Here is a 144,179-nt window from a genome sequence, read left to right as displayed (position 1 = left end):
CTTTCATCAATGATTTCTAAGGTAGCTTATTTGAAGAAATGACATCAGTATTTACCAAATTCTCAGAATCAGAATATGTTTCAAAAATATGTTTCAGGATTGAAAACTGATGTTTTTATTTTTATCTCTAAGTCAGCATTTCTCAACTGGTGGGTTGCAACCACTTTGGGAGTCAAATAACTCTTTCACAGGAATTGTCTAAAACCATGAGAAAACACAGATATTTATATTACAATTCACAACAGTAGTAAAATTTTAGTTATAAAGTAGCAACAAAAATAATTGTATGGTTTAGGATTACAACATAAAGGAATTGTGTTACAGGCCCACAGTATTGGGAAGGTAAAGAATCACTGCAGGCAATAATATCTGTAAGATTTCCATTCCTAATTTCAATAAAGGCAGATCACTGTTGAGGAAAGTACAACCAATTTATCTCTGACTTCAGAACTCTGAGATGAAATTTCAAGCACTCACTGTCCTTTACTGAGTTAGATGTTAACCTGTTTTCTCTTTATAGGTATCTATTGATAGACTCCTGGTTTCTGTGAAACAGTTAGTATATATTTCTTTTAAATGTTATTTCATGTTTGATGGATAGTGGCATTTTGATTTGTGCCTGTGGTAGATTTAGTTTTGAATTATTTAATTTTTTCTTCCCTTCTTTCTCACTCCCCTCCCTTTTCTTTCTCCCCACTTTCCTATGACTTTTCCTATCAACATCATCCACATTAGCTCTTTTTCCTTTTCCCCACTTCATCCTTATTTTTCTACCTCATCTTTCTTTTCCTGTCTTCCTCCATCTTTTCTTCCTCCCTGTTTCTGTCTATACTTATTTGATGAGAGTGTCAGTCATTCTGCTTGGTGTTGGCAGTATAAGCACAGTATATCCATTGAGGAGCTAATACTAAATAGGAATACAAAAATAAGCTTGCAGGAAAGCATTACATTATATAAGTCATATTGTGGGGGGTACAGAGAGGAAAGGGATTGTTTGGAAAGTGCCCATGTGTCAAATGCAAGAATCATAGAAGTTTTGATTATTAATTTTTATGGAGTCCATCTGAGAAGTTAGGAAAACATAGTAAGCAGAGAAAAAAATAGGTCAATATCTATTAGATATGAAAATGCAGAGCCTCTAAGTACATAAGCCAACATTACACAAGAAAAAAACTGGTGTGGATCAAGGCAGTTGATAACTAGGTGATAAAGGGAAATACTTTAAAGGCCTTTCTACACCATGGAATACATTTTACCTATCAGGGAATGCTGCCCTACAGGGGTTTTCAAGACAATACAGAGAGTAATGTACATTTGTTTTAGAAATCACTTCTAACATAAGTTAATCACATGCATTGAATAAAAATTAATAAGCAAACATAAAATCCATTCAATTCATGACCCTCCCTTTCAATTTTATCAGCTAATCGATTGACACTATCAAAATAGTATCTCCTGCTGGAGAGGACACATAGACCTAACCACAGACCTAGCTGGTAAGTGCCTAGCACTAAGACAATCTATGTGGATTTACTCACTGCTGTTCTCCATATTCTAGTGCTTCCCAAAGTTCATGTCTATTTCCTTCAGAACATATTGTGAGCATGTCCAGACTGCCACCTAAAATGACAGTGTGTGATGCCTCAACATCCTATCATTCATTCAGTGCTGTCTCCTCTCACTTCAAGTGTCTGATGGCAGTACATTGCTTCTGCACAAAGATTTTAGTTATTTGTTGTAATGATGACCTATTTTCAAGTGATCGTGGGGGCATCTCCCAATATTTGCCATTGAGTTTTAATCAATGCCATGGAAAGATTGTTGAACATCTCATGTGAAATTGCTGTGATCATGTTTGATAGCTTTGCCAGAAAGAGTAGAAAACTGCAGAAAATTGTTTTAAAAATATAGTTAAAATGATTTAGTTTAGTAGCAACCTCACTCTCAACTCTGGCTGTTTCATCATTTACTTAATGTAATCTATGATTTGTACTATTAGCTTAAATTTCGCTTTCAATTTTCTTGCTTATGTCAAGACTGCCTGAGAGCCCTGCATCTGGCTTTCCTGAAACAGCATTTACTCAGCTCTCCTTCCAGGCACCTGGCTATTTACATACTCAAGTCTGGAGTTCCAAATGGTGATAAATGATTACTCAAGATGGTCATTCTGTGCACTTATTTTATAAGTATGTGGTTTCCAATTAAATTGAAAATATTTCAAAAACTTCTGCCAACATTTTAAGTAACCATGGACATTTGGTTTCTTTCTTTCTTTCTTTCTTTCTTTCTTTGTTTCTTTGTTTCTTTCTTTCTTTCTTTCTTTCTTCCTCTTCTTCTTTTCTCTCTCTCTCTCTCTCTCTCTCTCTCTCTCTCTCTCTCTCTTTCTTTCTTTCTTTCTTTCTTCTTCTTCTTCTTCTTCTTCTTCTTCTTCTTCTTCTTCTTCTTCTTCTTCTTCTTCTTCTTGTTTTTTGGATTTTTGAGACAAGGTTTCTGTGTGTACCCCTGGCTGTCCTGGAACTCACTTTGTAAACCCAGCTGGCCTCAAACTAGAAATCTGCCTGTCTCTGTCTCCCAAGTGCTGGGATTAAAGGCATGTGCCACCACTGCCTGGGAGACATCCGGTTTCTAAGAACTATTAAGCTCTTAGCTGTCAAAGTTATATCCATAGATTTGTGCTGCCCTCAACCTTTGTCAGAAAAGCTTATTATTTCAACATGTAGTCGTAAATGCAGAGATTTATAACTGTTCAAAGCTGAGAATAAGGGACTATGAGTGCTCAGTCCTAGGTGGGACATCTGTACCAATTGCTGATTACCAAGGCTTAGGGAACATATGGAAGAGGAGGCAGAAAGATGGCAAGAGCCATATAGTCTGGGATAATGTTGTGAAATACTGTTCTATATTGTAGATATAACATGGCTGTTGAACATAGGAATTTACCAAATGTGTGGTTACCAACATTAGATAAGTCACTTAAAAATTCTAGCACTTGGGGAGGAGGCCTGTTGATGACTCCTATATCTAAGGAGAATATATATTTTTAGGAGTTTGATCACTCATGGGTTACACCCCAGCCCCAGCAAATGGCTCATACTGATGTACACATGGGCAGCACTACTTGGACTTTATTATATAAATTTGGATGTGTAAAGTAAAATGATTTTAAAAGGAAGAGATGAAGTTGGGAAGGAGATATGACAGGGTCCTGGAGTGAGTTGGATGGCAGAGTAAGGAGTAGATATGATCAAGATACACTGCACGTATGCACAACATTTTTAAAAAAATAACTGAAAAAATATTAAGTATCATAAACCCACTCAAATTACATATGAAAACTTAATGAGGGACTAGAAGAATGTCACACCCATTAAGATCAATTGCTTCTTTACCAGAGGACCTGGGCTTGACTCGAGCACCACACAGCAGCTTACAACCATTTTATAGCTCTAATTCTAGGGGATCTGAATCCTCTTTTAGCATCTGCAAACAGCAGGCATGCATGTGTTAAACAAATGCATGGAGGCTGTACTGGCTGGTTTTCTGTCAACTTAACACACACTAGAGTCATTGGCAAGAAAGAAACCTGTGTTCAGGAAATGATCCAATGAGATCCAGCTGTAAGGCATTTTCTCAATTAGTGATCATTGCAGGAGGGCACATCCCATTTTGAGTGGTGCCATTTCCATCTTAGCGCTGGTGGTACTGGGTCCTATAAGAAAACAGGCTGAATAGCTTAGGGTTTTACTGCTGTGAAGAGTTACCATGACCATGGCAGCTCTCAAAAAGGAAAACCTCAGGGCAGGCTGACAGTTTCAGACTCTTAGTTCATTATCATCATTGTAGGGAACACTGAAGCATGCACATAGATAGCACTAGAGAAGGAGCTGAAAGTTCTACATCTTGATCCACAGGCAGCAGAAAGAAAAGTGACACCACATCTAGCTTGAGCATCTGAGACCTCAAAGCCCATTCCAACAGTGACACACTTCCTCCAACAAGGCCATGAAATACATGTGGTACCCACTCCCAACCAACAAAAACAATCAATCAATGTACTCAATAGTACAAGTCTGTTGCTTAGCAGAGAGGAACTTGTAAAATAACTCAATAGGATCAAATTAGTGATCTCAGTCACAAAACTTTTTTTTCCCCCTTGACTGAAATGTGTACTGCGTTTGTTTCTTCTGCATCAATTTTGGTTGAAATTTCTTCCCAGGTGATGAGTTACCTTAAGAGCATATTGCAGAACTGTGGTTTTGTACAAGAGAGGAAACAACAGTAGGTTCTTCCTACTGTTGTTCATCACCGTAAGAAAACAACATTCTCTCCTTAACCTGAGAACTAAAAATCTATAACTTAACAGTTTAAAATAAAACTGGAAAACGAATTTTTTCCCCAAAAACCAGTCCTTAACTTTTTAAGACAATCAAGGATTCTAGAGAAATAAGTGAGACATACTTTTCTGTAGGAAAAGAAAAAGTGTTTTGGAAAATATAAAGCTATGCCAATGTTATAACTCCCAAGAGAAGCCTGGGATTCTGATATTTATTTTCACTTTCTCCCTGTATATATGTGTATGTGTGAGTATATGCCACCTGTGTGCAGGTGGTGCCTTTGGTAGTCAGTAGAGGGCATTTAATACCCTGGATCTCCAGCTCCAGGTCATTGTGAGCTGCTCAACCTGAGTTGGGAAAGTACTCTTGACTGCTAAGCCTTCTCTTTGGGGAAGAGATCATTCTAAATCATGCCAATGTTTTTGATTATAAGAGTAAAGGAAACATTCTCCAAGAAGCCATTGAAGTCTGCCAGATAAGCATCATTCCACCCAATAGTCACTTTGGAGAAAAAGGTAGGGTTCTTAGACTGCATAATATGCCTAGAACATGGCCTACAGCCACATTCTTACTTCAATTCTACCTTATTCTTACTTCAAAGCTTAGCACAGTTAAATGGAAAAATGCAGTTTTTCAAGATTAAATTAGAGACTGATGAAGGGTTAGGCTTCTAAAATTTAAGAAACTGTTATCGATGACTTATACTATCAATATATTCAGATAAATTGTTATGTATATATTTCATATGCAATTTGTATTCATCATTTCTATTTAATTGTCAAATACTTATTATGTTATTCTTATTCACAAAACAATGTTCTTACTCAACAATGTTCTTCATGCAGCTGAGGCTCAAATTTTGCATTTTGGCCACAGCCAATATTTTTTTTCTAATTAAATTTGTCATCACAAAAATTAGACAATGCAATTCATTGAAAATGTTGTCTATACTCTATAGTGTTTACATTCTACAAATCAAGATCATTATGTATATAGTTTTTAGAGAATGTCACAAAAAATGTATCAACCCTGCACTGTCAGAAGTGGGGATGAAGTATATGTATGTACTAGGTTGATTGGTTAGATCCTTTTCCTCTCTGGTACAGGCACAGACACAAACCCTCGATGCAATAAAACCTTGTCAAATGTGACCACAGTTTGTCCTCTAAGATGAAGCATAAGAGTGGGATATATTAATGTCATAAATTCCTAACATTTTTAGATTACTTCTATTAAACATATTTAGAGTACTTCCAGACCAAATGCATGTATATTCAATTCTTTTTTAATATTTCCCACTGTGCATCTTGTTAACCCTCTACTATCTTTGTTGATAATGTTATAAATCCAAGATAATGGTCCCTTCAATGGTCAATTTGCATAACTTGATAAAAACAAAATAATCCTTTATCTACTGTCAGTGTGGGAGGTATTTACATACTTCCCACTACACTCTATTTTGCATTTCTATCTCTTTTTAAACAAACCCTGAAATATAAATCTAATTTTTCTGATAGCTAGAACTATTAGTCTCCTTGCCCCATCTAAAATACAGTTTAAAAAGTAAAAGAATTACATGGAATGTAGAAGTTACTTGATTATTAAAGGGTTGGCCAGTAATCTGGTGTATACTGTTTTGATCTAAACTGGAAAATATGTGAAAAAGAAATCATTATTCCTCTCAAATATCTGGAAAAATTTTAGATCAAAACATCAGAAACAAAACTCATTTCATAATACTTTTTGGATGAAAGGTTTTATTTAAATTCTGCATTGTGAAAACCTGTTTTTACATCCATTCATGTCAATAAGACACATTTTCCTTCTCAAAGGACATATAACCAGGACACTGAATACTATCATAAAAATTGATAACAACAACAACAAAAAATTCAAACCAATTGGAAAGGAGTACATGAATGGAAATATTGAGTTTTTCCATGAAGTGTGAAGTTGAAAATATGCAAATGAGTTGGTATGAACTCAGGTAAAAGATAGAGTTTTCAAATTCTGCTCACATTGTAATAGCTGAGCCTGAGAAAAATCTTTTCCTAATGCTTCATTTTATGATTAGATACATTTACAATTACTTCTTAACTAGAATAAAATAAAAATACTTCTGAAACATTCAACTTTTTAAATTATTTAAAAATATTCTAAGTAATAAGTTATTTTTAATTTTCAAAAATACATATAGAAGAGATACTCTTTTAGCTGAAATACTTATACATTTTAATATGAAAAAAATAGAGCTGAAAATATATATTCCATGAAAGTGATTTTACACCTGCATGGAGAATAATTTATCAACTGAAATATGATTTTTAGAGCAGAGTAAATTGAAAGCAATGCTTTAAAGTTCTCAACAAGAACTTGTATCTTAGAAGATGGTTGCGAGCACAAAGCCTTACAGAAGTATCTGTAGCCTCTGCTAATCAGGAGTGGTTTCTTCTCTCATAGTAGAGGAGGGACCTCTTGGATATTTAACAAGCAGTTCTTTGATATTCCATCATGTGTCATCAGCAAAGGTTATGATGCTCATGGATGCTTTACTGCAGGTGCCACACTGCTCAGCTTCCCTCCTAAGGCTTGTGAATACCCGTGTGCCATGCATCAAGTTAATGAAACTCTCTGATCAACCGCAGAGAAGGCCCTCAGTAATGAGCTTCACATTGGCACACATGTGGCTAGTCCACAACTAGACTCTGTATTGTTCTTTTACCAAAGATAATTCTGCATGCAAAATAGTGCTATTCTTTGATGAACATCTGTACTCTTTATTTACAGAAATTAAATTAAAAAAGAGTAGAATCATACAGAGGTAACTTTCTTCATTTTTTTTAACTTTTTCTCCTATCAGCTATCAACTTTGACTTGAAGACAAAGGCAATGGTTAATGGACAGAGGAAGTGGATGTTGATTGCTTTTAGTTGAAAAATGATATGACTGTGAGTGGAAGGCTGGGACCAAGCATTTTTCTGACTGGTTGGCTGATGAAAGGATGAGGTCTCTTCAGGAAATATTGAGGAGGAGGTAGTCTGAGAGGATGCTTTATTTTTGGTGCGTTGATTAAAGTTCTAGCCATTCATTTAAAGGTAACTGTGACAAATGAGACAACTGTCAGACACCCAGCCTATCCATCCCAGCTCTCAGACCCTGATGGTCTCCAAATCAGCTTGAGAAGTCTTCCTTCTCAGCACCTGAGTCCTTCTTCACTCATGATAAATGGCTCTAATATAGAATTAAATGCAAGTTTTCCTTTATTATTGTTTTAGCCTTGATATTATCTATATCCATTTTTAGTTTAATCTGTTCACCATCACTATCATCATCTTAGGTATTTTATAAAAGTTATTTATGCCATATTCATTGCAGGTGTGTGTTGGAATTTTTAATTCAATAATGAGTTTTAATACTAAATGATTACAGAACTTGAGAATTATGATTAGACTACTATGAATGCTACATGTAGAAAATGAAGGTTCAGAAGTTTGTATGGGGATAAAATTTTATAGAGAATGATTGCCATTTTCAGCCTTAAACAAATTGAACACAAGAGAGACACTTCAGAGTGGATAGATGGGAAGATCAGAAGGCTCTTAAGCCAAGGTAAGATGCAATGATATGATACCCACAGTTTAAAACAGTAAAATGTTGTTCCAAGTCCAAAAGTGGGAACCCACATTGGCATCAGAATATGGAGAAGAGCAATAGAGGAGGGGTTGAGAAGCAGTTGTAACAGAAACTTCCTCCTGCATTTTAGTCCTAGATGACAGGATAGTTAACTTCAATTGATTACTAATGTGGGAAGTCATAATAAAAATGCACAGTATCTTTGTGATAACCTAGAAGTAATGGGGCACTGTTCTAAAAAAAAAAAATTGTTTCATGATACCTGTGATGGTTTCTATATTCTTGGACCAGGGAGTGGCACCATTTGGAAGTGTGGCCTTGTTGGAATAGGTGTGACCTGGTTGGAGTAGGTGTGTCACTGTGGGTGTGGGCTTAAGATCCTCACCCTAGTTGCCTAGAAGTCAGTCTTCCACTAGTAGCCTTTGGATGAAGATGTAGAACTCTCAGCTCTGTCTGCACATGCCTGCCTGGATGCTGCCATGCTCCCATCTTGATGAAACCAGATGAACTAGACTGAACCTGTAAGCCAGACCCTGTTAAATGTTTTTTATAAGACTTGCTTTGGTCATGGTGTCTGTTCACAGCAGTAAAACCCTGACTAATACAATACCCAAGACAAGGGATCAAATTAGCGCTGTAAGAATTAAAATTACAAATACAATTGTAGCCGGGTAGTGGTGACACATGCCTTTAATCCCAGCACTTGGGAGGCAGAGGCAGGCAGATTTCTGAGTTCCTGGCCAGCCTGGTCTACACAGTAAATTCCAGGACGTCCAGAGCTATACAGAGAAACCCTTTTTTCAAAAAACCAAAACCAACCAACAAACAAAAAAGTACAATTTTATTTTTATATTGTATTGTAATTGAATACAAAGATACAGATAATTTAAAAAGAACTCAAACAAGTGTTAAAACAAAAGGCTCAAGGGAACCATACTACTCTTGAGCCTCCCCCCACGACCAGTCCCTGTCTCAATAGAAATGTGAGTTCCTGAACTTGGACCTTTCCTGATCTGCACATTCACGTTGTACTCAGGGAGAGTTCTAATTTCATGAACCAATGTTGAAACTTTTCTTTACAACTGATAGAGGCCACCACAGAAAATTTCAATTGGACACAATCCAGAGAACAATTGATTATGCAGAGCCCAGGCATAATGGATGTATCTACACCACATGTCTTGAATCTATGGCTCAATGCACATATTATATATAACAATAATAATCAAATAAAAAGATGCTATTAATGAGACAGGAGCATGAAAAAGCTTTGATAGAGGGGCATGGGTGAGATCAAAAGGAGGGAGTTGAAGTGGGTAAGCGATATGATTAGACTTTAATTAAAATGTATAAAAATATGTTTGGTTGTGAGTCTAGCCTTTAATAGCCGAGCCATCTTTCTAGCCCTTGGTTTTTATGTAGGTCCTGAACAACTGGAGCTGCTCCTAAACCTGTTGTCTGTCTGTGGTCCCAGTTCCCCTAACTGGGCTGTGCTCTCTGACTTTAGTTAGAGAGGATATGCTTAGCTCTGCAGACTTGATGTGACAGGGTAGGGTGTTTACTCAGGGGGACTCCATCCTATCAGAGGAGAAGGGGAAGGGGGAGGGGAGAGACTGTGAAGGGAGGATTGGGAGGGGGTCATGTTTGGGATGTAAAGTGAATAAATAATGAAAAAATGTATAAAAATGAAAAATGGACATGGTATGGATTCTAAACAAATTATCTGATTAAAAGTCTCAGAGGATGTGGGGGATATCACTCAATATCACACTTTTTTTTTTTTAGCATGCACAAGACTTTCTGTTTATTACTTCGATAGTATTCATGCAAAGTAAAAAATATGAAAAATTATCATTTCATTCAAATATGAGAAAAAAAGACATCGTTGTGGCAAATACAAATTCTTGAAATTAGTAACAGAAGTCTTTTTCTGTATAGTGATCTGTCTTCTCCCACCACTGAAACTTTTTACACTTTTCACCTAATGTCTTTCTCATGTTACTAACTGTAATAACAAAGGGTTAGTCTTTCTACTAAAAGATATTTATTTGTTTGCATTTGTATTCATTACCCTACTATTATCTAGAATTGATATTTCACCTCCAAGTAATATGCAATTTGGGAATCAGAAAGCCCAAACCCCATCCTACCACCTCCACCACACACTCACACACTTCTTATTTCTTTGTTTCTTTCTCTCCTTTCTCTAGTTTCTGATAGTTTTGGGAGAAAAGTCTTTCAAGATTTTCCTGCTTGGGCCCTAAATCCAATGGTGAGCTTGGGCATGTGACAGAGGATAGAGAGATGAAACAGAAGGAAATGGAGGAGGCCATGTTTCCCCACAGTCTGTGGTAGAGCTGATATAGCTCCCATACAAAGAAAGTTCACAAAGGCCTAAAGCTGGAGGTACAACCACTTAGCACCCATGTACACAAGAACAGGAAAGCCTGTAGCTTCTCCCCAGGACAAAATTGAGATGTCTGAATGGTTTCTGTCTTTCCTGGATAGTTTAGAGGAAAATCCGTAGCTGCCTTGTTCAGTTGAGGGAGCTACCCGACTCTTCCCTCTGGCTGTTTGATAGAGGAACTAGAGGTTTCATCCTTATTGCCATCACCCTAATGTCTTCTTCTGCTGACATTATATATTGTAAGGGACCCAGCGGGTGCTTTGGGATACAAGGATAATCTGGGATAATCCCTTTCTATTAAAGTCAGCTTATTAGCAAATGTAATTCCATTTTGAAATCTTAATTCCTCTTTGTCTTCTCGTCACTAAGATTTAGAAATGAGAACATGAACATATTTGATGGGTTTTATATTTCCTGTACTTTATAAAATTCTTCAAATTTTTATTTTTATTTTAATTTAGTTTAGTTTAGTTTTGGTTTGGTTTGGTTTTGCTGTCGATTTAAGCAAGGACCTTCATGTACTAAGCAAGCTGTTACTCTACTGTCAAGCCATCCCTACAACCTTATCCATGTGCTTTCTGCCATGAACTTTCCTTTAGGAAGCCTTTCCAAACCCCTAGATTGGATGGATATCTTATTACTTACCCCAATCTTTTGTTACTATGTATAACATACTGGATATCAGTAATTCTAGATTGCTTCTTTTCTATTTGAAAAATGTACCCTTCTAAGATTCTTAAGTATAAAACCTGACAGAAAGCTTTTTGATATGCTCACAATCACCATTTTTTCCAATTTACTAATTATAGTAATTCAAGCAATTATTTTTCTCTTAATTTTCTAAATTTGTACAAAATTCAAGTCAGGTGTAATGATCATACAGATATGGTAGCTTAATACTCTTTAAATTGATGTCTACTTATATGCACATCTATTCACATCACCTCTTTAGGGCTCTTTGGGATATAAACTATTATCTTTTACCAGCATGGTAAAACTATTATCTTTTACCATCATATACTGTCTGGATGTTAGGTACCAAATATTGGATGACCATATCCTGTACTTCTGAAATACAGTGGCAATACAGACTTATGATAAACATTCCATTCCAGAAGGGAAAATCAGGGAGAAAAGTAGATAAATTTCAAGGAACTTGAAACCTAGTAAGGTAAACACCATTAGCTTTTGAGGCTTGGATTTGAGCTATAAGAGGACAGAATATCACCAAGATCAAAACTACTGCCAGTCAACTGTGAGTATCACAAAAGTGACCCACTTTGCTAAAATAAAGTTTTCTCCTTTGCTGAAGCAGAGATATTTATTTCAGAGGACTACAGATCTCACCCTAAGAAATAGAACTTCTTACAACTCCCAAGGCTTAGACAATTATGAACTAGGTCATGCCTTGAACAGACGACTTATTTATGCATGTCTCTTCCTCTGCTAAAACCTAAAGTGTCTGAGTCAGCACTACAGTTCACTCTGATTGTTCTCATACTAGGCTTCAAGCCTAAGTCACAGACTTAATCCTATTTCTTCATGCTTTGTGTCTTTGAGTCTAGTGAATGGTGATGGGTAGCCTTTTCTTTCTAGCTTTAATCTTTTAACAGTTTTTCATACAAAATGTAGGCATCCTGGCTTTTCATCTGATTTCCTGTATTTTCCTTTGAAGATAGTTTGGTGTTTGAATGGGTTTGCATTTTGGCTCAAAGAATATGAGTACCCACTCAAACAGCCATGTCTTTAGTTTCCCATCATACAAATTTCAATAGAGGTAATGTTTGAAAGAAGCCATTCAGAAAGCTTTATACGCACATTTTCTTTATCTTGGGAAAGATGCTACTAAGAAAAACACACCCATCATCTTTTTATATATGATATAAGGCACAACACAAAGATATTGAATATTTGGGGCAGAGGAAGACAAAGGCAGCATGGGAAAGGACGACCAGATCTTCATTCACTCTCTCCCCACTTTGTCCCATGTTTCCTGTTCCATAAGGAAGTGCTAAGGAGTCCCATATGATTCTGAACTTAATATAATAAAAGTCAATGCTTTCAAAATTGAGAAAAAGAACCAGATTTCAGAGCTCTCCCTGTGAAGCCAGACTACAGTAATTCGCTTGTGTTTGTCATCAGAGCTTTCATAATAATCTTAAGAAGCTGGAAGAGGAGAGGGGAACCTGATCTGGTATTGGGTGAGGGAAAAGGACTGAAGCCCTGAGGGCAACAGAAAGAATGGAAACAGGCAACCTTGGGAGATGGAATGTTGGGAGGGACCCTCCAGAATGCAGCAGAGACCTTGGAGATAAGAGATTCTCAGGACTCAAAGAGAGGGACATTTGATGAAATGCTAGATAATAGGGATAAGGAACTTATAGAGCCCACCTCCAGCAGGAAGACAAAACATCAAGTGAGGGATGGGGTTGCCATCCCACAGTCACATCTCTGACCCATAATTGTTCCTGTCTGAAAGAATTACAAGGATGGAAATGGAGAGGAGCCTGAGGAAAAGAAGGTTCAGCAACAGGACCAAAGTAAGATCCAGCTCAAGGGGAGGTCCCAAAGCCTATTACTGAGGCTATGGAGTGCTCACAGAAAGAGACCTATCATGACTGCCCTCTGAAAGACCCAACAAGCAGCTGAAAGTCAGATGCAGATATTTGCACCCAACCCATGGACAGAAGCAGCTGACCCCTGTGGTTGAATTAGGGAAGGCTGAAAGAAGTTGACAAGAAGGGTGATTCTGTAGGAGGACCAGCAGTCTCAATTAATCTGGACCCCGAGATCTCTCAAACACTGGACCACCAAACAGATAGCATACATCAACTGATATGAAGCCCCCAACACACATACAGTAGAGGACTTCCGGGTCTGAGTTTATTCAGAGGTATTATACCTAGTCCTCAAGAGATTGGAGGCCACAGGGAGTTTAGAGCTCAAGTGAGTGGGATGTGGAGCAGTAAGAAGGTGGATGGGAGTCAGGGAATTGAATATGGAGAGTAAAAATATAAATTAATTAATTAAAAAAAAAAAGCAGGTCTCACAGATAACTTGACCAAAGGAAAAATTGAATCTTAGACCTTAAGTGACTTGTCTAAGACAAAAGTAGTATTGGTATATCATATTAATTTTTTCAAACCTATATAATTCTAGAGATAGTGTGTAGGATGCTGTCACTTATGCTTTAACAAGCAAGGGTATGTTTAAGGTTAGTTTTAAGCTAGTTAAGTGTGATGGAGTAGGTGTGGTCTTGTTAAAGTGAGTGTGTCACGTTGGGGGTGGGCTTTAAGGCGCCTCTCCTACCTGCCTGCCAAACAGTCTTCTCCTGATTGTTTTTGGATGAAGACTTAGAACTCTTGGATGTTTCTCCAGCACCCTTTCTGCCTGCACTCCATCATGCTTCCTGACCTGATGTTAATAGACTGAAACTCTGAACCTGTAAGCACTGGGGTATTGCTTTAATTGGCCCGATCATGCTTCTGTTTGAAAGAATGTGGATTCTGAGAATTTGAATTCTGAGAATTTGGAATGCTTTAAGTGGGGATTGATGGGCCATCCAAGTAGGAATATGGAAAACATTGGTGTTGAGGGTGATTTGAACTGTAGGGATCTGGTTCATGTGGTTTCAGATGAGAAGAATGTTAGTATGTGGCTTAAAGACTGTTTTGTGGTCTTTTGATAAATAATATGGTTGATTTTTGCCCTTGACTAAAGAGTCTGCCTGAGGCTAAGTCTAAGTTACAGAGAATCAGATTAATTGCATTGACAAAGGAAGTCTCCAAAAAATACCCAGCATAGACTTTGTCTTCTGTTTTACTCTCATGAAGATCATTCTGATCAAGCATAGAAAACTTTGAAAGGAAAAATTTAATATGTTTGGTTCAAGCAATAAAGGAGCATCAGAAAGTAAAATAGAAATGAATCACGAATTCAAGGAGATAAACAGATTAAGAGAATGGTGGCTGCAGGGCAAGATCCCTCCCAGCTAAGCATATTATGTTTGCAGTTGTTCAAGCTATAAGTCTTCTTTGTTGAGTGATACAGTTCAAAAAATTCACCCACTTCACTAAACAATGTTGAAGTTGGACAGAGAGTTTGAAGCCAATAGCTAATAAAGAGACTAAAGATAGTCTAAGATAATTTGTTTCTCAACTTGTAGCATAGCATCTTTCCAACTCGTGGCTACAATGTTATAGAAAACCAAAGTAAAATAACTTAGATATAATATTTACAGTATATACAATATAATATTTACAAAATATAACAATTTACAATTGTTACTATTTTGTGATGATAAAAGAAAATAGATGAGTACTCTATTAAGAGTTATTCTGGACCCATTCTCTCAAGCATTGATTGTCACTAATATTTAATTCCTAATAAACTCTTTCTTCAATTGGAGAGAGACTGTGTGTTTTGTTTAGATTGACAAAAGTTAGTAGTATAAAACATAATATCTCAGAGAAATGAATCCATATTCAGTTTCTTACTACTATAAAAGGCATGCAGAGCAGGAAAAGGAAGAGCTGCAAGACAGACAACTGAAAATAAAATTAAGTAAGAACCAGAAGGAATATGAATGCTTAACTCTGATTGAAAGTCAAGTCAGTAAGCAGCCTAAGGACTAGTGTTGCCAGATCAAATATAGGACATTCAGCTAAAATGAATTTCTCATTCTCATAAGCAATAAAGAAAATCTTAATGTAACTATGCCCTAAATAATTCCTGGCACGCACATATACTGTAAAAATGTGTGCTCTTTGCCTTTTCCTGCCTTACTCCCTATGTGTTCCTGTCTGTGTATATTTCAGCTTATCTGTCTCCAATTTCAGTCTTCAATATCTGTGTGTTTCCCTCTGTCCTTCTCTTGTCTTACTCTCTGTATCCCTCTTTCTTGTCTCTCTATCCCTCTCTCTGTCTGTCCCCTCTCTTTTCCTCCCCCTTTCTCTGTCTTCCCCTCTTTTTCTGTTACCCCTCAATTTTTCTGCCCTATATGTCTTTCTCTGTCTCTCTTCTCTTTCTCTGTCCCACCCTCTCTGTCCCCCAACTCTGTTTCCTGTGTTTCTCTATGTCTCTGGCCATCTTTGTCTCTGTCCCTTTCTGTCTCTCTCTCTGTCTCTGTCTCTCTCTCTGTCTCTGTCTCTCTGTCTCTGTCTCTGTCTCTGTCTCTGTCTCTCTCTCTCTCTCTCTCTCTCTCTTGCTCTCTCTCTCTCACACACACACACACCTCCATGGGAAAGCCATTTAGATGTATACAATTGTCTTATACAGTCATATACAACTGATTCTAAGCTACAGAATTGGGGTGGAGACCATTTACATATAGGTCATGATGGAACCTACTTCTGAATGGCTTTTGGTAGCTATGACAGTGAAACTTAACCTAGGGCTCTAGAATGTAAACTGCACAGACTTTTATGTTACAGGATTTGATTTAAATTTTTTGAGTGAGTGAGTCAAACTGTTAGAAACACCCGAGAAAATAAACAGTAACACCCTGGTATTGACTAGTTCTACCTTGTTTCTTAGTTCTTTCTTCCAACATCAACACTACAATGAAACTGTACCTGGGACTTCCCAGCAAATGCTCACTTGCACTTTTTAGACTCTGTAACTGTGAGCCCTCTGCTCCTTCTTTGGTACATGGTACTAATGCTCTGAAGTAAATAGGGTATGATTTGTTTGTTTGTTGTTTTGGTTTTTGTGCTTTTGGTTTTATATTATTTTCTACTGTGTGATCTGGAGAGATTTCTGAGTTTTACTCTAGCAAATACTACCCTTTTTCTTGCTTTTCTCCAATGCAATAATAAATGACCCCCACAACTATGTGCTGCCTATTTTAAGCATAAAAATAAGTAGTCATCTTGCATTATTACTATTTTCTACTCCTGGCATTTCTATTAAGAGCAGACCATACATTAGGTCTCATTTTAATTACTAGTATTATGTATGTGTTCCTCATCTTTGCATGTTAGTATGGTGGTGGGATTGAACTTTCTTTTGTGATAATTTATTTCTGCCTTCATTGAGAGAATAGAATTTCCCAGACATTGTTGCCAAAGGATTAACATTTTTTTTTGTAAGCATTTAGTTAAATACTTAAGCTTGGCTGCTTACAGAAGAGAACACATAGTTTGACAATGTGTTGTGCACAGATAATGTGTTTTTAATTGTGATTGTATTTATTGAAGGCAAAGGCAGTATTAAATGTGTTCTCATGGATGAATAACTGCAAATTGTGGAAGAGTTTCCAAATCTTCTTTTCTCACACCACTTTACTTCTCTGGCACTCACAAGTACTGTAAAAATGTCCTCTGTCTGTCTCTCTCTCTCTCTCTCTCTCTCTCTCCAAACTTCTGTCATCTCCCACTGATGTTTCGATTACTTACTTTCCTCTTTCTTTCCTTCTAACCTCTTTAGGTGAGTCAACAATTGCAAACTCCTCCATTCTTTTATTTTTTTATTTATTTAAATTAGATATTTATTTACATTTCAAATGTTATCCCCTTTCCTAGTTTCCTCTCCAAAAATCCCCTCCCCTCCTACCCCCTCCCCCTGCTCCCCAACCCATCTACTCCTGCCTCCTGGCCCTGGCAGTCCCCTATACTGGGGCATAGAACCTTCACAAGACCAAGGGCCTCTCCTCCCATTGATGGCCGACTAGGCCATCCTCGGCTACATATGCAGTTAGAGACACAAGTCCCACCATGTGATATCTTTGATTGGTGGTTTAGAAAGTACCCAAGGAGCTGAAGGGGTTTGCAGCCTTATAGGGGGACCAACAATATGAACTAACCAGTGCCCCCAGAGCTCCCTGGGACTGAACTCCTCTATTCTTGACTCTCAGGTCCCCACCGTCTTTCTTTGCTTTTTCCCATTTGTGTGAGGTGACTTGTAGCCCAAGCAATCAGTGTTGCTAATAGAATTGCAAAATGTGTAAGTGGGAAGGCTTGTCAGACTGCTTTTGCTTCTACAGATATAAGGGTTCCACTGTTTGTGGAGTGTGACAGTTGTGTCCACAGGGCAAAGCAAGTATGATTAATCTGTGCATGCTATGATGGCTTGTGAACAGTATCCCAGCCATATTGATACTGAGTTTTAGACAGGGCAGTGGCTCACCACTGTTACCTAATCACTTGGGAGATGTAGGCATGGAAATCAGGAATACAAGCTCATCCTTGGCTACATAATGAGTTAGAGGCCAACTTTCGAGCACAAGAGACCCTGTCATAGAAAGCAAAATCAAACAAGGAAACAATAAAACAAAATCCAATCCAAAGACATGTCTGTTTCCTTGGAGTTAATGAACCTTTGTAGTCATACCTCTTCCTCAAAATTCCCACCTCTTCATAATCGCTATACTCTCACTCAACACAAATTATCATGAGGGATATAATGCTAACAGGGCTTGGGGTATAGTCTAGTAGAAGAACATTTCTCTGGTGTGAACAAGGCTGTGGATTAGACCAATGGAATTTTCAAGAATAAAATGCAATTTAAAACAATATACCAGATTGTTACACACACACACAGCAGTAGAGAAAAGAAAGAAAAAGAAAGGAAAGAAAAATCATATGGTTTAACATGAGTAAATATAACTACAAACATAAATATCTAATATGTGACTATATATATATATATATATATATATATATATATATATCTGCATTCTCCATATATGGGACTGGGAAACTAGATGTGTGTAGGTGAATTAAATTAGTTAAATATTTATCATTCTTCATAAAAGTAAATTCAAAATGCATTGAAGATTTCAATATGAAACTTTAGATGCTCAAACTACTGGAAGAAAACAAAGGCAGCAAACTACATGGTATAAATATTGAAAAAGACTATCTGTAGAGGACTCCACTATTTTTTTTAGAAATTAAGGATAAACACTGATAAATGATGCCTCATAAAAGTTAAAAGCTTCTATATATCAAAAGAAACAATAACTCAAGGAGAACACTCACAGAGTGACAGAATCAATTTGTTAATTATAAACAATATCTAGCATACTGCTAGGTCTCTGGCCTGTTGTCTTACATCTTTTGAAAATCCTAGTCAATTTAGAAAAGTTAAATAGTTGTCCAAAGTTATCACCTGGTTACTATTTCTTGTCAACTAGAAACAATCTCGAGTCACCTGAGAAGAGGGAATCTCAAAAGATGCATTACACCAATCAGATTGCCCTGATTGATGATTAACATAGGAGGGCCCTGTCCACTGTGGGTGGTACCACTCCTAGGCAGGTGGTTCTTGTTTATAGGAGTCAGAGAGCAAAGCAGTAAACATCTTTCCTCATGGTCTATGCTTCAGTTCCTGCCTCTAGGTTTCTGCCCTGAGTTTTTATGCTGATTTCCTGAATACTGGATTTTGGCTTACAAGTACAAGTCAAATAAATCCTTTCTTTCCTGAGGTACATTTGGTCATTGCATGTCTTTGTTCCTTTCTCTTGCTGTGATGACACAGCATGACAAAAAAGCAACTAGGGAGGGTAAGGTATTATTTGGCTTACATGTAGAGAATCATAGTCCACTGGGGAAAACCAAGACAGTAATTTAAAGCAGGCACTAACCTGGAGTCAGGAGCTGGTACAGAGGCTAGTGAGATATGCAGCTTACTGGGTCCTCTTGACTTATTCACCCTGCTTTCTAATAGAATGCAGTGCCACCTACTCAGGTGTGGTAGCACCCATAATAGACCAACAGTCACTAATTAAGAAAACTCCTTCCAGGCTTGCCTGCACCTGTTATCTACTGAGGCATTTTCTGAATTATGTTTCCCTCCTCTGAGATGATTTCAGCTTGTATCAAGTTGAAATCAAAACTATACGGTGTTTATCATAGCAATAGAAAATAAACAAGAGCAATTATGTAGTTAGTAAACTTGAGAAACAGTCAACACTTGGACCCAGGTCTCCTAACTTCAGATTTTATTTTCTTTATTCCCTGGGTTTTGCATTACATTTAACTCTCACATTTCTGTGTGAGAACTTCAATGACTTCTTACATGCCATACATATACTTAACTGAGGAGAACTGACTAAATTAGACAACGCCTACCCCCCCCCCCAACCAAGCTCCGTCCTTGTGCTTCATTCTTCAGAAGGAGGTAAGATACTATCATTCCCCAACAGTCTTATCACTGACACCTGGGGCAGATTAAATGCTGGAAAGCCAAGTTTCTTTCAATTCCACCACCTTCCTTCCTATTTCTATTCTCTTCTATTTAGATTGCATAAAAATGAAAACCAATTCATATACTCTACTGCTTTTCCTTTGAGAGAATCTTCAGCTGCAAAAAAATGTTTTACAACTCATTTATTATATTTCCAACCTGTCTGCTTTTGAAATTATAAATGCTTTACATTAGCCTTAATTTATTAAAATAGGCTATGAGTGGTCTGGAGATGTTCAGGGAGACCACTCAATATGCCCTGGCATCAACACTTTGGGAAGGTTATAACTCCTTGACTGAGCAGATGTGTAAGTCATTTAGAGCTTATTTTGAAGTTCAAAAGTAAGCATATTACAGCACAGAGACATTAACATTATACTCAGATAAAGAGTAGAGTAAGAAAGCAGAGAGTGATTATATGAACAAATATTTTTATGCTCTATTAGCAGTTCTGTGCTTGAGTTAGTAGTTATTCATATTATCTTCTAAATGGGGCATTGTTTTAAAACTATAGACTATAAAATTATATATTATATTACCAGTAAAATAAAGTTATAAAACTTGAAGTGTTTTTAAGTGGCATCTGGAGAGACACACCACAGGCTCAGTGAATTCAGAAGTAAGATGAACAGGGATTGGGTACGGGAACATCAGTTCTTCTAAATGGGGACTGGGAAACAAACAAATGACTGATACTCAAGTTAGACTCAAACAGTAAGTGACAACAAGGAAATTGGGATAAAGAGGGAAGTAGTTTTCATGGATATATCTCAATATGTGTGGAAGTACAATTACGGTTTATTGGATCACAAGTATTCAGTTGGTCGCAAAGGAAAATTGCATTGGGAGGTTCTAAATAGGACCCGAAGGCCACATTAGTGTGGGCAGGGTCTTGAGCGTTAAGGAAAATAGCAATGCTGTACTAGCAAGGTACTGAAGTTGTAACTCAGCAGTCTGGCCAGCTGATGCAGGAGTACTGAGAAAGCAGCTTTTTGTGCCACAGAGATACTTGAGTCCTCTTAGAATGGAACACTACTCTAGAGTTACAGCTGCCCTCAGGATGTGTTCACGTTTCTTCGGTGGAGGTTGACCTCTTTCCAAAACTGACAAGAATGAGTTAGTAATTAACAACACCCTGATGATCAATGTTGACTGTCAGCCTGATGGGAATCAATAAGAGATAAGCTTCTAGGTATATCCGTGGGGATGTCTCTGGCTCAGACAACTGGAAGTAGGAAGATCCACCTAAATGTAGGGAGCATCTTCTGGTGGTGCCTCAGATAAAAGGGGAATTGGGAAAGTATATTGTGTTATTTGCTTCCATACTTGCATGTCTTACTAGCCAAATTCATCTACTCTTATTGTGAATCCACCTACCATGTTGCAGGTGTCACTGCTGCTCCCCACTCCCTTGCTGATATCAAAGGAAGGATTTATTGTATAGGCCCCAACATAGACTGAAGAACAGTAACTTTCTTCTAGATCTTCAGCATCAGATTGAGACACCTCAGGCATTCTGCACCAGACACTGAGATACTACCAGGTACTTGCTGCTCCAGTGTGAGTAGAGCTGCTGTTGGACAATGGAGACTATAGCATGTGAACCAATGTAAGGAATTCCGTTATGTACATCTATACGTACACAAATCACTTGCACATCATCATACAATACACATACAAAACACACATATACTCACACAGTTTATATTATCTCTCTTACACAGACACACACACATATAAAACATATACCTATATAATACATATGCAGAAATATCACACACAAAGACACACTCATATTCTAACATACACACATCACACAGACACGCGTACATATTAAACACGTACACACACTGCACACATGCACACACACACATTCTATTAGTACTTTTCCTCTAGAAAAGGCTGACAAATACAATTGCTTATTATTTTGCTCTGCTCTAAAAAATCTGGATATGAAACTCAGTATAACTAATAAGACATGGTTTATCTCATTTTTGAAGATGTACTTTCTTCAGATGTATCAATATCACACATTGTACCTATATAAATACTTGCTTGATATTACTTGTTAAATAAAATCTCTGGGTTTTTTATCAGTTAAAATAAGTATTGGATGGAGGAAAATATTGTTTGAGTAATTTGAATCAGATTCTCTGTACAGAATTCTCAGTGAAGCATATGAATTGCATAGTTGAAGCAGATGAATTGTTGGAAGTTAGAAGAAAATTGTAAGACTTTTAGTTGAATATTAAGAAAGAAGTGAAATAAAATGAAGTCTAGACTTTGTTTTCTCAATTTTGGATCTTACATTTTAATCCTAACATTCTAAATCTTTAGATATTAAAATTTTAAGAAGGTCCAGCAACAAGCCCAAAGTGGGATCCAGCTCAAGAGGAGGCCCCAAGACCTGACACTATTACTGAGGCTATGAAGCACTCACAGAAAGGGACCTATCATGACCGCCCTCTGAAAGACCCAACAAGCAGCTGAAAGAGATGCAGATATTTGCATCCAACCAATGGACAGAAGCTGCTGACCTCTGTGGTTTAATTAGGGTAAATCTGGAAGAAGCTGAGGAGGAGAGCGACCCTGTAGGAGAACCAGCAGTCTCAATTAACCTGGATCTTTGATATCTCTCAGACACTGGATTATCAACCAAGCAGCATACACCAACTAATATGAGGCCCCCAACACATATACAGCAGAGGACTGCCAGGTCTGGGTTTAGTCAGAGAAGATGCACCTAACCCTCAAGAGACTGGAGGTCCAAGGGGGTTTAGAGGTCTTGGGGGTGTGGGGAATGTGGGGTCTTGGGGCTGTGGCATCCTTGTGGAGACAGGGGGTGGGGAGGAGGTATGGGATGTGGAACAGTCAGAGAGTGGACCAGAAGTAAATTATGGAGTGGGAAAAAAGAAAAACTAGAATAAATAATAGTAATAAAAAGATTCAATATAGACCTGACTTTCTAAAATAACCATTTAGATTTTTAGGAAGGTGGGAATTAGTTACAGCTAATTCTCCTGATAATTTGTAGTATATAAATGATCAAACTATTCTATAAAAAATCTAGAAGATATTAAAGAAGATTTTATAATCTTCTATTTTCTATAGAAACACATTTACAACCCTTTAAGGTAATGAATTTTCCACATTACCAATCTATTGCTTACTTTAATATCCTAAACAAAACAGCTGGGGTTTCTGAAAAATCCTAAGGAATAATGTTAATTTTCTACCCATAATACCTATAATACACATAATCAACATATAAATATTCACACATTGTTTAAATATTTTCCTATCTGGCCTGACAATGCTGTATCCAAGATCTATAGACCACTGAGTAAAAACTCTAGCACCAGTCCTTATAGCCTTCTTCTGTTTTGGTGCTGTTCAGGAGCCTTCCAAATGTTATAGGCTATTGCAATTGTCATTGATTGTTCTGAAGAGGTGAAAGGTATGTCTCTGTTGCTGAAGATACCATTCACTTCAGATATATTTCCAGAGGCCCAAAAGCTGGTACTGACATAAAAACCTCTTCCCTGAGGACTATGTTTCTTGATACCAGAAGTTGTCATGCAAACATTCAAAAAAGGGAAGTGATCAACAGCTCTTCCCAGTCATGATTTCTATGAACCACAACATGAGCCACAATGATATGATAATCAAAAATGTATGAGTAACAGTCACATCTTGGTGGTGACCAACAGCTCTCTAATCAGACATAAGGCTTCTTGATCAAGAAGGAAACCATGTCTGGTATTGGAAATTAAGTCAACTACCTAGGGACTATAAAGTCTTGGGTCTTGAAGAAGAACCTACAACAGTCACTTTACTAATAGCATTATCCAAAATTACTTTCTAAATATTTGCCCTTATGCCCACTGTACAAGCTGGTTTTGTGTGTCAATTTGACACAAGCTGGAGTTTTCACAGAGAAAGGGGCCTCCCTTGAGGAAACACCTTCCTCCATGAGATCCAGCTGTAAGGCATTTTCTCAATTAGTGATTAAGAGGGGAAGGGACCATTGTGGGTGATGCCATCCCTGGGCTGGTAATCTTGGGTTCTATAAGAAAGCAAACTGAGCAAGCCAGTAAATAGCATCCTTCCATGACCTCTACATCAGCTCCTGCTTCCTGAACCTGCTTGAGTCCCAGACCTGACTTCCTTTAGTGATGAACATCAAGTGGAAGTGTAAGCTGAATAAATCCTTTCCTCTCCAACTTTCTTCTTGGCCATGATGTTTTGTGCAGGAATAGAAACCCTGACTAAGACACCCACCCATAAGGGTGTTTCTCACCTCTCATCAAGAAAATGCCTATTTGCTACAGATAAGACCATATAAAAGGACACAACCAACTAATATGCCATGCCTAGGGAATAAATACAGTGGTTCACCTCAAGGAAGAGAACATTATTTGATTATCCAATACTGGATGGTCAGGCCTGAAAAGATCTGTATGCATGTAACATTATATATTCCAAACAGGTTGTATTTATGCATCTAAGCATATATACATATGTACGTAGTATATGCATTGTAGAGCCTAGTTCCAACTGATATATCTACACCACAACTCTTGTACCTAAGGCTTAAGGACCATTGCAGTAGAGGAGAGAAAAGATTGTATGAGCCAGAGGAAGAGGGAGTTTGCTGTGAAATTTGTCTTCCAGGGATGTGCTTTCAAAGACACATCCATAAAGCATCATCAACCTGACTGACTAAATATGATCTGAAAGATGACAGCAGTACACATGCTAAGGTAAATGGGAGAAAGCTCATGAAGCCATCACCCTACACAAAGAACTACAGGCTACTTAAGAATGGCGAGAGTGAGAGAAACAGTCTTACAGAGGAAAGAATGAGCTAATTGGTTAGCTATCCAATACCAAATGATCAGGCCTGAAAGCATACATACAAGTCACATTATACAAACTGAACTAATTGCATTCATGCCTTTAGGGATATATACACACAGATGAATGTAATAACCATTAATGAAAAAGAAGCAACAAATTTGGAAAAGAGCAAGGTGGACTATCATAGGAGGTTTTTGAAGGGAGCAGGATATGGCGTATTTGTATCATGATCTCAAATATATATTTTAAAAATGGGGTAGAAGTTACACTTTCAACACAAGATAATAAATGTGAATCCATAAAAGTTTATCCATTCTCCTTATTCCCAAAACTTCTAATGCAATCCTCACCCTGTGTCTTTTCTATTGAAAAAAAAAAAAAAGTTCTCTTTCCAAATAACTTCACACAGAGAGTATATCCTTCCTTAAAAATCAATTCAATCAACCCAATTTACCCTTGCATTTTTTTTCATTTATTTTTATCCCTGCACATATGTCTGGGCACCAATTGCATGCTTGGTTCCCACAGACACCTGAAAAGAGTGTTATGTCCCCTGGTACTACAGTTAGAGATGGTTGTGGGATGACATGGGGGTGCTAGATAGTAAACATGGGTCCTTGGAAAATCAGACAGTGATCTTACCCGTTGAGCTATCTCCTCACCCTTACATTATTCTTACTGATCTTTGAAAAGTGTATGTGTGTGTGCACATGTGTATAAGTGTCACACCAGTCCAAGATCAGCTTGTACTATAATGTAAGACCCTGTTTTATAAGAGCAAACAAAAATTAAAACTATGTTTACTAGAAAAAATCCTCAAATTCACAAACTGATGGATTTGAAGGTCAGACGTCTATGCTGTGTAGAATTCAGAGAACTCTCAGGACTCAGTTCTCCCCTCTCGTGAGTTCCTGTGATCAAATGCAGGTTACTGGGCATGGCTAGAAAGAGCTTTTACCCAATGAGCCATCTCACAAATCGTACTTTATTGATTTTTAACAAACATGTAATTCATTTTATGGCCCTATGTATGCATGAGAAGGTGAGGCTTGCAGATGGATGGTGATAGAGTTGAAACTATTGTCTGGTGGGACTATTATACACCTCAAATCTGGCTACGAGACTGAAGGAGCAGATGACAATCGTGAGTGGTGGATTATTCCAGCTGCCATGCTTTTGCCAAAATAATTCCCCTAATATTTTCCATGCAACCCTGTGCTTTTTATGTGACAATTAGGCCCTTGCATAAGCTCTTTAAGGAAACACAGAAATTAAAGCAGTTTCTGTTACTGACATTGCTAACATACCCAACAATGCCATACATGAATTACAAAACAAAGGGAGATAATTACACCCAAATGACTAATCAGAATTGCAAAGAAACTCACATTGTTATCAAATATTAAAAATTTGCCCTGCACACCTATAATTCTGAGTAAAGAATTGGGCCAAGTTGGATTTACTGAAAAGTAAAACAATTTCTCTCTGCCTTTCCCTTTATCATTGTAGACAGCAATAATAAAAATAATGAAGCAAATTTAAATATCATGAGACTGTAGGGCTTATGTACATTTTCACAACATAACCTATTTTTCCTCAAATGATATTTTTGAGGATATCATATAATTACATAATTTTTCTTTACTCTTCCTTTTCCCAACCCCTCCCATATACACCTTTTGATCTTCAAATTCGTGATCTCTCCTTTTTCTCATTAGCTACTGTTAGGAATTTTATCACAAATATGTATGAGGGAGAATCAAGATACAGATATCTGATCTGGAAGATGAAAACCTGTTAAGCACTAGAATGGAAGTATAATTGGTTTCTCTGCTTATCATGGGTATGACTGAGCTACCATTCCACAGCTCTAATGGCTGCTGACCAGCATTTCAATGACGCTCTGTTTTAAGTTGTGCTATGCCCACACACTTCCCAAAGCCAGCAGAAACTCAGCTTTTCTTGCAGTGGCAGCACCATTGCATAGCATTTCTCTTCCTACACAGTTGCCGTGATTTCCAGCTGTCTTTGGACATTCAAATATTTCTGGACTGTAGTTTCCATCCCTGTACGAATGGCTCTGCCACAACACCTTTAGTGCTTTGTCTTGTTGTGCACAGCTTATAAACTTCTTAGTGCCAACCACATTCTTCTCCTTGAGATCCCAAGAACTTCAAAGACAAGTCCAACTTGTTTTCTAGTTTCTTTCTGTCGCTTACTTCTCTGCAGCTTCCCACAGTTTGGCTGGGACTTTACTGTCATGAATTCCAGGGAGTGTGCTTTGAGAAAAGCTCCTGGCCAAGTATTCTATGGATCCAGCCAATAGTCTTGTGGTAGCATTTACATGAAAACACTTAATTCCATCTGCAGAGAAAGCAAGAAATCAATGAAGACAGAAAAGAAAGCAAGTGCAGAGAAAGAATCTAAGGCATGGGAGCTTTAGAAAACTCAAGAAGAGAGGTTTGGGGGCCTATTTCTACCACACACACCAGCCTCTGCCTCTCCTATCCTCACTCCCATCTCAGTACTCTGTGGTAGGAGGGCTCATGATATTTCCACTTAAGAACCATCATTGGGAAAATTTTCCTTACTGTCTGTTAGTTTCTGCACTCCTGTGACAACCTACAGCAGGCTCTCCCCACTGTCCTTGCCAGGGATCTGCAGGAAGGCTTGGAAATATCTTCCTTGTACATTTTTATCTTCCACAGTTTGGAAAACACTTCCCTCACTGGATTATATTAATGTGAGTCCCACATCATTTCCCCTCCATGAAGATCTGATGAACTCTTACCCTTAGTGAGGAAGTAACACATGGTAGTCTAATGTTATGTTAAGATGCATGAGGGTGGGGATTCAGCCAGGAGGGGCAGTGGGGAGGACCCAAGAGGAGTTGAGAAAGGGAAAATTGTGTCAAAATAGATTGCATGAATGTAATCTATTTTCAATTAAAACAGATTAAAATGAAAAGAGTAGTTTTGAAAACAAAAGTAACTTGAAAGAAAACTCTTTATTATCATTTTATGGACATCAAATGAGGGAGGGAAAGGAACAATTTGAAGGGCTTGCAAACAAGTAGCTTTGCCATGATTCATGTCCACTTTGGCCACTTAGAGACTCAGCCTGAATTAACCAGGTCACATAGAATAGTTCTATTTTCCATGATATAAGGATAAGCATTATAGATTGACTGTCTTGCACATAGAACTTGCAGCCAGTCCCAATACATGTCAAATACCCTCATCTGAACATTTTGAGAAAAAAAAAAAAAAACAAAACAGAATCACATATAGCATAAAATAATCTCTATGTTTCATGCATACATGGCACATAAATGAATTTTATATGAAGAAGAAATGAAGAAGACACCCAACTGTTGACACATGCATGCACACCCACAAAAACATACATTCTTCACACTCCACATTGGGTGAATTCTTAGGGCTTGTTGGCCAGATAGTTTACCTGAATCAGTAATGTCCAGGTTCATCCAGTCTCGAAAAGTAAGGTGCATAATGATTGAAAAGTCACTATCACCCTTTGGCTTCCTAACATGTACACACATGCACATACACAAAGATGCTCATAAAACATATATGTCCATGTATACACACATGTGTATACATGTTCATGAACACAAATACACACATGCACACTTGTACATATACATACTTGCACATACGCATAAATGCACACATGCACATGCATGTAGATACACACATATGCATACACATTCATTCACAATTACACAAATGCATACATGTGCATACACATACATACAAATACACACAAAATAGAATTTGAGTAGTAAGGTAGAAATAATCACTTAATATCACTAATGGCACACAGGGACTTCTTCAGTTGATTTATTGCCTCATACCCATATCTATCACAAGCTACTTCAAGGTATAACAAACTGACTTACTCAAAATGTTTAACATGTAATGGTGATGATTAGGAAATATGTTATTTCTTGAAATTTCCTTCATATTCTCTCATTCACTTTCCCTCCTTCTTTTCACTCCTTCATTCTTCTTTTTTTCTTAACCTTCCCAAACTACCACTTCTACCTAATCACTCTGGCAGCCAACTGGGATTTATGGCATGCCAGGTGTCAGAGGAATACTTGAAATTCCTAGTCACTATTTATCCAGATTAATAGGGGTATTCTCTCTTCATTCTAGCATTATATTTTCACAGTGGGAATGGTTATTTTGCTATTTAAGGAAACAAATGCAACAACATCATTAATATTAACCATCTGTTTTAAAAAATGAAGCATCAAAGACTTTTTTGTGATTAACAGAAGAAATATTTTCCAGGAAGTTTGATTGAAGTTGTATGGCACTGGAGAGATTCCTCATAGATGGTTACCACTATATTTCAGTCTCTTTATTACCTAAAAGTATCCCACTATGTATTTCTCATATATTTTTGTTTGATTCAGGGAACATCATTGAACTTTAAGAGTCACATTCGCTTCTACAGTTTTGAAACTGAATACAATAATGCCCCTTGTATTTTTGGTATCTGACATTTTTGTAGAAAAAAAGAAATCACATAGCAATACAATAGTTTTATGCTTTATAATACTCATTTAAAATCTGAGAATATATGATTCAATCTCAGCATAGTATTGCCCTCATAAAGCAAAGTTTAGTAGTGAAGTCTTAAATGTCATCCTACTTTAAAAGGTAAGCTGAAGAGAACCCAGCCCAGCACATACACACAGTTCTGCAAGTCTCTATTCTATCTATTATATCTAAGTTTCAAAATCCAGAAAACTCTTCCTGTGTTCCTAGTATGAGAGGATTTCTATCTTCTCTACTCTCTTCTCATTTGTAGAAATTTCATATTTAAAAGTATCTACTTAATGCATCATTATTTTAAAATTTCCACTTAAAAGCTCAGAAAGTGTCTTCCTTACTTTTCTCATTGTTGTACAAGACAATTGATAAGATCAACTTAAGGAATGGTGGATTTCTTCTGGCACGTGATTTGGGGTATAGTCCATCACTGCAAGGAGGCAAGATGACAGGAGCATGAGCCCATGGGTAACATCAGGAAACAAAGAAATGAACATCTGTTCTCTACCTTCTTTTCCATTTTCATTTGGTGCTGAAACTCCAAACAGTAAGATGTAGTCACCAAATTAAGGTCTTCCCTTCTCAGTTAAATCTCTTTGGAAATGTTCTCAAGAGATGGCTAGCAGTGTATATGCTAGATTTTCTAAATCCCAATAACTTTACAAGTAATGTTAACCATCACATATCCAGTCTTATCAAATTAACATCCAAACACATCATTTAAATTATAACGTCCCACCCCTGGTCCCTAAAGTCTCACATTAATCTCATAATGTAAAATACATTTAGTGTGTCTGCAGAGATTCACTAAAGTCATAAGAATTTCAAAATTGTTCAAAATAGAAGTTCAGAATCCCTTCTGAGAATCAGACAATCTCTTAACTGTGAATGTCTATTTTTAAAACCTACATGTTACATACTTACAGTACCTAGTCCTACAGAATAAACATCCCCAGTCCAAAAAGGACAAACTGAATCATAGTGAGGAAAGAACAATTAGAGAAATACCGAAATCATATAATCTGGTGTTGGGCACATGGGTTCCTGAAGGAATCCTTTGAGCTTCTACCATACTAAGACACCTGGAAAATCTATTTCTGCTATCTCAGAACACTTCAACTTCTTCTTGAACAAGTTCCACTCTCTACATGAAACTTGTCTCACGGGATATTTCTGGTTCCTGCAGCCCTACTTCAACTTAGGTTCCCCTTTATAGCTTCATACAGTGTCCTCTAGGGAATTCTTTATGGGGAAACCGACTCCGAAACACATTTTCTGACCTCAGTATCCTTCTGGCATCTATTGTAAATCTTTGTGAACCAATCCCTCTTTTATTTTATACCATGTGGATTAGGTTTGTAAGTTCTGCTACTATCTTGAAATATAGTCTGGCCTTTTTCTAGCACAGCTATAAAGGTGTCTCTGTATATTGGTGGCTGATTCTAGGACAAATACTTCTCTGGGAATTGCTTTCTAGCAGAGAACCCTTGAACAGAATTTTCAGTTTAACTTTTATCCTTTCAAATAAATTTGCATTTTGTATACATGGGAGTCTTTCAATGGTTTGGCCACCAAGACCCATTATAATTTTCTTCTGCAAAGGGTGAGGTTTCTCATTAATTTTTCTAACCTCTTTAACAATCACAACTTTGTTCTTTTTGTCAGCAACTTTAAACCAGCTTTGCTTATTTCTTCCTAAAACAGCAGAGTTGATATATCTTCCTCCTCTCTTGCTGCTCTTTGCCACTGCATTTATGAGTAAGAACAGAGACTTGCAACAATGCCACAGCCCGATTCTATTATATCTTGAAGTTTTAACATTAAAGAAATTTGTCTCATGGTCTTACTCCAAGTCTCAGAATACAAATAGAGTCATTGCCAGAATGTGACATGAATACCTTTTTTTTTTTAATTCTTGATACAATTCTTATTTCATCCTGAAGCCTCTGGAAACTTACCTTTAGTGTTTTCATTTTATTTATTTATCCATTTATCTATTTATTTGCCAATCTAAACATCCAAATTTCTATCAGAATATCCTATTAAGTTCTGCTGATACCATTTTAGATCAACTATAGTCGATGGCTCTGATTTTTTCTCTACTCTTCTAGCAAATTAATTCAACAATTTAACAAATTGTCCTCAATTTTATGATAGTTACAACCTCACTTCTGGTAAAACAAAACAAAATAAAACAAAACATTTTTTTTCTGTTAGCTTTTCCCTCATTGCCCTAAATGAAACTTGAGAAGACAGAACTAATTTTGATTTGTGGATCTGAGTGGTCCATCTTGGGGACAGAAGCATGGTATAGATAATGACATTGTGTTCACAGTCAGGAAGCAGAGAGGGATGAATGATGGTGTCCCACTCTCTTTCTCCTTTTATTTCTGTCTGCATCCTGTGCCCATAGAATGATGCTACCTCTGATAAACCTCACTGGAAATGCCCTCATATAAATAAACATATTTTTGTCTTCCTGGGCATTTGAAAATTATGTCAATTTGACAATCAACATTAACTTTGCAAGAAATTTGAATCCCTTATCAATTGAGATAAAGTTGGATGTGTTTAAGACTTATTCCCACTCGTTTCTAATATTCCCTTTCTTTTGTCCAATATTGTGAATCCATTTACTATTCATTAAAATGATTTTAGTGGAGCAGGGCAACGAAAATGGTTTCATAATAGCAATTTCATAAATGACATGGAAAATATGATACATTATGAAGTACAAGTGACCCCAGCATCTTCTGAATGTGAACAGCTTAATACTCCCCACTTGCTGATTTTACAGTTTTCAATAGATGATTCTCTTCCAAAACACATCACTTCATTCAGCCATATTGGACCAGTACCTGCAACAATCAGATACATCTACATTAGTAAGTATTGTCAAGTGCCTATGATTGAATGAGACAAAGCAATTAGGCCACTAATTAGTTAAATACAAAATATTGGATACTCCCGAGATAAAAGTACTGAGAATATAAAATTGGCCTTCCTGCCTCAGAAAATGTCACACCCTGCCAGCTTATAAACTACTATACTTCAAAATAATATAAAATTAAAATAGCCTCTGCACAGTTCTGTGAGAGCCCACATTACAGAATAATTGATTGTTTCCCTAAGGATGCAGTGGATTACCTTGGCAATCTAAAAGTAAGGAAGCCTTGATAACAGTGGATTTATATAACGGTATGATGATTGAAGTATTTCTAGATGTTCAAATTTTGATACACACTTGGAGCTAAAAGTACTGGCAGGACAAAAAGCTATATAGCAGCAACTTCACTTCTTCCTTAGATTTTAGCTACTACTGTATTTCACTGATCATTGCCTAGTTTACTGAATATACTATCTTTCTAAATGAAACTACCATTATTGATTTAGCAAAGCACTTGTAAAACTATCCTATAAGGAAACCCTGGATTGAAAATTGTGTTGCTTTTAAGCACAAATCTGTAGGAAAATGGTGAGTCTAAAACATGTTTACGTCCTCTGAGGTCATTCACAGTTTCATTATAATGAAAAAGAATTACTTACTGAAAGACTACCTATCAAATATTTAATTTAATAAATTATTAGACTAAAGTATTAACTAAAGACTATATTTCATCAATAAGAAAACAGTTGTTTTTTAGAAGGAAGTTGGATTATAAAAAATATATATTTAAAAATAAGAGCTCAGAAGTATGTTTCTGATGTTCTCGGACAAATTTTCTTTGATGTCTCACTATGAATATTCTCCTCTCTTTTATCAAGATATTGAAAACAGAAACTTTAGGAAACTTATAAACTTGTGCTTATATCAGGTTTGGTTGGCTGTATCAGATTGCAAATCTCCAAATGAGTTTTCAAGAACAATCTATAGATGGTGAATCACTAACATCATTGCATGGGAACATGCATGTCCATAAACAAGCAGCTACTCGTAATGTTATAATGAATAGTGTGGATAACATGAGCCCTAAAACATGGATAAAACTTCTCCATTATAGACAAAAACATTTATTCCATGTGACAACAGTAGCATGGAAACCCTTGATACTTTAGAATCATCTCTGAGCATCTCAAATATAATCAATGTTAGTGGCTGAAGGAGATGGCCTTGACAGGTTACATTGAAAGTTGGGCTGCAATTTGAAAAATCTTTAGTTATACATTATGAGCTACCAAAATACACACATCATCAGATCTATATTTTAGGGTTATGTGTCACAGTGGATGTTTAATGGAAAAAAATCTACAAGGGAGAGAGATTTCATCAGATTTATTATGGAAATTCTCCTTGAGGACTCATTTTTTTCTTTGTTCCTAGAACAGAACAAGATTCCCCCCAGTATATCACATAAATTGCTGTGTTAATTTAAGATTTAAGTGATGAGATAATTACAAATATAATACATTTTATGTAACAGTAATTAGAAGATTTCCTTTATGCTCTGATTTATTTGTTTTCTTATTTAGGTTAATTGCGTGGTCAGAGGGATCGAATCCAGGGCCTTGGGCATGCTGAAGACAAGTGACCTGCTCCTGAGGTACACACACAGTTTACGATGCTTCTATCAAAAAGGAGCAAACAATTTTGAGGACTCTCAGATATACATGTAGCACTAATTAGCTGGATAATTCAAACATTTAGGGAGTGTCTACATAGCATTGCATTTTTGTGACTTGAATATTAGGACATGAAGAAATAGCCTATGGAAATACCATATCAAGACAGAAAAGTTGACAAATACTTGTTAGTTCTCAAATTGATTATCAGCGGTGGCACCATCCTTTCTGTATTTGTAGGTATTTGTTTGTGTGAGTGTGTATTCTCTTTATAGTTCATAAATCTTACAGAAAGTTCTAGAAAACCCCCAAGGGATACTCAAAGAATGCAGGCAAATAATAATAATGTATGGTCATTCCCATGTTATCATAGAAAGAGTACAAAGCAGAGGAAAATATATCAATCATATTCATTAGATGTAAATTATTTACATTTGAAACTCTGGAGAAACCATGATTTTGTTATCCTTCTGGAGATAGGAGAATGGAGAAGTTCATGGTCCCTGTTCCAAGGCTACCTTGATAGGCATGTTCTGAATTATTCTATAGCTATATTCATTTGGTCCAGAGCTTAGCAGTATAGTTTTTGTCATTGAGTGAAAGAAAATTGAGAGTGAGAAGAATCTCATTGGTTGTAGCTATTCCACGAGAAAAGAAATTACATATTCAATGTAAATTACATATTACAATTCATGTGTGCTGATGTGTGAGCACACATGATTTTAGAAACTGTGACCAAGCAATTCATGGGTGTTAGTGCACTGAGGCTCAAGGGTCATAATGAAAATGCAGGCTGACTCTTCAAAGACAGTTCATGTGACACAGGACACATTCATGGTTCGTTCAATTTGGTGACTCACTGAATCTCTCACTAATATTCAAATAGTTAAATTTCATTTTTGTTCAATTCTTCTACTGACAGAACAGAAAATGATGCAGAAGTAAGAACTGCACCCAAAAGTCACACAGAATCCTTATGCTAAGTCTGCCTCGAGCCAATCAATATCACTGCATTCCTCTGCATTCTTAGATTCACCCATACCACGAACCTGTTTTGAGTGCAAAGAAACCAAATCCATACTCTAAGAATGGCTTCTACCTGGGGGTTCCTGTTCTAGATAGGCAAAACACTTGATGTCACCAATGTAATAGCAGAAAACTCTGTTATTTATAAATCTGTTGTTTATATGTGCACCCACAATTTCTGATTATTATTCTAGACCTTATACTTAGGACATATATAGATGATAAAATATAAGATACCTTCACCGACTATTGCCTTACTAGTTGAAAAGGATTCAGTAACCATGGGAACGTTTTGAGTGCTTGAAGATGCTTTCCTACCTATTCTTCCATATAATTCTGTTTACTCTGTAAGCCACTAGTTCACAACCTGAGGTTCTCAGCTCCCTCGGGGGCTGTCAATGACCCCTTCACAGGGATTGTCGAAGACCGTCTGAAGACACAGGCATTTATATTATGATTCACATCAGTAGCAAAATTACAGTTATGAAGTAGCAATAAAAATAATTTTATGGTTGGGATCCACCACACCGTGAGGAACTGTATTATAGGATCTCAGTATTAAAAAGGTTAAGAAATGCCACTCTAACCTTTACAATAACGGCAATACCTCCATTTCAGAGCTAAAACCAAACTGAGATCCACAGAACAAATTGCTACCTCACAATAGCAGCAAAAAGCCAAGTGAGAACATAAAGACATCAAAACCCTGTAATATTTGCTCACTACACAGAAGCTAAATAGAGGTAGGAAAATCATTTATACATATGTTTTACTTTTACAAGAATATATTCAGAACTATTGAGCCTAAGGGGAAATTTTATCTAACACGTATCTTACAGCTTATTCCAAATTGGTTTTTTTTGCCTTTAAGAATTAAAGTAAAGGTAGCATAGAATTCATAAAATTTGATCTTCATGAAAACCGAAAAGACTAAAAAAATAAAAGTATATATGGTTTTGTTTCTTTAGATACTAAAGATATTCCAAGAATTCTGCTATTGTTGTGGTCACTACAGAGTTTGTCACTGATGTACTTTTTTAATCATTGCAATGTATATAAATTTTGTGGAATTTAGTAGATATGTGTTCTGACCAAATTATTACTCAACTGACCTAGCTACAGTTATCAACCACTTGCCTATCTCGATATTTGTTGCCTACCTACCTATTTTCCTACAGATTATCTTTTTGCCACTCCTATTTATCCATCCATATATACAACTGTTTCCCTTGAAACTGATAGCTTTTAGAGAAAACAGAGGATGGTTACTGGGGAACTGTTTTACCAAAAGGGCTATAGCTCCAGCTCCTACATTTACAAACCCTTCATGTAGAGGGACAATAGCTTAACAATTGCCTTGCATTTCATTTATCTTTGGGATTATTTTTATAACCATTCATTAAAAGACAGGTCAAAGATGCAGAGTTTAATCTTGGTTCCCATCTCTCTCTTTTTGCATTTTTCTTTTGAAAGTTGCTCTGGAAAATTAAATATGGAAAGTGATAGCATTTAATATCAAAGCAAAGAACAGACAGCTAAGGATGAGCAAGAGGCAGTACTATGAGGAGAATTTTCTTGTTTCAGTTCTACAGTTTGGAGCTCAGCACCCCTAATTTAGGGGAAGTTAAATAGCTGCTTTGGTTTCAGTGTTTCCTTTCTTTAAAAATTTTTTATTAGATATTTTCTTCATTTACATTTCAAAAGCTATCCCCAAAGTCCCCTATGCCCTCCCCCCACTATGCTCCCCAACCCACCCACTCCTGCTTTCTTAAGCAGATTCCAGGCGATAACACCATAGCTTGATAAAGTCCATCCTTGTTTGCTACAGACTGGACTCTGAAACCAGGGTGTGAAGCCTGAATAAGGAGCAGGTTTCCCACCTACAATGACAAACCAGATGACTCTCTGTGCTGCCCGAAACTCACTGGTTTTGTCTTCTCAGGAAAGAAAGACCATTCCACTTTTTGCAAACAGCACGCGCAAATAAAAGAACCTATTTAAAGGAGCATGCTTTAAGCTTTATTCCAATAAATCATTTTGCTTGCAGCTGCAAAACTAATTGTTCTTAAAGCTAACAAGGATTATCTCTGGTAAACCAGGTTTGCTATTTTGAAACCAGGAAAAAAAGAAAAGAGAGGAAGAAAAAGTATGGGGATTGGGGGAAGCCATGGCCAGAACACTACATTCTGTCTGAAATGGGGATTATACAAAGTGGATGAATTCCAACTTTTTTCTTTTTTTTTTAAATTTTGGTAGTTGTTGACAATATAAAATTAACATGATACTTCTTCTTTTCCAAAGCAAATAACAAATAATTAAAACTCGTATATGTGCTGTCTTTTACTCTCTACCATTCATTTCCTATCTTTAGGTTTCCTTTTCTGTCTCTATTCAGCTTTCAGAGTGGTCCTTTCCCTCATCCCTTGGATGGAACTATAAATTAAATGTGGAAAGGTGTTCTAACTGCAATAGAATAGAGTCCAAATATCTCACAAAAATAGTTGTTCACTGTGTCTAATCCAAAAGCAGCTAGCAGGGCAAGCCTACCTCATTTAATATTCCTTGATATGTAGACCACGACACTTACATTTTAAAATTTGTTTTCTTCAGAACTAAGCATCTTGGTTCTGTGTGTCTCTCTATCCCAGCTCATCTTGCTTCATTATTTAAATTTGTCCTAATCATTCTTCAGTGGGTTTGTAGTGTGGCCTAGAGAACTGAAGAAAGACTTGGACTGACAGTAAGCAATGTGATCTGAGATTTGTTTTCACACACTCTTACAACAAAAGGTCACATTTCCTTTTTGTGACTCAAGGGGGACCACTGATGTCACTCTGATGTCATTCTGCCTCTACTTTCAAGCAAAAGCACTTCTAATTATCGACTGTGTGCTGCTTGTGAGCACATCCCTCTGGATTGGCAATGTCGGTTTCTATATGGTGTAGAGAAAACTGCCACTCCCTGGACTCAGAGGTCTGTTGTTTTAACTCTTCTCTGACAAAAAAATAACCTATTGATGAAATGAAAGATTTCACTTTGAAAAGTAAGTGTAAGGGCAAGAGGATGGCTAACATCTGCACATATGGTTGCTGTTATTTCTGTTTCTTTTATTTGTTTGACAGGTCTTGTTAGATAGCTTCGGCTGGCCTTGACTTCATTATCCTCCTGCCTCAGCATCTCTACTGCTCTGAGTATAGGGTTGAGATTCCATACTAGGTAAATGCACAAATATTGAGGGACAATAAAAGATGAAGATGTGGTAGGGATGAGAAGTTTGTATCCATGCCAATCCATTGTATATATAATGTTAAATATAGGGTTTTTTCAATTTCCTTTTTTTTCTTCAATTCATATGTACACAGCATTAAGTTAAATGAAAATAGATCAGGGCCTGAGTTTGTGTGCACAAACTCTGTACATCAAGACACTTATGTTAATTGTGTATCATTTCGTCACCACATTAGAACATGCATTTGAAGACTTAGAATCTGTCCTTTCTGCTCAGATCCATCTTTTCTTTTCTTTTGTGGAGTTCATCTCAGGAACGGATGTAATTGTGGCTGTCAGTATTATTAATGTGTGTGTTTAGCATAAAGTCAGGTTCATAGTTATCAATAAATTGTGGTGTCATATCTATCAGCAATACCCCTCATAGGGATATAAAACATCTGATTTTATTCTAGTATTCAGAGATGATAATTTGACATATGTCCCATACTAAAATTTTAAATGAGATAAAAAGTATAATTTCAATACAGCTTCTTCTCCATTTTTTTTCTGATTGGCTATGTGCATTTAGAATAATAAAGTTATAAAATCATGAAGGCTAGAACTCATATTTTGTCAATTTCAGCTGCAGAGAGACTGATTATCAGATTTGAAGACTGGAATATACAGAAAACATAGAAGAAAATACAAGTATGCGTGTGCTCTCCTGGTTTCTCCTCATTCAGAATCAAGGCCTATGTAGATCTTTAACTACACACAACACCTGATATAAGTGCTGATGTAGAAGAAACAACTAACAATGAACATTTCACAGCATACATTTAAAACTATTTACCAATGAAATTCTTTCCCTAATCCTTTCATGCAGTCAGACAACTGGTTGCTACTATCCAGGTGAGATATATTAAAGTATATGTAGCCAAAGAATCATCCCATGTTTTCCAATCGGAATGACAGAAATAACAAGCCTCACTCCTATAGGACTCACACAAGTCTGGGGCCCTTCTCTTAGCCCACCAAGGACAGATTGGAGCACAACACAAATGTTGAGCAGATGTCTCCAGAAACAGCTCTGCAACTTTATCTGCTGAGGGTAAAGTCATTGGTGCTTTATCAGTGACTCTCTCATCCTTATTCCTGGTCAATGACACCACTTGATTTGTCAACAAACCAAAAGCACTTAAGTGAAACTTAAATGTTTGTTATTAGGAAGCATGCATGCCATATAGTATTTTCTTTTTATATCTACTTTCTAGGATAGAATGAGTCAAAACTTTTAGGCTGAATTCCTCCTGCTCCCTGCCCCCTCCCCCCCCCCACCTCCCACTACATGCTTCTGTATCTACTTGATTTCCAAGTGGTTAAAAATTGCCTGCTTTCAAGAATTGGGATGCTAGAGCAAAGGAGTTAGAGGAAAGAGTGGGGAGAGACAGTGATGCCCATGCAGTGCTCATGAAGGAAGTTCTCAAAACAAAGTGTTTAAAAAACTGCCTACTTCGATTTTTAAAGAAACAACTAGAGTTCAGATTACCTTGTCCAAAGTGAGCTCTCTTGTGCACAGCTAGAACACCTTGGTATCCTAGACTCCGGCAGACAACTTGTCCAGCCCGTATATCCCAGCGATCATCACAGATTGTGCCCCACTGGCCTTGGTGGAAGATCTCCACTCGGCCCTCATGGGCTCCACTACCACCAACCAGTCGAACTGTCTTAAGGGGGGCTATAAAATAGGAAATAAAGACTGATTATATTCACATTGTTTTGTTAATTTTCTTTTTCAGGGGTCGTGGTTGGATGGACCCGAGTATTTTTTGTTTCTTTTCCTCTCCTCTCCTCTCCCCTCCCCTCCCCTCCCCTCCCCTCCCCTCCCCTCCCCTCCCCTCCCCTCCCCTCCCCTCCCCTCCCCTCCCCTCCCCTCTCCCCTCCCCGCCCCTCCGCTCCTCTCCTCTCCCCTCCCCTCCCCTCCCCTCCCCTCCCCTCCCCTTTTCTTTTTTTCTTAAGAAAGTGTTTTGATACATTTATTTCTTCAATAAGTTAAACGATGAAAATAAAAATTAAACTATTTTCGCCACCTACTGGTAAAGAGTTTAACTGCAAGCATTTTTTTTTTTTCATTGCAAAGCTGAATTGAAAGTTACATTTAAATATATTAAAACACTTCAAAAATTGTTCGGATGACTTAGCCGTTTGAGACATACAAATTTATTGCAATTTTATAGATTTTTCATCTCATTTGTAAAATGTGTCACAGAGTGTCATTATTTTCCTGCAATCCAATGACAGTTTAGGGGTTCAAAAGTAGATAGATACCGTTCACCATAAATGAAAAAGTAGATTGCCCAACTATGTATCTTATGCAAAGAAAAGCAAGTAGTTATATTTAGAATTAGTAAGAACATTTCTTGCTACATGAGTTATAGATATCCCCCCCAAATGTTTACAATTCTTCATTCCCCTGGGTAACAGGTATCAATGTCTTCAGTGGTTAGCCTCTGGTATGTTGTTTACATAACAGTAAATATCCTTTCACATATGTCTATGGAAGAAATTCTAAATAAACTCCGTGAGTTGTATGCACACAAAATATGAAAGTACGAGAGGGTAAGACTGGGATAGTGGATGGTGGGAGGGTATAGTGGGGTTTGAAACATGACCACAACCCATCACATGTATAAACTGTCAAACGCAGCTAAATATATTTATGATTAGCAATGACATCATCCTTTCTCATAATCATAGCCAATGAGTAACTCAATTCAAATGCATCCTTTCAATTAACTGTCCGACTAATACTAAGTTATAAATCAAGGTAGAGAGTGCTAGAGAGAGATGGCTTCGTGGCTAAGAGCACTTGCTCCTTTTCCAGAGAACCAGTAAGATCCATGATCCATTCTTAACATCTACCTAGTGACTTACAACCATCTATCACTGCAATTTCAGGGGATCTGATGCCTCCTTCTGGCCTATGTGGGGACAAGGCACACAAATGTTGCTCAGATGTACATGCAGGCAAAATACATAAAACAAAAATAACAGTTTTCTAGTACCTGAATAGAATTTTACAGCTTTGTTTTTTAGAATTTATTACATGTAAGAAATATTCAGTGAAATTTTCTTCTAATTCAAGTAAATTTTGTTGAAATAGTAATTCAACAACATATCAAGAAAGTTGAAACTTTTCTAAACCATGACTAATTTACTGAGCCATGCAGAAGTGCAACAGGTGGTGTGGCATAGATATTATTATAATTATGTTGTTGGTTCTACAGAATTAATGGAGCCATGCCAAAGCACAAATCTATTTCTCACTCAAGCCAAAATCTAAACTCTAAACATTTTTTGAAATATAAATAATGTGTTATGACAGAAGAATCCAAACTCGCAACTACAGAGAAAAATCCATCAGTGGCCCAATCATTTATAGCAAGTGCCTAAGAAAATCAGAAAAGAATCTAAGGATGATTGTATAAAGCTTTCTATACTACAGCTACATTGTGCTCAGTAGTATTATGCCCCAGAGTTTATTTTTACAAGGTCAAGCATATCCAACCATAATATATTTATTATTCATTCTAAGGACAAGTCAACATATTCAAACATTTGACTATGCAAACTAGGTTGTCCCCAAAGTTGTTTATGTAAGAATTTGTAGTACTTGCTCTTCCCCAGATGTTACTGATGAGCCTTGCTTCCTTACCCTGGAGAAGTGGCTCTCAATTATTAGGAAGCAGCAAAATTCCAAATTGCTGGCCTTGCATTTAGTAGGGCCTGAGTGGTTGCTTATGTTTCTGGCCAACAACCACATTTTGAGAAACATGAACTAGAAGATAATACTGCAAGAAAGGAGGCATGCTATACCAGAAACAGCTCTCAGGATATTTATATTACCTACTCCAAGACCCAGGGTTACAACATAGAGAATCAGGTGGCAGGATGTAAGAGGTGGAGGATGGGAAGGAGTGCTGTCTTCTGGATATGATATGACCAAGGCAATTATGAGCCCAGACTCTGTGACTAGATAGTACTATAATGGTGCACACACATACATCCACACACATGCACAGACATACAAAATACACACACATGCACACATACACACTCACACACCAAAAATTGAGAGCCACTTCTCCAGGATAAACAAGACTCATCAATCACACACAGATTTTGGATCTGATTTGTACAATGTGAATGGGGCATTGTCCAATGTTTTGAACTCTGTGGAGCCTAATGTTTCAACTGTTAGAAAGAAGAAAATATTACCCAATATTAACTGAATACAGCTAACTAAGCACAAGTCTCTTTTCTGGGATCAGTTAAAAATGTTACCAAAACATATATCCTGCCCTCAAAGTTAGGAAGATTTTTAAGATGTTTCAAGTAAACAACACAGTCTTTAGAATTTCTGAGAGTACAAAGTTTTTATTTTTCAAGATTTAAATATTTTATCTGAGGTGAAAAAAACACATAATAATATAAGCACACACACATATACTTCAACACTTTCACATGTAACATTTGTTCTTATCAAACAGGCATTATTAATCTATTCTGTTGAGTTTCTGCAGGTAGACAAGACCTAATGGATAGTTTCAGATAAGAGTGTATCTAGCCTTCACTGTGTCCTCCAGTAATTTCCCTCTAGTACTTTGCTGGTGCTCTTCTAAACTGGTAAATGTCTCTGGCCTGTGGGCATTTCTGCCTGATGTTTTATTGGAATGTATCCACAACTATTAGTTTCCAGGTTGTCTGCAGCTACCTTCAGTCACCACCAGCATAAGTGAAGAGCAACAGACACCACAGAACATGCAAAACAAAGCAAATGTGTGTTTCCTGGTCACAGTGGTAGTTTGATTATTTTTAATATTTAATGTTTAATAGCTACAAATGCAATCCTGTAAGATGTTAGAGGGTTTTAGCAAGGATATATCTGTCCAGTGACTCCTAGAACATCTAAGATTGTTATTTAAAACACAACCACTCTCTCCTTGATCTTTAGAGAAACTATTCTGTCATCTTCGTTGTTGTCTTCTTTTTCTCCTTCTTCTTCTCCTCCTCTACTTCCCCCTCCTTCCTCCTCCTTCTCTTTTTTCCAGTCATTTAGCTCTACAATGTTCCAAATAAGCCTCCATACCCATTGTTTCTGGGACCTTATCTGACTTCTTCCTTGCGTATCTCTCTGCCTTCTCAATTCTCCACTCTCAATTCCAGGTGTGCAAAGATTTTTTTTTCCTCTTTTACATTCTGTTATCATTACTGGCCCATGTTGAAGCACTATCAACTCAATTAGTTTCCCTTCTTTATTTAGACCCTTGCTAACTTCCCAGCACATAGCAGAATGTGTGTGTCTTATATCATAAGACAGGTAGGTCATATATGTGAATAAATGATGAGATCCTCTTTAATGAAGGGCTTCTGAAGATGTTTAAAACAAATTGTTAAAATATTGGAATAAGAAACAATAGAATGGAATGTATTATTTTTAAACTCTCTACAAGAGGTAGTTTTTATGTGTAGGAAAATCAAGGTACACCATGACAAAAATATTGATTTAATTCACATAATAATTTTGAGTCCTATTATGGGAGTAACTTACTTTGTTGGCTACTGTAAGCTTGGCAGAGCATGGAGGCCAGGTGGAGTCTCTGGTCAGCAACTGTACATATTCTAATACCTGATTCTCTCCAGCTCAGACCAAAGACCTGTTGCTTAGCTGCTGACTCATGAGAGACATTATCTTCTGAATAAATGTCAACTTAGCCACCTCAAACACAAGGAGATTTGAATATGTGAAACAAGGACCTGTTCCCTCATGAGAAAACTGCAGGTAAAGCCAAATCCAAAACAGGGGACTATTTGTTTAGTTAATTCATTCATTAATTAATAAGATAATGTATACCATTGCCTTTGAAAATACCCCACATTTGCTTTTTGTGTGTGAATATACTCAACTAGGTTAGGCAGTTAATATGGTAAATGTTGAGATTTTACAAATCCAGGTGTTGGAGCATCTGTGGTTACTTAGCACTTGTTTAGTGTAAATTGCCTTCCTTGTTTTCTTTGTTTGAAATGTATTTCACTTAAAGAAGGAAATGGCACATTCACACCAATGGTTATAAAGCCTCATCAGTCAGATCCCTAAACGATGAAAGTGCTTCATGTGCAAACCTTCCCTAAAAGTTATAAATGACCAGTGGAGAATTGATACTTCCATTTACAGACAGCTCTCAACTTACAGTGGTTTGTCTTAATGACCTTTAACTTTACAGTTCTGCGAGAGTGATACATATTCAGTAGAAAATGAACTTGGCTGTTTGACCTTTGAATTTGTTTTTTCTTCTCTGACAGCGACATGCAATCTCAACCCTTCTAGAAATGTAGAAGAGCAGAAAGAGGGGACAGCACCCAGCCAGCCTGACTGCAGAGGGAAGGAAGTTATATGAGGATTGTGCGTATACTTCCTCATTATGTACAGATATCACTTTCGTTCTATTACACGCCTAAGCAGGGCTGGTGCCCATCCTCAGATGGAGGGAGGGAGGGAGAGAGAGAGAGAGAGAGAGAGAGAGAGAGAGAGAGAGAGAGAGAGAGAGAGAGAGAGAGAGAGAGAGAGAGAGAGAAAGAGACTGATTGATTACTGGAATGAAGTTTGGGAGAAGGTGGATCCAAAGAGGTCTTTTCAAGGATTGCCATAACAAATGACTGTGGCTGTGTAGCTTAAAATAGAAGTTTACAGATTAGAAAGCCATAAGGCTACAATCATGGAGCTGCCAGGGCCATCTCTTTTTCAAAGCTGGGTAGAATCTGTGCTTTTCTTCTTCTCGTGTCTCCACCAATTCTTGGTGGTTTTGGCTATAGCTCCAGTATGTCAGATCTTCTCTGGGTGTGCTCACATTTTTGTAGATGGGCTCACCAAAATAGAGTGTACCTTAATCCCGTATGAAATAATTTTGCCTTCAATATATGTACAAATATTTTCTAAAATCAAGTCACTCTCTGAGATTTCAAGCAGATATGATTACATTCTTGACACACCTCACAGAAGAAATTTGAATAAAATATAAAAACACTGTCTTCAGTATTTTTATTAAAGTATTGTAGACTATAGGCACTTTTAACCTTAGAACATGATGATGGTACACAATTTTATTTCAATATTTAAGATCAAATTGATCAATATTTGAAATCTCCCGAGTAAGCTAGATCGTAAATATTTTGTTAATGCTGTCAATAAATCACTTCTCAAAACTAATCATGGTTTTTAACTAAATGCTTCAACAACTATCTGAATAAATATTGAGGACTTGCCAGTTTAAAATATTATATTTCATTTAGATACTATTGTAAGCACAATTTTGAGTAGCTTACTTCAATATAAAAAGATTTAAAAGGGCTTCTGTTGCTATATTTAAATTGTCTATATAAACATATTGAATCATTCGGGATTTAAGTTACTCTTGCCAAGAGTGGGATAAATACTCAAGATAAAAACAGTATTGGGGGTTGTAAAAGTTCAGTGAAATAAATTTCTGTAGAAGAGTGAGAACTCTTTATGAGAATATTTGTCATATCAGAACAATCCAGTTACACTTACAAGTGAGTCTTAATTTGTAAAGGTACTTATAGGGAGAAATTTCAGCAACTTACATTGTGTAACTTGCCTATTTATGAGTTGTTCAATTTATTTAATTATTTGCATCTCAATTAGGACACAGAGTTCCTCAATCACCAGGTCAAAGATTAAGAATTTGATCAAATTTCATTTAGAGCAACACTACCTTAAAAGAATTTTTATCACATAGGGCACTGTGAATTCTGAATTCTCAGTTTGTACATTTCAGACTGACTTTGAGAAAATTTGTATGTCCTTCTTTGTAAGCCATTGAGGCACTGATGAATGAATGAACCTCTGCAAACCCTCATCTGATCACTTACAGAATAAATACGGTAAGACATGTATCTCGGGGTTAGGATTGAAAATGTTACAGTAGGTAAAACAATGTATCCTAATGTATGAAGTAATATAGATGGATAGTATGAAAGTAAAATAGAATGAAATTAGTCATTATTTATTTTGAAAATTATCCTGCAGAGTCATGAATTGTAAGGGGACTTAAAAGGTGAGGTTTAGGGAGAAAACATGTTCCAAATCTGGCCCACTAGAGTTTAATCTGCTTAGTTACTGTCAGCTCTGACAAGTTAGTAGAGTTTCCTGACTTACATGAAAATAAAATTCTCACAATTTACTGAGTGTTTATACCTTAAGTTAGATTTGGAGGCAACCGAGAGACAACATACAGTCCTGGTGGCATATGTTTATGTTTACAAATGTTTTTGTCTATGCAAGCTATAAACAGACTGACTTAATGGAACAGGTAAAAGACAAGTGTGTGTGTGTGTGTGCGCACGTGTGTGCATGTGTTCTTTATTACATTGACTCCTAGTAGGAGTGGCTATAATGTATTATGGACCACTGCTGCACCTAGCAGTATTTAGAGAGAGTATTTGAAGCCTCAAAAAGTCAAAAGAGAACATAGTCTTCTTATCCAGAATATAGTTGCTTCCATTTGTTTGACCTTTGTTGTGTAGTCAAAGTAGAAACTCACTAAAGATATGAAAAAAAAAATGGACTGTTTTCTTTTGTTTGGATAATAATAAAAGCAGAAAAATATATCTACTGAATGGTGGCTCTCAATAAATGGGATCTAAGTTAGATGGAATTACCAAACACTCTACTTTAAGAATACCTTAAGTGTCTGTTCAGGGATAGATGAGCCAGTGCCTTGAAAGGAGATATTTATCTATCCTGAAAGCTGAAGAGAACAGTTTCTAGTCCCAACTGTGTTACAAACTGGACTTACAACTATGTGCACACAGCTCTACAATTTTCACTTTAATTCTTTTCATTTTTTTATGACAACCATCTCAGTATGGAACTCTGATGAGGTCTAATTTAAAACACAATGTCTTCCATTAAGGTCTGAGGGGGAAAGTTGGATCAAGGTTGACTATAATGTTGTCTTTGAGTTGAATATGAACTGAACCCAGTTTCCAAGTGCATAGACAAACTACACCTCTAGCAGGTGTTATGGAAGTTTTTAAAGGTTCTGACCACTCGTGAGGAAAGTGCAGGGATAGATTATGAGAATCAAGTGAGGGCATTTCTGATCTCTCCCCTCAAAGCCCCAGGGAATCCTATGGAACGGGGGAGGAAAGACTAGGAGTTAGAAGTGATATAGCCAGAGAGCATAGCCCACTGAGTTAATTAAGACTAAAGCAGCAAGCACAGGGTCTGTAGGGGTCTGTACCAGGTCTTCTGTGTATATGTTATGGTTGTTAGCTTAGTGTTTTGTTGGACCCTTAACAATAACTCTTTTCGTCCTATTTGGTTGCCTTGTCCAGCCTGGATAGGATGGCTTTTGTCTTGTCTTATTGTCTTTTGTTGTAGTCTCTTAGAAGGAAGCCTGAATTATTATTATTATTATTATTATTATTATTATTATTATTGTCTGAAGTGAAATGGAGGAGGGGTGTATCTGGAGAGAAGGGAACTGACAGAGTTGTGGGGAGTGAAAGGGGGAGAAACTAGCTGGAATGTATTATACAAGAGAGAAATCTATTTTTCAATTAAAAAAGAAATGCATTGCAAAGTGCTGGGTGCAGTGAGAGATTATTCATTACATTGCTTCTTAAAGATTCCGATACCTGGCCTAGTGCTTAGGAAATAGTGATGGGAACAGCAAAGGACTACATAATAAAAAGCCTTTGACTGCTTTTCCCTCCTTAATTCCCCAAATAGTTCTTATGAAGTATCCATCCTAGCTCAGGGCCCAAACCTCATGAAAGGGGATCTCGATGTCAAGTCTGCTACAGGCACAAAACTGAATCCCCAGAGGTTATTCCTCTACATCCCACAGATCAGGAATAACTTCTAAACCAGTGGCTACTGGGATGCAGTGTGGTTACTTGATTATAACTCATTCCCACTGTGAGAGAACCGAACGGCTAAAATAGCCATCCAATCAGTAATCAGCAAGATTGTTCCTAAATATTATTGACACACACGGTGTGGTTGTTCAGTGTCCTGTTGTATTCTTGTACCCTGGAGATTGTGAAAAGGAAATCATGTCTTCCTAATTACCAGGCATTTAGTGCATTGTCAGGGAATGAGTACACCCATCACTGAACACAGTAGCCAAGAGAAAACTCAGCCCCCCCCCCCCAAGCAGACATGAATCAGAGAATGATTGAAGGGGGAAGAAGTGGCAAGATGTAAAGATAATATGGCTCAGCATGAAGCTATTGTCAACAAAGGTGACAGATATGAAATCTAAGAGACATGGGTAGACAGACTGAGTCCTGAAGATTTAGCTCAACTCCTGTATTATACTTGGTTTTGATGTCAACTTGCCCCAAATTAGAATTGCCCGAGTAGGAGCCTCACAGGAAGAAGTATCTTGACTGCCTTGATTGCTATGCGAAGACCTGCCCTGGATGTGGGCAGTACCTTCTGGTACCAGCACGGACAAAACGGATGTGGCCGAAGAAAGCGCTCATCCTTCATCGTGCTGCAGTTAATCTGCTCTGTTACTGCTGCTGCTGCCGCCGCCTCCTTCACTGCCAGCATAACCAGAGTTTCCAAGCTTTTGTTCTGGACCATGGAAACTTTCAGTCTCCTAGGGCCAGATTGGGACAACGGAGGCACACAGCCTTGTAGAATGAGCAACTACTGGTTGTCTGCCTCGTCGCCTGTCAGAGGCAGCCCTTGTGAGAAGGTTTCAGATGCTAAGGGACTCAGCCTCAAGGTCAGAGGAACTGCCAGGTTCTCATCTCATTGACGTGATTCTTGGTGCTGTTATTATTTTAATGCCTTTGTGAGTTTGTGTACACACACACACACACACACACACACACACACACACACACACACACCTCATTCGTTTTGCTTCTTTAGAGAACCCCAATATGTCCTGTGTCATGCTATTCATAAAGTAATACTCATCTTGTAGAATTTTTGCATGAGACAATACATTTATTTCTTTAGTGAGCGAGTTTTGTTACCTTTCAGTTCATTTTTTAATTTGTTTTTGTTGTTTATTGCTTTCCTTTTTTAACCAAAGATCCTCACTATATAACCCAAGCTGACCTCAAATTTGCAGTCCTCCTGCCCCAACCTCTGAAATGCTGAAATTACATTGTACCACCACTCTCAGCCCTACTTACCTGTTCTCACAAATATATTGGTGATAATTATTTGAGGAAGAAAATAAGGATGGTCAAGGTCATTCTGATTGACATTAATCTTTTAAAAATTGGTCATTGTAAATTCAGGTAAAACTTCCTGGGCAACAGTTCTTGTTATTTCATGAAATGGCATACTATTAAGGAACATTACTGAAATTTAAAGTTACAAAATCAGTACAGAGCAAATGCAAGGGAAATTATTCTTGTAAGTTTTAACACCAACGTTACTACTACTCAGAGAGGTGGTAGAGAAAATGACCCTGCTGGCACTTCAGGTTTTGACTCTAATGTCCAGAACTGTGAATAAGACAAATCAGCTTATTCTGCCAGTGCAAGACCATCTTGTTTTTCTTTTCCCCTTTCACTTAGGTTTTGTGTTCATGTATCCATAAATAAGAGATAAAATAAGTATGTTCATTCAGTGCACAGAAACTTGACAAAGCAGGATTTTCTTTAGATTTAAATGGGAAATAAAGGTTGGTTAACGAGACCTGCTAGGTTATGATTTGACATATAGAAAATGTTCAAAAAGATCATCTTTTTAGCTTGCCATAGCAGGGCATGCCTGTAATCCCAGGACTTACGAAGCCAAGATAAGAGGATCACAATTTTGAGGCCAAACTGAGATATGTAGTGAGACTAATGCCATAAACAAACAAACAAATTTCTTATTTAAGGGTTTAAAATGATGGCTAATATTGTCAATTTGACAGAAAGTAGAATTACTTGGGAGACTAACCTTTGGGAATGTCTGTCTGGGGGACTCCAGAGTACATTAAATAAGGTAAGAAGATCAACCATAACTGTGGGAGGCACCTCCACTGGTTCTGGGTTTCCAGGAATGAATACAAAGGAGAAAAGAAGCTGAGAACCAATATGTTTCTCCCTGTGCTTCCTAACCATAGAGAAAACATGGCCAGATATCTCATGCTCAAAACTCCTTAACTTCCATGCTATTGTATAAGACACCTTCAAACTGTGGATCAAAGCAAGCCCTTCTATAACGTGCATTTGTCAGAACAATGAGAAAGCTAGTAGACAGTGCAACTCAGTGTCACAGCATTTACCTAACTGTACAAGGGCTCAGGTTTGCTGCCACCTGAAAACAAAATGTCTGATTTTAAATTTTCCAAATATTCACTAAGGATATATTAGATTCCTCAGTAGATATTAATAACCATGATTCAATGGTTGACTTCTTGTGATCCGAACACCCATGTTCTTTGGATACACAGGTTGTATTCCCGTAGGTGACAGTGTGCTTATCAGAAATGGAGGGGTCAGGGATCATTGTGGAAGAAGAGGTGTGTAAAAAGTGCATGGTGGTAGATGATCTCTTCTCCCACAATGATCCCTCCATTTCTGCATGCAAGTCACAGAAGTTGTAACAGCATGCACAATACTGGTTCATGCTCAAGCCCCGCCTAATCATGCCACAAAGAGAAAGAATTTGGTGAGATGCCCCGTTCTAAGCCAAGAAGTTGCAGACAATTGACAGCTGCTGAGAGAGAGAAAGTCAATTTCTCCTGGTAAGTTGACCATGCTCCAGTGGTCACATTCACAAATATGTGGGTAACACAAATTGGTCTTGATTTATTTATTGAGACACAAAGTTGGGCTGGGTATGGAAGCAGGAGTCGATCTGGAAAAAGTTGAGAGGAAAATAAATATGATCCAAAGACATCATAAGAAAATCTCAAAGAACTACTAAAATAATTTTAAAATTAATATTAAAAAAATAAATGTTAATATCACATGAGAGAGTTTCACTTAGATGGCACTTTATAAAAGAACATTTGACTATTTTACTAGAGTCTAATGAGTCATGCTGTAAGCCATATGGGGTTTTATGAAAATATTGTGCATAGAAAACTGAAAATTGTGTTTAGTCACACTTGACACTATTCCAGGGGAAGTGAAACTTCCGACTCCCACAAAATATCACTAGGAGATAGAGCCATTTTGCTGCACAATTCACATTAGAGACATTTAAACAGCTTTGCAATATTTCTGGAATTCACATATTTTACTCTGAAGTGTATTGTTTAGGGCATGAGGATTTGTGGGAGGAATAAGAGTGCCCTAGGCAATGATTAAGGGTAATTAGCTTAAGGTCTAATGCAAGTGTGCATAGATATCTTGGACATGTCCTGTGTAGTCGAGCTGTTTTTTCTAGGGAACTGATCTTAAGACTCAGTTCCTAACAGTTTCATGCTTCCAGACAATAAAGGTTGAGGAAACCAAATAATAGGTTGTGAGCCTACACTTATAAGGTGTTTTAATGTGAATAAATATGTGATACTGTGTTCTTATAAAGCAGAATTCCTCATTGTAGCACAGAAGGCAGTGGCTCATAACTAGGGATGGGGTGTTGGGAAATCCTCCATTGCTCACAGGTTAGGAAAGGAGGTGACGTGGCATTCTGGGTTTCCTTTCTCTCTCCAAACCCCTGTTCATACTGTATAAATTTTAAATTTGTTAGCACAAATCCTGGATAGAATTATATTGACTTTCCCCTCTTCTGATTGTACCTGGTGGAGTTCAGGCTCTGATAGTCAGTGGGAAGAGGAATTGAACAGGACAAGCTAATAAGTATGTATCAGTTGCTGATTCAAATCTCTATTTACAAGACATAACAATAATATTATTAAGGCTATATTTATTGTGTTATGAGAATGCTGTATGGTTTGATTAACAATTCAGGGCATCCCTGGAAGTGATATCCAAAAACACAACTGTCATAATTTGGTAGCATTTGTTTAGTTTACTGAGAGTTGCTCCTGCTCAGGTATACTGGACCCTGTTTGCTAGCTCATAACTAGTGCTACTGTGGAAAAAGCACACTCTGAAATTTAAAAAAAGAAGACACAGTAAGTGCAAAGAGGCTTCAAAGCATCTAGAGAAACTGTAAAGTGTGAAAACTGAGTCAGTTACTGAAATAAAGGTAGACTATTAGCAGGTAGCTCTTCGCAAGGTGCACGTAAGTAACTCTCATTAGTGATAATGGAAGTCTTTTTTTTTTTCACTGTTTTTTTTTATTACATATTTTCCTCAATTACATTTCCAATGCTATCCCCAAAGTCCCCCATACCGCCCCCCACTTCCCTACCCTCCCATTCCCATTCTTTTGGCCCTGGCATTCCCCTATATTGGGGCATATAAAGTTTGCAAGTCCAATGGGCCTCTCTTTCCAGTGATGGCCGACTAGGCCATCTTTTGATACATATGCAGCTAGAGACAAGAGCTCCGGGGTACTGGTTAGTTCATCATGTTGTTCCAACTATAGGGTTGCAGATCCCTTTAGCTCCTTGGATACTTTCTCTAGCTTCTCCATTGGGAGCCCTGTGATCCATCCAATAGCTGAATGTGAGCATCCACTCCTGTGTTTGCTAGGCCCCTGCATAGTCTCACAAGAGACAGCTATCTTTGGGTCCTTTCAGCAAAATCTTGCTAGTGTATGCAATGGTGTCAGCGTTTAGAAGCTGATTATGGGATGGATCCCTGGATACGGCAGTCTCTAGATAGTCCATCCTTTCATCACAGCTCCGAACTTTGTCTCTGTAACTCCTTCCCTGGGTGTTTTGTTCCCAATTCTAAGAAGGGGCACAGTGTCCACATTTTGGTCTTCATTCTTCTAGTGTTTCATGCGTTTAGCAAATTGTATCTTATATCTTGGGTATCCTAAGTTTTGGGCTAATATCCACTTATCAGTGAATACATATTGTGTGAGTTCCTTTGTGATTGTGTTACCTCACTCAAGATGATGCCCTCCAGGTCCATCCATTTGGCTAGGAATTTCATAAATTCATTCTTTTTAATAGCTGAGTAGTACTCCATTGTGTAAATGTACCATAATTTCTGTATCCATTCCTCTGTTGAGGGACATCTGGGTTCTTTCCAGCTTCTGGCTATTATAAATAGGGCTGCTATGAACATAGTGGAGCATGTGTCCTTCTTACCGGTTGGGACATCTTCTGGATATATGCCCAGAAGAGGTATTGCTGGATCCTCCGGTAGTACTATGTCCAATTTTCTGAGGAACCACCAGACTGATTTCCAGAGTGGTTGTACAAGCTTGCAATCCCACCAACAATGGAGGAGTGTTCCTCTTTCTCCACATCCCCGCCAGCATCTGCTGTCACCTGAATTTTTGATCTTAGCCATTCTGACTGGTGTGAGGTGGAATCTCAGGGTTGTTTTGATTTGCATTTCCCTGATGATTAAGGATGTTGAACATTTTTTCAGGTGCTTCTCTGCCATTTGGTATTCTTCAGGTGAGAATTCTTTGTTCAATTCTGAGCCCCATTTTTTAATGGGGTTATTTGACTTTCTGGAGTCCACCTTCTTGAGTTCCTTATATATATTGGATATTAGACCCTTATCTGATTTAGGATAGGTAAAGATCCTTTCCCAATCTGTTGGTGGTTTTTTTGTCTTATTGATGGTGTCTTTTGCCTTGCAGAAGCTTTGCAGTTTCATGAGGTCCCACTTGTCAATTCTCGATCTTACAGCACAAGCCATTGCTGTTCTATTCAAGAATTTTTCCCCTGTGCCCATATCTTCAAGGCTTTTCCCCACTTTCTCCTCTATAAGTTTCAGTGTCTCTGGTTTTATGTGAAGTTCCTTGATCCACTTAGACTTGACCTTAGTACAAGGAGATAGGAATGGATCGATTCGCATTCTTCTACATGATAACAACCAGTTGTGCCAGCACCATTTGTTGAAAATGCTGTCTTTCTTCCACTGGATGTTTTTAGCTCCCTTGTCGAAGATCAAGTGACCGTAGGTGTGTGGGTTCATTTCTGGGTCTTCAATTCTATTCCATTGGTCTATTTGTCTGTCACTCTACCAGTACCATGCAGTTTTTATCACAATTGCTCTGTAGTAAAGCTTTAGGTCTGGCATGGTGATTCCACCAGAGGTTCTTTTATCCTTGAGAAGAGTTTTTGCTATCCTAGGTTTTTTGTTATTCCAGATGAATTTGCAGATTGCACTTTCTAATTCGTTGAAGAATTGAGTTGGAATTTTGATGGGGATTGCATTGAATCTGTAGATTGCTTTTGGCAAGATAGCCATTTTTAAAATGTTGATTCTGCCAATCCATGAGCATGGAAGATCTTTCCATCTTCTGAGATCTTCTAGAATTTCTTTCTTCAGAGACTTGAAGTTCTTATTATACAGATCTTTCACTTCCTTAGTTAGAGTCACGCCAAGATATTTTATGTTATTTGTGACTATTGAGAAGGGTGTTGTTTCCCTAATTTCTTTCTCAGCCTGTTTATTCTTTGTGTAGAGAAAGGCCATTGATTTGTTTGAGTTAATTTTATATCCAGCTACTTCACCGAAGCTGTTTATCAGGTTTAGGAGTTCTCTGGTGGAATTTTTAGGGTCACTTATATATACTATCATATCATCTGCAAAAAGTGATATTTTGACTTCATCTTTTCCAATTTGTATCCCTTTGATCTCCTTTTGTTGTCGAATTGCTCTGGCTAGGACTTCAAGTACAATGTTGAATAGGTATGGAGAAAGTGGACAGCCTTGTCTCGTCCCTGATTTTAGAGGGATTGCTTCAAGCTTCTCACCATTTACTTTGATGTTGGCTACTGGTTTGCTGTAGATTGCTTTTATCATGTTTAGGTATGGGCCTTGAATTCCTGATCTTTCCAAGACTTTTATCATGAATGGGTGTTGGATCTTGTCAAATGCTTTTTCCGCATCTAACGAGATGACCATGTGGTTTTTGTCTTTGAGTTTGTTTATATAGTGGATTACGTTGATGGATTTCCGTATATTGAACCATCCCTGCATCCCTGGGATGAAACCTACTTGGTCAGGATGGATGATTGTTTTGATGTGTTCTTGGATTCGGTTAGCAAGAACTTTATTGAGGATTTTTGCATCAATATTCATAAGGGATATTGGTCTGAAGTTTTCTATCTTTGTTGGGTCTTTTTGTGGTTTAGGTATCAGAGTAATTGTGGCTTCATAGAATGAGTTGGGTAGAGTACCTTCTGTTTCTATTTTGTGGAATAGTTTGTGAAGAACTGGGATTAGATCTTCTTTGAAGGTCTGATAGAACTCTGCACTAAACCCATCTGGTCCTGGGCTTTTTTTGGTTGGGAGACTATTAATGACTGCTTCTATTTCTTTGGGGGATATAGGGTTGTTTAGATCATTAACCTGATCTTGATTCAACTTTGGTACCTGGTATCTGTCTAGGAACTTCTCCATTTCATCCAGGTTCTCCAGTTTTGTTGAGTATAGCCTTTGGTAGAAGGATCTGATGGTGTTTTGGATGTCTTCAGGATCTGTTGTTATGTCTCCTTTTTCATTTCTGATTTTGTTAATTAGAATACTTTCCCTGTGCCCTCTAGAAGTCTGGCTAAGGGTTTATCTATCTTGTTGATTTTCTCAAAGAACCAGCTCCTTGATTGGTTGATTCTTTGAATAGTTCTTCTTGTTTCCACTTGATTGATTTCGCCCCTGAGTTTGATTATTTCCTGCCGTCTACTCCTCTTGGGTGAATTTGCTTCCTTTTGTTCTAGTGCTTTTAGGTGTGTTGTCAAGCTGCTAATGTGTGCTCTTTCTAGTTTCTTTTTGGAGGCACTCAGAGCTATGAGTTTTCCTCTTAGAAATGCTTTCATTGCGTCCCATAAGTTTGGGTATGTTGTGGCTTCATTTTCATTGAACTCTAAAAAGTCCTTGATTTCTTTCTTTATTCCTTCCTTGACCAAGGTATCATTGAGAAGAGTGTTGTTCAGTTTCCATGTGAATGTTGGCTTTCTATTATTTATTTTGTTATTGATGATCAGCCTTAGTCCATGGTGATCTGATAGGATGCATGGGACAATTTCAATGTTTTTGTATCTGTTGAGTCCTGTTTTGTGCCCAATTACGTGGTCAATTTTGGAGAAGGTACCATGAGGTGCTGAGAAGAAGGTGTATCCTTTTGTTTTAGGGTAAAATGTTCTGTAGATATCTGCCAGATCCATTTGATCCATAACTTCTGTTAGTTTCACTGTGTCCCTGTTTAGTTTCTGTTTCCATGATCTGTCCATTGGTGAAAGTGGTGTGTTGAAGTCTCCCACTATTATTGTATGAGGTGCAATGTGTGCTTTGAGATTTACTAAAGTTTCTCTAATGAATGAGGCTGCCTTTGTATTTGGAGCATAGATATTCAGGATTGATAGTTCCTTTTGGAGGATTTTACCTTTGATGAGTATGAAGTGCCCCTCCCTGTCTTTTTTGATGACTTTGGGTTGGAAGTCAATCTTATCTGATATTAGAATGGCTACTCCAGCTTGTTTCTTCAGACCATTTGCTTGGAAAATTGTTTTCCAGCCTTTCATTCTGAGGTAGTGTCTATCTTTTCCTCTGAGATGAGTTTCTTATAAGCAGCAAAATGTTGGGTCTTGTTTGTGTAGCCAGTTTGTTAGTCTATGTCTTTTTATTGGGGAGTTGAGTCCATTGATATTAAGAGATATTAAGGAAAAGTAATTGTTGTTTCCTGTTATTTTTGTTGTTAAAGTTGGCATTCTGTTCTTGTGGCTGTCTTCTTTTCGGTTTGTTGAGGGATTACCATCTTGTTGTTTCTAGGGCGTGGTTCCTGTCCTTGTATTGGTTTTTTTCTGTTATTATCCTTTGAAGGGCTGGATTCGTGGAGAGATAATGTGTGAATTTGGTTTTGTCGTGGAATACTTTGGTTTCTCCATCTATGTTAATTGAGAGTTTGGCTGGGTATAGTAGCCTGGGCTAGAATTTGTGTTCTTTTAGTGTCTGTATAACATCTGTCCAGGATCTTCTGGCTTTCATAGTCTCTGGTGAAAAATCTGGTGTAATTCTGATAGGCTTGCCTTTATATGTTACTTGGCCTTTTTCTCTTACTGCTTTTAGTATTCTATCTTTATTTAGTGCATTTGTTGTTCTGATTATTATGTGTCGGGAGGTATTTCTTTTCTGGTCCAGCCTATTTGGAGTTCTGTAGGCTTCTTGTATGTTCATGGGCATCTCTTTCTTTAGATTTGGGAAGTTTTCTTCTATAATTTCGTTGAAGATGTTTGCTGGTCCTTTGAGTTGAAAATCTTCATTCTCATCCACTCCTATTATCCGTAGGTTTGGTCTTCTCATTGTGTCTTGTATTTCCTGGATGTTTTGAGTTAGGATCTTTTTGCATTTTCCATTTTCCTTGATTGTTGTGCCGATGTTCTGTATGGAATCTTCTGCACCTGAGATTCTCTCTTCCATCTCTTGTATTCTGTTGCTGATGCTTGCATGTATGGTTCCAGATTTCTTTCCTAGGGTTTCTATCTCCAGTGTTGCCTCATTTTGGGTTTTCTTTATTGTGTCTACTTCCCTTTTTAGGTCTAGTATGGTTTTGTTCATTTCCATCATCTGATTGGATGTGTTTTCCTGTTTCTCTTTAAGGACTTCTACCAGTTTGGTTGTGTTTTCCTGTTTTTCTTTAAGGACTTGTAACTCTTTAGCCATGTTCTCCTGTAGTTCTTTAAAGTCCTTCTTGATGTCCTCTACCATCATCATGAGATATGCTTTTAAATCCAGGTCTAGTTTTTCAGGTGTGTTGGGGTGCCCTGGACTGGGCGAAGTGGGATTGCTGGGTCCTGATGATGGTGAGTGGTCTTGGTTTCTGTTAGTAAGATTCTTATCTTTAACTCTCGCCATCTGGTAATCTCTGGAGTTGTTATAGTTGTCTCTGTTCAGAGGTTGTTCTTCTGGTGATTCTGAGTATCCTCTGTCAGCAGACCTGGGAGACAGGCTCTCTCCTCTGAGTTTCAGTGGTTAGAGCACTCCCTGCTGACAAGCTTTCCTCTTAAAGGGAAGGTGTACAGATATCTGGCGTTTGGACCTCCTCCTGGCCGAAGAAGAAGGCGGAAAACAGGACCTTTCCCAGATGCTGTGTTGCTTAGGCAGGTCACAGAAGCTGTAGGCTTCTGTGGTGCACACTCTCAGCTGTGCAGACTAAGTTCCTAAGTTCAGTGGAGTCCTGGATCCAAGATGTGCACCCTGCTCCTGAGGCAGAGGGCTCCTGTGCAGGGCAGGTCACTGTCCTCCGGCTGGGAGGGTGCCGGAAGTCTGCGGCCCCAAAAGGGTGCTGCTTCAGCAGCTCTGTGGCTCCTGCCTGTCCCAGAAGCCGTCTGCCCCCGTGGTCCCCACTCTGACCTGTACAGACTAAGCTCGGCGGAGTCCCGGAGCCAAGATGGCGCTCCCTGCAGGGCAGGTCACTGTCCTCCGACTGGGAGGGTGCAGGATGTCTGCGGCCCCAAAAGGGTGCTGCCTCAGCGGCTCTGTGGCTCCCGCCTGTCCCAGAAGCTGTCTGCCTCTGTGGTCCTCACTCTAACCTGTACAGACCAAGTTCGGCGGAGTCCCTGAGCCAAGATGGCGCTCTCTGCAGGGCAGGTCACTGTCCTCCGGCTGCGATAATGGAAGTCTTGAGAGCACTTCCAGGAAGACGATGTGTCTGAGTAATAGACTCGAGGTGGGGAATGCGGGCAATGTACACAGTAGTTACACTGGTGGAAACATAAACACAGATGACTAAGTAGTATACTTCAGGAATTCTGGACCTAATCTATACATTTTTGTCTCCTCGAGATCTTCAAATTATAAGGCTTATTCTGGAAAAATAGAACTGCTAATTACAAGTCTACTCTCTCTCTCCACCTCCATATTCAATATTTTTAGGGTTTATATGCATAGAATACTTCAGTGATTTGGAAGCATTTCACGGAGTCCTGAGAATTTGGAAACTGAGAAGCATAGCTTTGAGTTTGTGCTGTTTTTCTTTATAAGCAGTTAACTTTAGATTCCAGTTCATTAAATGTTGATAGTAATAGCATTTACCCCACTGGCTTTCCGAGCATTAGATTTAAAAATGCACAAAAAGCACCTGGTTTGCAGCAAGTATTCTCTGAATATCCATTAGTATAATTAGCTACTGATGGGGGGAGGGTTTAACTTTAATCAACTGAATGTTTTAAGAAAGACCAGAAGTTTATTTAAGATCGAGTTGAGTTTTCAGTATAAATCAAAGCAAATACATTTTATTTTCATATCATTGTATGAGGTTCAAAAGAAGACGCCCAAAATTCACATCCTGTCTCTCTTCTTGATCACGAGCAAAGCATGCTGACACACCACGGATAAGCAACAGGGCTCTTCAATGGTGCTTCTCAGTATTTACTTACACGGTTCCCTTGCTTGATTGAAACACCCTTTCTAGTTAGCATGGCAACAGAACATAGCATTTTCACTTTTCATTATACCCTATAAAAGATGGGATAATTGATGCTTCTGAACAGGGCATTCAGCATCTATTTTTATCTAAAGTGAAAAACAGAGCCTTCTTCACTAATTTGGAAAGTTCAGGTTAATATTCCACACTTAACCGTATACGTGTAGTTTTGGATGTAAAATGACTTAACTGAATTCCTAGAATTTGTGTACCAGCACAGCTGGGATTGGGGTCATTCTGTATGAAGCCAAAATTTTCCACAGCAATGCATCTGGCACAAGAAAAGAGTCATACACACTCCACAGCATAGGCCAATTAAGCCACCGGTTCAAATCCAGGTTTCTCTAGATGATTTCACAGAAAAACTAGTCCATTAATACTACAGACTCCCAAAATCATTGGCTAATTCCATCTTTCTTTTCCTCAGGGACATATTTCATCAGATCTTGGAGTCACAAAGTCAGAGACAAAACCTTGTACCAGTAACAATGCAAATTTGTTGTTGTTCTTCTTAGAACATGCTCGACAGAAATGGGCTCAGGTTCTGTCCTGCATAGCCCAAGCTTGTTTTATTATTTTGACATTTTGTTCTGTCCACATATTTGGCCTCTGGTTTAGCTGCTTCTCTTCCTTATACCTTACAATCTTCTACTTTGCTGAGACAAACTCACTGACTTATGTTCTGGGCACACATGTATTGCTCCATATAACATAGAAATCTTGTCTTATTTTACATTTCTTTTTTTTTTTATTCAAGACATACATTTGGCTCTTGGCATTTTAATTTTCTTTCAGTCCTGATATGATTAGAGATTTACCATGTCTGCATAAAATTTACAATGAACAACTGTTCTGTTAAAAAAAAAGACTGCTATGAACTATTCTTAAGACTTTAAAGGCCTTCATGGTTTTACAGACATCTTCACACATTTTTTGGTCCCCACAACAACCCTGTGAGGTAGGAATTGACATGATCATTAACGGAGCATAAAATAGGAAAAGTGAGATATACACAGGCATACAATTAGTAATCTGCTACTATCTTAATACTGCAGACCTTAAGGTTTAGTGTTAAAGTACAAAGGAAAGTCCTGAAAAACATGTTCTGTTTACTCACAAAGAGGCATCAACATGGAAACAACATGGTGTATTATATCTTTATTGTTCCTGCATTTTGTTTTCTTTCGTTCTCTTGTTCTGTATTTTCTCCCTTATTATAACTTGTACAAAATATCTCCATTTCTACTGCAATATTTAGTTTCCAGTATATATATATATATATATATATATATATATATATATATTTAAAATATAAAAGGCAAACAAATGTGAAGAGCTTTCTAGAATAAAAATAAGCATTGCTTTTTCTTTATGATCAAAATGTTTTTGCTTAAAATTAATAAGCAATTATTGAAGTAAAGTTTGGTTCTTATTCAAATGTAAAATTATTATAAAGGTACAACTTTATATTTCTCTTTCATATATAGATTTCAACATAGTATATAATTATATGTGATACACACACACACACACACACTTCAATTTTGGGAATAAGAAGGTAGCAAAGTGAAACAAGCAATAAAAATAAAGCTATTTTTAATATACTAGAGTACTAAAGTTATTTATCTCCTTTCAATATTTGTATAGCCCTATTCTTTTCCTGGGACAGTGTTCTCTGGTTTGTTTATAACTGATGTATTTTATCTCCTAGAGGTAATTAGTCTTATGAAGTTAGAAAAAACCGTATTTATTATAGCTGTTAAGTCTTTCTCCAATTGGCACACAATGACCTTATGTTAAATGAATTAGTGGATGAATGGATGGACAGACCGCTGTTTCCATCTCTATTTGTATTTGAGGAAAATATCTTACATTTCAAGAACCGGTACTTAATCAATCAATACCAATTAAGTTTTTCTTAGCATTTAATAGGATTCTGCACAGTTAGGTGAGGGGAACAGCAGAAGGTCTGAAGAAGGCAGGAGCATGCCTCTACTCAACAGGTAGAGCATCTAGGTAAAAGGTGCCATGGGATGGGGGTCATTGTAGCAGAGGGTATGCCATAAGGTACTTATGTCAATGGAGGCCCCAACAGCACCCAGAGTTAGAAGAGGAAGTTATGGAGAAGCCAGGCATGGCATGACACAGGAACCAATGTCATTTGAAGGAGTTGCAAAAGGATCCCAGAAGTCACTTGTGTTGATGACTTGTCCAGAGGTGAAAGGTCTTTTAAGGAGATGATAGTAGAGTGCTCTGCCCAGCCCAGCTGATCTTAAAAGGGTCTTGCCCCAATATGATCAGGGAGTTATACTGATCCTGACAAGCGTATGAAAGAGGAAATCATGGTTATTTTACTATATTTAAATCATGCCAAAAGTATAAAAAAATGTACATTGAATTCATTCCATACAAAGTTTAAAGATTATAATTAAAATGTAAAGAATTGGACAATTCTATACAGAATAAGTGGTAGCTCCATTTTTGAGGCACTTGCCAGACTTCATTGTAAAATGCATATGACATCTGAACAATTGATTCTACTTCTAGTAAATTCTCTATTTAATAGTATTCTCATAAAATGGTACAGGGAAATGTAGAATGTAGCACTGCTTATTAAAGGCAAATATAAGTATAAAGCAAGCAGAAATTATTGACCCTTCAAAAATAGGAAAATAAACAACCACTTTGTGACAATTGTGGCTTCTCTCTAATTTAGGATGTCTACTGACTGAGAGAAAAAGGCCAAAGCACATGAGATTACATATAAACACAGAAAGCCAGGACCTATTATGTTAGATGTATAGGCATATTATTATTTCTTCCTTTGGAGTAGTTTAAAATTGCCTTTACATTGTCTTTGGGGACACATGCAAAAGAACCAAGAGGCTGTATATGCTCATACACAAAAATAGCTCTTACTGCTTTTTCAAAGGAAGTATTCAGTCCAAAACAGCTGTGCGAATTTTTAATTTAAATTTCTAGCCATAGCTGAAAAATTATTTAAAAAACATTTGGTAACTGGGAAACAGAAAGCAGTATCGCTTTTCAATATAGAGACTAAAGTAGAGAAGCTCCTTACATGCCAAACTCAACTAAAGCCTAAAGAAAGCCCCGGGGAAAGGAGATGCGATCAAAACACTTTTATATAAAGTATGAGAAAATAGAAATAGAAACAAAGGTACACAGAAACTTAACGACCGGGGGCTAAGAGGTCAACTGAATCTAAATGGGATGGAAGAGAAAGGAGATAAAGGTGGTTAACAAGCATCCAACCCAAAACTGGCCACTTGATAAAATATATGGGCAAAGGAATGTGTTTATGTTGCCTTAATATGCTAAGAGCAGTGGGGGAAAGTACTAAAGTTCTGAGAAATCCACCACTGCAATATGTTGTTCAGCTTCAAAAATCGCCATGGTGATGTTAGACTCCAATGGCTCATCACAATGATAACCTTATACTGGCTAATTGTGCCATCTCTATGTGGTATTGATTTTTTTTTTTTTTTTAGATAACCAAGACATGCTGATTCTATATTTAAAAAATTGATCACAACAGCAAAGTTGTTTTTTTTTTTTTTTAATGAGGACTTTACCATGGTCTGTCTAACTGAATGATCAGAGCATAGCTGTTGTTCACCCCACACATGCTCATAACATGTATTTCACAGGTAGCCTCTCCTGGGAAGACAGAAGAGGTGCTCTTTGATTTGAAGAATCTAAGTGTGTTGTGTGTGTGTGTATGTGTGTGTATGTGTGTGTTTGTGTGTGTGTGTACTACATTCTCTTCAAAATTATTACATTAAAGTATATTCATCCTATACACATAAAAATTACTGATGGCCTAGAGATATCAGCGGATATTTAATATTTAGTGCCCAATGCCCTGGTTTTGTGCAATTCAATAAGCAGCCTGCATTCCATAAGGAAACTCCCTGATGTGAAAGCTATTCCTCTGAAGGTTGGAAAGTGTGTAATATGACATTTTCAAGGTTTTAGAAAAAAAAAAACAAAACGAAACAAAAGCCATAGCTGCCAGAGAATAACTAGGTTAAGGTCTTCAGGTTTTCCTAATATCTATATATGAGTTTCTGTTAAGCATACTTAGTGTGTAAGAGGCCTGTGATTGTTTCTATTCAGGGGCTTGATTTCCTTCCAGTGGATAGAAATTGATGTGGAAAATCAAACTATTTTCTATGTGATTTTAGAAAATAGTGTTCATCGAAAAAAGAGTAAAAAATAAAAAAACCAAGTGGGTAATGAGTTTGAAAGAGTTATATAATCTAATCTATTTGTTTTATTTTAATTAGCATGTTTTATTTGGAGAAATCTGTGGCTTCTACAGAAGCTCTGTGAATCAGTTTCAAGCCTATGCCACTAATATCACAATCTTACATTATTACAAAAACTGACAGGAAAAAAGGAGTCATCAACTTACTTGATATGCCTACACTGCCCTTTTCTCCCTTTTGTCCTTTAAGTCCAGGAGATCCTTAGGAGAAAAAAAAATAGCAAAAGATAAATTAGTCCAACTCAAAATGATGTTATCTTTCTTTCTATCTTCATTCTTTTACATTTAGGGATGCTGGAGACTGTACCCAAGGCCTGTGTTTACTAAGCACATATTGCATCACTGAGCTATAGTTTCGAACTCCACAAAACTTGATTTAAATGGCAATAGGGCATGGCAAAATAAGATAAAAATTTATAGCAACTTAGAGTTAGTGAAATATAATCAATCATGCCATAATGCTAATAAAGATGATCCTTTTTGAAAGCCCAGTGTGAGTTTGGTATTATACCATCTAAAGTTATTTAGGAGTGTGTGAAAGAGACAACACTGGAGTGTAGTATGACTTTTGCATATTCATTGTCATTTTTCTCTTTTTCTCTCTTTCTTCGCCTCCATGATCCCAGCATCCTCCAATCTATCCGAAGTCTTGTATTTTTCCCACTATAATTTTATTTTTGGTATCATTATTTATTTCTTGGTAACAGACCATTCTAAAGATTGGACTATAAAGTTTAGGGGTTTGTGGAATTCTGATAACTCTGTTTGTGAATGTCCACTGGTTCCTCAAACCTCTAGTCTAGACTCATTTACATGGGCGTAAAGCCCAAGTGTTATATGAAGATCAGTGACTCAAACTTACTTATAAGTCAATGTAGAAATATTGACAGTTCAGCTTTGTGAGTGGTTTGCCACTTTATCCTAAGTTCCACTTTAAATGATGGTATTCAGGAGATAATTATCCAGTACCAACATGAGATGTCCATTGTGTAAACTCTATTTCATGAGAGTGGTTTTGTCTGATTATTAACTCGTCTTCCAAGAGGTATGAGATTCCTATCTTACAGGTACATTTTAACATCAATACAGGACTGGCTTCAGTGCTATTTGATTCAAAGTCAAAATCATTATTAATGTTTTGGATTCCCCTTTAACTTTCCATCTGACTACATCAGAAGTGGCTTAAGAATCTGAGTATGGAAAATTATCAATGATTTCTAAAGTATTATCTTCAGTTATTCTGCTCTACTACATGCAGATGTTAGGACAGATCATGGCCCTTAAACCTTTTAAAGCTGAAGTTTATGCTTCCATGAATTCTTCCCTCTAATGCACAGTTGCTTTGAAAATTACTCACAATATCAATTAACATATTTTTCTTAAGAGATAGCAGTTTATGCAACTTATCCTACTATCCTCTCAGTTTATCATCTCTGACACCTTTGCTAGACTCTGATCTCTATCCTCAATAAATTAGAGAAAAGAACTTTTACAACTTGAATTTTCTTTTATGAGACTTTTTTAAAGAGTTTCATGCAATGTATTTTGATCATATTTACTTCCATTCCCCAACTCCTCTTAGATCCACCCTCACCACACATTTTCGTGTCCATTTTTAAAAACCTATAAAGTCCCATTTATATTGCCCAATTATTCTTGGATATGGGCCCTGAAGTGGACCCATTTTGATATACCAAGGGTATATCAAAGAAATCTGCTACTCCTTTCCCAAAAGTTAGCAATTGTCAACAGTGATTTAGCTACTAATGATGAGACTTTGGACCCATCTACCTTAATGCTCAGATTTTTGCTGTCTTTAGCTGGTATAGATAACCTCTTTAATACCACAATTATTTTACGGTTGATTTTAGGGTTTTAATATGAATTATTTCATTCATTTTGTACTTTCATGTTTTGTCTTTATCTCTGGTTGGAATATTTGTATGTCCCTCTTAAAGATTTTTGGTCCCTAACTCACCAAACTTTTAAAAAAATGTAATCTTTATAAAATAGATTGAGACTTGAACCACTTAAACTGTATAAATTACACCAATTGAAATGGTTTGGGATTTTATTTTAAATTAAGTTAGCATTAGTTAAAGCTAAATATTACATATCTGATGCCTATGAGGGCAAATGCTAATTTTCAAGTTTCTATTGAAGTTTTTTAATATCCTTAAATGTGCTCTTTATTTCTGAGTAAATAATTTCAAGTGCCATTAAATTGGCAAAATAATTAAGTAACACAAAAAAGAACCCAATGTTTTAATTTTTTAAGAGTACTCCATAATGAAGACTATAACCAAATTTTCACACTGTTCAAAAAAGAAAGGATTAAGAATCTAAAAATATAAAGGGGGGAGGGTTAAAGCCATATGTGGTTCATCAATTTTATTCTTCACAAAGATTCAGCCACAATATAAAACTCAGTTTCAAAAGTTCAGCTTAAACTTTATGCTCAGGGATAGAGAAAGCAATGCACAAATGCTAGCTGTGTTTGCACAATGATGTCTCCACCAGTGTGTTACAAAGAGGAGAACACCAGCCCTGAGGAAACCCTGGGATGTCCTAACCACTGTGGCCTATTCGCCAGACTCCTGCCAACTATGGCTGTATTTCCTGTCTCAATATTTTGCCTTTTTCAAAAGTGCATGCAATTCAAATCTTTGAGTTAATAGTACTCTCAGATCAGTTTCTTTCCATTGGCATTGTGCTTTTAAGATTTCTCTGTATCATTGTGTGGCCTGATTATATATTTCTCTTTGTCACTATGATTCTGTTTTCTGCCTTCTTCATAGTTTATTTATCAATCCAAATGCTACAAGTTGGTAGAGGTTGAATGGAGGGTGTGTGGTGATTGGTGCATCAAAGGGTATTTTTAGGATTGAGAGACTATTCTGTAACACTGATAGGGATATATATAGGAACACAAAGTGTACTAGAACCCTAATGTACTCAATGGATTTTGTCAATAATGTTGCCACTTTGGCTTAATATTTGTGTCAAATGATCCCTCAAGACAAGGTGTTATAGTTGTGCATTTGATGAGAGGTGTATGGGAACTGTATGCTGTCTTTGACATGTTCCTATAAACCTAGAAGTATCTAAGAATAATATCCATTAAAACTACCTTAACAATATGGACTGTATTCTCTTAGTATTATTTTCATTTGAAAATGGAAAACATAAGCTATTCTCTACTAAAGCTACAATATGAAGAACACTATCTAATATCTATTCATGTAATCAGTGGTAATAACAATCATCTATGTAAAGGTTGAAATGATTTGAGTGTTGATTATTATACACTAATGAGAGAAACCCATGTATTTTGTTATTTTTTTTTTAACTGAGACATACCAAAATTTGGTCAGTTACTTTTAAAAGGGTATTTACATGGCTACTTTTTCCTGTTTTATTTTTATTTTTATTTTTAATTTTTAATATTTTTTATTACATATTTTCCTCAATTACATTTCCAATGCTATCCCAAAAGTCCCCCATAGCGCCCCCCACTTCCCTACCCACCCATTCCCATTCTTTTGGCCCTGGCATTCCCCTATATTGGGGCATATAAAGTTTGCAAGTCCAATGGGCCTCTCTTTCCAGTGATGGCCGACTAGGCCATCTTTCGATACATATGCAGCTAGAGACAAGAGCTCCAGGGTTCTGGTTAGTACATCATGTTGTTCCAACAATAGGGTTGCAGATCCCTTTAGCTCCTTGGGTACTTTCTCTAGCTTCTCCATTGGGAGCCCTGTGATACATCCAATAGCTGACTGTGAACATCCACTCCTGTGTTTGCTAGGCCCCAGCATCGACTCACAAGAGACAGCTATATTTGGGTCCTTTCAGCAAAATCTTGCTAGTGTATGCAAAGGTGTCAGTGTTTAGAAGCTGATTATGGGATGGATCCCTGGATACGGCAGTCTCTAAATGGTCCATCCTTTCATCACAGCTCCGAACTTTGTCTCTGTAACTCCTTCCCTGGGTGTTTTGTTCCCAATTCTAAGAAGGGGCACAGTGTCCACACTTTGGTCTTCATTCTTCTTGAGTTTCATGCGTTTAGCAAATTGTATCTTATATCTTGGGTATCCTAAGTTTTGGGCTAATATCCACTTATCAGTGAATACATATGGTGTGAGTTCTTTTGTGATTGTGTTACTTCACTCAAGATGATGCCCTCCAGGTCCATTCATTTGGCTAGGAATTTCATAAATTCATTCTTTTTAATAGCTGAGTAGTAATCCATTGTGTAAATGTACCATAATTTCTGTATCCATTCCGCTGTTGAGAGGCATCTGGGTTCTTTCCAGCTTCTGGCTATTATAAATAGGGCTGCTATGAACATAGTGGAGCATGTGTCCTTTTTACCGGTTGGGACATCTTCTGGATATATGCCCAGGAGAGGTATTGCTGGATCCTCCAGTAGTACTATGTCCAATTTTCTGAGGAACCGCCAGACTGATTTCCAGAGTGGTTGTACAAGCTTGCAATCCCACCAACAATGGAGGAGTGTTCCTCTTTCTCCACATCCTTGCCAGCATCTGCTGTCACCTGAATTTTTGATCTTAGCCATTCTGACTGGTGTGAGGTGGAATCTCAGGGTTGTTTTGATTTGCATTTCCCTGATGATTAAGGATGTTGAACATTTTTTCAGGTGCTTCTCTGCCATTCAGTATTCCTCAGGTGAGAATTCTTTGTTCAGTTCTGAGCCCCATTTTTAATGGGGTTATTTGACTTTCTGGAGTCCACCTTCTTGAGTTCTTTATATATATTGGATATTAGTCCCTTATCTGATTTAGGATAGGTGAAGATCCTTTCCCAATCTGTTGGTGGTTTTTTTGTCTTATTGATGGTGTCTTTAGCCTTGCAGAAGCTTTGCAGTTTCATGAGGTCCCACTTGTCAATTCTCGATCTTACAGAACAAGCCATTACTGTTCTATTCAAGAATTTTCCCCCTGTGCTCATATATTCAAGGCTTTTCCCCACTTTCTCCTCTATAAGTTTCAGTGTCTCTGGTTTTATGTGAAGTTCCTTGATCCACTTAGACTTGACCATAGTACAAGGAGATAGGAATTGATCGATTCGCATTCTTCTACATGTTAACAACCAGTTGTGCCAGTACCATTTGTTGAAAATGCTGTCTTTCTTCCACTGGATGTTTTTAGCTCCCTTGTCGAAGATCAAGTGACCGTAGTTGTGTGGGTTCATTTCTGGGTCTTCAATTCTATTCCATTGGTCTATTTGTCTGTCACTATACCAGTACCATGCAGTTTTTATCACAATTGCTCTGTAGTAAAGCTTTAGGTCCGGCATGGTGATTCCACCAGAGGTTCTTTTATCCTTGAGAAGAGTTTTTGCTATCCTAGGTTTTTTTGTTATTCCAGATGAATTTGCAGATTGCACTTTCTAATTCGTTGAAGAATTGATTTGGAATTTTGATGGGGATTGCATTGAATCTGTAGATTGCTTTTGGCAAGATAGCCATTTTTACAATGTTGATCCTGCCAATCCATGAGCATGGGAGATCTTTCCATCTTCTGTGATCTTCTATAATTTCTTTCTTCAGAGACTTGAAGTTTTTATTATACAGATCTTTCACTTCCTTAGTTAGAGGCACGCCAAGATATTTTACATTATTTGTGACTATTGAGAAGGGTGTTGTTTCCCTAATTTCTTTCTCAGCCTGTTTATTCTTTGTGTAGAGAAAGGCCATTGATTTGTTTGAGTTAATTTTATATCCAGCTACTTCACCGAAGCTGTTTATCAGGCTTAGGAGTTCTCTGGTGGAATTTTTAGGGTCACTTATATATACTATCATATCATCTGCAAAAAGTGATATTTTGACTTCATCTTTTCCAATTTGTATCCCTTTGATCTCCTTTTGTTGTCGAATTGCTCTGGCTAGGACTTCAAGTACAATGTTGAATAGGTATGGAGAAAGTGGACAGCCTTGTCTCGTCCCTGATTTTAGAGGGATTGCTTCAAGCTTCTCACCATTTACTTTGATGTTGGCTACTGGTTTGCTGTAGATTGCTTTTATCATGTTTAGGTATGGGCCTTGAATTCCTGATCTTTCCAAGACTTTTATCATGAATGGGTGTTGGATCTTGTCAAATGCTTTTTCCGCATCTAAAGAGATGACCATGTGGTTTTTGTCTTTGAGTTTGTTTATATACTGGATTACGTTGATGGATTTCAGTATATTGAACCATCCCTGCATCCCTGGGATGAAACCTACTTGGTCAGGATGGATGATTGTTTTGATGTGTTCTTGGATTCGGTTAGCAAGAACTTTATTGAGGATTTTTGCATCAATATTCATAAGGGATATTGGTCTGAAGTTTTCTATCTTTGTTGGGTCTTTTTGTGGTTTAGGTATCAGAGTAATTGTGGCTTCATAGAATGAGTTGGGTAGAGTACCTTCTGTTTCTATTTTGTGGAATAGTTTGTGAAGAACTGGGATTAGATCTTCTTTGAAGGTCTGATAGAACTCTGCACTAAACCCATCTGGTCCTGGGCTTTTTTTAGTTGGGAGACTATTAATGACTGCTTCTATTTCTTTGGGGGATATAGGGCTGTTTAGATCATTAACCTGATCTTGATTCAACTTTGGTACCTGGTATCTGTCTAGGAACTTCTCCATTTCATCCAGGTTCTCCAGTTTTGTTGAGTATAGCCTTTGGTAGAAGGATCTGATGGTGTTTTGGATGTCTTCAGGATCTGTTGTTATGTCTCCTTTTTCATTTCTGATTTTGTTAATTAGGATGCTTTCCCTGTGCCCTCTAGTGAGTCTGGCTAAGGGTTTATCTATCTTGTTGATTTTCTCAAAGAACCAGCTCCTTGATTGGTTGATTCTTTGAATAGTTCTTCTTGTTTCCACTTGGTTGATTTCGCCCCTGAGTTTGATTATTTCCTGCCGTCTACTCCTCTTGGGTGAATTTGCTTCCTTTTGTTCTAGTGCTTTTAGGTATGTTGTCAAGCTGCTAATGTGTGCTCTCTCTAGTTTCCTTTTGGAGGCACTCAGAGCTATGAGTTTTCCTCTTAGAAATGCTTTCATTGCGTCCCATAAGTTTGGGTATGTTGTGGCTTCATTTTCATTGAATTCTAAAAAGTCCTTAATTTCTTTCTTTATTCCTTCCTTGACCAAGGTATCATTGAGAAGAGTGTTGTTCAGTTTCCACATGAATGTTGGCTTTCTATTATTCATTTTGTTATTGAAGATCAGCCTTAGTCCATGGTGATCTGATAGGATGCATGGGACAATTTCAATATTTTTGTATCTGTTGAGGCCTGTTTTGTGACCAATTATGTGGTCAATTTTGGAGAAGGTACCATGAGGTGCTGAGAAGAAGGTATATCCTGTTTTTCTTTAAGGATTTTTAACTCTTTAGCAGTGTTCTCCTGCAATTCTTTAAGGGATTTTTGTGCTTCCTCTTTAATGTCTTCTACCTGTTTAGCAGTGTTCTCCTGTATTTCTTTAAGTGTGTTATTAAAGTCCTTCTTGAAGTCCTCTACCATCATCAGGAGATATGCTTTTAGATCCGTGTCTAGCTTTTCCGGTGTGTTGGGGTGCCCTAGACTGGGCGAAGTGGGAGTGCTGGGTTGTGATTATGGTGAGCGGTCTTGGTTTCTGTTAGTAAGATTATTACGTTTACCTTTCGCCATCTGGTAATCTCTGGGGTTAGTTGTTGTCGTTGTCACTGTTTTAAAGATTGGAGTAGAAGCTGTGTTCCACTCACCAGCAGTCTCAAAATCCTGTGGCGGGGGTCGTGGGTAGCTGGCGGGTGTCAGCCGACCCTGTGCTCTAGCTACCCTGGTGCTGGTCTGGCCGGAAGAGGCCTGTGGCCCTACTCAGGCTGGTTTTCTGCTTCCCTAACTAATGCAGTCTCAGGTCCCGCGCACAATTGGATTGGAGCAGAAGCTGTGTTCCACTCACCAGAAGTCTTAAGATCCTGTGGCGGGTGTTGTGGGTAGCTGGCGAGTGTCAGCCGACCCTGTGCCCTAGTTACCCAGGTGCTTTTCTGACCGGAAGAGGCTTGTGCTCCTGGTATTTTTTGAATTTTGCTTACTGTATGGTAGATAGCATCCTTCATAGCAAGCTATGACTATGTCAAATGTATAGATCCTGTGAGTGTCTTTTGAATGTGATGTGTGTATGGACCTATTTTCCTTCCATGCATAGGAATTTTTCTGGTGGGTAAAAATTAATTTCAAACTTTTTTACATATAAAGTTAACTAGAACACTGTTATTCATACTATGAAAACTTTTATTATGCAAGTATTTTAGAAACACTATTAATGATCCAGTAATTATTTGCATCACAATACCTACCTGGCCTCCCTGCCTTTCCTGGTGCTCCTGGGTTTCCTCGACCTCCAGGGAAGCCAATTGGTCCCGAATCACCTTTATCACCTGGAATACCTGCATGGTTAAAAGAAAAAACAAATATGTCTAACTATTTTTGAATATATTCAAGTACCCAATAAATGAAATTAATCTCTGAGGAAAGTATGGCATTTTTCCTACCATTCATGTATTCCATTGAAAGATAATATAAAAAAAAAAGACATGAGCATATTGCATTAACTATGTTATAGTCAATGAAACACTCATTGTCAGTAAAGTAAAGACAAATTTTCAGTTTTATCCAGAAAGCTACTATAATCAACCAGAAAATTTTGAGTGGTGGATATTAGTATAGTCAGTATGATAATTTTTTTCTTTTTTTTATTACGTATTTTCCTTAATTACATTTCCAATGCTATCCCAAAAGTCCCTCATACCCTCCCCCCACTTCCCTACCCACCCATTCCCACTTTTTGGCTCTGGTATTCCCCTGTACTGGGGCATATAAAGTTTGCGTGTCTAATGGGCCTCTCTTTCCAGTGATGGCCTACTAGGCCATCTTTTGATACATATGCAGCTAGAGTCAAGAGCTCCGGGGTTCTGGTTAGTTCATAATGTTGTTGCACCTAGAGGGTTGCAGATCTCTTTAGCTCCTTGGATACTTTCTCTTGCTCCTCCTAGCAAACACATACATGGATGCTCACAGTCAGCTATTGGATGGATCACAGGGCCCCCAATGGAGGAGCTAGAGAAAGTATCCAAGGAGCTAAAGAGATGATAAATTTTTGAAGTTCGAGCTTTTATTGTTCATATTAGTAAAAACATAACACAATAAGAAGTATGCATGAGTTTTTATTTAAACACCATGTCTTTGAATTATTTAATGGGCATTTGTAGCATGCAATAATGTATGGAGAATAATGAAGCAGTTATAGAGTCTGCTTTCCTGGAGATTTCAGAGGGTAAGTTATCCCCTACTAGTCTTCATCTGTGATAGTATCAGTTGACTAATACATTGATGATGTCAGTGCTCCTTGTGATCCCTTTACTTCTCAATAACACTATCAAACTTTTACTATCAGAGCCTTTTAAGACAACGCTTTAGATGCAAATCACATGTCTCAATAACTACAAGTTCATATACATATACATCATATACATAAACATATGTATATATATCCAGTATATATTTTAAGAGTAAAAAGCAATAGAACACTCTTTCAAAGGGACTGATACTATAAAATGAATTATTATTACAATGTCTTAAGAAAAAGCATACTTTAATCTCTTGTGCACTCTAGAGAATGTGTAATGATTATAACGTATCAACTATTTAGGGCCGCTAGAGTAATCACAGAAGTTTCTAAGACATTTTTATCCCGGCTGTGGGAGTAGGTGTTTGTTAAGGTGAGTTTAATGAGTTAAATGGCAGATTATGAGGTTATGATTGATCACCATCTATCCTTCGGTTCCTGAGTTGGGTATCACATTTGAAGCAATCATAGACAACACTGAATGGATATTAAATAATAATCAAACCTATCATTTTTGAAGCTTGCATAGTTTTTCTTGTCATGCCTCAAATGAAATCGCAATCCTCTACCTTAACGGGTTATCTACCAGGATAATTTAATTACCTGTCATATGAGCAAACTGCATATATAGTATCTATTTGTGTAAATGAGCAATGCCATCAAAAGCCACTAAATCTTTGTTGTCATTTATCTTGACTGCCAACTTGATTACATCTTGAATTTGATTAGATCAAGAAGCCCCTATATGTGTTGGGGGCAGAGAGTCCTGTGAGGGCAGATATAAGATGAACTAACTGAGGGAAAACCCTCTCTTAGAATTCCAGCAACAGTGCAGTCACAAAATAGCAAGGAGAAATGAACAGCGCTGTATGCTTTGTAACCACTTAGTGCTGGTGAGTATTTACCCTGCTGTTATGGATACTGCTCTGGTTGTTACTGCTGCTGATGTGGCCAGCATCCTAGCTTCTTGAGTCCCCAACATGAACTGAAGAACAGTTGCTCTGCAAGAATAGCCCTAGCTTTTAGTCCTAGATTAAACCAGCTGAAGCAGTCAGCATTAGGAATGGAGTAACCAAGTTCTCTGCTTCTCCAGCATGAAGACAATATTCAATTATCAGCCCCTATGTATAAGCCAACCCAGTAATTTTTATAACAGTCATTCATCAGTCTCTTTCCCTGGATAACCCTAATTAATTTGATAGGAGACAAGATGTATTAGTTTGACATGATATCTGTTTATACTAGTAACAAAAGTTGAAAGTCTCAAATCCTATCTTCCACATGCACAGTGCGGAAAGAATTGGCATAATGTTTTCAAGATGATGCTTTGTACAACATGTCATGGGCTTCACTGATTGCTATGCTTGCACTATATGGCTTTACCAATTATGCCTCATACTTGAGGGATAGTTTCTTACAGATCTTAGAGATAGCATCTTTGGCAGATAAAATAATGTGGGCTGCTTCCCCTACTTAAGACATAAATGTATTTCTCTTTAGATCTATACGGCCCTCAACAAGAATGATCTTGCTGGATAAAAAAATATATATCTGTGATTAATGTTAAAATCACACACTCACTGGCTTACAGGAAGGTGACCATACACATACACACACAATCATACACACACACACACACACACACATATATATATATATATATATGTATATATATATATATTTATGTACATATGATATATATATATGATAGATGATAAACAGAAACTAAGATAAGATACACATGATGTACCAATCACATGATATTCATAATTTTTTTCCTTGGTTGTTTTTCCTCATGTAACTTTAGCTAGTCAAAATATCGAAAGAAAAACATTTCATTTCATCTAAAGAGAAAAACTAACATGTAATCAAAGATATTAGGGTAATTTTTGGCCAGTCAGACTTTCTAATTTTGCTTAGATCATTTGGGCTATATTCCTTTAAAACAGTGTGTAGAGAATTTATTTACAAAGCATGGCATTTGAATAGCATGACAGTCGCCCTGTTGGTATTGTTGGTGTCATTTTTTTTTTCAGTAAAGATAGTTCATGATCTGTCTCCTTTTCTCTGCCTTCCATTATCTTTTTGCAAAACATTGGTTTCAAGATAACAACATACTCAGAGGAAAATAATTTGGCACAATTTTTCTCTAAGTAAAATACAAGAGAGAGAGTGGCTGAAAGCCCAGGCAAAAACCGTTCATCATCTCAGCTTTGTTTACTTTATGATTCTGTGAGTTTAAGGAGGTATAGTGCAGTCAAGAAATATATAAGAACAACATTCTAACTTTTATAACTCATTAATGTATCTATATATGTATTGAAAATCATATCTTATAGACTAAACTAATATGAATGTGATTTTCTTCTTCACATACAGCCTTATGTCTACTATATACTATATGTAGTCTCTCCAAAACCTCTAAGGCTCATATACAACATCATATTGTAACTCTGGATAAAACATTAAATATTCTACAAAAATCAATAATTGGTGCTTAGGCTAGAAAGATGACTTCAGTAGTTTAGCTACTGATTTTCTTCTAGAGGACCCATGCATGATTCCTGAGACCCATATTGCAACTTATAATTGTCTGTAACTTAAGTTCTTTGGGATTAGATAATCTCTTTAGGTCTCTGAGGATACCAGGCATGCACATGATGTACAGATAAATGTGTAGCCAAAAACTCCAAACACAAGATAATAAAATATTTTTAAATGAATTAATGATTACTATTCAATTTGCTTTGTGATTAGGATGCTATAACACATATTTCCCCAAAATGTGAGAGGATTTAAACACACACACAGAGCATTGAATAGATGAAACAGCTCTTTTCCTCTAAATACAAAGATCAATACACATCATTCAACTTCATGATATATGATTCAGAGATTAGTATAGCCTTACCTCTTATGCCTGGAGGACCAGGTGGGCCAGTTTGTCCAGTAAGCCCTCTGTCTCCCTTTTCACCTCGGGGTCCAGGAGGCCCTTTGAAAAATAACAAGTACTGATTATAATTATAAATCATAGTTAACTTTGTTATTTATCAAGACAGTTATTTGGAAATTTAGAGATTTACATATAATGAAATTAAATTTTAATTAAAATATCTTAAAACTATAAACTAAGTGTTGAATAAATTGTCTTTTTTTCTAGGCAGAATGAGTAAACTGTAAATCATGTAGTCAAGTAGACCAATTGCAAGGTTGATGCAACATACATCATTGGAAAATGGTATATTAAATTAGGAGTTTTAAGAGAGATATTTACATATCTTATTTAAATGTTATATAAGAAAAATTAAGAGGATTTGTGGAAGGTCTTTACATATTAAGAGAAAAAGGAACAAGTCAAAAATAACTTTGAACAAGAAACTATTGGAAGAACCATGCTATTTACAAAAGGACTAGAAACACAACAGACATAAGAATGTAGGTGGACTTGGTTAAAATTCAAGATTTTGATTTTTGATTTTAAAAGGGTGAGATAAGCATCTACGCTTTGGTCTTCCTTCTTGAGCTTAATGTGGTCTGTGAATTGTATCTTAGGTAATCCAAGCTTTTCGGCTAATATCTGTTTATCAGTGAGTGCATATCATATGTGCTCTTTTGTGACTGGATTACCTCACTCAGGTTGACATTTTGCCTAAGAATTTCATGAATTAATTGTTTTTAATAGCTGACTAGTACTCCACTGTGTAAATTATTTGTATGGATTCCTCTGTTGAAGGATATCTGGGTTCTTTCCAGCTTCTGGCTATTATGAATAAGACTGCTAGGAACATAGTGGAGCATGTGTCCTTATTACATGTTGGAGCATCTTCTGAGTATATGCCCAGGAGAGGTATTGCAGGATCCTCTGGAAAATCTTCCAATTTTCTGAAGAACCTCCAGACTGATTTCCAGAGTGGTTGTACCAGTTTGCAATCCCACCAGCAATGAAGGTGTGTTCCAATTTCTTCACATCCTCTCCAGCATCTGCTGTCACCTGAGTTTTTTATCTTAGCCATTCTGAATAGTGTGAAGTAGAATCTCTATACCCCATTTTGATAGGGTTATTTGGTTTTCTGGTGTCTAACTTCTTGAGTTCTTTGTGTAAGGATCTGAAGTGGTTTGCAACCCCACAGGAAGAACAACAATATTAACCAATCAGATGCCTGCCCCCTGAACCCCCAGGGGTTGACTAAACAACCAATGAAAGAGTACACATGGAGTGACCCATGGCTCCAGCCACTTATGTAGCAGCAGAGGATGGCTTTGTTTGGCATCAATGGGAGGAGAGGCCCTTAGTCCTATGAAGGCTTGATGCCCCAGTGTAGGGGAATGACAAGGTGGGGAGGTGGAAATGAGTGGGTGGAGGAGTACCTTCATAGAAGCAGGGGGAAGGGAGATGGGATAGGGGGTCTCTGGAGGGGAAACTGGGAAAGAGGATAACATTTGAAATGTAAATAAATAAAATATCCATTTTTTTAAAAAAGGGTAGGATAGAGATTAAAATGCACAAAGAAAGTATTCAACTATTTAAAGGCTGATTAATCCAGAGTTTTCTTTGTCATGTGTTTTAATGTGCTAATAAAAGGAAGAAGAGCTAACATATGTGCTGTATATGAACTAAAAAGATCAGTAATAAGGAAAGTATCCCTGCAACAACCTGACACCAGGCACAGATACCAGCTACCAGGTCACTTATTCACTCAGCTACTTCATTTCTAGAGATACACGTGAACTTGAATTTGGCATTTCTTATTTTCTTTCAATTTAAAAGCATCCATTTTATTACGTATCAAGATGTCTGTAATATATAAATTTTTATTTGATAAATGTGAATATAAACAAATTAAGAACCACACGTATAAATTTGGGTAGAACATTGCATATAGAATGCATGAGCCCTCAGATTCAATTCCAGTGTCAACAAATACATAAAAAGAGAATAAATGAATTAGCAATGAATAAATCAAATTGTACTATGTAGTCCACAGGTGCTGATTTTAAGTTATTTTTGTTGTTAAGATTTGGACAACCCTACTTCTTAACTGTCTTAAACTAGTACACATTAAATAAGGCTTCATCTGATCTTTATAATACTTAATTTCTAATATAATTACTAATGAGGGAAATATTAAAATCATGAAGTTGAGCTTAATGTACATCAGAGATAGAATGGGTCAGTCCAACTTACTTTCATTATAATTAGAGAGGAAGAAGGGAGAATTGGGAAGAATTTATGTTAAAGGGAATTAAACGAGAAACTAGGTTGACTCTTAGCAAGTATTTGGGCTGAATCTTCAGAAAGTAGAAAAGGATGGGTAGAAGGAGTAAGGAAAAGAGAGCAAGAGAAAGAGGGAGGGAGGGAGAGAGAAAGAGAGAGAGAGAGAGAGAGAGAGAGAGAGAGAGGAGAATGAGGACAAGGAAAACCAAAATCTACAGGAAAAATTCCTCCAAAATACACCAAGACCTCTTATTGTCAATTCTATACATTCAGGGTTATGCAATTTTCATATATATATATATATATATATATATATATATATATGAAAGAAAACCAGAAGGGGGTTAAGTATAGTTCAGCTTTAGAGTAACAACCAGTCTGTACAAGGCCAGCACCAAAGTGGGAAAATGACATCTATGTCTACGTGCCTGTTATTTTCTTGTCTTCATTCCCTAAAAACCACTCTATATCAACTATTACACAGCATTTCCTTTTTGTTAGTTATAGTAACTAATTCATCAGTCATTCAAAGTACACACAATAGAGACTAAATACTGGGCCATTTAATAGGACAGATGGGCATTCACAGATGTTTGGTATTCAGAAGCCAAGTCGCATTATTATCCTCATAAAATAACCAAAATAACTGTGGCATAAAAACTTGTATGGCATAAGACAGCCAGAAAAATCGAGAACAAATAAAATTACTCGAGATAGTGCCATTGACTTGGTTCAAATGAACTTCCAATATCTTTATTTATACAGAAGGAACGTGATCCAGAGATGTGTGACATAGATTTTAAAGGAGTAAAATTGGCTATCTCATGGGCAAGTCTAAGTGAATTCCTTTAATAAAAAAGTAAGATGAATAAAACAAACTAAACTCTTGTTTTTAAAACTTTATAACATAGACATGAACTGGACCCTCAAACAAAGGAGGCCAGGGCGTGTGTCCTGAGGCATACCACTTTCAGTTCCCTATTCCACTCAGTTATCTTTGAAGATGCTGACAAGCATTAGCATGCATGACAACACATTTCAACAGCAATGAAGACAAGAGTAGTATGGCATAAAGTTTCCTAATCGTTTTGGGTGATTTTGAACAGATATATTCAATAAAAACAGTCCAGATCAACTATATAAAAGACAGAGCAAGAAAGTAAGGGACATATATCAAGCTGGAAAAGCAAAAAAATAACAACACAAAATTAAGTAGTAGAAGTAGATACAGGGAAAAAGAGCTGTCAGATTGTATTTTTAAAAGTAAGCATTTTTACAAGACATAAACTTTAAAAATGCAGGCCAGAAAGTTTAAACTGGAGAAAAAAATCCATCAAGTGAAGATAACTATATTCTAATATGTAGATATAAATGACTTATGCTTGTTTAAAAAAATCAGTAAGATTCCTTGGAACTGAAGAAGAAAGTAATGTATCTATGATTATTATTAAGAGTTTAAGATGTATTTCTAATTAAAAGTATAGTTGGATAAGAAGAGATTTTTCATGCTAATATAGTATTCTCTGTTTTATTTTCATTTACTGAGGCAGGCTCTCACTAGGAAGCCTCAAACTTGCAGTGGCTTCCTGGATCTGCTGCCCAGTGCTGAGTCACCATGTCTGGCTTTGCTTTACTCTATAAGAAATTCTAGGGCGTTGGTAGCCTTATCATGCCTGACCTCATATTAAACTTCTGTGAACTTGTAGTAACAGCACCCTCAGAAACCATTTACTTTAAAGGACGGAATGTCAGATACCAAATGCCTGCATATAATGACACATTTTTAACATCTCATTTCCGGGTCAAGATATTTTACCTTGAATTAAGGTGATGTTTTTCAGTGTCTGTGAGTGTTCCCAGTCCTTCAGTCTGAGGTCGTTGGTGATGTTGTTCAATAGTCTCACTTCCTGTTTTACTTCCTGTTCCACGTGCGCTTGTTCTTCTTTCACAGACTGGACTTCTGCTGATACTTTGTACACACGTTCCTCCAATTTACTGATATCCTAAAAACACAGTCAGCACCACAACTTTTGTTACACACAGTTAGAAATCATGTACATGCCTAGGATATTCAAAATGTGATTTTTGGAAAGCAGATAGCCTAAGGGGAATGTTACAGAATGAGAATAAGAAATGAGTATAAATGTTAACTTGTATTCACCTGATATAATTGCCATCCCTGAGATTTACTGCCTCTGTCTGGTAAACTAGGTCTAGTACTGGACATTTCTACCCTCCATAAAATCTAATGTAGGCCTAGAAAATGGTTTTGGTCTCTGAGACTTGCTGCTAAATAAGCTTGCCCCTTCTTAGTTCTTTCTGATTTCTGGCTGGTTGATTCAACACAGCTGTTCTGACTCAAATGCCTCTCCAAGCTGATTGACTCAGCCTGGCTTCTCTCTCTTGGCATCTCCTGAATTGCTCTGCTTGGCCTTATACTAACTATGGAAATATGCTCTAGTCTACAGGTTCCTTCTTATTCTCTGGCTCATTCTGTCTTCACTTGTGTCTAGCTTATACTCTCTGAAACCTGTCTCTGTACAACTGTCCTGGTAAAACTGCATCTTTCTATTCCCAGGACCCACAGCCCCTCTCTCTGCAATGCTCTCTTAAGTAGCTTCCTTTTCCTCTCACTTCTCAGAGTTGGGCATGTCCTATTCTGACAAATCTTTCTCTGACTCATCACATTTCTGCCCCTCAATTGGACATCACTTTCAACCATGACTGAACCATTCCTTCTACAAATAACTTTACTTTCATTGTTTGGGATTAAAGATGTATGATAAGGGCTGAACATACAACACAATAGAAACCACTTTGTGTTTGTTTGTATCGTTTTTGTTTTTGTTTTATTTTGTTTTGTTTCTGTAAACAACACAACCTCAGGGTACACAGTGTGCTCAACTGTCCTGAAACAAATGGGTCCTCAAAATTCCAGTTCTCTGGCTGAAAAAGAATTCTTCTATCCCCAAATACACAAATGTCAAATTCCAAAACTTAAAAATAACATCTTGTCATAGGGGTTTTAATTTATCTAAAATGACATTTCTTTAATGGGTATTTGTGGTAAAATATCCTTAGTGTGTGAAATTTTTTTATGGTAACAACTGAAGTTTAACACCGTTCTTAGTGATAATGATTGGAAGAGTTTTAGATTCAGTAAAATGTCCAACTTGCATTTTCATATTTTACTCTCAAACATTATTGCCTCTGATTTTGATTCCTTCTTATTCTTTATCAATAATAAATACACTATATATAGGTAAATGCATAAACAAGCATACATATAGAGTGTGTACAGCTTCTTTCCCTTTTTTTCTTTTTCATATTTCTTTGACGTAGAGTATCACAGACCTTTTGGCCTTGAATCTGTTATTTAGCTAAGGATAAATCATCAAGTCCTGATTCTCTTCCCCGACGTTCTCAGTGCTGAGATTTCTAACATGTACTACAACTCATCATTCATATAGAAAATAGATGAACAAGAGAGAAGACTCTCTCTCTTTCAAATTCATATTTGGTGTATCCTCAACCAGAGGTATAATGATTTATGTAAGATGTCCCTGCCTCTTAGAAAGAGTTTACCAATTTGGCCTTGAATTAAATTTGCGTATTTTCTTAGTGGGATAAAGATTGCAAGAAGAAAACCAACAGTAATAGAGTACTTGCCTATCGTGTGGACAGACCTTAATTTGGATCCTCCTATCACTATGATGGGAGAATTTCAAGGCAAATAAAAGAATTTCAGCGATGTCAGTCAAAACCTCATTTGCTTTTCTGGGCAATGCAGTGCATATTCACTCACATACCAACATTAACTTCATTTCTAAATTTTGGTGACCAGTTATCTTTAAAACACATACAAGACAGCTTTCCAATCTGTTGTGTACATGTACCTTCTTTTGTAATTACCCCAAATTAAAAGTATAGTCTGTACAAACAACCCCCGAATCACTCCTCAGGTCTTCAAACATAGTCTCAATGTCCACTGGCTACAATACTTTACCTGTGTGGCATTCTGTCATTTCTGCTGTAACTAGCACATTACCAAATCAAGTGAGGGTTGCTCCTCCATTTTATTCTTCACTCCTCATTCTACTTCCATGGACCTCTGGCTCTGCTTCCACACAAAATAAGAGTCTTCTTTCTCCTTCATTCCCTTAAACTTAAAGTCTACATTTGCAGGTGATATCTCATCTTTGTATTTCTATTCTGTTCTGTTCTGTTCTGCTCTGCTCTGCTCTGCTCTATTCTATTCTTTTAATTATACCCTTCACCCCCATAGGTGCTTCTTTAAGTACCATTTTTAACCACCTAAATCCTTCACATGAATACTTGATGCCCAATCATATGTTATATGCTTAGATACTTTATGAAAAATGTTGGAACTATAGAAGTTCAAATTTTTTTTATATTACATGAAAGTGAAGTAGAATATCTGAACTCTTTAATATGAAGTTGCCCATCATGATATCAGTGTCCTGTGATAACATTAAAGGGTAACAAATAAAAGTTCAAACCTTTGGAACAGCTAAACTTACAAGTTAAAAATACGCAAAACTTCCTCTTTTGTTAGTCTACGCTTAGTCAAAAACTTAATAGATTTTCATTAGGTAGAATAAAATTAGGAGTTTATTTTTGTTCTACAATTGGCATGCATTTAGGGGGATGTTTTTATGTTTTATGTGTGTATGATGTGTGTGTATTTGAACATGATATGTGTATGTGTTTATATATCCATCTGTGGTGGTATATATCTGCCTCATTGCACATGGGGAGAATAATTGTTTTCCATCTTATTTGATATATGATCTCTCGCAGATAGACAATTTGTGAGTTTCTGGAGACTCTCATGTCTCCATTTTCTATCACACCCGGAACTGAACTGGGATAACAGATGTAAGCCATTTTATCTGAACGTATGTGGATTCTGGAAAGTCATACAACCCCCAGTCCTCACACTTGTACATCAGTGTTGATTCACTGGTCCATCTCTCCAGGCCTGACTTCAGATGTTAAAACATCATGCATGGTATGGGAAAACCTAGCTAATAACTTTTAGCTATGAAAATCATCGTTATTGGAGGAAAATCTACAACCACTAACCTCTAAACTAGCATAATCACTAACAATAATCTATAAAGTCCTTATATTATTTATAATGCCCTTATACCCACAATGTAAATAGTCTTCCCCTGTTATCATGGAATTTTTTTTCAATAGAATCTACAATAAATCAAAATGCAAGGTTGAGGAGTACAGTTCCAATGGATATATCTACAAAACACTCCTGTGCCTAAAGATTAGGGAACATTGAGGAAGAAAGAGAATAAAGATCACAAGAGCAATTATCAAGGTGTTTGCTTTGAGGTTATGTCTCTGAGAAATATCAAAAGCTATGCACATAGAGTCTGACCAACATTACTGCTCAAATGTGGGCTGAATATGGATGGCAACAGTGAATGAACCAAACTAGACAGAGAAAAGCATATCAGGGTTCAAAGCCTATAGAAAGAACTATAGTAACAGAGGAAATCTAGGAGCAGGAAAGATAGACTTCCCAAGGGAAGAGCACACTAATTGGTTGTCCAATGCTAAATTGTCAGTCTGAAAGCATACATACAGCTGGTATTATAAAAACCAAAAGAAACCAGGTTATTTTTAGGAACACATATGTATATACATATCCATGGAATTTAGTTCCAGAACACAGCCATGCCACTGCATTCTGAAGGCTTACCTCCTGTTGCTTTGCTGTAGATTCGCGGACTCTGACATTCAGTGTTTCTGTATGGAGCTGAACATCAAGCAGTGTCATATTCAGACTCTGTAAGGACTTGGAGATTGCATCCAGTGAATTCCCATGTTCCTGGACTGACGAAATCAAGGAATTTAACTGCAGAAGAATATCATTAAGTCTTTGGTCATTTGCCATGCTGAAATTCTGGAAGCGTTCCGTGTCTATAAGGTGGGCTTTTGAGTTTGAAATGCTTTGGATTCTCTCCTCCATGTCCTTCATGTGTTCCATGATAATTGTAAATCTCATTTCCACTTTACTGGTATTTTCTTTTTCCATAGGACCTTGAGATGTCTCACTTGTGTTAAGTGAACAAACTAAGCAGTTCTTCATTTCCCAATTCAAAACCTGAGCTGAATATTTGAATAAAAAAATAAATCAATTTTTAGCTTATATCATTTGTGCTCACCATCCCTATGTCTTTGAATTCCATCCATTGAAGGATGTTGAATGCTAGCTTAAATCAAGCATTTAGTTTTCATTGATTAGACTCAGTATATTATTATAAATCACATAGTCACCTCTATGATTTTTATGTTAGAAATTAATCCAGTATAGATCAACCTTTCTGATTGCTGATTGTTAGTTTTCTTGACAATTCTTTGTCAATTTGAGAAAATTCTACAGACTGAAATGTTCTGCACCTGAGTCATGAACTACTACTTACTGTTACTAGGAAAGAGTTCACGTTAAGCAACTCTTCTGAAATTATCCTGTTGGACATATTTATATTAAAATTATAATTACAAAATCAATACACAGAATAATCAGAAGACCAATGCCATCTATGGGATTGGTAAACTGTTGATTTATCACTGAAGATACCAGAAAATTAGTCACTTTAGTTAAACAGGTTAATTTTCCTAAGATAAAGTTGGGAAGACACATTTGTTCTCTTTAAAAATGCATTGTTCACATTACAATATTTTCTCCTGTTGTAAAATATTTAATCATAGCAGCAAATATGAAAAATAATTTACCATATGTATTATCAGTCTAAAGTCTAATGTTTGATTGTACATTTATCAAAACATATTTGTTTCCATTATTACTATTATTATCACTATTATTATTATTATTATTTTAATTGGTTTGTGAGACAGAGCTTCAGCGTGTAGCTCAGCTTGGCTTTGACGATGTTATACAGCCCACTCTAACTTCAGACTCATGATGCTTCTGCATAGCCTTCCCAGTCTCAGAATCACAGAATCTGGAAACTTTTAATTTAGTGTCATATTATAAGCACTTTTTAATTTTAATTTGGCAAGTACATTCTATCCTAGCATAGACCTGCCAGATTTCCCTAGAAATTCTCCACATTAAGTTTGTTTCTACTTTGAGTAACACATTCAATGTTTTTGAAAAGCAGTCTCGTGATGAATCACATCTTCAAAAATATCCACTCTGTTCCATGAAATTTGGGGACTATAATGAGCTGCTGAAACATGTTTGCAAATGGCTATATGTTTTCTATATGAGCTAATTATCCTTTCAGAATGGTATAGAATGAAATAAATACATAAATAAAGGAAAAAAAACCATCACGTTTAAAGATAAAATTACATATGTTGTAATTATATATGATGAAGTAAATACTAAAATATTTACCACTGTTCTATAATAATATATATTTGATGAAATTTAACAGATTATAGCTATGTATATATTTTTGTCTGCATGCTCCTTTTACATCCTTAGTTAGACGCATAATGTTTTTCACATTTGACAATATAGAATGAAAAAGTATACCTTCACACAGGTAAAATATTTAAATATATAGCCATATATATTTAAGGTCTAAATATTTATTTATTTAATAAATAAATGAATCTCCTGAATTTCTTAGTTGCAACCAGAATTACAGAGTTTTTAAGAATTAAATAAGACATGCTGGGCGTGGTGGCACATGCCTTTAATACCAACACTTGGGAGGCAGAGGCAGGCAGATTTCTGAGTTCGAGGCCAGCCTGGTCTACAAAGTGAGTTCCAGGACAGCCAGGGCTATACAGAGAAACCCTGTCTTGAAAAACAAACAAACAAATAAAGAATTAAATAGGACGACAAAAATGTCTACTTAGTACTATCAGTAAATTTGTGTTTTCACTGGTTCAGTGTGATTCTGGAAGCCTCCTCTATGCCTCACTTGTCAATTTGTTCTTGGTATTTTTCTACCCTGTCCTTGCTTAGATTTCTTGAACCATGTAAAAATGCTTTCCATTTCAACAGTAGTTGAGATGGAGTCGAATAAATATTTAGACCTTATTGCAGGCAGTCAGCATCGATAAAATTCTATTGATTATGTACATAAAGGAATATTTTATAGGATTCATGTAGCCACCACCCTCAGGGAAAGAAATATCTGCTAATTAATTACCATTTCTATAAGCAATAAATGTTATGTGTTTTTTCAATTAAAATACATTATATCTCTGTGCTTATTCTTCTGTGATATAGCTTACTAAATTTGATAATGTATTAATGACAAAATTTTGATGTGATGTATAACAGGAGCACAATTATTGTATGCCAGTCATTCTGCATATCTTAACCCATCAATATATTGGAACTATAAGTATGTTTACTTGCCACAGATCACAACGTTTATTAAATTCAGAATGGGAAGCAAGTTTTTATGCAGTCATCAATTTAATGTTTTATTTGTTGAGCATCTATGGTGTGAAACATCACTTGAATTGCTGGAAAAAAAACTCATCCAGGAAACTCCCCTTTGGAACAGACAGACTTGTATAGAAGATTACAATTACTCAAAATCCATAATTATAGAGACTAGGTCCTAAGGAATACATCTAAAAAACACTCTCACACTTAAGGCTCAGGGAACATCACAGAGGAGAAGGCATATTACAACTGTAAAAGCCAGATCAGAGACTTTTGTAAAATGATGTCTCCTAGTAGTCAGAAAATATACCTGAAAAGTCTCACACACATGACTGCCCAAACATGGGCTGAGGACACTAAGTAGATAAGCAAACTAAAGAAATAAACAAAATTTAAAAGTACAGATTACTTCTTGTTAATAGAGCTGAATAAAGAATATCACATGGACAGCAATAGCACACATACCAAAGTGCACAGGAAAAATCCCAAGAGGCCTCAACCCCATTCAAAAAAAACAGTCAACGGAGAAATACTGAGATGAGAAGTGTTCCTTCCCAGGAAAGAACACAACACTGACCTGTCTGTTGCCCAATGGTCAGCTCTGAAATCATGCATGCATGTAACTTTACATGGACTCACTAGGCTATATTTTTTTAATATATAACTTATATAGAAACACACATATGTGTTTGAGAACAATTGATGGAAAAAAAGACCACCTATTTTAAGGAGAGCCAGGATGGGCATACGGGAAGGTTTTGAGGAAAGGAGAAATGCTGTGATTAAATTACAATTTCAGAAATAAACAAACTGACTGGAAAGGGAAGTTTTGGCTTTAACAATAAGAAAGTTAAATGAATAGTACATTTAAAACTGTTTCAAAATCATGACAAACATTGCTTCATTTAGCCATCAGTTAAGACAGTAAATATTTGAGCAAAATGGCCTGGATTAACATTTTCAGCTCTGCCTTTTATTAGCAGTGGCAATGGATGAGCTACTAATGTTTATGGTTCTATTTTACCATATGTGTAAATGGAATATTAATACTACTATTAACAGCAAATAAATGTATAAAAATAATGCAGACCATTTTCCAAGATTAAGAAGCATTTGATATTTCTATAGAAATTTGATATTTATTTCTATAGAATTTGATGACACAGGATTGATGTGTCATCTTACTGTCTACATTTTGATATTGATTAATTGTATTACAATTATTTAACTATATAGTGTAAATGTATTAATTAAAAATTAATAAAGTATATAAATATATTAACATATATGTAATATAAACATATTCCTTACTCAACTGAGTTATATTTGTAAACACAGTAATTTGTATTTTATTTCATTAGACCTATGCCATATTTGCTTCATATATCATTTTACTTTGAAAGCAACCTCTATTTCATATAGTAAAATAAATATTTCTTCAGCATAGATAGAAGAGAATGGATTTTGCAAAAGGTTATATGAACTAGAATTTTAATTTAACAAGGTAGACCTGAGTTGACAATAAAGACATTTTATTCATTTTTAAAGATATAATATTTCTTGTCTCCTTAATCATACATGAAACTAAACTAACTTTCTTTACAAATGGCTAACTCAAGTCCTGGAGCATTTAGCTTCATAGGGCTTGCTGGGCATGCATATATGAACCTTAGAATCCAACCTTCAGCAATTACAAATTAACTGTGGTGGATTTAATGAGAAGACTCCAAACACTCATATATTTAAACTTTTGTTTCCATAGTTTCCTGTTGAAGAGGATTAGGAAGTTGGACCTTGTAGGAGAGCTATGTCAATAGAGGTGGGAGTTGAAGTTTCATAAGACTAAAGTCATTCAAGGTAGTTCTCTCTTCCTCATGATTATTTCTCAAGATGCAAGTTCTCTGAGCCATACCTGCCTTCTTCCTCACTTGCTCTTCACCATGATGGTCATGGACTCTGATCCACCAATGGACATATAAAAGTGAACAGCATAAGGTCCACAAGACCTAGATCTTGCACAGGAGCTATTCGCAACTAACAAAGCTGGGAATAGGAGAGGTGATCTTTCCCAGGGAAGAACACACAAACTGCTTCTTTAATGTCAAAAAACAATGCTGAAAAGATACATACAAATAAGATGATACAGATTGAGCTGGCACTATTGCTATTATATGCATAAATTAAATGCATGCATATAACATGCACGATATATGTGTATATATGTACATATATACATATAATATGTATATATACATAAGCACATATATATTACAGATATATGTAATAACAATAGTAAAAACAAGGCCATTAATTTGAAAGAGAGTAGGGAGTATATGTAAGAGGGTTTGGAGGAAGGAAACAGAAGGGAAAATGCTGTCACATGTAAAATTATATTATAATCTCAAAAGTAAATTTAAAAAGAATATTAGAGTCTATATTTTTAAAAGTTCACATTTTTTCATCTTTTCCTGGAGAGATGGCATTCTGTAATGTCTTTATTTTATACTGAAAGAAGGCAAACTTTTATGTCCTATGCAAATACCTGGGGACCTAGTGATATTTGATTCTACACATCATGTTCACTCTTTCATGTAGTAATACCTTTGCCCATTCAAAATTTATATTATTTTGAGAAAAGATACTTTGTATTTCAGTAATAATTTATACACATCAGCTCTATAACATACCTTCTCATCCTGGTCCAGTCTTATGATGCTATTTTCTGTCGGGAATACTTCATATTCTTTGAGGAAGGTATCATATAATGCATGCCACAAGAATAGTAAAACAAGTTTTCACATACTAGCTACTTTAAGTTGAAAGCTTTATGTTCATTTTATTTCAGCTACCAATTCATATGTCGTGTCATAACTTTCTGCAGTCTACATTTGTAATTGTTTGATATCATGTCTCTATATGCAATACACTTTAGCTCTCTTTGAAAGACATTGTGATCTGACACTAAGAGTTATAAATGCATCAACAACTACCTCTTCTGAGTACATAATAGTCACAATGAGCTCTGCTTAAAATTCTGGTGAATTTGAAACAAGTATTAGTTTATAAGATTGGAACACTCTATTTGCTATCTGTCTTAAGAGGTACCTATTATAATTTTAGGAAACAGAAAACAACAGATCAATTTCTGGCAATTCCAGAGCAAATGTTTGGCTTGGTAATATTTTGTTATAGCCCAAGAACTTTAAACTTGATTACAAGCCTGGATTCTATTCATGCTTCTATTTTGCTTGATCCTGACCCATCAAAGTCCTTGATGTAGGATCTGTAGACTGTGGTTTGCATAAAAGAGATGAAATGTACCCAAATTCTAACTGGTGTATATTTGTTGACACCATGTAAGGTCACATCATTCAAGTATGTATTTCACACTGTAGATAAGTCTGTAAATATGGACAACATGTACACAACCTTGTTTATGGGGAAATGAGGAATCTATGCTGTTAGAAACGTCTACTCTGTTTATTCAATCACTGTAATTTGTTCACTGCTTGCTTTGGTTGCAATGCTTGGATTTTTGTTTTAGTTGTTTTTAATGGCTAAAACGGGAGCTTTCTAAAAGAAATATTTTCTTGGTTGACATTATGAAAATTCTATTTCCATGGATTTTTTTTCTGGACAATCATGTTTTATTATCATAACCAAATTACACTGAGAGACAGTACACAAGAGAGGTTAAGATGCAAAAGTCATAGATAGAAACGCATGCTCCATTACCAAGGAGTTTCAGTCTTTTGGTGTGGATAATGAAGATAATTATAGTGTCTGCTGAAAGGGTAATTGTAAAGACGTATTAAGAGAATATGCCGAAAGTTTATAGCCTGGTACTCAGGCATGGTAAATGATGCAAAATGATAAAACAATAGCTGCTTTTACAATTGTTGTTAATTTCCTTAGCTTTTCTCCCTGAGTAGAATTTTAATGTGTTTTGAGATACTCTCTCAAGTTTCCCTTAACAATGGAACTTTGGTTTTACATTTAGGAGCATTTTCTTAGGTGGATTAATATGCATATTCATATGAAATTTTCCTAAGCCTTTCTCTTGATGAGCATATAGCAAAATGTAGTGTGTGTGTGGGAGGGGGGAAGTATAGAGAAAAAAAAAGAATGGCAAGATCAGGGAAGTAGAATATCCATTAAAATCCAACAGGTCTCTTTGGGGTTAGTAGCTCAGTTGATAGAATAGTTTGCTAGCATTCAGGTTTTCCTGAGTTCAATTTTAGCTCCATGTAAACTGAATCTGTTGATGCCCTAACCTCAGCACTCAGAGGTAGGGGCAGGACAACTAGCTATTCAAAGTCATTCTTAGCTACAATTAGAAGCCAGCCTGGGTAAAGGGATAAAACATATCCATAACCACAACAACAACAATAATTCCTCCCAAAACAAACAAAAAAGCAAAACAGGCAAGCAAACAAACAAAAAGCATTCATATGAAACCGTCATCTCAGTTTAAGCCAACTTCGTAGAGAAATATTTTTCTGGAAACATCGCCTAGAACCCAAGTAGCATACCATACTTTTAAGTTTTTTAACAGCTATTGCTGTGTTGCAGTTGATATATGTTTTAAATTACAGCAGGTGAGACACATCGACTAGAGACAGTCATGATGTGGTGATATTCCTGTCTGATTTTCACACTTGGCATGAAAAGCTTTCCGCAAATCAGGCATGTTTTGTTTTCGGATAGGCATGGTTAGTGTAAATTAATGTATTTGTTTTCACACTGACAAGTACTTCAAAAGCAGAGGGTTATTTTCTCCACCTGCTTTGGAAGGTTCTGGAGACATGCTAAAGAGCCATGGTTAAGTTCATTCGCTTTTAGGGGAAGTTTTTACTATATACTAACTGGAATTTCAGGAGCATTGTTGCTCATCACTAGAAGGATACAAAACTGAGGAGTAAAATTTTGAAATAGTCTGAATTTTACCAGCACTTTCTTTAAAACAAAACAAAACAAAAAGAGATTAGAGAAACTTTAATATGAAAATCCAATTACATTTACATGTAACAGCAATGAACAACTGCAGTATAAAATTCAAATGCATTAGCATTTGCAAAAACAAGAGGAGAGTCTAACCTCAGTCATGTCTAAGAGTACATGTAAAATATATATGTAAAACTTTGAAAGAAGTTAACAACATCCTAACTAAACAAAAATGCATCCTATGCATAATTTTATGTTTGCTTAACATTACAGATATGCATAGACACACACACACACAGAGAGAGAGAGAGAGAGAGAGAGACAAACAGAGACAGAGAGAGAGAGAGACAGAGACAGAGAAAATTTAAATAAAATTTTGTCACTTGGGATAATATTCCCTCCTGCTCATGATGCCTAGTGCTATAAACCTAGACGAGAGAACATATTACTGCCATTTCACTACAGTAATTTTCTAACTGCATCCTAAATACTTATTATCTTTGACCACCAGTAAGTGTAACTCTCACATCTCGTCAGAGAAGATTCCCCTTCCTCCCCTGGATTGAGATTATTGCAGAAATCCAAAAACCGGCCAAAATCTAGAGAACAAAGGACTGTGGTATACCTATTCCAAATTATACACTGACAACACAAGCTGTACATCTAAGACTCAGTGAACATCATAGACAAGGGGGACAGAAAGACTGTAATAGTCAAAGGACCAGGGTATCTACTGAGAGATGGTGTCTTCTGTGTATGCCTGGGATCTGAATTAATGAAATGCCAACAATGTGATCAATGAAAAAAGACTTGAAAATGATAACACTGATTGCCATTTCAGTATAGATGGAATAAATCTCACAAGGCCCTACCCCTGGATCAAGAGCTAGGTATAGGCAGTTAATGGTTTCTGGTAAAGAATCAATCATCTACAGGGATGGGTTTCCTGATGTGTTATCCAGTATCAAGAGGTCAAACCTAAATGCACATTCATTCAAGCAACACATAATAAACCCAGAGACTGTTTACAAATTGATATACATAATGATTTTTTGAGAAAAATAGAGGGACAATGGAGGAGTTGGGGAGAAAGGAAAGGAGCAGAGAGACAGACATAAACCTAGCCCATTTTCTTTATGTGAAAAATTTTATTTTACTCCCTTACATTCTGTTTGAAAAAAATTTTAAAGTTTCTACTTAACATTATAGAATCTGTTTCCATTGAATTGTTGAAATTGAGGAGAGTTTCACATATCAAGTTTCTCTATGGATCTACCGTATAGCAGCTGCTATAGCTCTGGTTTTACAATAAGCAGATGAATGCAGTTCCAAAAGTCTCGGATACAGTACCTGTCACTATTCCAACAACAGGTATTAGTACTGCAAACACAAGGAGGTAGAGAGCAATGAGGGCAGCCTTGAAGGACTTCAACTTCTCCTGAAGGGAGGGGCCATTTTTAGTGCCTAAAACAAAGCAAAAGAAAATGGAACAAATCCCAGACTATTATTAAAAACTTTGATTTGAATCTTTGTAATTGGTGCTAGAGATAAGATTCAGTGGATGAAGTGCTTGTCACACAAGTAAGAGAACTTAATTATATATGATTTTATGTTTGTATAACTCAGATGATTTGAATGTAACACACAATTATTTTAGTGGGAAAATGACTTACATATCTTATGGATATAACTGTACTTATCTCTTTGGTATGCACTTACATAGAATGTGTATTTCTATAATGGGATATTGACTGCAGTGGAACTATACAACACGGATATATATATATATATATATATATATATATATATATACATGCATATATACACACACACAGACACACATTGTGTGGGCATGTGGGTTCCTGTGTAAGTTCATGGTCAGTGCTTGGACGTCTTCTTCCATAGCTTTTTACTCCTCACTTTTTATACAGGATCTCTCAGAGAAAATTAAAACAACCTATAATACACACAAGCTGTAATTGTGTCTATTATTAGGAGAGTAAATGTGAGGTCTGTTTGTGTACCACATGCGTATCCAGAGCATGTGGAGGTCAGGGGTCAGATCACCTGGAACTGGAGTCACAGATGGTTATGAGTTGACATGTGCATGCTGGGAACCAAACCCAGGTCTTCCAAAAGAGCAAGTTTCCTTGACACTGTCCCTTTGCACTTCATTTTTGTGACAAGTTCTCTCACTGGACTCAGGAATCCCAGATTCAGTTACACTGACTGCCCAGCAATCCCCTGGGATCTTCCTGTACCTTATTTCCCAAAACTGGAATTATGCATATAAACTGTCACATCTGAGTTTTATCTAAGGGCTGGGATTTGAACTCACATTCGCAAACTCATGTGTGATCTTTGAAGATTTTGCATGCTGTTTCTTCCATCTGAAATGTCTAACTCTTCCCTCTCCACCCATTTTCTCAGGTATGGGCATCAAGGGTTAGTAGACTGTCCTGTCAACTTAAAATGCTTAGATGCTACTTAACGTAGTTCCTCTGTATAATAATCTCATTCATCTGCTGCAAGCAGGATGTTTATCTCTCAAAAAGATATGAAGAAGTGCTGACCCTTGATAATTATAAAGGTGATTTTAATTGGAACCAGGGACAGTGAAGATTAGTTGAGTGTAAATTATGTGTTGTGGTGTGAGGCTGATTCTGATATAAGAGTTGTATCCTTATAACAAGAGAAAAGAGGATATGATCACACAGGAAAACAACCAATCCCCTTGAAGCAGGAAGCAGAGGGGGCAGTGATGCAGATAAACGCCAGGGCTACCACAAATTGTCAGAAATCCCTGGAAGCTGGGAATAGACATGGCCTTTAAATGACCTGTCACCCTTTGGATACTTTGATTTAAGACTTCTGGGACAGAGAGCTGTGAGGAGACAGGCAGACAGATAGACAAATCTCTACTGAATTAAGCCACCCAAACGACTACCTGTGTCACCCTGTCATTTTCCACTTACTGTGAGGAAGGAATGTTGTCATTGAATGTGCGTCAAATTTCACGGATTCTGAATTGCAGTCAGCATCCTCTGGTTCATGAAGGCAGAGCCTCTGATTCTCTATCATCTGTCAAACACATTTAGAATACAAGAGTGCCATATAAAATTGCTCAGGCTGGTTTTCATGGCGTTACAAGTTAATATTTATAATTAAGATCCAATTTTAGCAAGCAAAAATGTCTAATTAAATACACACATCATATAGACCACTATATGAATCTTTCTCATGACTTTCTATTTAAATTTTTTAAAAAATCAGATTTATGGGACCAGGGAGAAAGATTCCAATGAGATGCCTGTTACTCAAGCATGAATACCTGAATCTGGATGCCAAGCACTCCCTGAGAAGCTATAAGCAGTGTAGCTCTGATGCTTGGAAATAAGAGACAGGAGAATTCCCAGCACAGCTCTGACCAGTCAGTGCAGGCAACTAATGTGAGTCTAGCGCACAATGATCGATCCAGTCTCAAAGAATATGGAGCAAAGCAAAGCAATAGAAGAAAATACACAGCACTGATTCTGTGTCTCCATCCACAACTAAACATCTGCTCAGTTGCAACTCCTCCAGACACACACACTCACATGCACACAGACATGCACTCAGACATACACTGCAAAGCCATGAAAAATAGATTTAAAAGGGCGAATCCTTGAGGATTCATTGCTGTGTTGTTCTCTGTACAGAGGCGCCTGTGTTTACAGATGTGTGGCCTTTGCACATGAAGAGGAAGACTCTTACTTTTCTAATGAAAAAAAAATTTACCCAAGTGACAAAATCAACTAGCTGGAGAGAAAACATGACTTCCCTTAGAACAAATAGTTATACATGTTTGGAACAAATATTTCCGGTGAGTTTCTGGGCTGAATTTATTGAACATAGCTTAACGAGCCAGACTTCCTTGCCAAGGCATCTCTTTATCAGTTTAGAAAGACATGGTCAAGTCACTAGATTTAGACACACAGGCAAAAGTAAAATTTCTTTTTGATTGTTGTTGCTTTTACTTCGTTAATTAATTTATTCTTCTTTCTTGTATTACATTGCTTCTCTCCTTCCAGTACCTGCCACCTACACTCCCCACCCCTCACCCAGATCAATTCCTCCTTTCTCTTCTGCAAAGATCAGGCATCTCAGGGATATCAATTGAACACAGGATAGTAATTACAACGAGACTAAACTCCCTTCACACGGAGGCTGAATGAAGCAACTCAGTAGGAGGAAATGGTCTGTAAACCAGACAAAAGTTACTGTTCTTTCCTTCCCTTCCATCATGCCTCCCGAGTACTGGGATTAAAGGTGTGTGCCACCACTGCCCAGCTGCTGCTGCTGCTTCTTCTTCTTCTTCTTCTTCTTCTTCTTCTTCTTCTTCTTCTTCTTCTTCTTCTTCTTCTTCTTCTTCTTCTTCTTCTTCTTCTTCTCCTTAGATCCTTAGATATTTTCTTTATTTACATTTCAAATGTTATCACCTTTCCTGGTTTCCCCTCCAAAAACCCCCTATCCCTTTCCTTCTCCGCCTGCTCCCCAACCCACCCACTCCTGCTTCCTGGCCCTGGCATTCCCCTACATTGGGGCATAGAACCTTCACTGGACCAAGGGCCTCTCTTCCCATTGATGACCAACTAGGCCATCCTCTGCTACATATGCAGCTAGAGCCATGAGTTTTATTTGGTTGGTGGTTTAGTCCCAGGGAGCTCTGTGGGTACTGGTTAGTTCATGTTATTGTTCTTCCTATGGGGCTGCAAACCCCTTCAGCTCCTTGGGTACTTTCTCTAGCTCCTTCTGTTTATTTGTGATTCAGAATCTAAGGAAGTTTGGCTTTATTTCCAGTCTTTTGGTGGCATCTTTGACTCTGAATGAACATATCAGGCCCCACAAGAACTTAGTGTTTCAATTGGTCATATACATACACATGTATTATATATGCATGCACACACAGCCACAGCACCCCCATGTGTGTTTATATAGATGTGTGTGTGTGTGTGTGTGTGTGTGTGCTGCTATGACTTGAAACTGCATATATCCCCAAAGACTTCCCTTGGCACTGTGAAACAGGCTTATCTTTGTGCTTCCATCGCCTGAGCTTCCTGCATAACCAAATGAGTGTTTCCTATCTTTGCCTCAGCCTTTCTGGAGGTCAGAACACTAATATAAGGATGTTTGAGCCTGGATGGAGTATTTTGGCTAAAACTGTGAATTCATTTTCCTCTTTTTATATATTTTCTGTTTCATCCTTTTGGTCCCAGAGCCAGGCTTGCTCTTTAGAGCTTAGGAACGTGGACAGATGCCTCTGCCTAGTCCCCCTCTGCATTCTTTTGCATTTGGTCATTCTCAACTGGCCTAATGCCACTTCCAGGGACACTTTACTAGATTTTGCCCGGGATGATTTTTTTTGGGGGGGAGGGGAGGGCAAGGGGGTGATTTAGTTTGGGGGATGTTTATCTAGCCCAGTGTTCACCCTCTAGATTTCCATAATAGCTCATAAATCACTGCATCTCTGGTTTCCTTTCAGTGATATTCTCAACCACTAAAATGTCCATGCCCTGATAAACCAAAGTAGAATTACAGTACAGCGCAGCTCACTCCGGGAAACAATAAGTGTGCTGGGCTTAAATAAAGACATGGCTAAGGGGCTACTGACAGAAATAGGGCTGACCTCAGTGCAGGCCCTGCTGAAGTCTTCAGCCAGCATGATGATGGCTTCCTGTGTTTGCACAGGTGAACTTTCCTTCTCGTACTGTGTGCTTTACCCATCCCCACCCCTTACCCCTGAGTTCCTGAAGCCATGAGCAATTCGTACACAATATACAAATGGGTGGAAGGACTGGCCAGATACTCTGATAAGTGTTGCTCTCACAAGTGCAGCCACCTTGTAACAGTTCCGACTCCCATCCTGGTGTTTTTCCAAGCAAAGTGTTCTCTCACTGACAACCACTGTTCTGTGTGCATTATGAATGTGTTTGCTGAATGTAGATGTAGAGTTTTTTGGGCAACAAAAACACTGTGGGCATCATCTGCATTCAGCAATAGGACTGCTGGGATGCCTTTTATAAACATTCAAATTCATAACCAAAAATCTTCAGGAGCTACAGAAGCAACAAAGATTTGTCACATGTTGAGCGATTTCTCTCAGTTTACTGCCTATAGTTTTTAAGGTGTGTGTGTGTGTGTGTGTGTGTGTGTGTGTGTCTGACTGTGTGTGAGAGAGGGGGAGAAGGAGGGAAAGGAGGGAGGGAGGGAAGGGAGGGAAGGGAGGGAAGGGAGGGAGAGAGGGAGAAAGGGAGGAAAACTAGTATATAGAGAAAGTTTTATCAGGAAAACAAACCTGAGAAACATAAACCCGAGAACAAGCTGGATTACTGGTGGAGTAAAGAATGATCCAGCACTCCAGGACACAGACAAACCTTTGGCTATTTTCTGATGGATTTTGATTTTGTTTTGGGACAATGCATCACTAAGTGAGCCAGTCTGGCCTTGGCATGCAATCTTCCTCCCACAGACTCCTATATGACCACAGGTGTACTAATGTGCTGTGCCCCATGCCTTGACTGTGAATGTGTCAGGGCTCAGCTCTGGCCCAGATCTGGCCCTGTAGTCTCTGCCCACTCACTCCCATGATGATCTCAGTGCCTTAGTATCAAGCACAAGGCTCTGAGTTTGATCCCCAGAGCCATCAAACAAAAAACACAACAAAAATTAACGTGAAAAAATTATATAGATGGAAATGACCACATATTTTTAAGGATGACTATATTTCATAGATCTAGAAAGTTCATAGAAAGAAAGTTCATATTTCACATATATAGAATTAAAAAAAAAAGAGCTTGTTACACACTGGAAAATGCTTCTCTCAGACTTGCATGAACTTAGGTACCTGGACCAAAATAGATATCATTAGTGCATTCCTTTTTGCCTCAAATAATTTTATTATTAAATGTATCAGATTATTTCAGTTTTTATCTGATTCTTTTTTTTTTTTTTTTGAAATGTAAGAATACATACAGAGGCGAATCTTTGTTAGTAGTCTGGGAACAGTTTTACAGCATTTTTCTGTGACCTTAAATGTGATTTCCAAGTTAAGAGCCAAATAATTTCACACAAAGTGACTTTTCCCAGCACACGCCTTTATCCTGATAAAGGATTGTGAAATCCTTTGAGCTTGTATAATCTATCAACAGTATGTTCTCATGAGAATCGAAATGCATCTCTGCCACATAAGCTTTTTATGAAGGGTCAAAAGTTCCTGGAAGCAGCAACAGGAAAGCCATATGAAGGAACTCAGAGGTTAACACTAACCACAGTCTTCATTTTCGGGCATGTTATCATTAAAACAATGTAGTGACATGGAAGCTGGGATAAAATTCAACTTCTACCATCCGGTCACTTTAATACAAAAAAGCCCATCATTCCTCACAGGACATTTAAGTCTTTGTTCACAGGTCTCCTTTTACCCCATGGGTGTTGTGATATGCATGTTGATTGGTGTGACACATTTTGCTTAAAAATCCTGTTTTTTTTCCTTTGAATGGTCTTTCCAAATTTGAAAGTAATGAACTATATGATATTTAATCAAACATGAGTAACCCATTTCTATAACCATTGTTTTGTTTTGTTTTTTATGACCACCCCCTTTCTGGAGCTCACAATTTTACTTACATAAATAACGATGTCATAGGTACGGTGGTTGGTTAGACTTATCCTTTTGATATTCTTCTGTTTGATTTTGCACCAGTGTTGAAGTACTACACTAAGTGAAAACTATTTTAAATGTCTTAGTATCTACTGTTATTTAGAAAGAGGATATAATACACATTACATTTGAATAATGTATGAGTGTGAAAATTTTAAAATGAGTGAGATTCATCATCACAGAATTATTTAGATATTAACAAAAATTGTGATAATTTAAGACACCTTTGTTTTCCTGTTTATGATTAGTGTGGAAGAGATATTTTCATGCAATTATTCGTTATTTACTGTACCTCTTGGCTATTGCCTGTTCATATCCATTGCTTGGACATTCTAGGGAAGTTTTTTGTATACCCATGTGTAACTAAGGAATTTATGTGTGTCTAGCATCTACTAACCATTTGAGATTTTTTTTTATCGTTGTCAGAATACTAGCATTGGACTTAGAGATAATTCTCTGCTCAGTAAAGGTGCTGCAAGAAAACTACACCCGTAGCACTCTCTTACTTTTCATTTTGAGACAAGACCTGACTGAAATTGTCCAGACTGGACTTGAACTTACTCTCTAGCCTAGGAACATCTTCATCTTGTTGTCTGACGACCTTGGCATTCCAAGCAGGTGGACAAGAGGCCTGTGACCATGTGCCTGGCTATTTGTCTGCTCATATTTCTGCATATCATTTCTTCTAAGATAAATGTATACTTATAATTGTCATGATCTTTTTACAGTCATTTTTTTCTTAACAGTGAGGTAAATTCTCCAATGTAACATTTCTTATTCTTTTAAATTAAAACCCTGCTATTAATATAGGTAGCTGATAATTTATATCACCTTTAAAGTTAGTGTATTTGTGCATGCAATGATAAAAATTAATGTATAAAGACTCCTGTTGAAGACTGTTTATGCCTTATAGTAGTGACAATTGTCCTTGCTAGTAAAATATAAAAAGTACTAATGTTTGAGTCGAAAACCAAACATGTCAACAAAAAATATGATCAAAATATATGCCATAAAATTCTCAAAAATAAAAACAGAAAAAAAATAAAAAATTAACAAACTGTTCCTAAGTGGAAAGATGAACTTATCATTCTTCTAGCTAAATGACTTTAAGAAAGCAGGAATTATTTTTAAAGCTTTGAACAATTTTTTATATATGTAAAATGTGAATATACAATCAATGTAAAGGGATACTTGAAGACTGAAGTGATTTTTAAGCTTGCCTACTACAGAGCTGGCAATAAACTGCATCAGCATTTTTTATGATTCTGTATTACTTTATGAGTTTTGCTTATTTTAGCTTCAAGGCAGTTCTGTGAACTCTATAGACAGATTCTCTCATCTTGCATTTAGGAAACTAAGACATAAATGGCTTAGGTATTTACTCAGTGTTATACAGCTGGAAGTGAGGACCATCAGGTTTGAAAGCAGACAGTGTACTCATATACTGTGAGCTCCCTGCCGCTGCCCCAAACATTCATCATTTCAGCTCTGTCACTTTTCTGCCACAGTTCCACATGGCCAGTGATAACACCAGCCCAATTTTATGCTGTGCAAGTCATACCCACCCATCCAAATCACCCTAAATTGTAACATTCCACCAACACTTTTAGCTTTAAAGCAATAACTCCTCCCATTCACATAGTAGTTACAAAAACCAATTTTATTCTATGGAAGAAGCACAAATTATATTAGTTCTGCTTGGGCATATGCTTTAAATTGAGAACTTCTTACAAAATTAACTGTATTTTTTTCTTTGTATCTCTTCCTCATATGTAATTCAAACTGTTGCAGCAGAAGAGACTCAGCTGGCATTCACTCTCTAAGCAAAGAAATATTAATACAGCAATCAGGTTAAAGCCAGAAATTTCACAAGAAGAAAATGGCAAGGAAACACACTAAGCTATTAAAAATACTTTAAACAAAGCCAGCATTTTAACAAAACACACATAGTTATGTGACAAAGTTTGTTTGCTAATCTGCCTACAAATTAGTTTGTTTTGTGCATATATATTATATTTTTATTGAAGACAATGTCAAGAATTTTAACTACCAGTTTACCTGTTAAGCAACAAACATAAACTACTAGTGGTAGAATAAGAGTTTACTAGAAATTATGGATCAGATACTCTGTCTGTCTGTCTGTTGTGCTGTCTCTCTCTCTCTCTCACACACACACACACACACACACACACACACACACTCATACACACTTGTACAAGAGTAGACTCACTTTCAACATAAGTAATTTAAATAAGAAATAAATTAAACTATACCTCTTTTGTCATTGCTGGTAAAGAAGACAGCACTGATTTATCCACTTCCCTCTCTTTACAATTGAAACCTAAAATCTTTATCACATAGTATTTCAGCATCTAGCCCACAAGGAAAGGAAATGACACAGTTGTGTGTTGAAAACCTTTCTCTGAATTGTACTTCAATAGCCTTCTCTTCAATGCACAAGTTAGCAAAATCTAAATTTGTCAGATAACTCATTCCCTTTCCTTAAAGGACATTGTAAAACGAAAAGGAGAAGTTAAATGTCAAAAAGGAGCAAGAATTTTGGAGCAGGATACAAAATTGACATCCCATCAGCCATCCCTGGCTAATAAGTTGTGTGTGACTTCTACAGCATTCATTATTTCACACTGTGTCTTCTTGCAGTGAAACAGTGTAGAGAAAGATACCATGTTTTGTTTTGTACCACTTTCCCCCCACCCCAGTCTTTATAGCAAAGAGCAGAACATAAGGAAAGTATACAGCATTTAACCAAGGTAAACAATGATGCTCTTGCTTACTTCAGCTCTCTCTGTGATGCTCTTAGTACAATCATTTCAGCATTTTATAGGACCATGTGGACTAAAGGAGGCTGAAGAGTCAGCTCAAAGGAAAGGAAAACCCTGTACTTTCTGACACGTGGTCAAAGGTTTGTACATTTTCCTTATCCATTCAGTTACATTCCTCCAGTTAATGTATATCCCATTTAAAAATTCAATATTGCATTATTAAGATTTACAACTAATATTTCTGAAAGAAATATGTAACATATCCCACAGGCAATTATTGGTGCTCCAAACAGAAGAAAGTTTCTCTCCTTCTCCTCCTCCTCTTCCTCCTTCTGCTTCACATTATCTCTACTCTCTGTATGATCCACTCGCCCTCCATTTTCTTTCAGAAAAAGCAGAGCTCAGAGGGATATCAACTAATCACAACATAACAAGTTACAATAAGACTAGGCACAAACCCTCAATTAAGGCTGCACAAGGCAACCCAGTAGAAGAAAAAATGGTTCCAAGAGTAGGAAAATGAGTCATAGATACCCTCCTCCCACTGTTAGGAGTCTGACAAAACAGACAATTGTACAGAACAATTTATAGGCAAAGGACCCAGTATAGACAGGCAGGCTCTGTAATTTCTACTTTAGTCTCTGTGAGCTCCTATGAGCTCTGCTTAGTTCATTCTGTGGATCATATTTTTTCTGGTGTCCTCGACTGTAACGATATTCTGCTACATTCATAGATTGGTACCTAGCAATTGTAATCAGAGGGGCTTTCTCCAGTAGCAGATGGGCGCAGATTCAGAGATCCACAACCAAACATTAGGCAATGAGAAACCCAAATTAGACAAGTTCTGAGGGGAGGTGCCTCCCCTCAGAACTTGGGGGACCCCAAGGAAAAGGAATGGGAAGAACTGTAGAATCATGTTTCTTAATAAACTGTGGCTCAAATCAGTTAGCCCAAGGCACCAACCATGGGAAGGCAATGCGTGAAAAAACACAAGAACAATACAGCATTTGAGAAACACAAGTGCCAATCTAATAGCAATACTGTTTATAATAACTGCATGGTAAACCTATCCCTAAGGTAACTAATAAAAAGCTAAAAGCGGGCAGGGGTGTAACTCAGTGGTAGAGCATTTGTGTAGCTTGTTTGTTTAGATTTACTTTTTTATTACCTATTTTCTTCATTTACATTTCAAATGTTATCCCCTTTCCTGGTTTCCTCTCTGAAAATCCCCTATAATATTTCCCCTCCCCCTGCTCCCCAACTCACCCACTCCCACTTCCTGGCCCTGGCATTCCCCTATACTGGGGCCTAGAATCTTCGCAAGACCAAGGGCCTCTCCTCCGGGTCCTGATTCAGTGCCTAGCATTACAATTTTTAAACTAAAACAAAAATGGGTAAAAGAAGCATTTAAAAGGAGCATATAATTTCTAGCTGTGAAGCTTTAAACAAAAAGTAGAATCATGAATCCATCCACACTGAACTAGCGTGATAACTGTTATACTATTTCATAACCACATGGCTTTAAGTTTCTCAAGATTTTAGAGGAAGAGGAACTGGAAACTGACATGAGATTCGTTTTCCTTTATTCTTATTTGTGAATAAATCTGAATGTAAAGCATGGGGCTTATTGTATCTGTAGTATAATAATCACATACTACCCAGGCATAGTGATGCAGGCCTGGGAACCTAGCACTCAGGAGAGTGAGGGAGGAAGATACGGAGTTTGAGATCCACAAAGCATCTAGTGAGATCTTTATATATATATAAATGTAGATAACCTGTTAATGCTACACGTTTGTAAAGTCATACTTAAGAAGTCATAAATTTTCTCCCTCCTTCTCTATCTTCTTCCTATGTGTTTCAGGTCTGCCTTTTCCCTTCTTGCTCTCTCCTCTGCCTCTACTTCCTTCTCCAGATCCCCTTCCCATGTCCCAAAGAAACTTCCTAAAGAAAAAAAAAAAAAAAACAGAAGTCACAACTTATGATGATTTTCCAATTTTTATTTTATGAGGATTTTCTAGACTAGGGTCAACTGATTTTTTAGTCTATCTGAATATATATATATATCCCAATCCTAACCACTTCCCTTCATCTTTAATCTTCATTCTCTAGTTAATCTAATTGTTGATGTAAAAACAAAATCACTTCTACCTATAAAAATATTCCCTATCCACACATTTTGTTTCCATGTAATTTGCTTATATAATCTATGATGTGTTATAGTGTATTATATTATCTGTTAGGTATTATATAATATGGTATAGAAAAGCTCCTTACCTGGAAACCAGGGAGAAAAGATTAAACTTAAAACAAAGGTTAATCAAAACCACAGAAGGAATAAGAAATATAATACTGTTTATTTTCTCAGGTCTTATCAAGAAAGTGTGGTAGGGTAATGAGATGGTTCAGAGGGTAAGGGTGTTTACCACATCTTTGAGGACCTAAGGTTGTTTCTCAGGATCCAGTTGGTAGAAGGAGAGAGCGGATTTCTTCAAGCTCTACTCTGAGTATACTGTGGAATGACATCCCAACCATTCTTTGAAAACGTAAATGTTAAAAAAAAGTATGGCTTGAAGATGCACTTAAATAAAATTTCAAGATCCTTAAACTGAGTCATTAGAGGTAGTAGGTAGTCTGTACTGATTTCAGAATGTCCCAAAAATATATTATTTCTTAGTCTTGGATCAGCATATGTACCATATAGGGGTAAAATGGAAATTTCTGGTTTCTTTGGAGATTCAGTTGTCAATTTCATGTTTTGCTGAAGCAGACACATGAGAGGATGTGTCATGATTGGAAAGAGTTTAAGTATAAGCCAACAGACAGTGAACGGCACTCTTGCATTGGTTCGTCTTGCAATGCTTTGCTGGTCTTTGCTGATCTTTGCTTATCTTTGCTTCTCATGACTTCATGGAGAGAAAAGTGCCATGTGGTATTCTGGCTGCTTCTTGCATTTCTGCAGACTCCTACAGACTAGGCATAGCCTTGGTAGTTTCTTCTGGATTGGGCTGCTGCTACTGATTGTGTGTGTGTGTGTGTGTGTGTGTGTGTGTGTGTTTATCTATTGGACTAGACTCCTGCTACTGACTTGGGTTTGGAATCACCCCAAAGAACTACATCTAAAAACGTCCACACCACCCTTTTCCAATTAACCTTTTTTCTCCCCTCCCTTTGATTGGTGGGCTAGAGGGAAGTTTGAAACACTTAAGAACCTTTATTAGAATAAATTTTGAAAAATCTAAGCCTACAGAGGGGTGTGTATATTCTTCATCAGAAGTATTACATAAAAAAATAAATCAGAAACGTGGGCATACATCAGGCCATTTGGGTGCTCACCTATTATCAGCGCTATGAGTCATGGGTCTAGTCACTATATCTCTTCTGCCTTTAAACATGTTTTGACAGTGAAGGCTGCATCAGATTAGCCTATTATCCAGTAAAAAATCATAATCAATTAGGGAAATAGGTTTGCAAAACTGAATTGAACACCTCAGGGTTCATCATTGTACTACAGGCATCCTGAACTTAGCAGAAGACCAATTTTTTTTCTCTAAGGTTGCATGTATGTCTAAAGTTGCAACTAGTCATTAGTCATAAGAGATATAACCTGAAAGATCTGTAGAGATGGCTTTGCAGTTATGAAGACACTCCGCTTGTCCAGATGATACAAGCTTAATTCCTAGCACTTACATCACTTGCCACAGAATAACATGAAATTCCAGCTCCCAGGATCTGATGATTTCTTCTGTTGTCCAGAGATATTGCACCTACATGCACGAACCTGAATAATACACCCTAATACAGAATTAAAAATAATAAAATAAAATATTTTAAGTTATGACATATATATATGATTTTTAGTTTATATTTGTGGATTCTGAAATCTAACAAATGGGTTCTGACTTAATACAGATTTTAAAAATGCTGAAATGGGCATATACTTCTAACTGAATACTATAACTCTACAGAATTGTCAAAACAATAAAAACATAGGCATGTCTAGAGAACATTCAAAGTTGTGGGACTATAACAGATACATAGAAATTAAAAAAAAAATTGATTCCTCACTTGAACTCCAAATTCCACATTTTGTATTTGCCTCCTTTAGACATTGTACTATCAACCTTTACAATGCTCTGTTTCAGATCACAAAAGAAACCTAAACCTGAATTCACATTGGATTCTAGGACCCAATATGAATCCATAACTACATTCGTGACAAAGAAAGAAAACAATCTTGAGTTATTGTGTCACAGGACAGACCACCCATCAAATGCAGACAAATATCTACAAAGGCAAATGTCAAAGCCGAGCTCTCTAGCAGGTAGGAATAATCATCTCAGGGAAATCGGAGAGCTCTCTTGAGGCACCATTGTCATTCAAGAGCCGACTTACTGATGAAGAGCTGAAATGGTGATGATCTAGGCCACACATTTACCACGACTCCTTAATAGATGCTTCTTAACACTTAACCTTAATTTCTTTTATGTTTTCATCTAAAGCTAATGGTAGTTCTCCAATGACAAATTTGAGATCACTAATCCTTTTGGTTTTGCCTATTGGGCCTCATTGGGTGCTTATCTTCTCTGATTGAGACTAATATTTGTGTCCTCAGTTGGCAGATTATAAGAATGGTGTCTTGGTTAATCTTCACTGTAGGTCTACAAATTCCTTTGAGTATGTCTCTGGTAGTGTTCCCAGACAGGTTTAACTGGGGAAGGAAAAGCCACCCTGACTCTGGGGAGCCATCTTCTAGTGAGCTAGGCTCCTGGAATGATGCAGAAGGAAGATGCCTGCTAGGCCTAACAGGGCCCTCTTTCTTGGATCCTGACTAAGGCCTTGATGTGATCAGATGTTCCGTGCTCCCATTGCCACACCTTCATCCCTATGGTTCACTTGATTCTTCTGAAACCACAACCCAGATGAATCCTTTCTTGCTTTGGTTAGCTTTTTTGTCACATAAATAAGAAACATCACTACTATAACAGAATGGCTAATTTTGGGTCTCTGCTCAATCCTAGCCTGTTGAGGCTGGTGAACCCAACATTTGTACCAAAACAAGCACCAATATTAACCTTGACAAATACCAGAAAGCTAAGACAAGCAAAATGAGAGATTACTAGAACCGATGGCTCATCGATTCCAAACCCTTAAACGTTTCTGACTTTACCTAAAAACAAAACAAAAACAAACAGATAAACACAAAATACATCCCCTAAAAATAATAAACGTATGAATGTGCAGGAACACTGTTCTGAGAAAAGAAGTTTCAGTGGTTATGAACATATGCTAATGTTTCACAGGAATGAGGTTCAGTTCTCAGCAGCCATTGGCAACTTATGATAGTATGAAGCCCCAGTTCCAGTGGAGCTAACACCCTCTACTGGCCTCTATTGGATGAGGATTGCAAATGGGTCACAGACATACATGCAGACAAAATAGCCATACACTGACTTGAAGAGACCACCTCCAGTAGATAGACATGTCCCCTAGTGGAGGCATGGGGCCACACACCCATCTCAAATTTTTTAACCCAGAATTGTCCCTGTCTAAAGGAAATGCAGGGACAAAAAAAAATAGAGAGGAAAGGCCATCCAAAGACCTCCTCACTGTGTGATCCATTTCATCCCCCCAAACCAAATGTCTACACTATTGCTGATGTCAAAATATGCTTGCAGACAGGAACCTGGTATGGCTGTTCTGAGAGGCTCTGCTAACACCTGACTGAAACAGATGCAAATATTCACAGCCAACCATTAGACTGAACCCGGGGACCCCAGTGGAAGAGTTAGGGGAAGGGCTCTGAAGGAGCAGAAGGGAATGGCAACCCCATAGGAAGAAAAAACAGTATCAACTAATCAGACACGTCAGAGCTCTCAGGGACTAAAATATTAACCAAATAGTATACATGGGCTGATTCCTGGCTCCTACTACATATATAGCAAAGGACTGCCTCATCTTGCATCAGTGGGAGGAGAGGAGTTTGGTCCTGTGGAGGCTTGATGCCCCAGGGAAGGGGGATTTTAGAGGAGTGAGGCAGGAGTGGATAGAGGAACACACTCTTAGAGGCCAGGGGAGAGGGATGGGATGGGGGCTTAGTGGAGGGAAGACCAGGTTTGGGGATAACATTTGAAATGTAAACAAATAAAATGATTAATAAGAATTTTCAGATAGATAGATAAATAAATAAAATAAAATAATACCACCTAAAGTACCTGAAATACAATGAAGATATCATATGCTCCAGATGCTCTTCACAACCAAGACCCACTCCTCATTTAAGAGACATCAGCAGGGTTTCAAACTAGCTATGTGACTGAGGGGTCACTACTTGATTCTAGCTTAAAATAACAGAGAAAACAATATTCAGCTATGGAATACTTGTCAGGCTCACTATCAGAAGTCAAAGGGCCACACAAAGAACATAATCATAAATTAAGTGTTCCTCCCAACTCAATGAACAAAGTTGCAGGAAAAGACCAGAAGATTGAAGCAGAAAGAGCTGCTAGGTTGTTTTGTCATTTGTTTTGAGATTGTAGTTTAATAATAACACTTTCTCCTTCCCTTTAATCCCACCAAGCACTCCCATATACTTGTCCCCTCCTTCAAATTCATTAATTTGACCTGTTTTTCATTAATTTTTGTTTGCATATTTCTGTTTGTACATACATATATCTCTCTCATTGTAGCCTATCATGTCCATTTACAGTACTTGTATGTATGTTTAAGAAATTATTTTTTAAAAGGATGTATGTAGGGAAATCCAAAGTTTTAGTTTCTGAGGGCTGTGTCTACAGGAACATTTAGAAAATCCAACACCTTGCTAAAGTAATATAAAACCTCATATAAGTGTCTCCTCAATGCCATGGGTTATTCAGTTCTTGGGCAATTAGGGAAGTAAAATAAGCATTTACAAAATGATAGTGACTAATTACCAGGCAAAGTCAGCAGTCTACAGCAACCAACACCCACATTTCACCATTGCCTTATGCTTTTGTCTCACTGAAAAGAGCCAGAAATGTAAAAAAGTGAACATGAATCCATTTGGAGTACTATTTTAGAAACATGAATATACACTGAACAAAATTTAGGCAAGTAAGGCTACAGAATCCTATTGAAGGGCAGATGTAGTTTAAGTGAGTTTAAGAGTTGTGAAGATGTCAATGAAATAAAATCTAAGCAAACAGAACCAATCCAGAATCTCTGAACACAAGAGACACCAACCTAGAGAGTTCAAAAAGAGAATCTTGCTCCATGAAGATGTCACATTTTGCAAAGGATCTGGGATTTGCATTTTAAATGGGGTAAAATCTATTAAAGAAAGGATACATAGTACACAAAATATTATATTCATATCTTATATGATAATTAGTAGGGTCATAGTTAATTCTCACAGTTTCAGTTAATATGAGTTGATAAAATATACATTAAAGATCTGACAGTTTTTAAGTACGTTTTGAAAGTCACTTCAGTCAAGAGTTCTCTTCAGGAAGGATGTTGCTTCATGCACTCAGTGAAAATAGAACTTTTCTCCTTTTTTACTTCAGATCTGTTCTCCACCTTGCCCCAGCTTTCTGCTTTTTGTAGAAGGCTGACACATTAGTCAGAGTCAAGTGGACGCCTGACATCCGGCTGCTGACCACACTTGGTCAAGGGGAAGTTAGGCAGCGGATTTCCCGATGGAAGAAGAATTAATCCCCATAGGAACTTTCACATAAAGTACCAAAAAATGAACCAGATGAATATAGTCTTAAGATTCTTATAGTGTTTTAAAGAATTATATGACTCTATAAACAAAAGAACAAAAAATGTCTAGGTCTGTTGGGTAAATTTTTAATAATAATATCTCTTATATGTACATCCTCTTTAACACCTGACACTGTTGTGGGGATTCAAAACATTTTTGTTCTAGAATTACCCAGGTTCAAGACTTACTATATCTCATGAGTTGGGTAATTTGAGGAAAATTCCAGAAGGTTGATAAGGCAGAAAAATATGTCAGAATAACTTCCTCATTTTGAAGATGGCCATTTCCTAATTCTCAAAAGAGAAACCAACACTCATTTCAGGGTAAAGGGGAGCCACATTTGTATGTGGAATTAATTACAAGTACATTGAACCTGCTCAGTTGACATTACAAGAAATGGATTGTTCTGGATCACCCGAGTAATTCCAGTGAATCACTGTTCTAAGTAAAAACTGAAAACAAAGAAAGAAAAGGAGAATCAGAGGAAATAAGCTGTGAGGGAATAGATGGAGAGATGCAAGATCGCTCACTTTGAAGATGGAGAATGAAATCCTCTTGCTAAAAATTATGAGTGGTACCCAAAATAAGAAAAGGTAAGGACACATTGCATTTTCCTTGTAAGCATCCAGAAAGCAATGCTACCACATTAGCAACTTGATTTTATTTCAGGAGGATTCATTTCAAACATCTTCTCTATACATTGACAGGAAAATAAATTCTTGCTTTTTATGCCACTGTTTGTGTACATGGGGCACAACAGCATTGGAACAACAAACTCGCTAGTTTTTTGTTTGTTTGTTTGTTTTTAGTCTAATAACAAAATACAAGTGTGGGTGGCTTAAAAACAGACGTTTGTACCTCCCAGATCTAGAGGTAAAGGCAGGTCAGCTCTAAATTCGATGTCTTCATCATACCTCCTCTGTAGCGTTCAGCATCTTTGTGGAAGAGTGTGCAGAAAATTATATGAACCAGAAGTGGTAGACAACTCCTAGAAATAAAAAGCCTTTCCAGGCACATCAGGGCACATATGTACTTTACAGAGACTACAGCAGGATGTAAATGACCTGCAGAGATTCAAGTCATGGAAGAGAAAGTGGTCACAAAGTCCCACCAGTAGCCAAGAAGTTTTTGCAATTGATAGCTGTCTGAAGATGCAACGTTACTTTTCTATTATGGAGTGACACTAAGTATATCAACTATACTCCAAGACAGACTGCACCCTCAGAAGTAAGTAGTTGTACATCACAAATCAGACCCCAGTCTTTTGTTATGCCATGGCTGTTTTATTTTGCTTTTGTTTTATTTTAAGAGAGTTAAAGAACACGAAGGACATAAAGATGAGAGGGAGGGAAGATCAGGTTAGATCCAGGGAGACGTTAAGGGAAATGTGAGAAAAAGGTGTATGAAATTCTCAAATAATAGATAAGTATATTTTAAAGATTAGCAATGTCATTAGAATCTCAGAACTCATATCTTTTTATCTTTTTCTTTTTTTTTTTTTTTTTTTTTTTTTTTTTTTTTTTTTTTTTTTTGCTAAATTTTGACCCATATCTCCATCTCTGGGAACTGTGGGCCTGTCCTGGGATTATCCCTCCCCCCCCAAAAAAATCAAAAAAAGTGCTAAGAAGAGCTATTTTTCTGTAATGGGCAGAACCCAAATCGACTTTGTGAAGTTTGAGGTATGAGATGACAAGGCTCTTAATTTGCAGAGCCCAGTGGAGGTCACTGAAAACCTCTAGGGAGAGGAATCCAGGACAGAAGATTGTAATTGCTCTGTGATGCTTCTACAGAAAGTTAAGTGACATCAAGTAAACAATAAAGTGTTTCTTGTTCTGAGGTTGTCAACTGCGTCACTGGGGTGCAGGTGAGTGCCCGCTAGGGGGCATAAATGCAGATAATATTTTATGCTGTTGCCCATTTAGAATTTCATAAACAAAATATTCTATCAGACTCACAGCACCAAAACAAGAAATGCTTGGTTGTGTACCTCATGCTACCTGCCTCCTGGGAACAAACTTCTTCAGCTATCACACGCATGAAGCAGCCACTCAGCAGAGAGAGAAGTGATCGATGGCTGAAGGAGAAAGTTGAGTATGTTCTCTGAACAGAACTGATCTGCTTATGCAGAGTTCCCGTCATGGTGAGTTTCTAGTATGTGAACAACAGATTGTAGTCTGAAGCTTCCCAATGTCCTTACCCCTCAAACACTGAGGACCTCGGACTTCTTCCCCGGAGGTATGGTGAATTCTTATTGGATGATAAAACAATATTTAACCCTGAAGATGTCAGCTTGATTTTTCCTGCTTTCAGAGCTTTACATGGCGCCATAGCAACAGAAACTTGGACTTTCTTATGCAAACAAGGAGGCACACCATTACTATTACTTCTAGTAAAGAGGATACAGTTGTGTGTGTGTGTGTGTATATGTATACATCAACACACACACACATATATACTCTAAATGAGTCAAGTTTAAAGGTTTCAGAAGTAAATTTATTTTATTTTAAGGAATCATAATTGTTTAAATCTGGTGATGATATTATCACTAGATATATGTTCCTTTAGAAGTAGATCTTTATAAATATGGAGGAATGTAATAGAAAATGTAATAGAGGAATGAATCACCATTAATTTTTTGCTCTCTTAAGTTTCTTGTTTTTGCAATACCTCTTCTTGGCCTAACTCTTCAAATATGATAAAAAATTAGGACATACATATTCCTAATATATCTTAAATTAAAAAGTTGATAAAGTACCTCATATTTATCAACCTCATATTTATACTTAGTGTATAACTCATCATTATTACCATGTGTTTTCATTAAAAATGTACACTTAAATATTTAATTCTTAGTGTGCCCTTGAAAGAACCTCAGTGCCTCTTGCTTGCTACCATGTTCTATACTACCGACCTAATCAAAAATGAAACTGTGATACAATTACAGAATGCAATAATATTCAGCTTTAAAAAAAAAATGTATCATGACTGCCCTCTGAAAGACCCAACAAGCAGCTGAAAGAGTCAGATGCAGATATTTGCATCCAAGCAATGGACAGAAGCTGCTGATCCCTATGGTTGAATTAGGGAAAGTCTGGAAGAAGCTGAGGAGGAGGGCAACCCTGTAGGAGGACCAGCCGTCTCAATTAAACTGGACCCATGAGATATCTCAAACACCAGACCACCAACCAGGCAGCATACACCAGCTGATATGAGGCCCCCAACACATATACAGCAGAGGGGGCTGCTGGGTCTGGGTTCAGTCAGAGAAGAAGGAGAATGGAGAAGGGGAATGGAGAGGTCTGGTGGGTGGTGATGGGGTGAGGCCATCCTCATGGAGATGGGGTAGGGAGAGATATGGGATGTGGAATAGTCAGAGGGTGGGCCAGGAGGGAATAAAATCTGGAGTATATAAAATAGAGATTAAATAAAAATTTAAAAGAAAAAAGAAAAATGTAGTCTGAAGGTAAATGAATAAAGTTAGAAATGAGCATTCTGAGAGAGGGAACACAGACCCCAAGAGATAAATACTGCATGCTGCTTTGTCTTAAATATAGATGTTAGGTTTTAGGTTTTATATGCATGTGTTTCAATATGAATAATCACTCAGCCTTGGTATGTAGTGAAGACCAAGGAGTAAGAAGCAATTTTCCAAAGAAGGGGAAGTATAGTATAGTGCTAAGATGACATAAAGGAGAAACCATTAGTCAACAGATATTAAATGAGGATGGGGTTGGGCAGGCAGGGTATAAATGGAGTCATGATATGACAGGGAAGACAATGCTCCAACTAGGTATCTCACGCCACCAAGTACAACCTCTAATGCCAGGAATGAGTTAGAATTTATAGAGTTGTTGGCCTAAAGGGTCCCATAAACTATGCCAATACACCACAGGCAATTGTCAAGGGTATTGGCTAATATCTATAAACTGATGGTAAGGTCTTATTGTTGAAAACTCAACTCACTTATCATTGAACATGGAGAAATTGAGCTGGTTCCCAATTTTGTTCATGGTGAGAAAGATATTTTTGCACATTACCAGAGGACAATGTAATCATCAGCATCACTCAGCTGCAAATGCTGGAGTCTGCAGCAATGACCTTCCTGCTGGATATGTTTGTGCCATGATGACACACTTGTTATGGGAGTAGTCTCAGTCCCAAATCCCAATGAAAAGTAATTAAAAGATACCTCATTTGTTTTTATTCTTACAGATTCTAGGAGATTTTCTATCCTCCCAGTCAATTATTGCTTAAATTAACCAGAATTCTTACTACTATACTATAAAGATACTTGATACAACTAGGAAACAGCTGATGTAGATGAGAACGCCAGTAATACTTTCTTGGGTCTCATTTAAGACTCTTTTTCCTGTTTCTGTCTCGTGTCTCTTTTCTTCTCTGTATCCCTCTGAGTTAGTTCTCCATCCCTTTTTTGTCTAGTTTTCCAAATCTCCCTCCCAATTCAGTTTTTATAACACAAAGTTTAATAGCTTAAATTTTTCACCAATTACATTAAAATTGCCCAGCTATCTCTACCATGAAAGGTATGACCACACAGATTCTTTCAAGACATTCTTTCAAGTCATATTTATTCCTTTTCCTCAGATGTGTCATGCATTTGGGATATGTTTTGTCATCCTTGGAAATGATCCATTTTAAAGTATTCTTTCAATTGTAGAGACTTTAAAGACAGAATCTGTCAAAGTCTATGCTCAAAAGCATATTTAGAGCTTCATTAAATAGGCTCTAATAATACGATGAAGGCCTACAGCCTTCTTTGGACAAGAATTTTCCAAAAGTGTCTGTCTCTGACCAGTGGGCATAGTGATAAGGATTAAAGAACACATCCATGTTTTGTCATTTGCAAAGTATAGGAGACCTCATAGAGGACAACAAGGCAGCTTCAGGTTTTGAATAATACTTCAAAGAAGATTTCTAAAATGGAAAAAAATAAAACTATAACAAGTTGCTCAAGATTGCCTTTTTTAATAATATGAATGATGATGAGCTTTTTATTATCTAGATATGAATACAAATTACCTTAAGAATATCCTTTTACTATGCAAAAGCCTTTTGAAAATGCAAATGAGCTAATCTCCATTTGTTATAATGCTTACAACAAATATACATAGCACTTCACATGGCATTATCATAACCCAGGGGAGCAGTCTTCTATGGCTGGCTCTTCTAAATATGAAAAAGATTTGTTTGTCTATTTGTTCTTTTATTTTGGTTTACTGGGGTAGAGAGTGGCATGCAAAATGTTCCATCTTAAAACTTAGAACAAAGGCACTATACTTACATTAAAGTACATCTATAAGACAAAGAGAAATTAAAGAAAATTGCTTAAAAATTGGTGCTGACATTACTATATTTCATTTTGAAATGGGGAAAGATACTAGTAGCTATCTGGCTACCCAGGTATTACAAAGCTCCTTGGGTGTTGAATTTAACTTCTAGGACATACTTTGTAACATCAGGTAAAAAAATTGCTAAGCCTAATATTATTATTAGTCAAGTGCAAATAAAAAGGAAATATAAACTAAATTTTCTTTTAGACAGTAAGTAAAGCCAAGAGTTAGCTTCTTAGATTTCACAATATAGAAAGGAGCTTGACGTCTACTGTAGCTCCCATTGCTTTCCTGTCAAGTAGCAAACTGTAAATCAAGTTTACAAAAATTAAAAAAAAAAAAAACAACGTAAGAACACGCACATAGTGGATCTCCCCTTAAGCTTAGAACTGTGAGACTGAGCAGAACAACTTTTATGATTTCCATGCCACAAGCATTGCCTACAGAGTACAATGCTGTCTCAATCAATCAAAGAACAAAGAGGGAAAAAACATGATAAATAAAAGAAAAAAGTTAAAAATTGAATCACTTTCATTAATGTTTATATTGTTTTTCCAAATTCATAATCCCTTCGGTAATATATACTAACTTACTGGATAGTTTCTGCAACTTCTGTACCTGATTGATGAAGAGCAAGTTTTGGCAAACTGATTTATGCAGAAATTAAATCAAAGAGTTTAATTTCAAAGAAATGAAGTAGGCAGTTTTGCTTTCTACTTTTTAAACTAGTCGTTTAAATGCTGACAGTTTATTTTATTTTATTTGCATGGATGTTTTTCCTTCATGTATGTCTCTGGAGCATGTGGTTGATACACAGAGATACAAGAAGTTTGGTTTCCTTGGGAGCTCCAGTTAAAGATTGTTGTACCCACCATATAGGTGCTGGGAACTGAATTCTGTTCCTCCACAGAGTAATAACTGCTGTTAACCACTGAGGCAAATTCCCAGCCCCTTATTTATTACTCTTTCAATTGAATTCAATTTCTTTTGATATTTCAACAACAGAAATGCCACTTTTAAACATAACATATTATTAGAAAGATCTTTATCATGCATACTATATAATTAACTAATTTGCGTGTAGAATCTACTATTACAGCCTTATGATAAAAATCTGAACTGTACACCATGCTATTGGTTTCACATCTTGAATTTACAACTTATCTACTATATATCCTTTTGTGCAAATTGTTTAAACTCTGTACCTACCTTTTCTTGTTGGATAACAAGGATAAAGTTAAGCTATATCCTTGGTAGACTTGTATATGAGCTTAAGTTCCTGCTTTTCCTAGTGATTAAGAATGGGTGTCAGCCTTCTGTAGCAAGACGGGAACCCCAGTGGAGCGATAGAGACACCAACTTACCCACAAAACTTTCAACCCCAAACTTATCAGGTCTAAAAATAATGTAGGCACAGTGGAGGGAACAGAGACTGAGGGACTGACCAGCCAATATCAAGCCCAACTTGAGACCCATCCCATGGGCAAGCACCAATCCCTGACACTATTAATGATACTCTGTTATGTTTGCAGATGGGAGCATGTTGTCCTCTGAGAGGATCCACACAACAATTCACTCAGACAGAAGCAGACACCTATAACTAAGCAGTAGATGGAGCTTGGGGACTTTTATGGAAGAATAGGAAAAGGATTGAGGGACCCTAAAGGGATAGGAACTCCACAGAAAGACCAATGGAATCATCAAACGTGGACCTAGGCCTCCAGGCACAAATGTAGCAGATGTGCAGCTTGGTCTTCATGTGGATCTCAAACAACTAGAACAGGGTTATCCCAAAAGCTGTTGCCTATACAAGGGATATGTTCTTCGGTTGGTGGTTCAGACTCTGAGACCCCTCTTACTCTCTGTCTCTCTATGTCTCTGTCTGTCTCTCTCTATCTCTATCCCACCCCACCCTCTGTGTGTAGTGTGTACACAGGCTGAGTATCTATAAGTGTACCATGCCATGTACCTGGAGGTCAGAGAACAACTTTGTGAAATCATTTATCTAGTTATGAGAGAGCAGATGCTGTGGATTCAGACTCTATCTTTGAGAACTTGACTTAAGGTTGAACTCAAGTTAACTAACAGACAAGTACCTAGCACCAATTTCTAGGTTAACCCCCAACAAAACCTGTGACTAGCACCAGTTTCCAGGTAATTATGCAACAAATCTTCACCTCCAGGTTACAAGCCTCCCCCTGACACTTCATGTCCTAACAATAAGGAAAACAATAAGGAAAAAAACAAAAAAACAGAAGTTAAGTTTATGGTTTGGCTCCCAGCTCCAGCCAATTATGTTAAAGGCCATAATGCTCTGCTAATCAGCTGTGTGCCAAGCTAGATACCCCCTTCTTGCCTCTATAAATGCTTGCCTGAAACTGGGCTCGGGATCTCCTCCCTTTCTCCTGTGTCAGAGAAGTAGATGTGGCCCAAGCTCAAGCTTGAAGATCGAGACCCTAGTGTGATTGCACATTTCCCAATACAACAGTTAAAGGGCAAGAACTGCAACTGCCAAACTTACGGGGCCAGTGCTTTATGTACTGAGGTGACTTGCTGGCCCATGAATGCTTGTTTTTTATTCCTTCCTTCCTTCCTTCCTTCCTTCCTACCTTTCTTCCCTTTTTTTCTTTCATTCATTCTTGTTCAAAGTATATTCTTTAGTCTTCATTTAGCTGAATAAATATTTGGTAGAAGCAAGTAGATGTCAGGTTTATTTTCTCTCATTATTTTAGGAAGATGCCTTCTCAAATACAAAAATAAATAAATAAATAAATAAATAAATAAATAAATGTGACAAGATGCTCCTATGCTCTTTGAAAGACTGTGTCTTCTGCTGCCACCATTGAGTGGCATAATCAGTGGTTGATCACTTGGATAATCCTTAATAAAGCAGTCAAGCTTCTTCACCATTTCCATTTATATTGAAACCATTATATGTATATATTTCTATTTCTTCTTTCAAATGTAAAGAGCTTTTTCACGTGCTTTATACAGCTGATATTTAAAAGTTTTATGTCATAATTGCATCATGATCACATTATGAAAAAGCTGACATATCAATAATCTTTCTTGACTTTCATACTTAAGGTTTTAACATAGACACTGAGAGTCAGGGAACTGATATGGTAAATCCTCTTTAGTCTTGAACCTTAACCTATTAATGTTTTTATAAGACAATTGTCCATAAGAATTATTCTGATCAAAACTACTAAATACTATCGATTCATCAACAGAGTGGCCCAGCTTTTAGCTCCCAGATGGTTTCATCATGATTACCTTGAAAACGTACAACTTCCCTAGTTCTTAATTCATAGCTACAATAAATATCAGGTGTGAATGATCATCACTCTCACCTGGTTGGTTTTGTTTTGAGACATGATCTTTACAATCTAAATTGACCTTACCTTGTGACCTCCTGCCTCAGTTTCTCTAAGCTGGGATTATAGCTATAATTCATTATGCCTGACTTAGCAGTGGATGTCCGGCTCATTGCACACTCTCTAATTTCATGTGTAGAGAAAATGAATATGGTTGTGCTTCGACTTTCATGCATTATTTTTTGTTGTTGATCAGTGAAAGTTCACACAACAATTTAAAAAGAAATGGATATAAAAGAGGAAATGCATGAAGAATGAAAGTTCAATGACAAAACAATAAGTGCTAGTCCTACAAGTGAATTTAAATTAAATACAAAGTTACACAAAGAATACATTGAAACAGCCACTATCTGTGAGTGTCCTTATACAGCAACAGGGATGTAACAAAGGCAAATTTTAAAACATTACCAAAGTTACAATAAAAATAATTCTAGAGGAATTGAACCTATAAATGATTTTACATCAAAGAAACTCTCAAGAATATTGACCACTTGAATTGTAAAGATTTAAATGTTTAAGGGAAGCATTGCATGGATTATAGTGAATTGTTAAAGCCAACTTGATGCTTACTCTTTACAACTGAGAAAGGGCATGCCTGAAGTTATTTTTTACAAGGAGATAAATTGCTTAACTCTTAATGTTTCTAATATTTTATATTATACTATATTTTAAAATACTACTCTTTGTCTCTGGACACAACTGTAAAATACTTTTCTATGATTAGTGCAGAACATTTAAAACTTATTGGGATAATTGCATTTGCCTGCATACAGTGTGGATTTTTATCACTTTACACTGCCTGTTCGTTCTCAGGGTACCCCACTTCTATCTTGTCTACTGCCTGCTTCTAAAGTGAGGGTTTCATAAGTCAGTGAATATTTTCCAGAATTCCTGTTGGGAATCTGAACAGTTTGTAAAACCACAATAGCAATGGCATTGCAAAAATGACAATCTCCTCTAGTAAAAATGTTTGTAGTCATTCATTTCCTTTCAGTCATCTCAGAGATTGGTAGAAAGGAAGCTCTAACTAAACACAGTTCTCCAATTGATTGGACTCTGTCAGCAGAATGGAATCCGTAAACAAGTTATGGTGTGAGAAACCACACTCTAGAAACTAAAACAAAGCATGTCGTTTTCATATCAAACAAATTGTGATTATGAGAAAGTGACTTGAATTTAGTGGTAAACTTAGTGAAACATGTGCTGAATAGTACAGCTCTAAAGGATCATGACACTCGAAATTCTTAGACTCAGCCTCTCAATCACTACTTGTAAGTTCCATCAATCTGTAAGCATTATCAATATTGACAGTTTCCCATGGCACCAGTCTACCATTTGCTCAACTTTTTGCAGATGTGTACACATGGATTAAAAATCAACAGCTGGGTGCTAATCTCCTGGCTTTTGTTCTTACATTGCCCCAACCCACCCACGCTTTATACTATGAAATTGTCAAGCCTCATTGTATTCTATACAAATATTTACCAGGTTTCACTTTCATATCTGAGGATCATTTATACATATATTTCTTCCTTTAAATAATGTTTTACCTCTGCAAAAGAGTTCAAAGTGGACTCCAAGTTTACTTATTAACAATGTAAAATTTCTTCTTATTGTGACAATTTACTACCATTATTTTATTTTACATGTACTAATGTGTGTGTAAGTATGCACACACAAATCATGGTGTGTTTGTGGAAGGGTCAGAAGGCTAGTATGTGGTCCTCTGAGTTCAAACTCAGGTTGTGAGGCACCTCAGTAAGTTTCTTCATCCAGTAAGTCATCTTGACAGTCCTCATTACTGGTTTATAAAATGTGGATGTAAGTGTAAACACAAATGGAAGGATGTCGTATGCCTTTGCAATGCTGATTTTAGTTCAAACTGTTATGACAGAAGCTTGTACTATCTTCCATGTCAGTTTGCAAACAGTGGAAACACAATGAACATGTTTCTGATGTATGCCTAGTCCTGGGTGCATCAAGCCGCCAAAAATCTGAGGTTTGTCTTTCTTCAGACAAGATAGTGGTTTCCATGTATGCCCCAATATGGTGGAGAGGGCCAATGAATGTCTTCAGATGTCTTAAGTCCTTAACCAAATTTGATGTCCAAAGACTGCAGGTATTAATAATATTAGCTTTATATAATTGTCAGATTGTGATATATAAATTGTGAGAGGACCTCAACTTGTAACACACAGCACAGGACCAGTCTCTGCAGGCTTAGAAGTCTTAAGTGATGGGAAGTAAAGATTTGGTTGTAGAAAGGGGTGAATGAAAAAAAAAATAGAAATACTAACAATTTTCAATTGTTAACTCTCCTGGACTTTTTAAATTTGAAAAACTTATAATTTGTTTTCTTATTACAGTTATAGTCATTAATGTTTAAATTAACATAGGATAGACTTAATTCTTTTAGAAAATCTTCAAATTTTACTTTCACTGTTTTACTCTTATAAATGAAAATGATAGTAAGATTATTTTACTATTTAGCATTGTATTTTTATAACGTTTGTGTAAAATCTCAAATGAAACTACAGTATTAAAATATAATTAATAAATATATCTAGTGATTGCTATTTTACTTTATCCATGTTATGTATGGTTTATATTTCTATAGTATTGGTTTTTTTACTCATTACTTCTAGATTTACTTTTCCTGTTTCTGTTTGTTTGTTTGTTTTCAAGACGGGTTTTCTCTGTGTAGCCCTGGCTGTCCTGGAACTCACTCTGTAGACCAGGCTGGCTTCAAACTCAGAAGTTCACCTGCCTCTGCCTCCCAAGTGCTGGGATTAAAGTCGTGCACTACCACTGCCCTGCACTTTTCCTGTTTCTTAAAACCATATATTCCATAGGTTATGGTAAACAGTTTCCTTTTCTTTAGCTGGAAATGCTAAGCTTTCTGTCAATTTAATTCAGTATATGTGGGAAAATTCTAATTAGTATGCTTTGTCTTTGAACACAGCTAAAAATTGATAATTCTGATAATATTAAAAGAATTAAAAGCTGATCTTATGTGTCTTTTACAGTGCCTTATAGTATTTTATTTCCTTGATGGTTTGTAGACTATGGTTGGTATATGAGTGCCACTTACTATGTATCCTTCAGTAATTACAGCTTAGTTATAGCGGGAGTTATACATTTCTCTCTAGGTAGATCTAAAGTTAATTCTTCACAAACCATTTTCTATTACTGGGATTACCTGGAGTTTGTATTTTGACTACTAATTTTTCCTTGTATATAACAGCCTATTTCTTGTATATAACAAAACTCCTTAAATAATTATGAAATAGATAATTGTCTGTGATAAGGAGTCTCACCGGCGAGGACACACACACAGGACACACTCGGATCCTTCTGCAGCAAAGCTTTAATGCATCTCGAGAGACAGATGATCAGCTTCTGGGGAGGAGGCCCAGAACACGGGAAACCCATCCCTTTTCTAGACCACTAAGAGCAGTTGGATACGTATTTTACCCTGACTGGTTGCTCACTATCAGCCCAGCTGACACCACGGTACAGGCAGGGCACAAGGAATGGAAAAATACCCCAGCACATGCGCAGACTACTTGTTTACCAGTCAGAACACCGGATATCAGCGCCATCTTGTAGTGGCGATTGCAAGGGCGGCTTCCCACAGATAATGAAATGACTAACTATATTTAATTAAACATATTGCTTTTTACTTTTATTTGGTTAGTATTACCTCTCCTGGTATTTTAAATTTATGATGCATTACAATTTAAACATTTTCCTACTTTGAATAGGTTGGCTCCTTATCATTGATTTTATTTCTTCCTCGATGCTGATTTTTCCCACATGATTTGCACCTTTAATATCAATGCTGTCTTTGATAAAAACACAATTCCTGTCTTTTTCTGTTTTTCCTTTTGGTTAGAAATATTGTGCTTATTTGCTTGCTTCCTCTCCTCCTCCTCTTCCTCTCCCACCTTCTCCTTCTCCTTAATTCACACTGCCATTTTAGTAGGTTTTCTTTAATTTTTCATTTTTAAATTTATTATTTATTTATCATTCCCACATACACACAGAGTCCCTCTCCTCATTTCCCTCCCATTCATCGCTGAGAGGATGGAGTCCCCTGGATATTCCCCAAACCTGTGCATAAGTCTCTGAAGGATTAGGTGCATTCTTTCTCACTGAGGCCATACAAATGAGGCTACATTTGTGCTGGGGGTCTTTGTCCAGCCCATGTAAGCTCTTTGGTTGGTGGCTCAGTCTATGAAAGCTCCCAGGGGTTCAGTTTAGTAACATTGTTGGTCTTCCTGTAGGGCTCCTATCCCCTTCAGGGCCTTCAATCATTCCCCCTTACTTTTTCATAAGGGTCTCTGTCCTCTGTCCAATGTTTGGCTGTGGGTATCTGCATCTGTTTCAGTCAGCTGCTGGATAGCGTCTTTCAGAGGACATTTATGATGGCTCCTGTCTCTAAGGATCACAGAATATCCATATTGTCAGGGATTTGTGCTTGTTCATGTGAGGGGTCTTAAGTTGGGGTGTATTTTGGCTGGCCATTCCTTTTGTCTCTGACTCATCTTTGTCCCTGCACTTCTTTTAGACAGAACAAATTTTGGGTCAAAAGTTTTGAGGGTGGGTTGATGTCTTTATACTTCCACCAGGGGTCATCCCTGGATATAGGAGGTGACCCATTCAGGTTCTATGTCCCTACTGTTAGGCATCTCATCTAATGTCACCTGCTTTGACTTCTAGGATCCTGCATCATCCCAGGTTTCTGGAACTTCCGATTGATTCCTCCACCCCTACCCCTGGCAGGTGTAGATTCATTCTCCTGGTCCTCTGGGCCTCTCTCCTGTCTCTCTCCAACCTGATTCTGCACCTTATTCCCATAAAACCTCAGCATGGTTATTTCTAAATTCAAATCTATCACTTATAGTCATGATTTCCCTATTTCACTGAAAAACTTTCATGTGTGTAGCCAGGATGAGTGTTACTTAGCTATAGTATGATGCGCATCTTTTGCTTTCTCCATCATCTGCATCTGGTCACTACCCCCCCCCCCCCCACACACACACACAAAGTACAGAAGACAGACAGAAAGGAGGTGTCCTATCCTAGCCTGGCCATCTTGTCCACTGTGTTTGTAAATCTCTTTGACTACTGATTAATATCGAGTTCAACGTATATCTGATAGCGGATCTCTATAGACTTTAACTCCCAGAGTAGATTTCTCTCATACTATGAAACAATGTACAAAATACTTGTATATAAATATATGTATGTGCAGCACTATATATTTACAATAGTTTCCTCTTGTGTTGGTCCAGGTTCTTTAAAGGTACATATTGAAGGACAGGAGAGATGGACCAAAACTTAAGAGCATTTGCTGACTTTGCAGAGAAGCACAGCATGGTTTCCAACACACTGGAAGACATTGTAAATACCTATACCTCTACATCCAGGGAATCTACTTTTTCTTTTATGGCCTCTGACATAGCCTTCACAAGCATGACATATATTCATGATCATACATGCATCTCCTCATAAAAATATTTTTTAAAAAGAAGCAGACAGTGATACAATTCATTCAAAAATATATTAGAGAATTGTGAGAAAAGACAAGCATAAAACCACTAAAGCTTGAGTCACTGAGGGGAAGAGCTTTACCTAAGGAATTACATAGATACCAGTGACCAGTGGCCATGGCTATAAGGGACTTTATTGACAATTAATTGATGTAGGAGGGCCTAGGTGTCATCCCTCTAGGTGGATGGTCTTAGGCGGATTAAGAAAATTAGGTGGGCATGAATTAGTTGTCTAGGTTGATGAACTCCGAGTTCCTGTCATGACATCCCTCAAAGACAGATTTGTAATCTCGAAGTATAAGACAAAAATAGTTGAATCAAGTGAGTGACTAGGAATGATAACAAGCCATTTTATGAACATATTTCCCATTTATTGTGCCCTGTTTTAAATCTCCTGCAAGGCATTTTCTGACGTGCTTCAACTAGGTCTTTACTTGTGGAGCAGGGAAAAGTTTGGTTTTCACACACACTTGCCTGTCATTAGCAGAGAAAGAGGTTCTTTCTCATGTATCTGTCTAGTTGTTGACCTTTATTTAAGGTCTAGTCCAGAGCTAGTTTGTCAATGACAAACGTTTGAAAGACTGAATACATAAGTGAACAATTAATTATACTCAATCTTCGACAATCACAAGACAGCTGGGAGGTAAACTGACTCCTCCTTCTACAGAATGGTAGTGCAGAAGAGAGGAAATTAGTGAGAAGCTGTACGAGGGTTGCTGTACGAGTTTCATAGGCTATACTTTGAAATGGCCATACCAATTCAATACTGTCAACATAAGAATATGAGGCCAGTATTCTGTAGAAAATTTAATAAAACCATACATTGAATATTCATAGAGAGGCGAATTTTAGTATAAATTTCTTGTAAGAAATCTTATGTCATATATGAACTAACTATACAAGATATAAATAAAATATTTTTACTATTAAAAACAGTAAGAACAGTTACATTATGAAGAAGAGTCACTTTCTGTGTGTGGGCTTTTAGAAAGCTTTGCTTTGTATTTTTGAGGCAGGACCTGAGTATCCAGCTCTCTTTAGCCTAAGAACTCACTGTGACAATTGTTTGGCTTCAATGTGTGGCATTGTTCCCTTCTCTCTTCTGTGCAGGGGTCACAGGCATGCTTCAAATAACCTGGAGGAAAATTTTAAATTTTTCTGAAAATTGGAATCATTACTATATAACATTGAGGCATATGTGAAAAAATGAAGATTTATGTAAATGTATACCTCTAAGTTCAAAATAGCTTAGAGGACACTTCTGCATTAAAACAATTGGTCACTTTTTGTGTTTTTATTTGGTTTTATATTGCTGAAACAATGCAGGAACACTGTGTAGCATTTTAATATGTCAATTTGAAATGAAAACAAATGGTCTTCATTTGGGTCCTGAACAAATGGTGCGGGGTGGGGGGCTATCCTCCGAAGCTGCTGCCTCTCTGCAGAATACATTCTTCTAGCTGGGCTGCCTTGCTGGCCTCAGTAGGAAAGCATGTACCTAGCCCAGAAGAGGCTTGATGCACCAGGATGTGGGACACCCTGGGGGTAGGGTGGGGCTAGGGCCTCTACTCTCTAAGTGGAGAGGGGACAGGGAATAGGAGAGGGATTGTGGGAGGATGGGACCATGAGGGGGGCATCAATGTAAAGTGAATACATTTTAAAAAATTAAAACAAATGAAAGTGTAATCTGAGGGGTTGGAGAGATAGCCCACTGGTTAAGAGCACTGACTGCTCTTCCAGAGGTCCTGAATTCAATTCCCAGCAACCACATGGTAGCTTACAACCATCTTTAACAGGATCCAATACCCTCTTCTGATGACTGGAGACAGCTACAGTGTACTCATATAAATAAAAATAAATCTTAAAGAAAAAGAAAATGTAATCTGAATTATGGGAACTGTGTAAAATACCCAGATTTCTACTATGATGATAATCCTTAAATTCTTTGCCTCCAAGTAGGGCACTAATATATATACATAGCACATTTCTTGATCCACTCATCTGTGGAAAGACAGCCTGATAAACAGTTGTGTAAGCATCTGTGGTAGATAAAGTCCTTTGTTATACAGTCAGCGATGTTATAGCCAAGTTCTACTGTAGATCTATTTTCAGTTTTTGAGACAGTTCAACTGTAATTCCTATCATGGATACCCTAATTTAGTAATCCCACCAACAGCACATAAGGGTTCTCTTTTTCTTGCATGCTTTCTTGCACTTCTTGTTTGTTTTGTGAATAATAGATACTCAATCTGACAGAAGGACATGGAACTCAACACTGCTTTGATTTTCTTTTTTTTTTAAATTTTTCTATTTTTACCTTTTTCACTTTTTTATTAGATATTTTCTTTATATATATTTTAAATTTCAAATGCTATCTCAAAAGTTCCCTATACCCTTCCTCCACCTTGCTCCCCCACCAATCCACTCCTACTTCTTGGCCCTGGCATTCCCCTGTACTGGTACATATAAAGTTTGCAATACCAAGGGGCCTCTCTTCCCAGTGATAACTGACTAGGCCATCTTCTGCTACATATGCAGCTATGTCACTCTTTACCTGTGAGTTTTCTAAGCTCACAGCCTCCTTCCTCAAGTATCTCTCAAGTCCCTTCAAAAAATGATGAAACCGACAAGACACAGTGGGGCCATAAGACAGACTCATCTGTTGTTAGGAATTATTATCAGTTTCCTTATTGAGTGGGAAGGATAGCAGTTCTACACAGTATGTAGTTCATCTCACAATTCAGTGGAAATGAACCCAGTTTGCAGGCTCTGTGTTTTGTGCTACACAACACTATTTATGATAGTATGTACTGTCAAGAAACATGGATATTTCCACTGCCAAGCTTGTTATTTCCAGATAGGTTCTGCATAAAATTTGGAAAATATAAGCATCTTCTGCTCCCATTTAAGTCGCTCTATGTTTGGATATACTCAGAATGATCCACACTACAGTTTGTAGGTATTAAAAGCCATATAGGTATTTGTGGTACTAATTAATTTTAAAATTATTTTAGGCATGCACATAGAATACACACACACAAATATATGTATGTATATGTATATTTCTATACATATACATACATATATATGCATATGTATATATATATATGTATATATATGCATATATGCAAGGAACCAAATGTATAAAATAAAATGAAAGAAACCATACATTTTTATTTATGTGTATGGGGGGATCTTGTATGTGTATATATACATGTGTATGTGTGTGTCTTTGGAGGCTAGAAGAGAATATTGGATGGCCTGAAGCTAAAAGTACAGGATTTGTGAGCTAAATGGTGTGGGTAGCTAAGAAGAAAATTCTGGTACTCTTCAAGAGCAGTATCAATTTCTAACTCCAAACCATCTCTCTAGTCACTAGATACTTACTTTGTTTGCAAACATATGAGAGAAATCTTACTAGGATTATTCTATTTCCTTGTCGTTTTTCACAAATAAAATAACTTACATCTTTGAAAACTGATGTTACACTAATTTTGTTCCCAATATATTCTATTTCTATGTGAATGATGTGTTAATAATGTTTTTAAATAATTACTTCTCTTAAAACATTTTGTTTCATGATTGCATGTAGCAAAATACATTTTTCAGTTCCAGCATGCCCTGATGCCCTTGCTTGGTAACATTTACTTTTCCGCTATGTCCACAAAGGAATTCTAATTAGTTGTTTAAGGAAAAGCTTGCTTTCAATACCACATTCAAACTGCATGGAGTTCAATTTGCATTCTATGCTTTTCTCCCAAATGCTGTACACTAGTGTCTACCATACAGATTATGTCACAAACAATAAAAATCTGGAGTCTGAATAAATTTTGAAATTTCTGTATTTGTACATAGTATTTCCACCGGAAAAAGGAACAAAAATTCACATGCAAGCATCTAGATGAGCTCTGTTCCTGTCGTACATTGATGTTGATTTTATTGCCTTTAGAACTGTACTAACCTTGGGTTCAGCATTTTTACTGGTCCATGTAGAACAATAAGAAATCAGCTGGCTCAGACAGTTTTTTTTTTAAATTATTTTTAAAATGGTGTCTACAGATCCTGCTTCATTATTAGGACAGATGCTATAAACATCCCCTCAGCTCATAAAGAAAACAACAAAATTAATAAGGAAAAGATGCCAAAGGGTGGTAGAACTCAAGGTTAATGGATTGTATTGTGCATTTCAGCTGTAGATGTTTTTACTTTGGTCTTGTACTGAAGTTTACTGATGATACATTCATGATATAATTAACATCTCTACAAAAGAGTTGTTCATGTATCATTCGAATACCTTTAATTATATGCAGCATCTGCTGAGAGGAATGTTTGCATTTGCTTATTTCTCATCAAAAATCTCACTTTTGTGTAATGGATTTATCAATTATTAGGCTGAAAATGATTTCAGAACTCTGACATCTAAGACTATTTTTTGCTTGCTTCATTGGCATTGATAATGAATGGAATCGTACAATCTATGTTGGCCTCCCATTCCTTTGTATAGCATTGTGTCTTTGCATGGAGGTTTTCTGTTACAGCTCACTCATTTCAGTTGTTAGAATTCCAATGAATGCTTATTGCTTTTAATATTAACTGCTGTTAAACTGCTTTTGTTTGGTTCTAATTTGAATTACATGGCAGAGAAACATTCCTGGAATTATGTTTGTCATATTCCTATTATATAAATTATTTACCAGTGGTCACATTTTAGCTAAATAGAACAACCTTTATGGGTTACAAATATGTGAATAATAGGGTATGTGATTTGTTCAAACTTAGCAAAAAAAAGTTGTCTTTCAAAGATTTTTGTCATAATTTACACACTAGTAGTTCACACTAATAATTCATCTTTCAGGTGTTCCTTGTTATTATTACATGTTTGATATTTTCTTTTTATTTTCATTTTACCATTATCTGGTAGATAAGGCTTTAAATTATTTGATGAATAATTAAACCATGACCACTTTATATAACTATTTACTTTTGTGTACCAAAGATATAAATATGTGAACTTATATTGGATATGAGTTGGACCACTATTCGAAGGACTACCTTTTGTATGTGTCTACCTTTGTACTCTTTCATATTCATCATTTAATTGGGTTGCAAAGCTGTCTCACTTATCAAGGCTTCAATGTATTTTTATTTAGCATCACAAATACAGAAACCATTATAATGCTATGTGGTTTTTTTAGTCTGAAATGTAAATTTATACTACATAATGCTCAATAACTTAAATTTGTTTTTTTAACTCTCACATTTAATTTTTCCATTGTTATTTTTGTCTTCATTTGGCTGATGAACAGTTCACACTCTTCTTAACCTGAAACCTAACAATTTTCTTTTTATTCTCTTGGCTTAATTATCTGAACATAATTTAACAAGTTGTTTGCTTCATAAAATTGTAGAACACTTACCTATTCGGATTAGTTAAAGTGACTCCTGATTTGATCCATTAGAGGTAGCAGTTTACGTTTATTATACAGAAAGAAAAATTTTGTGATTGCCAAGCCCCTGCATTGAAAGTTTAGAATCTTATCTAAAGATAATTTCTGATACAAGATGCATTGCAGGGCTTCACTCAATACAAAAAAGAAGCAAATTTAATTTTTTTCTGTGTGTGTGTGTGTGTGTGTGTGTGTGTGTGTGTGTGTATTCATGAAGAAGAACTAAAGCACATAGGACTCCTTCTAATTCTGTCTACCAAGATGTGAATAAGTTCGGCTACTGTCTCTCACTGCCACCAACTGAACTGTTTCAACTACCCTACAATCTTTATCATTAAATTGTGAGCTAAAATAAACCTCCTCCTTTAACTTTTCTATGTCAAATACTCTGCTAAAGTAATGGCAAAAGTAATTAAGGCAGAAAATTACTACCAAGCTTGTGGTTGTTTTAAGAAGCCTGACAGTGTGGCTCATAGGAATCGGGGGACCCAGATGAGATAAGATTGTTGAAGAGTTTGGAACGGCAGGCTACAGATGCACTTAGGTTGTCTTAGATTAATTGGCATTGCAGGAGTTTTAGACATGAAGTTTTGGACAGGAATATGCAGTAAATGGTGAGGCATTCATGTTACACTTTGTAACTCATCTCCATAAATTTCTGGCAAGTTTGAATGTTGCTGAACTCAACAATATTGGACTAATTTATGTGTTAGGAAAAATTTTATGAGATTAAACCTTTCACACTTCATTTGATTTTAAAGATTTATTTTGTTTTATGTTTATGAAAATTTGCCTGTATGTATGTACATATGTATGTATGTATGTATGTATGTATGTATGTATGTGTATCATGTATATGCCTGTTGCCTGCAAAAGCCAGCAAATAGTGTTGTATTTCCTTGAAATAGAAGTTCAGATGGTGGTGAGCTAACATGTGGGTTCTGGCAACTGAACCTGGGTCCTCTGCAAGAACAGCAAATGCTCTAAACTACTGACCCATCTCTCTGACCACAACCTTTGTTGTTTCTCTTTGTTTTTAATCAGTCATAAAGTATGGATTCAAAGAAAAACAGTCCATGAAAAACGTTAAAAATAGTTCAGGAAAGATACATGAGTCATCACAGTATGGACATGCAAACATGATAAGTGGATTGAAAAATGACTCTCACTGCTAAAAAGAACACCACCATTTAGAGAAACTATATCCTTTGATCAATGAGATGATAGGACTGAAGTCCTACACCCAAGACCTCATATATACAAGGCTCTGGGGTCTAAAAATATACATGATTTGAAGTATTAAAGGAAAAACAACTATGGAAAGGTGAAATAAAATGACTAAAAATCTAGTAAAAATTGCTAAAAATATAAACTAAAGTATGAAATTAAAAGTTGGCTAAGGCAAAAACATGAATGGAGATAAAGGATGAAATGAGAAAGATTAAAAATAGAAGTAAGATCATTGTAGTTTATTTCTGTTGCTGTGATGAGAAAGCCTGGCCAAAATTAAAACAAAACAAAAAGAAACAAAACAACAACAACAAAAACAACAAAAAACAAGGGAAGAAAATGTTCATTTGACGTACAAGCTCTGGTTACAGTTCATTCTGGGGAGAAGTCAGGAAAGAGCTGTGAGGGTCACATCGCATTCATGGTCATTATAAGACTGTAATGAATGCACCCATATGGTGCCTGCCTGTATCAGCTAGCTTTATTCTTTCCTATACTGATCAGGAGCCTCTGACTGGAGAATTGTGATGTTGCTCACAATTGGCTGGTTCTTTGTACATACACTAGCAATGAAGAGTTACTCAGAGATATCCCTGTAGGCCAACCCATTCTAAATTAATTTCTCAATTCAAACTCTTCTCCTAGGTAGTTCTTGGTTGTGGCAACTTTACACACAAATCAAACTATTATAAGGGTAGATACAAAACAAAAAACTGACTTTGTGATGAATAATTACAAACCAAGAGATTTCTTTTTTTGAGATTTATTAAAATTAATAGATTATAATCTAATGAAATATGCAAATAAATTTAGATAGAGTATTAGAGGACTAAATATAGAATAAAATACTTTTTAAAATTTAATAATACTATAAAATGGAGTAAGAAGGAGAAAAATCTAACCAAAAATATTAAACAGTATGGAAAAATAAGGGTCCTGTCTTTTTTGTCCTATAATATTGGAATCAGCAGATGTATGCAGAAAGCATCTAGTGAGTTGTGGCTGTAGTCTCTTCACATACCTCCTGTTCAAGCTGGTATTAATATACTTCATGAGTATAATAAGCACTTATAAATATCCTTAGGGGTAATAAAAAGATCAGAAAAGAATTAGCTAGCATTAATAAACTCAATATATTTTACTATCACAGAAAATGTAAGTTAATTTCATCCTGCTTGCAGACTGCAGGGATGGCTCCCAGAACTTGTTTCCTTGGACTCATGACAAAGATCTTGTACAGCAGGCTCTATCAGAGCCAATCTTGGCCTGGTGGTGAGTCCCAGGAGTCCTAGATGCACTTAGCAGACAACAGCTCAGCTTGGAGAACAGGAAACTTGGCTCCAGAAATGTCTTGCAAATCTCTTATTTCTGAATTGCTGTGGGAACTTTTCAAAGCTTCCTCTACATTCACATCCTGTTTGTGAAACTCAATGAAAGATTAAAGTTCTCTTCCTGCATGTCAAGCAGAGCTGGCAAAACTGCAGGGAAATGCATTTGAGATATTAAGTGCACGTCGGAACTGGTCAGGACCTCCTCCATACTGAAGCAACCATAATGTCAGTTGCTTCAGGTCCACATTTTCAGAAATTCCTTCAAGGGGCTCTTAAAGGTGATGGTCAGAGAAACCAATTTTCTTATCAGCATTCTTCTCATTCCTATGCCAAGAAGATAATGATTCAAAGAACAATGTCACTCCTGTGTGGAGCAAAGGAAGAGAGAAAGCAAAAGAATAATGGTCACTAGCTGAAGATGAAGAATTTGCCATGCTACCTGGAAAGATCCAGACACATACACAACCACACTCAATGGAGATAGTGGGAACAGTCTGTATGTATGATTACAGATTCAAAGAATCAGGACCACCAGCCTAAGGAGGAAGAATGCAAGGTTACAGGTGAGTTCAGGTGAAGACAGTAGATTTCTGAAATTTAAAAATGATACAGAATTATTTGTGACTAGCATTGGAAATGTAAATGCAATAAATACCTAATTAAAAAAATACAAAATAAATTATCTGTAGGCATGGAAAAAAAGAAATGATACAGAAGTAAAGATTAAGAACAAACTCATTTGGGATGATCTGAGGCATGGACATTAACAGAGGATGAAATCTGCAGGCACATTCAGCTGTGACATGGACTCTTGTATTTCCTGAGTGAAGCTGTCTCTATTATGACATGACTCATACTTTTGTACATTAAGTATTGTGTCTGAATTTCTCTTCCATGTTTGAACATCAGATCTTGACATGCCTTCACAAAACGCAGATATACAAGTCCAAAAAAACCTTAAATACATCCCCCCATTGTTGAGGGAGTGAACAGCAAAACTTGGGAAAAGAGAAATTATAAAAAGCAAGAACACATAGACTCCATAAATATCAAAGACTCAGTGGTACCATGATTAATTAGTATTACCCAATGAGTGTAATAAAGGCATGTAAAAAAAGCAAAAAAGCAAAACAAACAAACAGACCAACAAACAAACAAAAACGGTAAAGGGATCTATTACAAGGATAGGAGCCACCATTCCTCTACCTGAAGCCAGAGCAGAAAGCAGTCAAAGTTCTCCTGACTTCTTACACTTTTCCCACTGGCCCAGTTGGAAACAGTAATAGAGTGAGGGAAATGTCTCCTCCTGAGCATAATTATACTGATTATATTTGGTCTTTTATTGGTTTCATTTGAGGATGAGAAAACAAATATTTGGTCCTAACTACAAAAGATGAAGAATAGTAAATTAAAAACTACAACACTACATCTAATGGGGATTCTAGCTTGTAAAACAACCTCTTTTCTTTTCTTTTCTTTTCTTTTCTTTTCTTTTCTTTTCTTTTCTTTTCTTTTCTTTTCTTTTCTTTTCTTTTCTTTTCTTTTCTTTTCTTCTCTTCTCTTCTCTTCTCTTCCCTTCCCTTCCCTTCCCTTCCCTTCCCTTCCCTTCCCTTCCCTTCCCTTCTCTTCCCTTCCCTTCCCTTCCCTTCCCTTCCCTTTCCCTTTCTTTCTTTCTTTCTTTCTTTCTTTCTTTCTTTCTTTCTTTCTTTCTTTCTTTTTTTTTCAAGTCATTGTATCTTTAATAGCCTGGCAGTAAGTCAAAACATGAAGGAAAAAAAAAAAAGATTGTTCCTTTTAAGGGTGAGGCCCATCAGCCCATCAGTATAGACTCATTCATATAGTGAGTGAGATAAGTTTCCAAATAACATCAGAAGGCAACAAATCTTACAGATTGGTATGTTTGGTTGCTGATAATTGGCCCAGGATGAGCAGCACAAAAGATTAATGAGCCTCCAGAGGACAAGATGCAGTTGCTGGGTCATGAGAACCTTGAAGCATTTATTGATGGTGATTCTGTGTCTTAAGTATTTGTCATCTGGGAGATCAGGATGGGCAGAGCAAGTCTGTTGTCCCATAGAGTCAAATTTCTTCAGAATATAGACCTGATTGTCTTACTCCTTGAGGTAATACTGGAGAAACAACATGACTACCCTTAAGCAGAAAAAGACCTTTCTTTACATTTACCACCAGCTGCATTTTCAACAGCCTGTTTTCTTCAAGGACATTAGTGACAGCAACACACTCTAATATGTTGCTGGTCTATTGACTTTTAAGGAAGCACGAATTTGTGTGTGTGTGTGTGTGTGTACATGTATTTTAAGTTTATATAATCTAGTCCAAACTAATCTGTAACTCTTTAATATAAGAGGTACTATTCTACACCAAACCACCTCACTCAACCCAATTAAACTTAACATGACTGTTATTTTATATGTCTTAAAGAATCACTTGTTGCATATTTCTTAGAAAGAAGCACAAGGTAGATATTTAAGCCATGCCCAACTTCTAGTTCTTTGTTGTGGTACTCCACAACATTAGCCAATATTAATATATGCCAATATTAAGACATTAAGATTTTGGGGTTATATTTTTTATCCCTTCTCAGGCATACATTATTTTCAAAGAAGAAGATTCCAAATATTCTGATGCACTTTTAAATACAATAATATATTTAGATTTTAAAACCCAAGAGAACAAAGTCACCATGAGTGAAAAGTAAAAAAATATCTAGGGATGTACCTCAGTTCATAAAATTTTCTAGCATGCACATGCCCTGGGTTTGATCCACAATCTTACATATCCTAGGTATAGGGTGCAAGACTGAAATCCCAGCACAAGTATTGAAAGTTCAAAGTCATATTTGGCTACTAAGGGAGTGTTTGTTAGGCTTGGATACATGAGGCCCTCTCTCATAATGTTAATGATGATGATAGTGAAGAAAATAACCCCATAGTTAGAATAATGGACAAACAGAGTCTAAGTCTTTTAGAAAGCATTTATTTTAACTTGCCAAAATATAAAGGCCACTCTTCAAAACTGAATTCATATGTTTGATTAAATAGAAAGATGTGGATTATCCATAGCTCGTTCCATACAAATGAGGAAAATTTTGAGAAACAAAACAATATTCCTTAAGTTTATGATTAGAAAAATAAAGAAAAAGAACATAACCAAGGGCGATGACCTAAAATGTAGCATCCTCCTGAGGGAAACAGCACAGCTATTTCTGCTTTTACAGTCATAGAATGGTAGATGCCTTAGAGTCTTTCTATTGCCTCTCTTCAGGATATATCTCCTTAATCAACCATAACAGAATCATTTAATGTATATAGAGGATTGTCAGCAAGCTGCATTGAATTTTTATGGAATGAAATTTCAAACACACACTGAGTTGCAGAATTCTTTTTAGAATCATTTTACATATGTAATATGTGTATATATTCAAGAATAATAACTAATTTTTAAAATCTCATGCCGAGAGAACAAAAACAACCTAAAAAAATGGAAACTAAGAGAGCTTAAAAAGAGTCAAAATCCAATAAAGTAAATGGAAAATTAGAGTTGAAATAATTTATCTAAGCAGTGTCCCTTTTTTCAGAAATAATGGGAGTATAGTAATATTCCTTTTATAAAAATTTTACTTAATCTCATCTCAATGTTTTGACTTCATCTCAACTTTTATTTAATAATAATAAGTGCAATGGCAGACATCATACTCCTATTAGAAGTTTCTTTGTCTGGAATTAGAAATAAAACAGAGAAATTACCTACATAAAGTCATTGAAAAATAAGGAAGAAACATTCTCACATTGATGATGGCCCTGCAGCATATAAGGCACAGGAAGTACCAAGTGACTGAAGTTATAACAATATCAGGGAGAATAATTTTTAAAGGTAGATCATAGAAGATGTAGAGATGCTTTTAGAATTGAGACTTGGGCATCTGTGGTAGCTTAAAAAGAATATCCAGTAGCATTAATGGTACCTATCACTTGGAGAGAGGAACATGATCCTGTCACCAGGACAGGGAAACCAGGTATCTCAAGGAGGAGATAGCAGTCTCTTCTCCACACTTTGTCTCTGTATCTCCTCCCATGAATATTTTGTTCCACCTTCTAAGAAGGACCAAAGCATCCACACTTTGTTTTCCCTTCTTCTTGAGCTTCATGTGGCCTATGAATTGTACGTTAGGTATTCTGAGCTTCTGGGCTAATATCCACTCATTAGTGAGTGCAAACCACCAACCAAAGAGTACACATGGAGGGGCCCATGATTCCAGTCACATATGTAGCAGAGGACGGACTTGTCAGACATCAATGGGAGGAGAGGCCCTTTGTCCTGTGAAGGTTCGATGTCCCAGTGTAGGGGAATGCTAGAACAGGGAAGTGGGAGTGGGTGGGTTGGTGAGCAGGGAGAGGAGGGATGTGATAGGGGGTTTTCGCAGGGGAAACAGGAAAGGGAATAACATTTGAAATGTAAATAAGGAAAATATCTAATAAAAAAAATGAGGATGTAACAGGAATGCATGTGGCAGAGCTTTCTTAGGATGACAAGCCATGAAGGAATCCTAATCCAAGAGCCTGGTTTTAAGCATAGAAATGGATCTCTTGAGTTTTATCTTTTCAACAGCATGTTAGAAGCAAGAACCATAAGGAAGAAAATGTACTAATGGCAGAGCAAAGCTCAAACAGATTCCTGTGTTGCCATATGCTCAGGACTTGGCATACAGTAATGCCCACAATGCTAAACCAAGTCCCCCAGGTTGCACATGGCCTGTTTTAAGGGGTTGTAGAATGTTGTGTTTATGAATGAATGACATTTTAACAATGTGTGCACCTTGTGTATCTCTCTGGACTTTGTAAGTAGGAGAATATCTTTGGAACTACAGGATGGAAATTCAAACAAGGACAATTTATGTTCATAATAATAAAATGAAAAAGGAGAAGGGGAAAAAAGACCAGCACACACCACTAACTCATGAGGGCTATGAACCAGAGATATCAGCATGTGACATTTTAATTGGCTCTGATACTTCTCTGAAATTATACATTTACTGCCGATGTGTCCCTGAGGATAACAGAATTTCTCCAGTTGATGATTAACATAGAAAACATATTTCACATCATTAACATTCATTTAATAACCACTCAGCCTCTACTTTCTCTGTGGCTATAAAAAGATCAAGGAAACCCAGTTCAGTAAGTAGCTTGGTGCAATGGCTCCTGCAGACCTGGCTAGGTCCTGCCAAACTTTGACTTGTGGAAACTAGATGTTACTGAATTAGGGATAGGGGAAGCATATTCCTATGTAGAATAGAATAGACTGAAAGACAGCACATTCCTCCCTCAGTCTCTTGGATCTGGGTTTACAGAGGTATCCCACCGTATACTGCTAATTGAGTTTGTGTTTTAGAAAATAAATGGAACAAATGACAAAATTGGAATACTTTACAGACAATGTAATATCCATCTCAGGAGATTTATCCCAAATGATCATCATTTAGCATTAATCATTGTACTAGAATAAAGCTAACAGAGAAACTGAGTAAAAGGTATAAATGTCACCTCTCATTAGAAACAACAATGGTTCTCATCTATTAGAATGGGACTACAATGTTCTATCCAAGTAAAATACAAACATTATTTGTGGGGCATACAGTTGAGTGTCATATTTACATTTGTCCCTTTTTTATCATTATGTTCAGAATTTACTTCTATATAGCTTTTCTCTTAAAGCCTACATCAACAAGTTTAATATTTTAGACTCTTCTCAACAGTAATAATAAAATATTCAACACTCAGAAGAAAGGTTATGTTACCGTAGCTACAGCAGATATGTAAATAGAACAATAGTGCACAATGTCTAAATTTTAGAGAGCAAATGCAGAGGCTGGCTCCTAGACATGGTCATTTGGCCTGCTTTTCTGGGATTTTTAAATGCTCCTGATTTTAGTGCCTACATTTTCATTGTGTTCCCTGCTGGGGTGGTTTTAGGCTTTGCTTTTCCTTTTCCAATTCCATTTTATTATACTCCAACAAAGGGCCTTGTTACAGAGTATAGAAGGAGAGCAAGGGAGAAATAAAGGGAGGGAGGACAGGGGAGAGGGATACAGAGAGGGAGAGGGAAAGAGAGGGGAAAGAGATGGAGAGGGAGAGAAAGGAAGGGTGAGGGAGGAAATGGGAGGGAGAGGGAAGGGAGAATGAGAGAGAGGAGAAGAGAGAGGGAAGGAGAAAGAGGGAGAGAGAGAGAGAGAAAGAGATCTCAAGACTTCAGTGCTTAACTCCTACAACTCAAGGATGTTGAATAATGTATTGTCTACTATAGAAGACCCTCTTGCATGCTTCCTAAGCCCTGGATGCCAAACATCAAAAATGAATAACAAAACCCAAGTCATTTTTATCACCTCTTTATTGTTCCTGTGTGACATATTTTCTGGGCGTTTTATTGTTTTTCCACTTTTGTCCAACCTAATAAAAGACTCAGATACTTTGTTTCCATCTAAACAATTCAGTAGCAACTGTGGGGATAATAAAAAGATGATTTATAATCCATTTGGATAATTTCTTGCAGCGGGCTGGGAATCATCTCATATGTCTCATCTTAATGTGAAATAATATAATTTGCAAACTTCTAGCACTGGAGGGGAATTAAAAGAAGGACCCATGCAAAGCCCTCCTTTAGATCCAGGTGAGGAGATGCCTAAATCCTTCTAATGAAAATCACTCTCCTTTTCAAAATACAGTGAAAGGAAATGCTTTGTGTGTAGTGTTTCAAGAAATATTTATAATGTTTTGCATGAATTCATGAATACCAGCAAGACTAGAAAATTGATCACCAGGCAAGAAAAACAATTTTGGGAGTAACATGCAAAATGACAGCAAACTGAAACAAAACAAAGGTTGTTACTGTCATTGATTTCTCTTCTTAAAATATATCACAACAGTAATGTTTCTCTTGTGTGTTCTGCTATTGTCTTCTGCACACATTTCCCTATTCAGAATTCTTCAGTGGCATCAATGTTAGTCAGCTTTCATCCCTGGAATGAAGTACCTGATGTAGTAGTCAACCTACAGAGAAAAATAATCTTTCTTTTGACTGATGGTTTCAGAAGCATCAATACATAAACGGTTGAATTTATTGCTTTGGTGCCTGTACAGGGTATATTTTGGGAATACATGTTGGCATAATTCTTCTCCTCTCATAGTGGTCAGGAAAAAAAAATAGAGACAGGAAGGAAATAATTTGTCCTGCCATACCTCTAATAAATTAGCTAACTTCATTCTGGTTCTTGTCAATCCTTAAGGGTTCACCATCTTCCAGTGATGCCGAGGGCTCTTAGGAAGATTTTAAATACAAGGAGTTTACGGGACATTTCAGAATCAAATTATGCGAGCATCCTGTTGTAACTGAAATGTGTATTTACATCTATGTCTATAACCCTATAAGACCCAGTATCTTTGTCCCTTCCTTGCTCAGGCTATTGCTGTTAAGACTGCTGTAGTCATGCATACACTTCACAATTCTTTGAACTCTCTATTGTCTCTGTATGAACTGCTCTTCTCCCAAATCTGAGGATGGCTGTTCTTTTATCACGCCCCGCCCCCCACCAATTTTACTATGTATAAATATCTCATATACCTTAATATTCTCTTACAAAAAGAGATCTATTTATTTATTATGGCTCCTCTCTCTCCTCTTTTACCTCTTTCTTGCACTCTTTGTGCCTCATCTTCAGCAGGATTTCTTGAGTTCTGTGGGAAGGGGGAGGGAAAAAGAGGGCAGGGTAAGTTATGGGGGGGGATAGAAGTCCAGTGCATGAGGAGAATATATGGAAGCATGCAGCTCCTGTGTGTGTGTGGGGGGGTGAGGGGACCTCTAGAATGTCCCAGAGACCTGGAATGTAAGAGACACCCAGGACTCAATGTGGGTGACCTTAGCCAAAATGCCCAACATTGGGGAGTGGAAACCTTCAGAGACCATCTACAGTAGATAGACAGGGCTGCAAATGGGGGAATTTTCCACAATCAAAGTTTCTGACCCAGAATTTTTCCTGTCTAAAAGCAATGCAAGGACAAAAATGGAGGAGAGACTTAAAGAAAAGCTTTCTAGTGACTTGCCCAATTTGCAATCCATCCCACGGGTGAGCACCAAAGTCTGACACTATTACTGATGCTCTGTTGTGCTTGCAGACAAGAGCTGTCCTCTGAGAGGCTCTACCAGCAGCTGACGGTGACAGACCCAGAAAAATACATCCAACCACTAGACTGAGGTCAGGGATCCCTATGGTTGAATTAGGGGCAGTATTGAAGGAGCTGAAGGAGAGGGCAATCCCAGAGGAAGGCCAACAATATCAGCTAACCAGGACCATGGGAACTTCCAGAGACTGAGCCACCAACCAAAGATCATACCAGGGCTAGTCCTAGGCCCCTGTCTTAGATGGGGTTTTACTGCTGTGAACAGACACCATGACCAAAGCAACTCTTGTAAGGACAACATTTCTTTGGGGTTGGCTTACAAGGTTCAGGCGTTCAGTCCATTATTGTCAAGGTAAGAGCAAGGCAGCATCCAGGCAGGCATGGTGCAGGAGGACCTGCAAGTTTTACATCTTCATCTGAAGGCTGCTAGCAAAATATTGGCTTCCAGCTAGCTAAGATTAGGGTCTAAAAGCCCACACACACAGTGACACATACACTCTAACAAGGCCATACCTCCCAATAGTGTCACTCCCAGGGCAAAGCATATACAAACCATCACAGCCCCTGAGCTCATATGTAGCTGAGGACTGCCTTATCTGGCCTTAGTTGGAGAGGATGTGCCCAATCCTGCAGAGACTTGCAGACCCCATGGAAGGAGGATGCAGTGTGGGGGCGCAAATGCTCAGAGGCAAAGGTGAGAGAGAATGGGAAGAATTGTGGGAGGGGGACCTGGAGCGGTGTGTGTGTGGGGCAATGGCTGAAATGTAAATAAAATAAATTAAAAAGAAAAGGAAAAAGAAAAGGAAAAGAAAGTGCTTATCCCTGGTGAGTATCACCTGCTGTTTAGCTGGAGTGGGGAGCGGGGTGGGGGGGGGGCGGAGGGGGAGGAAACAAGTGATTATTAGTCTGGTTCCTTGTTTTTTCTCTCTGCCCCCTAGCTGATCAGCAGAGGCTCTCAGTTCCTAACTCCTTGAGAGCCAGGGAAAAAAAAGTCACACAGGCAGAAAGAAAACTCTTCCAGAGGCAATATATACAGACACACACACACATTCTGGTTGGGCCTGACCACCTGCCTCATTAACTTTACAAGTATTCGTGCACATTTACATACATACACCTATACTTACATATGCATATATATTTGGTGGATGGAGCAAAAGCCATCAGGAGCAGATTTCATTGAGTAAAGCCCAGTCCAGAAAGAACTCATTCCTCCTGGATAAAAATGAAGCATCAAGCTTTATTGTTCAAAGAAAGAATATTTTATTGCTGAATAAGGAAAAGCCCCTAAGTAAGAAAAAACCTACTACTCTTTTTTGTTGTAAGAAAAAAAAAATCACTTCTCTACTGGTAAAAGAAAGTGGCTTTCTTTCCTTTCTTTCTTTCTTTCTTTCTTTCTTTCTTTCTTTCTTTCTTTCTTTCTTTCTTTCTTTCTTTTTGTTGTTGGTTATTATTGGTGAATGAGAGAAGCCCTCTATATCTTACTGATATCATTCTTAGTTCTTATGCTTTCTCAAGAGAATAGATCACATGGATTTCCAAGCATCTTTACATTCCAAAAATTCATCATAAATCAAATAAGGACTTTCAGCAGGAATATTTGCATGTGTTTCTATTAATTCTCTTATCTAAAAACCATTTATTATCTGTCACTAGATCCACAAGTTCATTATGAGCTTAAAGCATTTTTATGTCATAAGTTAGCACAGTTTTGTCAAGAGGCAAATCATCTGCCCTGTGTCACATTAGTTTTGAAGTTTTGTATAGATAAGTCCAGTCAATATTTTATCTTCTGTCCTTGTACCTATGATAAATTGTCCATTCCCAGTTTATGACCTCTAGCTATCAGATGATGGTTTCACAGCTAATCTAAAAGGAATGTTTTCCCTGATTGTAAATTTGTTCCAAGCATGCTTTCCATCCAAGAACAATTAGGCCATGACACACAAAGGTTCACAGAATTCTAATTGGAGTCTTTATACTATAGAGGGCTCAAAATTACTTGTATAAATTTAGGAATTCTATAGAATCATATTAGAAATTATAAAATCATCAATTTGTCTATATAGCATTACTACAATAGAATACATATTTATTAATCTGCAGAAAATTAATCCAATGGGGTAGGCCAATTCCCAGGAATCATTATATTATTTAATAATGACAGGAAAGGTTTCATGTGTTTTGCAAATTGTATCTTGTATCTTGGGTATTCTAAGTTTCTGGGCTAATATCCATTTATCAGTGAGTACATATCATGTGAGTTCTTTTGTGATTGGGTTACCTCACTCAGGATGATACCCTCCATTTGCCTAGGAATTTCATAAATTCATTCTTGCCCTTTGGTCTTGCAAACATTATATGCCTCAGTACAGGGGAATGCCAGGGCCAAGAAGTGGGAGTGGGTGGGTAGGAGAGGGGGGAGGGGAGGGGGGACTTTTGGGATAGCATTGGAAATGTAAATGAAGAAAATACCTAATAAAAATAAATAAATAAAAACTAATGACAGGAAAGGTATATCAACAACAAGAATCAATCCAGAAATGAGATCTCTTAAGGTCCAGCAATTTAGAGTTCACCCATCAAGGTCCAGCAATTTAGAGTTCACCCATCGCAGCCATACAACATGGTGAACATTCTCCAGAAAGTCACTTGTTTTACTTAGTCTTACCTAAATGGCTCCTGACATATGACACTGATTTATATAAGAATATCATTAGGACATTAGGAATCTTTTTTTTTTTTTTTGACCAGCAGTGTTGGTTTATCTTCCCTAGATCCCCGGTCTATCTAGTTATGAAAGTGATGTTAAGGATGGGTTGCTTCTTCTGGAGTGGAGTAGGACTTATGTCAAATCGGACATTGGTTGGTTCCTCCCGCAAATTCTCTGCCACCATTACTTTAGCACATTTTTCAGGTAGGATAGTTTCTAGGTCACCTGTTGGTGCCCACACTTCTTTTTTGGTAGCCTACAAAGAACCTTCCAACACCAGAAAGACTACAATGTAGGGGTGAGGGTTCCCTGTAGGCACCACTTGACTTCTTCAGGTTCAATGAGATGTATGGGTGTTGTTCCCAGGAATGGAGCCCAGCTGTCAGTTTTGCCTCAGAAACAGATTATTTTGTTTGGGAATTTCCACGGGGCCCTCTTGGCCCTCTACAGAATGTATCCTGTTGTGTTTTATAAAAAGAAAGAGAAACTAGGTATATGTGTGGTGGAGGAGCAGTAAGGTGTAGGGGAAAGAGGTGCCTTTGTGAACTCATGCTGAGGCATCCCTTCTCTAACCCCCCCCCACCCTCAAGGGATCAGCCCTACATGATGGTATAATAGAGAATAGAGTTTACTTAGGGCATGGAGAAGGGGGAGAGAAGACAGAGACAGAGACAGAGAGAGACAGAGACAGAGAGAGACAGACAGAGACAGACAGAGACAGAGGGAGAGAGAGAGACAGAGACAGAGACAGAGACAGAGAGACAGAGAGACAGAGAGACAGAGACAGAGAGAGAAGAACAAGGAGGAGGAAGAGGAGGAGAAGGAGGAAAGGAATAAAGGCAGATCATGACCCCTTGGAGAGAAGTGGGGAATGGAAGTGTACTGGCTAGTTTTGTGTCAACTTGACACAGCTGGAGTTATCACAGAGAAAGGAGCTTCAGTTGAGGAAATGCCTCCATAAGATCCAACTGTAAGGCATTTTCTCAATTAGTGATCAAGGGGGAAACGCCCCTTGTGGGTGGGACCACCTCTGGGCTGGTAGTCTTGGATTCTATAAGAGAGCAGGCTGAGCAAGCCAGGGGAAGCAAGCCAGTAAAGAACATCCCTTCATGGCCTCTGCATCAGCTCCTGCTTCCTGACCTGCTTGAGTTCCAGTCCTGACTTCCTTGGTGATGAACAGCAGTATGGAA

General features: G+C 37.1%; 1 protein-coding gene and 1 pseudogene across 2 annotated transcripts; both read right to left on the bottom strand.

Annotated features, from left to right (window-relative positions):
• Positions 1-28,057: 28,057 nt before the first annotated feature.
• Positions 28,058-101,674, bottom strand: Msr1 (macrophage scavenger receptor 1). Of its 2 annotated transcripts, none has more exons than XM_021170308.3 (10): positions 101,534-101,674; positions 94,537-94,642; positions 92,912-93,025; positions 83,942-84,351; positions 80,018-80,204; positions 75,898-75,978; positions 71,938-72,027; positions 63,746-63,799; positions 39,349-39,537; positions 28,058-31,861 (listed from the first exon to the last, which is right to left on the bottom strand). In XM_021170308.3, exons 1-10 carry the CDS (start codon positions 101,630-101,632, stop codon positions 31,728-31,730), a joined length of 1,464 nt encoding a protein of 487 aa, XP_021025967.2. In that variant the 5' UTR covers positions 101,633-101,674; the 3' UTR covers positions 28,058-31,727. The 2 variants fall into 2 exon arrangements, with proteins under 2 accessions (XP_021025967.2, XP_029336847.1); XM_029480987.2 differs by having other exon boundaries at positions 28,059-29,433.
• Positions 101,675-133,910: 32,236 nt separating this feature from the next.
• LOC110300215 (H/ACA ribonucleoprotein complex subunit 3 pseudogene) lies at positions 133,911-134,225 on the bottom strand (annotated as a pseudogene).
• Positions 134,226-144,179: the final 9,954 nt, after the last annotated feature.

The sequence above is a fragment of the Mus caroli genome, unplaced genomic scaffold, assembly GCF_978045245.1.
Source record: "Mus caroli unplaced genomic scaffold, Mus_caroli_1 scaffold_10, whole genome shotgun sequence".
Lineage (NCBI taxonomy): Eukaryota > Metazoa > Chordata > Mammalia > Rodentia > Muridae > Mus > Mus caroli.
Note: the sequence above shows the minus strand (reverse complement) of the source record. Positions and strands in the feature narration are given on the sequence as shown.

What these genes read in the sequence shown, in the direction of transcription:
- Msr1 (XM_021170308.3), bottom strand. Translation starts at nt 101,632, where the DNA reads ATGCTGAAATACTATGTGATAAAGATTTTAGGTTTCAATTGTAAAGAG. An exon ending in TGTTGTTGGAATAGTGACAG is followed by an intron (nt 84,352 to 92,911) that starts GTACTGTATCCG and finishes TCAAATATTCAG; the next exon opens with CTCAGGTTTTGAATTGGGAA. An exon ending in GAGAGCTCACTTTGGACAAG is followed by an intron (nt 31,862 to 39,348) that starts GTAATCTGAACT and finishes TGATTGTTGCAG; the next exon opens with GTACTGGTCCAATATGGCTG.